This window comes from Phragmites australis, chromosome 8 (genome assembly GCF_958298935.1).
Source record: "Phragmites australis chromosome 8, lpPhrAust1.1, whole genome shotgun sequence".
NCBI classification, from domain to species: domain Eukaryota; kingdom Viridiplantae; phylum Streptophyta; class Magnoliopsida; order Poales; family Poaceae; genus Phragmites; species Phragmites australis.
This window is the reverse complement of record NC_084928.1, coordinates 22,125,241-22,269,419: the sequence shown is the minus strand read 5'-3', so window position 1 is coordinate 22,269,419 and position 144,179 is coordinate 22,125,241. Positions and strand designations below refer to the sequence as shown.

Genomic DNA, 144,179 nt, shown 5'->3' with positions numbered 1-144,179 from the left:
CGAATATTTGAAATGAACAGATACCAAAGTAGACACACGTCATGACAAAAGGCCACTCTAAGGTGGTAACTTTTCTCAACAATTGGTTAACTCCAAAAATCTAATGAAACATTGACTCCTGTATAAAAACCATAACTAAAACGAGAATCAAACTGGTACCTCATAGTTAGAAAACTTCCTTGAACAATAAATAATGTAAAGTAATAACTACTTCAGTAACAAGTACAAAGCACGAATAATGAGCTGACTCTCATCTATCAATACTTCCAAAATTGCTTGAACAGGGTAAATCTTAGTTGGCAATCCAGTGTAGACCTTAGTTAACGAACCAGGAATTCTATTTAAGATTAGTGAAAAAAATCAGTATCATATTAAGATAAAATAAGAATAGTCATCTGATAAAAAGCTTTACATGTACATGTCACAGTGGATGTCTAGCCCGTAACAGGAGTGGTAAGTGAAGTTACAGAATATTTTAATATCTTGTATTTCTAATAGCCTAGGATTATTTTATTTACTTGCTACAGCTTTCTGCATCTCTGGAACAATACCTAGCAAGCATGTTCAAACAGTTCCATTAACAATTGATCTTGTCCATTTGTAACAACTAAGTTGGGTTGTTCCTCCATAATGTTGTGATGCTTCATAAATAATAGATGTTGTGCTCAGATCATTTGGCTTTTGTATACTGGATGTATCGGATGGTATATTCCACTAGCAGGTTGGATTAAGATTTTCATTTTTAATCATTTGGAGTGTTGATGACTTAATGCACTGTTTAATATTGTTTTGGAGATATATTATTATCATAATATCAATGCACAGCTAAAGTGCATTACAAGTCATTTTTTCAGAGTTAAAAAGAATGCCATTTTTGTGCATTTGCCATGCCTGGAACATATGATTTAAAAGAAACTGGACCACCTGGGGATGGGGGTGGAGGGGTTGACACACCCACACCACCAATTGAGCTAGGCTCAGTTTTGAGCAACATACATCTTTTTTGTACTAATTTTATACATGGACCTCATTTTTACCTAAAACAAATGTGTTTTACATGCCAGGAACAAATAGCCCATATAGGAGCAGTATATCTAATATTGAGGAATGTTGGGTGAGAATGTTCCCAAATTCTATTCTCAACCACGTCACATAGGTATTGTTCATACTCCCATACCATCATAACAGTATATGAAATGATATATCAGCTACTACAGCCGATATTTGTAATCACCATGGGTAATAAAAAAGACAAATCTTGAATTAGTACTCAAAGTTAAAATATGGAACGAAAAGGGGTCCAGAACTATGCAATGCACGCCTGGTTTTACCTCTCTGGATGTGATGATTACTACCCTTTCATCAGAACCAGCAATAATATCAGTAAGCCTAACATCAACACCAACATCTTCCTGTAGCATCTCTATTATTCCATCATGCGTTCCAACTAAACTGTTAGCCTTGTCATTTGGGCAAAGAATTCGAAATATGATATTATCATACTGAATCTCTGGATGTTCAATGACCTTGCCGCCATTTGAATCAAACTCATATCCTGGTGGCTCCATGCTGATGTTGTTCCTAATCTGATCAGGTCGTCCATAAGGTTCTTCATATGCAGGCATCTGCTGAATGCCACCCATATATTCATCTTCCTGAGAAATTCGAGGCTCTGGTGAATTCATCCGCCCACGGAAGGGACCACGATCACGGTGTAAGCTTTCCTTTAGACGATCAGTGATTATTGCTACAGCCTTCTTAACACAATTTCCGTCTCCAACAACCTGAAATATCACATCATGAGATACATCATAGAATAAGAAGAGAGTTACATTGAAAGAGATGCCAGATAAAGAATGGTATTTTATCCTTTGACGCATCTATAATCGCAATGTTATAATGTTAAGAGACATAAGGATCTATCATATAGCATTGCAACTACAGAGCATTGTGAAGCTTAATCATTCTTATTTAGTATTACACTTGTGCATGAATAAATTAAAGGACCATACCCCCATAAACTATGGTTGTCAGCCAATTAACCCCACATAATATAAAATTTGGCATTCTGATCCTTAACTTCTAATACCTGATCAAATTACCCCCTAGCTTGGTCCCAAAGGTGGTTTTGCCACCATGGACACATACTAGGCTTGATGCTGACACATAACCACGCTATTGACTCAGCAAATAAAAAAGTACTAAAAAGGTATCTATTTTTCTCTCAATCATGTCACCTCAATGGGCCAAATGTGAAGCATCCATGCATCTCAAGCAAGAGGCAGCTTTGGGCAGAGCCTTCAATCTCCTTGTCTCCTCAGTAATACATCTGTCATCAGGTGCTCTCTGGCCATGTCACACGTTCCAACGCAATGATGTTTGGGGTCCCCCATTAGTCCATCTTCAGGGAGAACGGAAGCCACCACCCTTAGTACTGACCTCAACTTTCACTTTGACAGTACTCATCTAATATTGTTCACAGTTTGTAAAATCAAGCTTACATCCCAAGAATTGGGCAGAAGGCAAAAGGGTGGCATCATCACCAGTTTCAGCATGGTACCCGGCACATCACAGAGCTGCTAGTGAATCCAAAAGGCAACAGCAACTGGTGGGTCCCCTGCTGCTGGGCCTAAGACGGCAACTACATCACCGACCTTCCTCCACTAAATTCCCAATGGCCTAAGGTCAAGCAGTTCCAGACCAGTCACCAGCCTTAGGCCAATTCGTGTTCAATGAATTACATTGGCATTTGATTGATTCACATTTGCTGCATGCACTAGTGCATGAGAAGGTTTTCGTGGGGCACCTAGGCAGAGATGGGGTCTCAAGCCAATGTCTTCATCAATGGCGGTGAAGGAGTGGGACATGGCAACGCCGAAGAGATCTGCTGCCTCGTGGCAGCAATGGCTGCAACAGAATTCATCTTCCACAACAGCAAGGAGAGATCATTGATGAGGTTAGTTGAGGCTATTGTCTTGTCGCCACTGCCAGGAAAAGCTCACCATCGGTCCCAAGTTTACCAAACCGCCTGTGAGCCTATGTCACCGTTTGGTCATCAAGCTTGGGATGATCAGTCAGATCACTTCTGGTTTCTGTTTATTTGTTCATTTACTTCCTCTCATTTGTTCAGGTAAATAGTTTAGAAAGGTGTTAGATCGTATGTTCCACATAAGAGGGAAAAATCTCCAATATTATTTTTAAGAAGTGTTAGATCTTATATTCCACAGAAAACTTTCAATTTGATCAATTTAGATTACAGTCATGTAAACTCGTTTAATGCCAAAGTTCAAAGTCACAACTAAAATCTCTACTAATAAAAAGCACCAGTTTCGTCGTGCGACCTCCCCTCCTGTCTCCCATTCCCCACCTGTTTAATAAAAAATCTGGAAACACAAGAAGAAAAACCGCCCGAAACCGTGAAAAACCGGACGACTTATCTTCGTCCACCCCAACCACCTAGCTCGCAGCCCCCATCCTCATCTCCCTTGTGCACGCCCCGGCCCTCCCAAAATCGTCGCCCTACACAATCACCGCTCCTTACTCTACCTGGACACTCCCCTGCTGACAAGGAATAAAATACAGCAGCGAAAAATGCTGGCTCCTCCGGCTACCTTCATGACTGCATTTGTGCCATCGCCATCCACCGCCGCCTCCCACTTCCTCACCCCTTCCTCTTCCCACCGCGGCTGCCTTCCAGCCTCGGCCCTGCCCGCGCGCTCCCTCATAGACTTCTCCATCGAGTCGGCGGGCGAAGAGAAGGGGGAAGCGGAGGACGAAGCCCTCCCCGCCACCGCCACCAGTCATGAGCGGGCACACCTTGGGACATGGGTGTACAAATGTACACCCAAATTTTAAATTTTTTTGCAGAAACTTGATTGTATATCATATATAATAGTTGCTGATATCAGTAGTTGTTATAATTCAATAATTATATGTTGTATTCTAACTCAACATACCATTCATACTCTCCTAAGCCTTTTCTCATTACCGCAGTTCATGATCTGAAAGCCTAATTAGCTCCCGTTAAGATGAAAAAAATCAGATTCGGACAGATAATGCTCTTACCATATCCGCATCTTTTTTTTTTTGTTAGATTCAGAGTCGGGAGCGGATATTGCAGATATGGATTTAAATACAAGTTGTTTTGTAGTTGGACTCGAACCAGAAACATACTAAAATAGTTGGATATTACTCGTGCACACGGTAGTGCAAGCAACAGGTCACATGATAGCAATCATGTCTGATAGCACACCCCCCTCCGACCCACCCATCGTGTCTTCCCGATATGCCCACCTTGCATAGCGCCCCGCCACCGCCAGTTGCCCCCCCCCCCCCCGCCACAATTCTTCGTCCTGCCTTGCACAGCGCCCCCACCTCCCGCTTCTCTGCCCCGCCCCTATAAGTTTGTTGCTCTCAAACTCGGAGGAGCACCATCTGCAGGAAACCGACGCCAAAACTGTGCACGTGGAGCTACGCCGTGCTAGAGGTGGCGGGGCGTGGTAGCTCGGCGGCTGTTGGGCAGAGTTTGTGGCCGCGCACGGCATCGGCGTTGGGTGGAGCGTGGTGTTTAGGCTCGAGCGGTGCGGGGTGGCCACTGTCAGGGCATTCGATGCGGCCTGCTGCCTCGCGCGCTTTTTTCACATAGGCTTGCATGAGCTATGGTATGTTACTATGTTACAACCACTACTTGGCTAAGCTATTAAGCTACGTTTATTCTCGACATGTACTGTTGTTACTCTAGATGCCCGAGTTTAGTAGGCATGTGATGTGTTTCTTTGATGTGTTTCTGGAGCATGAGGTCTTCAATGGACCCTTGCTTGCGAAGGTGCATCCATTTTCTTGCTCATAGGATACTTTGAGCAGCTATATGGAATGAACTTGTGAAAGGGAATGCAAGCAGGTCCAATAAATTAGACATCCCATGAAACTTCTATTTGGATTGTAGAAGCATAAGCAGACATGGTTTTGAGACAAAGGAAAAATTAGACATGTCTTTGATGTTTTCTCAAGAATAACAAACTGTGTTTAGTGATGTTACTATGATATTTGCTAATGTTTGCATATCATGCAATCTGTTTGCTCTCTCTGACTATTCATTCTAGCTTTTTCTGATTCAGATGCCATTTGACTTTTTGTCTCGTAGGATCTCTACCATGAATTACATGCATTGAATAGATTTGGACATACTTTTTAAGGCGTTGCCTAGGCATTGAGGCGAGCAGAAGCTCTGGGCGTCGACATCGGTGTCGCGTTGTTGTTTGAGCATATGGAGTCCGTCTTGAGGTCTGTGGCGTCGCCTAGGCAAAGTAAGGCGTCGCAATGGCCCCCCGAGGCTTGAGGCAGACGCCGTTCAGCAAGCCGTGCGGGCAGGTGAGAGGGAAAAGAGTCCCACACGGGAAAAAGAGGGCCGCACGTGCCACAATGGGCAAAGAGAGGGAAATAGAAACAGAGAGAGGGAAAGAGGCGGCAGGCGACACCAGTAGGAGGCTACAACGGCTCGACGGTGGCGGCGGGATCTCCTCGGGCGGCTCTTCTCGACGGCAGCTGAACCTCCTCCCGGTGTTGCTCTTCTTAGCGGCAGTCGGACCTCCCGGTGCTACTCTTCTTCAGCCTCCTCTACTCAGCACCGGGAATTGGGATCTCCTCTTGTTTCTGCTCTTCTCAGCAATGACCGGACGAGAGAGAGAAGGTTAGTAGCTTTGTGCCTTTGTTTACATATGAAGTAGAAGTAGCTCTGTTTTGCTATGTTTTGCTCTGTTTACATATTAATTCTCAGATTTGTCACTTACATGTTATTCAATATTTTTGTGCGGCTTTTTGTTGATAAGTACTAACTTCTGAGCTCAATTATTTGTATAGCTTGTTGCATGGGACAAGAGAAGAGAAGTCACAACAGATGGGACGAGAAGAGAGGTCAAATCATTAGTAGCACCAAGGTAAGTATATATGCTACACTGCAACTAAAATTTGAAGAAATTATAGGTCAGGATGTGTGTATGGCGTCGCCTCTCCGCGCGCCTTAAGCACCTAGGCGGCTGGAAAGGGGTGGGTCGCCGCACCTCGCCATACCGCCTTAAGAACCATGGATTTGGGCAAGATTATCACCATAAATTAGAGAAAGGGAAAGGATCAATTACACTTGAAAAAGGTATATCTATCTCTATCCACATATATATATCATCCTCATAGCTTCAAATGTTATTTTACAATCAGACCAATTGTCTGATCCTCATCAAACTTATGATCAACTAACATGAATGAGCATGGGGAACTGTTCAGATTATAAGGCAAGAACTGGATCCAAAGGAAGCATGCACATAATTAAGAAAAAGTCTATTTAGTTTAAGATACTTGAAGATATAAGTAATTTATATTGAAACTTTGCACAAGAGGAAGTGTACAGGTGATAACAACTTTCTGGTTGCCTGTGTTTATTGTGCAACATGGTTATTGAAATTTTTTCCCCCTGTTTGCAGGTCATGGAGAAGCTTGTAGATATAGTCTAATTCTTACATGTTGAGATTCAAGATGCTTTTAGGACTTATGGTATGCTCAGTCACCATTGTGCTTTTTTTTTTCTTGTGTGCTAGATTGGGTGTGAGAACAGTAGCATGAATTATTGTTTGGCATACGAGTCTAGGAGTTGTGATATATGGATCCCTAGGTGACGTAATCATGGCAGGTTGGCAGATAGATCAAATATTTTTCTATGATAATTGTTCTCAAATTCAGTCTAAGATTTACTATTTATATTGGCAGTTGAATTTGTTCTAGCCAGCTTATAGGGTTATATTATTTAGCTTTGCAACAAAGACTTTAGGTCTTCTGGCCAACAAAACACCAATTTTATTTTTTTCCCTAACAAACATGGTCCTTATTACTTAGTAGAAGCTATCTGATCCATGGGGTTTAATCTTTGAATTGATTTTCTTCTTGTAGGTGTTGTAAACACTATAGCAAAGCAAGGAGGCGACATCATGGCTCTTTAGTGCCTGAAACAGGGAGGTGGACTGTTGGGACTTGGTTAGCCAGAATCAAATAGATCGATGAAGTGTGGAGAAAGAATCGAAATAAGTTATTTGTTCTATTATGTTGTATCAGATTGTTTAGGCATCAAACAACATTTGTTTGTCAACTTAATTGATGTCTGCAACCTTATGTGGCCACTAAATTTGGTTTAGGAAGTTCATATTCTCTCCAATATACCTTATCTTTTGATAGCGAAGTGCATTACTTCCAAGTTTCAAGTTGAGTGAATGCAAAGAAACATAAACCATCTTAATCCATATAGTTTATGAATACATTTGTGGTCATCTTTTGATCAGTTGGTTTGCATATGTGCAAAATTAAATAATTTGGTGTAAGATTTATGAAATTTGGTGTAAGATTTGGGAACCGAAATTTGGTGTAAGATTTGGGAACCATTGCAACGCATGGGCATTGTATTATGCTAGGCAACAGTAAACAAGCCAACAACTAGAAAAGGATCCAGTACAAGGCACAGCTGCCAATAGTTCTTGTGCAGCGTATCTTGGAAATCAAGGTGATTGGTAACATAATGAGGGTGCCCGTAGGAATAAATCATTTCGAGCACCCAATCTCAGGGGTAGAGATACTGCATTCACTGACCTAAAAGATTAGTGGAACTTGCAGCATTACCTACCTTGCCAAAGGACGGATTCACAGAGCTAAACAGTAGTGTAACTTGCAGCATTAGATGCCTTGCCAGATGATGCATCCATGGGGCTTAAAGAGTAGGGGAACTATATTTGTGTACTTGTTTGGGATTTGACTCCTAATCCTAAACTTCGTTGATATTTTTGCTTGATTAATCTTTGTTCTTAAGCTTATTACTATTTGCATCATGTTCATGTCTGTTTTTACACTCCACTCGAAAGGATCTTCCAATTTTACCGTCCTCCCCTATAAACCGAATTCAAAATTTCTTAGCACATTCTAGCAAGTAAGCATACCTGGACAACCTCCTCCGACAAGGACACACACCGCGGGGTATTCTGGTCACGCGGCAGGATCCTGATGTGCGTCTTGGTCTCCATCCTCATCTGCTCGATGATCTTCCCACCCTTGCCGAGCAGGCAGCCGACGTGCAGGCGCGGCACGATCAATCGCGAGGTGGTCTTCCCCCTGTCCCGGGGGTCCTTCCCCCTGGGCCCGTACTCGCCGTCCTCGTCCCCGTCATCGGCGTCCGTCTCGAGGATCCGGCGGTGAACCATGAGGAGCGCCTCCTGGGCCGGGGAGAACATGGGCGGGCGCCCGTCAGCCTCGCGCCGCGCGCCGTCGACCGTCTCGATGACCCGGACGTAGTCACCCGCGAAGGGCGGGTGGACGTTGACGAGCGCGCCGCTGTCCTCCCGGACCTTGGCGACGAAGCCGGTCGGGAAGCCGTAGGCCTTGGACTCGGGGCACAGGATGCGGAAGGAGGTGGTGGTGGTCGCGGCGGGGCCACCGCCCGGCATCCCCGCCGCGGTCGACGAAGGAGGGGGAGGCGGCGGCGGGGGCGGAGGCGGTGCGGCGTCAGAGGGGAGGAATCCGCGGCGGTCAGAGCCTCCTCCGCCCCCACCAGGGGGGCCGCGGCGATGGTAGCTGGAGTTAGGATTCTGGCCTCCGCTGCTTCTGCGGTCGAAGCGAGGCTTGGAGCGGGGCGGCGGCGAGTCCTGGTCGTAGTGGTAGCCGCGCTTCGAGCGGGAGCGATCCATTGCTGGATTCGAGAGCTGCTTCCTTCGCTTTCGTTCTTTCCCGTTCGATTTGGTGCAGATTCTGAGCTGGGGCGCGATTGATTTGGCGCGTTCCGGCGTTCTAGGGTTTAGAGAGATGGGGGAAGCGGAAGCGGAGGCGGGGAAGAGGCGCCATGGCAGGGCAAGGAAGGTAAGGGTGGAGCTGTAATCGGTCGCGTCGAGTCGGGGGCAGTCGGGTCGAGCCGAGGGTGTGCCCGTGTGTGTCCCATCCCATCCCAGGAAACGGAACGGAATGGGGACCGGAGACCGTTCGAATTGGAGCAACGCCTACGTTTTCGCTTTTGTTTCTTTTGTTAAGCTGAAGCAGTGCCTACGTTATGTTAAGCTGAAGCAGTGCCTACGTTGGATACAACCTTATTGTACGGATTGTATGTTAAGCTGAAGCAGTGCCTATCTCCCTGCTTAGGAGTTACGTGGATACAACCTTATTGTACGGATTGTATGTTAAGTCATTTTTATAAGGGGACATTTTTTTTAGCAAACAAACAATTCAGGAAAAAAATGCAAACATGGATTTTCGTCAGTCAAATTCTAATCTAAAGGTAGCTCTTCCTCCTACTATCTTACCAAGGTCATTTTGCAAAAATCCCTTGTGACGGCTCCCATCTTAAATCAATATAGAAAAGGTGGGATAATGTGACAAAGAGTTATCTTCAGATTAGGATCAGACAGACCAGAATCAATATTTACACCTTTGCACCGAATAGTTTGTTTGCACCTTTCACAATACAATATCATTAGCTGGTAATTTTACTCTCGATTTAACAAAGTGAAACCGGCAAAATATATTGTTTTAGCATCAATCCGGCAATTAGCCATGTTGGCGGATGATAAATAGTGCTTGGCTAACAGCAGGAACTCTCAAAAAACAACAGTAGCAGCTAGGCTAACAGATATGATGGATATCTGTAACCAACATGAAATTGAAACACCGAGACAATAAACAAGTACCTCATGCCAGAATAGAACAATTTGATTTGCTCTATCACACGCAGAAGCAGCGGCAACCAGATATCAGTTGGGGTGGCTTTGCAACAAGAAGCAACAACGCCAAGCCCTAGAACCTCCTCCACCTGAGCCCTTAGCAAGACACGATCGGAGGAGTAAAACTCCAATGGAATCAGTTCACACTCACTACTAGAGAAATTTTTTTACAGGTGGTTCGGAAACTCTGTACGGGACATTTTTTCGAACCGTCTATAAAAAAGAGTCTATACAAATTAGATTTGTATAGATAGATTTTAAACCGTCTGTACAAAAGATTTGTACAAACGGTTAGTTACTGGAGCCGTCTGTACTAGAGGAATATCACAGATGGCTCAAAACTTCGAGCCGCCTGTGATATATAATAGTACAGACGGCTCCGATAACGAGCCGTCTTTGCCATGTAATATCATAGACGGCTCAAAGTTTTGAGCCATCTGTGATATTTTCCTAGTACAGACGACTCCAGTAACGAGCTATTTGTACTATGGAACATAAGCCGTTATAAAAAGTATTTGTACAGATGGTTGTATTCCTAGAACCGTCTGTACATTTATATATACAGTACCGAATTTATAAATTACTGAATTTAAACTAACAGATCATACACACAATAGTAAAATGTCATACACATATCATTCAAACAACAACAGATTTATCATTAGCATTCAAACTCTATACACACAGTAGACATTCATTCAATATCACACATATCATTCAAAATCATACACATAAACAGAAGTAAAATATCAATATTACAAAGCCTCACAATATTAGCAAAGTATTCTTCATTCTTGAGTCAACCCCATGTCTGATAATATATAAATCAACCAATTATCTTAAGCACATTAGATTAACAGGAAGTAATGAGTTCATTTGCTTCATTTTCTATATCATTAGCCATAAAGTTATAATACATCTTCAATATATTAAACTGTCCAGCTTCTGTTGAGATTAAAAATCTTAGCTCTTAAAGTTATCAGGATCATGAAATTCACCGCTCTCCTTTATGATCTCCGCATGTATGAAATGGATGAGCCATTTTTTAATATACATGATACTGTCCTTCACGAGATTATTTATAGAAAATTTATATGTCTATAGAAGAAAATTAAAATAGTTAGGCACAATGATGAAAAATGCATTTTAATATACTTTAATTACACTAATAAGCGGATATAGTAGTGGACTAGAGCCAATAATTTTCAACATATACTGGGCAACATAGAACTCATAGAGGTTGGTGCCCTACGGCTGTCTGTGACACTGCAGAAATTTGTACACGGTAAATTTAGTTCTATGGAATGCATATTATAATGGTAAATTGATATGCGACGGAGGAATTATTACCGGGAACTGATGTTGGTGGGTCGCCGAGGGTTTATCTCTCCGTACAATTCCGTCCATCGAAACATACTTTGCGAATGCCCTTGTCAACAAGTGTGTCAGATCTGAATATCTCTCTGGGTCGTAGTACATATATGCAGTGTTGATTGTGTGTATAGATACAAACTAGCATCCAATGGTCTCGATAGTTGTACAATAAAAGAATAAGGTCATTCGATCTATAGAGAGCGACCATAGCCTCTGCGATGTATTTCTCGACCTCCCCCGGAGACCAAGTGATCATTGGTCCACATACAACCTGTGGGTCGAGGAATCAAATTCTCGAATTGTCTCTCATGGCTTCTTGAATCATAAGTCTACACATAAGAATAATGTAGATGAATGAGCGTATTAATGAGTTAGGCGGTTCATTAAGTATAGACCACGATTAATAACACTAACAGTGTCCAACATCTCATTAGATCGATGTCCATCTTATCACGATGGTAGAGGAGGAATAAATCCTCGAAGGTCACAAGGAAGGTTCCAGCTGGTTGCAAGAAATGTTGTCGTTGGTACCTGGTGCTGAAACCATGAGGAGAAAGATGTTTCTCCTCATGGATCCTCTTCATGTATACGTCGTGAAGAATCATACTTGCCCAGCCCAATTGCTATAACGCTTTCTTGCTTAGTAACAGCTGGCCTGCCATATAGGTGTTTGATAGAGGTTCTTCTTCTACCTCCTTGCTCTTGTCCTTCTGTTTGCTGGCTCTACGCTTTTCGGGAGGTGCCATTTTGGTGGACTGTTGGCCAGATTTGCTGGACAATTTTTGTTGCTCATGTGGTGCAGAAGGAGATTTGACCTTTGGCAGAGCACGATGAAAAGAGAAATCGCTACCGTCGCGTACTGGAGATAGAGGCTATGGAGGCAGTGGAGGGGCAACCAGTGTTATGAACTTCTTTGACCACTGAATGAAGGAGTGGACAGCCTCCCTAAGTGTCTTGTCATCATCCTCTGGGGGAATAGGAAGTGGGAGGAGCGTGCAATTCTTGTACACCATGTTCACTAACACCCTAGCATAATCAGGTTGTAGCGGGAGTCTGTGAATCATCTGTTCCCCGCCACATGGGAACGTCAAGCTTGTGCCAACCTCAATGATGTTATCGGAACCAGCAGTGGTGGGCAGTAGGAGATTGCACTTGGTGGCCGCCTTTATGTCATCGACGGGGTATCTCTCGTTAGGGACCTCTTTTGAAATGTCGTCGATGAAGGGGGGAGGGGTCACCTTCAAATCCGCCGATAGGGAAGTCATGTTGATTGAATATGTTATCTGGAGCATTATCTGGTGCAGATGCGTACCTACTCCGGTGCCGAGTCGATAGAGATTCCAGTGTCGTGGCTGCATCCTGTTGCCTCATAACCCGTACTCGCTTCTCGACCCGTTGCTCCATCATTTCTGCAAGCATATCCATCTGTTCTTTCAACCTTGCTTCAACCTCAGTGACAATCTCCAATCTCATTCATTTACGCTCAGCTTCTTCGAGCTTAGCTTTGTTTCTCCTTCGGCTCCTATATGAATCAGCGTCGTCAGGGAATCCCAACGTCCATGGAACGGAAACACATATGCCACGCATGCGACCCAGGTACTCTTTGTTCCCTAGAGCTGAGGTTAGTATGTCTTTTTCTTGAGATGGTTGAAATGATCATTGAGTGGATTCTTCCGAAAGTTGCAGGATCCTTTGAGCCACTTGCTCGATTTCTTGCTTCCTGAAGGTGACAGAACCATCGGTTGAGCGTACAACCCTTCCTTGGAACCAGTTCCAGGCCAGCCTCTCCGGGATCTGTGAAAATGGTGTGGAGCGGTTTTCCCAAGTTGCCTACTCATCCTCCTTGTCCCAATCCAACTCCTTACACGTGTACCAACCGGTGCCGAGCTGGTGGGGGTGAGTGTTGCATGACTGGCACGCCTTGTTAGCCTGACTCTGCTACTGAAATTCCTCTGACGTGCACCTAGCCAGAAACTCTGCCCATTGATCCACTAAGTACCCATAAGCAATATTATTGGGGATGAGATCCTGCTTCCCATATGTATTATATAGCTCACTCTTGAAGGTCTTCCATGCTTTGCCCATCTTGGCTATTGCCTGTATTTCCACTTCCTCCAAGGAGCATCCTTCAGGGAAGTCAAATTTGGCTTTAATTGTTTCCCACAAGAAGCTTTTCTTGCCCTACGACACGGTCTTCTAGTTTGGGTAGGTTATCCTGACCCTTGTCCATCCAAGTGAGGCGCATGCTCTACGGAATGCCGCCTGAGCTTATTGAGGATGTGTTGGCACGCCTGCCTCATTTACGTGAGTTATGGTGTAGTGACCCGTGGGTATTTGGTTTTTGCCTCAGCCACCTCGCTTTTGCTTCTATGCCTGAGTTTCTTCTGTTTGTTCCTGAGAAGTGGCCTCCGCATCTTGTTGAGCAGTGACCCCCCTCTTGTTGTTGAGGAGAAGAGGCTGGAGGCAGTTCAGGTTTATCTCTAGACGCCATCTTCGAAATAGGAAAAGTCATATACTTATTAGGAACTTGTTATAATGTTAGAAGATTATTAATAGAAATAGAGGAAAGAAAAGGAACCAAGGTATGTGTCTTAAAAGTCAAAACACGTAAATGGTAGAAGACTATTCTGTTGAGTTGCTCATGACAACACTTCTTTTGTGGTGATAAATCGCCTATTTACTGCAACCAATGGTGCATATTATCAAATAGAAAGATACTTCAAAATATGGTCATTTACTAGTAATCAACTTGAAGCTTACTCACAACTTCACTAAAAACAATGGTAAGGGATAAAATTACCTACTACAATGATATTTGAATATTCTTAAGGATTTCCTAATAACACAGTGATTTTCTTGCCTCAAATATTTTTTTGGAGATTTAATTGATTCAAACACCATTTCAGCGTGGACCATTTGAGCAAAGAATGGGGGTTTGTGTACTTCTCCTACCTTGAGAGCACACTATATGATATCTTTCTTGTTTAATACTTAGACATATTTATAGATACTTGCAAATGTGGAGTTTAACTCTGATGGACTCTGGAATAGATGGGTAAAAGTAGAAGCATTTAGAAAGACAAATAAAGGAGTAAGGATAGATACGGTAAATAGAGATTGATTTTATTACAATAAATATTATGATTATGGAGTACTACATGGATTTTATTAGTATTTGCACATTCGATATGCTGAATTCAGCAGTAGGGTACCATTTATGTGCCAATAGTTCATATGGAAAAGCATCATCCATCATGTAAAAAGTTATCCTGCTCCCTAATTTTCCTAGCGAATTCATCATCAATTGGGAAATGTTCCTAAGCATCAACTAGTAAAAAGATATGGACTGATATCTCTAGACTCAAAGATTCAAAATTTGCAATTGTATTGAGGTGTTTTCATGCTGCCATAGCTCTAAGCATAAATGTAATTTGCCAGAGACAGGTAGTGATGCGCATTTGCCCGATCTTTCAAAGGTAATATGATAAGTCGATTAGTGGAGTTTCGACGTTGATGATCCAAAGGCTCCGATCAAAACAGATCAAGAATCCTCGCAACCACTACACTATTACAACGTGGTTATCAACCGTGCCAAGACGCGGTTGACCTTGCCAAGAAGGCTTTTCCTGCAAACGAATCGAGAACACAAGTAAGAATAGGTAGATGCAATCTGAATATTGCTAATTACCAATGAAGCACTCGAGTTTGGGGTTCAACAAATCGATAAACGGCGAAACTATATTAAACAGAATAATCTAAGCTAAACCAAAGCCTAAACTACGGTGGCTACTGTGTATATATAGGGGGATATGAGGAGGTCGACCTAGGGTTGTGCAACTGTGGAGAGAGGCGTGCACAACCTGGACTTCGACTCCGACACGATTATAAAACCCGGTAGGGTTCAAAACGGTGATGCAGCACCTTATTCCTTTGACTTTGACTAAATTATAAGGAATATTTGGTCGAGCTCATATCCATTGGAAATGACTTGTCGTAAGCTTTCCAGAATGTCCAAGATTGCCTAAAACAGACTTCGTATGAGAGAGTTATGCCCGTTTTACTGACGTGTTGTCCTGGAACTCGACTTTGACCACGACCACGACTTCGACCACGACCACGACCATGACTAGAGCTCAGCATTGTGTCCGAGTAGACTTGGCCTTCAAGGAGTGATGTCTGAGTAAGGTTGTGGTGCTTCTTCCACATTCCTATGCAATAAAACATCACAAGAATTTAGTAGTAATCCATCCAAGGAAACATGAACAGTAAGGAACGAGTTCACCTGGTGGTCTAATTATCATGCACGTGCTCTTATAATTGGACCTTGTATGATTTGAGGATTATTGGTGGTATTGATCATATCCAAAGGAGCCATGGCTCATCAGGCCACCCTTGCAGCAAAGAAATGCACAAAAGGTGGATCTATATTCACAAATAAGTACATTTGACCTCCATACTTAGATCAGATTAGGTAATCATATTAGAAACGCCAAATATTATCTAGAAATATGAGAGGTAAACTATCACCCTAGGTAGAGAAATGCCTCACTTCTCCTACTTCAGTTACAGGACTAACCACATCACTGCAAGAAAAGGATTCTGTCTGATAATATCTATCTATAATGAAACTAGATCTATGAGCATGTATAATATATAGAAGACAATTTCTCAACATTGCAAAGGACTCAAAATGTACATAAAAAAGTCTACAATAATTTTTAGGTTCTATGAACATGTATAATATATGCATTAAATGTCCTGCCCCCTAATTGTCCACTTGGACACATCATCAATCGGGTAATTATCTAAGTTCTCAACTAGTAAGTATAGCCTGGACACAGTTCAAAACCTCCTTGGATAATACTGATGTTACCAACAGATTGCACAAACTGAACCGAAATAGCCAAAGACAGAGACTAGCAAAGCTAAAGGGCTAACTCAATATAAGCATTCAGAAACAACATAGCAAACTGCCTCTGAATCATAGCAGTAATCAACCAGGAAACAAAACAGATAACCCTTTGATAGCCAACTACAGATGTTCCTCGCTGCACAAGTAAATATCGGACCATATCACCAACACAAGTATCTAGGGCTATCATACATAGGACTATACACTAGTGTACTTAGATATTGTGCCCAACCTCAGTACAATCATTCACATAGAACAATAATCCACAAGCCACTTACTGTCCAGAAGAAGGGAGAGGAAAAACTCACAGCGAAACACTTGAGAGTGCGTGAAGAAGATAGGATCGGGGAGGTAGGTTGTCGGGAGGGGGCCAGCCAGGGAGGAGCACTGGGGATGGAGGAGACGTCGAGGATGGAGGAGCCGCCGGGGACGAAGGAGGGTTGCCAGGGGTGGAGGAACTGCAGGGAAGGGAGGTCGCCGAGGAGGAGCATCGGGGATGGAGGAGACGCCAGTGATGGAGGAGCCACCGGGGAGGGAGTTCGTCGGGAGGGCCGTCGGGGAGGAGGGCCGTCCGTGGAGGAGGAGATGAGGTGGTTAGGGTTGTTAGGAAAGAACTTGGTGTGGCATGGGGAGGAGACAAAACGATATTTATAGAGCAATAGTACAGACGGTTTTTTGCTCCTAGGTGTCTGTACTAATATTATTAGTACAAACGGCTTTTAATAAAAGAACCATATGTACAAATTGTACATACGGGTTATAACTTTGAGTCGTCTGTACTAATATCATTAGTACAGATAGATTTTTAGTAAAAGTCGTGTGTATAAATATTACATACGGCTTTTTACTCCTAGCTGTCTGTATTATTGATTTTCCAGACAAATCATCAAAACTTGCAAAATTGATAAATAATCCATACAAACTCCAAATGAGAAAAACATTGTATGTAAATTTATGATTAAATCTGTACTATCACATGGTGTAGGTATCATTCATGTTACTATAACTAACCAAAAATTTAACTTGAACATTAAACCTAAATATTAAATTCGTAATTAATTCATTTTTACATATTACATTGCAATACATAGGTTCATTAGTTCAATCGAGTAACATCATAAAGCTTTAATAATCAACCCTTCTTGATGATCGATGCGCATGTAGCAAGCAACCCCGATCGGAAGTTGTTCTTCGTTAAGGGCGATGCCATCTCCAAGAGGGTACTCATCAAATTGATTGTACTCTTCTTTGTCCATGACATTCTCAACTCTGACAATTCTTCTTTTCTTCTAAAGAACTACGTGAAGCTTTGGATTTGCCGGGTCTTGCACATAAAAGACCTAGATAACTTGCTTGGCGAGTACAAATGGTTCGTCTTTTGTATACGGCACGTTCGAGGTCGACAGTAGTCATTCCGTACTTGTCCACCTTAAAACTTGAGAGTGCGACCCAAATCTCCTCTATGTATCCATAGTACGCATATACCCCACCTTTGTCCTGGAAGGCATCTATGCACACACCGTTGTTCTGTACCGTGCTTTTACTATCCCGTGCTTTGGTATAAAAGGTGTACCCATTTATATTGTATGGTTCAAATGTCACGACTGTGTGAGTTGGCCATCATGCTAACCAGCCAATATTATCATCTGTTGAACTATATTACTAAATCGCGCTGCCAACCAGTTGTTGAAGCTGTGGTTGTGTTGTTTTGTGATCCAAGCCTCCGTACGACATGGGTTCTCTCTGCGTACCATGTCCTTATGCATGTCGATATGAGGGGATACTTCAGTCATGTGCTGCAAAACAGTGAAATGGGCTTTAGATATCATAGCAAAGTCAGCAATGATTGATTTCCTACCTATAGTCCCCTTCCCATCCAATCTCCCCTCATAGAAAGACATGGGCACACCAATTGGTTTGAGCTGCTCCATGTAATCGATGCAGAACTCGACTACCTCTTTGGTTGTGTAACCTTGGACGATGTTGCCCTCCGGACAAGATCGATTATGTACATACTTTTTCAGAATTCCCATGTACCTCTCAAATGGGTACATCTGACGTAGGAATGCTAGGTCGCATATCTTTATCTCTCTCACGAGGTGAACGATAACATGTACCATGATATAAAAAAACGATGGAGGAAAGTACATCTCAATAGACACAATTTCTTCACCACATCGCCCTGTAAAACATCAAGTACTTTAGGATCGATGACATTCTAAGAAATTGTGTTGAAGAAGTAACACAGCTTGGTGATTGTGTCTCAGAGATATGTTAGCTGGATATTTCAGATTGCAACAAGAAGCAAATGTGTCATCAACACGTGACAATCATGGGACTTCATGCCAACTAATTTCAAATCTTGCATTGAAATAAGTTTCAAGATGTTGGCAGAGTAACCAGATGAAACTTTCACACCATGCAAGCATTGGCACAGTTCGGTTCTCTCGGCCTTTTTTAGATTATAGCAGGCTGGAGGAAGCCTCGTTCTACCTTTTTCGGAGAGCTCAGGTGCCAACTTGGGCCTGATCTTCAGATCAACCAAGTCAAGCCTTGTGTTGAGGCCGTCCTTTGTCTTGCCTGGAATATTAAGTGAAAGACCAACCAAGTGCATATGTTCTTCTCTACATGCATGACGTCGATGCAGTGGTGAACTTCAAGGTGCTTCCAATATGGTAGCTCCCGCAATATCGATCTCTTCTTCCACATGATACCGGTATCCTTAGATTTTTTACTCCCCTTTCCAAACACAACATCGAGATCTTTAACCATATTGTGTACGTCTTGACCACTGTAGTGCCTTGGACTGAAATCTCTCTCCCTTGTTCCGTCGAATTGTTCCTTCATGTAGCATTCTAATTAATCATTAAGTCTATCATTTACTTAATCATGACTTCAACGATTAACCAGAATACTATTCCGGTAGTCTCATCACGTGTTTTGTGCCTAAGATCGGAACACGTGCCTTTCCAACATTTAACATCACAACACAACTTAATAAAGAGTGAATAATTAACATTAGATTACAAGTTCTTAATAATTTACCAAGTTATTACAATTTACAGCAAAAGAGAGCTAGGAGGAGATAAAAACCGACTCAACTCCTAACCAACAAAAAAGCTACGTAGTGGAAGACTAAAGACTGCAAAAGATGGGTAAAGCCATATGCCCTTAGGCTTCACCCCAAAAGCGTGACCTCCAAGCAGTTGCCTACTCATGCCTACCACTACCCTCGGCGGGCGTAAAGTAGCCAAAAACCAACTCCTCCTCACCAGTTGCACATAAAAAAATAGTGTGAGTATGAAGGTACTCGCAAGACTTAATCCATAATGGGCACTTATAAATAGCCTGACTCTAAGGATTATGCATTTGGATGTTAGCAAGAAAAGGCCACATGGTTAAGTAAACTTCATATGCAAAAGCAAATTTGACATAAACATGTGTGAGCATCTATACTTGATCAACACGACTATCTAACCCATAAACTGAACATATATGTAAACGGAACCATAAGAATAATATCTGTAAAGCATCATCTCAACCCATCAACCACATCAATCCACACTCTTAACTCTATGACTGCTGCAAATGGACAAAAGTGTGCTCATGACCGAGAGCGCGATATTTTGAAATGTTTTTACACCCTGCAGGGGGTACTCCTTTACCTACACGACTTTAGGACCATATGACTTGCATGACTACACATGTCCATATAAGGGGGTACTCATGTCAACCTTTTCCAATTAGCCCTGACCATTTGATCATGCATCGATAGGTGTGGGGGTCATCCAGAACTATTCCCGAAGAAAAATGGATACCCCAACCGACCTCATGCCCGACACCATCGACTCGCATGCCAAAAAGCCACAACTACAAAGGTAATAGGCTTATTATTCTCATATACGATATGTAGTAAGCACAGAAAGTACTAAAGCAAACTGCAACAACGATCGGTGCTTAAATGATGCAAGCGGTCTACGGTGTCCGGGTCTCTCTCCCAACCTACCCAGGGGAATTCCACATCTAGGCAGGACAAACACCCTTAACACCGCCCACATCTTATCTCATCCTCAGCACTCATCCAACCAACACCATCAACCCATCATTATGATCATTGTGCAAGTAATTAAAGCCTATGCTCGTGAACGATGAAACATTTCACCGCTCGACTTCTACCGGGGACCTAAGCACTTGCTAACCATCACGAATAACATTTTAAGTTAGATAACACCATATTAAACTCAGGCTACAAGGATACGGATCAACAGTTATTCAAGATAGGAGAATTAGTGTATCAACATAGGTTCTACCCATTATAAATCCGATATCACCTCAACTCATGTATAGCATACATAAAGCGTAATTTATCACATTTGACGTATATGATCCAAATTAATGGAAGAAGTATGCTTAGATGCTTGCCTTGCTGCTCAGGTGACCACCTAATGCTACCTGCGTAACACTCACAAAATTCTAGGAGATTGGCATCATCTTCATCCGTCGCCGGGTCACACACCGGTTCTTCGCTCACTAGAGAAGAATGCATGCAATGATGAGCATGAATGAAGTGCAACAAAGCATGCTACAATATGCAAAACAACACACTAAAAGTGTAAGACACGCAAAAGAATAACAACTGTGCGATCTAAAGTACATCGGAAAACCAACAGGAGGCTGGAGACTCTAGGAAAATGTCTAGACTCTCTGGATTTATCCAGACTCTCCGAGCTGTGGAGCCTCTGAAAATTTCTCCGTACACTCCGGACTTCCATTGGAAAAGCATTTGCCATTTCATCGATCGATTCGACTTGCATGACGAATCTATGCTACATAGACATGCATATACACTATACAAAAGGTTCTAGACCCCACTTGGACCCAAAACCCTAACGATTTTTTAGTATAATTTAATGGACCTTTTTTTGGAAAGGCCGAACTTTTCGGACATTTGTCCAAAGTCTCCGAACATTGCGCAGAGAGCAATTTCGAGGGGAAACTTTGGTTGATATGATTCCAAACCAAAGAGCAAGTTTTTGCAATGGCTCATGGGGTCTAGAACTTACTTACTAACCTATCAACTCGATTCCCTAGTTTAAATTCACCAAAATCTCATAATTTCTCCAAAAATATCAAGAACTCGGGCATTTTGCAACGAAGCTCCAAAACTCGGATTTCGACCAACCGAAACACGCATTCGTTCCATGGGAGTGTAGGAGACTCACCCAAAGTACTTTGTTGAGCATTGGGACCGTCGGTTGAAGGGGGGAAAAGCTCGGAAAGAGGAAGAACTCCAATGCTTCTTGTGCTTCAACCATGAACACCGAAAGACATCAAAACTGGCTTGAATCCTTCGGAAAAACAAAAATGAATTGGATGGATGAGAAGCTCATGAGCTAATGATCGTGTGGATACCACATGCGTACCTCAAATCCTTCTCTTGAGGTTAGATTTTGTGGGAGAGGGAGAGAGTGCTTGAGAGAGGGAGGGAGAGAGGGAGCTCCTTGATCTTGTGGCCGGTGGGGAGCACGTGAGTGAGAGGGAGAGCACGGGGAGAGTGAGGGAGCAAGTGAGGGAGTGAGGTGGTGGGGCTGGCCAGTACATGGGTCCCACGTGTAAAAGAAGGAAGTCCGTTTTGCTGCGAGAACAATTTTTTTTCTCCCCGAATTTCTTTCTCTCACCCGATTGACTTCAAACGAAGTGCTCTAATACGCCGAAATAAATTGCCTCGAATTTAATCATGACACTAATGACACATAAATAGACTTAAACTTGTAATTACGGTTTGGGATGTGACAATCACTGCTTTTGAGATAACTATGAACATGAAGGTGAAAGCTCCTACCTCATCCAGTGGCAAAAAGTTTACACTTACAAGCAAGCAAGCTCCATGCCCACATATGAAGGCGAAGATGAGGAGGAAAGAGAAAGAGTCAAGCTCAAGTGAAGATGAAGGTGATGAAGATGAAGAGAGCAATGAAGATGACGAGCAAAACACATCAAGTGATGAAGAGATGGATCCCAAGGTCCCTGAGCTCATCTCACAAGTGGAGAAGAACATGAAGAGGATCAATACCAATATTGATTATCAAATCTCTATGAAAAACTTGGTCAACACAGTTGATCATATCAAGAAGGAGAAGAAGACCAAGCTCAAGAAGAGAGAGACAAGGGGAAGAGGCAAAGTATTTACAAGCATAGGAAGATGGGTGAGTGAAGATGAAGATTCAAGCTCAAGCGTTGAGAGCTTCACCATCCAATTATCCAAGAGAAGCTCTTCCTCAAGTTTGTCATCACATAAGTCATCATCGCGTAAGTCACCACACTAGTGTCTTATGGCAAAAGGTATGGAAAAGGATGTAAGTGATGATGAATTCGATGAGGATTCTCCCTCCCAAGAAGAACTTCTTGAATTAATCAATGATCAACAAAGGGCCTTAAAGAAACAATCTAAAGAACTTAAGAAATTCAATACCCTTAAGGATATTCATGCCTCCTTTATGTCTAATTATAAACAATTATTGAGCAAACATGAATTACTAAACAAGAAGCATGAAGAGCTTAAGGCAAAACTTAAGTGCATTGAATCTCAACATAAGGTCCCTTCAAAGCAATCTACCTCTCTATTCAATTTCAATCCTCTCTATTCAATTTCAGTCCTACGGTAGATGCTTTCAATTTTTGTGATGATTTGAATGATTTATCTAGCTCACCCCTTTGCAACGAGATATGTGTTGAGAATGTTTTTGTAGAACCACCTAATGAACTCATTGCACAAGAGAATGATGAGCTCAAGCAAGAAGTGTAGAAGCTCAAGGAAGACTTGGCAAGATTAAAGGGAAAAGAACATATCCAACCTGCTCAAGATAACCATGACAACATGGTGAATAATCTTGCGGAGGGGTCCACCATGACATACGTCAAGTGCCATCAAGAAGGTCACAAGTCCTTATAATGTAAGCAAATCAAGAAAAAGATCAAGGAGAAGACGAAGATAAAGAACCTCTCCAACAAGATCTCCAACCTCTACACCAAGCGCAACTATAAGATCAAGACCAAGAGCAACTACTATAAGCTCAAGAAGAAAGACAATGGAAAGATGGTTGCACATATGATTGGGAAAAAGGACCGAAGATGGAATCAACTCATTCTGGTGCCAAGGAAGTCATCATCAACATGAAGGAGTCCTAATCAATTTGGGTTACAAAGAAGACTTGAAGTCCACGGGTGGACTCGGGGATTTAGAGACTTGGCTCACAAGATGGAGTGAAGATTCAAGCAAAGAAGTCAAGTATACAAGTTTGTGTGTGTTGATGAAGATCATGATCATCATATACCCAAATCCGCACCAAAAGTAAAAGAGGTAACGATGCTAGATGCAAAATATTTTCAATTGATGTGCACTTTTGCCTTGTCTAGGATTGCATGTGCATATTTAAATTAATTGCAACGCCTAGTGTAGCTTTTCATATGGTAGGTTGCTTGTGTTTCTCTCGCTAACCCATGAGCAACCTACATGGTTTATTAGTCTTAGGTTCCTTTTCATTGCATGTTTCTACATTTGATATTCTATATATACCATGGATACAATCTATAGGATATAATCCCTGTTGTTATCAATAGCAAGTGCACATCTCTCATAGGTATTCAACACTTGTATGCACGTATTTAGGGGGAGTATATCCTATGGGTTGTGATTTTGAGACTAACATATGTTGCAAGTAATATCTTTTGTAGTCTCATAGAGAAATCTATATGTCACCAGAGGTATACAATGCTTATTTGTCAATTGATATCAATGTCAATTCATTTGTTCATTTAAGCTACCTCAATGCATAATATGACTTAAGATTCCTATCTTGACAAATTGTCTAGTTGTGCATCTTATCATATGTATGCACACATATATGGGAAGTTTATATCATATTATGTGAGTTTCATGAATTGTGATCCATATGTTTTCATTTTAATTGGCACCATATTCTTGAATTAAACCCCTTCAATTAGTAACATTTTCTTGGATCATTGTTTATGAAGCTCTCTCCCATGTGCTCTAACGTTTTTTCTTGAGTTCAATATGCGTTTTATAGTCTTTTTGAAGATTGTTGACAAAGGGGGAGAATTTTGATGACCAAAGAAAGATGCAAAGTAGCATATCTAGAGGAGAACAAGTAAAGAAATATGATGTCTGAGAATGCCAAGGTTGACAAAGAAGAACTTTTGCATGGGTTGATCAAGGGAGATAGTGGTGATGGAGAAAGGGGGCGCCATAACAAAAGAGAGACTGAATGGTAAGAACATGCATCCGCAAAAAATGGTAAGGTTTTGTGCAATTTAAAATTAATATCATTTATTATTTGCCACTTGCTTTAGTTTTGTTGTCATCAATCATCAAAAGGGGGAGATTGTAGCGAACATGGCACTCTTAGGGCATATATGTGATTTTGGTGATTAATGACAACATAGTCAATGTGACTAACATGTTTGTCAAGTATATACTTTAGTATGTCTCATGGATGTAATACATGAATAATCCACCGCAGCGAAGATAAAGATTAGGTGACTCAGAAAAATTGACTACACCGAAAGGTCAAGTGCTAGGTCATTTGTTCACGCCGGAATATTTCTGTCAGAAGGGATCAGAGAAGATTACACTCACCAGAAGGTCCGATGATGCCCAGGATGTACACACCAGAGTATTTCTAACAGAGGGTGAGAAATACCTCACCAGATTGTCTGGTGCTTGGCACTGAGCAACACCGGAGCATTTTGCATCACGGCAGAAGGAGTTGAACTCGCCAGAAGGTCCGACACACTGAGTTGTACTCACAAGATGGTATGCGCCATAGTATTTTTTTTTTTGCAGAGAAGGTTCCAAGTGTTAAAGGTTGAAGGTCAACACACCGGATGGTCTGTCGCTCAGAAGTTCAACACTTCGGAGCAATTCTTGCAGAGAAGATTTCAGTGCCTCGGTTAGGCTCAAGATAGCATGATGGATGGTCCGACGATGAAGTGAAGAACACACCGGAACATCTGGTGTTCACAGAAGGTTTGAGTGGGGATCCAACGGCTAGTTTTTTTAACGATGTACATGCCGGATAGTCTAGTGAGTATAATGTTGTTTACACGGGATTATCCGACGTATACAGTAAAGTTGAGCTATTTGAGCAATGGCTAGTCCGTAGGGTTGAGGCTATAAATACCCCTCTACTTGATCATTTGAAGGTGTGGCAGTGTGCGGGAGTCCAAAGGAAGCTCATATACAATAGTGAAGACATCCAAGCCACCAAAGTGCTTAAAATGATCATCCAACGCAATTAAGCACATGATTAGAGAGTGGTTTAGTGCTAATAGGCCTAGAGAGAGTTGTGTCTAGGTGTTTCTTCCTATAGAGGGTATCGAGGAGTCATCCTAGCTTGTACCAAGTGGTACGCTAGCACCTTGGAGTCTTGATGACTCGCTGGCACCTTGGACCTTGGTGGCTCAAGCTTGTTGACCCTCCGAGTTGGTGTGGAGCGGCTACAAGAAGCTTGTACAGGGACGCGAACCTTTGCCTTAGTGGCCCATGCTCCAAAGTGAAGATGGCGGTAAGTGACCGGAAGAGAGGTTTGTTGTGAGCCTTACCTTTGTGGCTTGGTGGCTCAAGAGCTGTGACCAGAAGAGTCTTGGCGACCAGGAGCATAACGTTGGTGAAGCTCCAACGTGGACTTGATGTGACGTTTATGACATCGATACCACGAGATAAAAATCCTTTGTGCCAAGTTTGCTCTCTCTACCCTATTTACGTTTCTGTATTTACATACTTGTAATTTACCTTCATAGATAGGTTGCAATTTCTTTTGAGTGGTAGAGTAGACATACTAGATAAATCTAGAGCACATTTTGATATAAATTTATTTTGTGAAGTTTTTGGAACCATTTAGATTTTAAAGTATCCTTATTCACCCCTTCTTAGAACATCACTTGATCCGTACAACGCCCAAGTCTAAAAGGCCTGATCGTAGCTCTTCACAACCCTAACAAAGGATCGGCAGCAAGTTCTTCAATAAGAATCAGATGGGATCACCATCTAGATCATCTCTGGAGGCAACCCTCAATAACGTAATAACAAGTCTGAGGATAGAAGGACGCTAACCCTAGGCTTTTAAGGCATGCAAGCTAGCCAATACACCGATTTGGACTTGAACTGGACTAGAAACTGACTTAGACTCAACACAACCTAATATTTGTTTTGTCCATTATTACACGCACATGACTAATCTGACTATTTGGCCGAATCTGTTGAAAATGTAATAAAATAAGCATTCCATCAAGTACTCATATGCATCAATCGAACTCCGTATGGAGTAGTTATGATATTTAGATGCTTTGCATGTTACCAACACTGAACCAATCTTAATATACAGGTCCTCTTCTTGCTTTTTCTCTTCTTTGTGCTTGATGGCTCCAATGAAAATCTTAAATGACATAGAATCAACAAGAGATTGCCTACTCATCCTTCTTGTCATGTTTTACATAATTGGAAAAAACATCAAACCGAATAGAAGCAATTTTTTTCAAAACATTACCTTTTGAAATATGTAAATCATTGCACTTCATTCACGATGACTAACTAAAATGATTCAAGGAGTCATGTGATCATCAAGTCACTCTTCTCATTGTCTGTTCATTCATTCACTCTCAGTTAGCTATTGGGCTTGGAAGGCGCTTTAGATACGATACATAGATATTGTCCCAGACAGTCATGGATGCCGGCAACTCATGGTGCCAAAAGTGGCGTGCTGAAATTGTTGCCGCTATGGCAAGGTAGCTACTTCAGCACCACCAGCCGTAGGTTTGCCGGCGGGCCAGCGACGGGGGAGAATGATAGGCCAGCTGCAGCTGTGAGCACGTGAAAGTTGCATTCCCATTTTGTGCACATGTAGGTCTACCTGGACACTCCCCTGCTGACAAGAAATAAAAGACAGCAGCGGAAAATTCTGGCTCCTCCGGCTGTCTGCATGACTGCATTCGTGCCATGGCCTTCCACCGCCGTCTCCCACTTTCTCACCCCTTCCTCCTCCCGCTGCAGCTGCCTTCCAGCCTCGGTCCCGCTCTCGTGCGCTCCCGCATCACTACTACAGAATATCACATAGGTAGTGTCCCTTATCAGTGCCGGTTCAACAACAATAGGCACTGAAGACGTATCAGTATCGGTTCTTAAACTCTCGCGCGCTGAACAACTACTGAGGAGCAAAAAACTGGCACTAATACATCAATACTGATTCTAGCTACGAACCGACACTGGTAATCATTATCAGTACCGGTTCTAACTATGAACTGGTACTGAAGATTGCTACTACCATAGCTCATCTTAAAAAATTCATAATTTTTTCACACGAAGTCAGATGGGAAAAAAACTTTATATGAAAATTATAGCTTTTGATGAGATCTACATCTTTGTAGTTGGAAATGTTTTAATTTGAGATCATTTAAATACCCAAATAATTCTAATAAAGTTGCAGCGGTGGTCGATGACAGCTCACATTAAAAAAATTATAACTTTTTCACACGAAGTCGGATGGTGAAAAACTTTATATGAAAATTGTAGCCCTCGACGAGGTCTACAACTTTGTAGTTGATCACTTTTTTATTTAAAGTAGTATAGCTATACAAATAAATCAATAAATACTGTCGAAGGAACCATACACAGTGTCACAAAACTAAAGTGTTGGTTCTAGTGTAAAACTAGTAGCAATCATTGAAAAAGCCACATATTTGACCATAAATATGAAAACCGCAAATTCAAAGATTTTTATCGTGAGTTTGGTAACTCGAATTGATGAAACGTATGCGCAACACTAACTTTCAAATTAAGCACTATGTTGTGGTTGTTTTACTGAACACTGCATGGATTAGATACAAACTTGAAATATAGAGACAGATGGAGGCAAACTTTATATGAACATTGTAGAACTCGACGAGATGTATAACTTTATAGTTGACAACTTTTTCGTTTGAGGTCATTTAGATGTCTAAATAGCCATTCAAACGTTCAGTCAGAAGATGTTAAAAAGATTTATTGTGCTACTGTACTTACGAACGGACGATAGCTGAGATGGTTAGAGGGATCACATGCACGCACAGGCTATGAGGTCTTGAGTTTGAGTCTTGGTTGCCTCATGCGAGTGAATATCGTGTGACTTGAGAATGTTGGGTGCGTTCGGGTTGTTGCCCCTGGTCGCGAAATTTTTTTTGAAGCTTTTTTTGGTCAAAAAAATGTTGAATCGAGACCGAGACTATTAGTGCTGGTTGGAGCCATCAACCGACATTGATAGTGATTTTTAGTGCTAGTTCTATACCTAGCACTGATAGTCAATGACTATCAGTGCCGAGTAATCAGTATCGGTTCAAAACCCGCCATTGATGACGATTTTGAATCGACACTGATGAGGGTTTCTGTAATAGTGCATGGACTTCTTAGTCGAGCTGGCAGCCGAAGAGAAGGAGGAAGCGTAGGACGAAGCCCTCTCCGCCACCACCACCGGTCATGGGCGGGCACACTTTGGGACATGGGTGTACAAATGTACACCCAATTTTTTTTGCAGAAACTTGATTGTATATCATATATAATAGTTGTTGATATCAGTAGTTGTTATAATTTAATAATTATGTGTTGTATTCTGACTCAGCATACCATTCATACTCTCCTGAGCCTTTTCTCATTATCGCAATCCACGATCTCAAAGCCTAATTAGCTCCGGTTAAGATGAAAAAAGATCGAATTCGGACAGATAATGCTCTTACCATATCCACATCTTTTTTTAGATTTAGAGTCGGGAGCGGATATTGCAGATATAGATTTAAATACAAATTTTTTTGTAGTTGGAGTTGAACCAGAAACATACTAAAATAGTTGGATATTACTCGTGCACACAGCTATGCAAGCAACAAGTAGCATGATAGCAATCATGTCTGTTAGCGTTAAGATTGTGTGGGTGTCATTTCTATTCTGATGCCATCCACCATCTTTACTGGGATAAACTTTTATGAGTATACATATTTATATGCATAGCCAAAATCTCATTCAGAGTACTGTCAGTAGTCACCATCATTTATTCACGAAGCGATGAAAGCCTAAATGATGGGAGTATTGCCCGATCTGTGAAAGATAATGTCATAAGTCGATTTGGTGGAGTTTCAACGTTGATGATCCAAAGGCTCTAATCAGAATAGATCGAAAAACCCTCGCAACAACTACACCGCTACTTCATGGTTATCAATCGTGCCAAAAAGTGGTTGACCTCGCCAATAAGGTTTTTCCTGCAAGCGAATCGAGAACACACGCAAGAATAAGATAGATGCAATAGAAATATTGCTAATTACCAAAAAAGAACTCGGAGTTGGGTTCCACAAATCAATATACGGTGAAACTGTCTAAAACAAAATAATTTAAGTAAAATCTGAGTCTAAACTACGATGGTTACTGTATATATAGGGGGATGTGAGGAGTTCGACCTAGGGTTGTGTAACTGTGGGCAGAGACGTATACAACCTAGACTTCGACTCTGACACGCTTACAAAACCCAACAAAGTCCAAACAATGATGCAACACCTTATTTCAATGACTCTGATTAATATATAAGGTTATCTAAAGGTGATACTAGATCCATTGGAAAGGGCTCATCATAAGCTTTCCAGCAAATTGAAGAATGCTTCAATTGGACTATGTATGCGAAGGTTATGCCTATTTTATTGATATGCTGTTCTGAGACTCTGAACTGAATTTGGAGTCCGACTAGACCTCCACTTTGAGTCCGAGTAGACTTAGCCTTCGATGGATAATGTCTATGTAAGCTTGTGATACTTCTCTCATATTCCTAAATAACAAAACATCACGAGAAAATTAGTAGTATCCTATCCTTTACCAATAAAATATAAACAACAAGAATGAGTTCACCTTTTATGTATTCGAATGAGTGATGTCCTCATCTCTAAAGGAGTCCAAGCATATCTAGCTTTTAGGTAAGTAGATATAAACAAGATATGGATATCACAATCTTCGGTTACAAGGAAAAGAAACCGAGAGCTATTTTTATTTCTTCCACGCACATAACAGGCATGCACACTAGCATATAGAAATACTATATATTTTATCAATGAGCATAATATAACAAGCAATAGCTAGTAGCATAATTCAAAATATTACATTATATGGATAGATATAATCCATACTCTATTTCATATATAGTATTGGTCTGGATCAGAGACAATGGACCTAGTAAAATGTGAATAATCCGATCTAAAAATCGAATAATCTGTATCCACCGTTTTTTTTTTTGCAACACAATACCTGTATCCATATATGTATGAAACTATCCATATCCACATCTGCAATTATATAGACTTCTAAAAAGACTTACCATCCCCGCATCTGTATCTACACGGATCAGATCGGAAAATATTTGTTTCGCTTTCATCCTTAGCTCCTAGTGGTCTAAATGTGTAAGGTAACTTGGTCATCGAGTATTTTTTTCTATATACACCCACTATTAAAATGATGGGCCCGCCACTACCACCGGTGCTGGGGCTGAGGACGGGGGCGAGGTGAGCCCAGAGGAGTGGCAGCGCTGTGGCACATTATCGCCGCTTCCTGCTGCGGTGGCCACCATCGTCCGCGAGCTGCTCGAGATGGAGGCTGTCGCAGGTGAGAAGATGCGCTTCTGTGGTGTCGGCTCCAAGCTAAGTGGTGCCTTCTAGTTTTTACCCAATCCCTCTCAGACTTGGGAGTTCTTGCAGCTTCTGTGGGAGACAAGAAGCACATGGCAGTCTACGTGACACTTGCTGATTCCAACAAGAAGCTGCAGTATTTCTCCGCTCGGCAGATCGGTTGCCGTTTGCTAGAGAGTAGAGGGTATCTGTGCCAGAGGTAATGTGATGTCAAGTCGCTGATATATAAGCACTTGAACACTGCTACACATAATGCAGCAATTTGTGGTGTAATGGTCTATTGGATTGAACCTGAGTTTGTTGACATTTTACATCTTGTGCTCCTCCTTGGCTCCTCTCCCATCCAATAGTCTTAGTTACCCGTTTAGTGCTAAAATTACAGTGCTGGTTACCAATGGAAGATTGTATGTGCGCGAAGCTTCATCCTTGTGGTCTTTGGAGGGGGGTTGAAATTCTAGCTGTATATGCACCCAAAGGTCTGTCAAAGAGGGTTGTGCAGTATTCTTTTCTGTATCCTCCGATTGTGTAAGCATCTATGTTTTTGCAGGATTTTTTGCGCCAAAATAACACCGGAAAGTTACTCTGCCAAGTGTTTGGCATCCAAACTGCACAGTTATGTCTCTTTGATATCGAAGAGCATGAAGATATTATGTGGGATGCATTTCAGCGTTCAGGTCATCTTAAAACCATCTTTGATTGATAAAACCTATAATGTGGTAACAAGTTGATTTTGAAGGAGGATTGAGATGGAATGAATATGTAATGATCATCTCATCAGATATTTATACAAGTGTTAAAGCAGTCCATTGAGTGACTGAAAGCCATAGTGCTAGCTGACGTGCGCTAGAGACTAGGGAGGTTACAGCAGAATCGGTCTTAGGCTAACAGAAAGTATGATGCCTAAGTTAGCTAGCTATTTCTACACCCCCCGCAGTTGAAGCATCGACTGTGGAGATGCAGAGATTGGACCAGAAATCTTCAAACACCGAGGTTGGGAGTCCCTTTATCATAATGTCAGCAAACTGAAGCTGGGTTGAAACATGGAGCACCCGAAGTTGGCCAAGAGCAACTTTTTCACGAACAAAGTGAATGTCAAGCTCTACATGCTTTGTTCACCGATGATGGACAGGATTCTGGGCCAGATATATTGCAGACACAATATCACAGTAAACGAGCGTAGCTTTACTGATGTTGACATGGAGCTCTCCAAAAAGGTTGCAAAGCCAGCAGCATTCAGCGGTCACGTTGGCCACGACTCGATATTCTGCTTCGGCACTTGAGCGCGACACAGTGGACGGTCGTTTTGATGACCATGAGATGAGGGAGCCTCCAAAGAACACACAATATCTTGACATAGATCACTGATTGTCCGGACAACCCGCCCAGTCAGCATCAGAATAGGTGATGAGATCGAGCGATGTCGAAGCATGAACATGGAGACCATGCGAAGTGGTGCCACGAACATAGCGAAGAATCCGCTTGACGAGAGCCCAGTGAGCATCATGAGGTGCATGCATGTGCAAACATACCTGATGCATAGTGTAAGCAAGACTAGGTCATGTGAGCGTGAGGTATTGTAATGCACCGGCAATGCTTCGGTAGAATGATGCATCATCGGCTTCTGTTCCAGCGGATGCAGACACCTTTAGTTTTGAAACCACCAAAGTGGAGGCAACTTTGCAGTTTGCCATGCCAACGCACTCGAGGATATCTTCGGCGTATTGTTCTTGTGAGAGGAAGAAGCCTTCGGTTGTGCGCTGAACTTGTATGCCGAGGAAGAAATGTAGCAGGCTGAGGTCATTCATGCTGAATTCCATACGGAGTTGATCAATGATCTTGTGCAGCAAGACCGTGGAGGATGCCGTGAGTACAATATCATCAACATACAAGAGGAGGTATGCCATGTCTTCACCATTCCTGTACACAAATAGCGATGAGTTAGAGCCGGTTGAGTGGAGGCCGAGAGTGCAAAGATGACCGACGAAGCGCTAAAACCAGACTCTAGGCGCTTGCATCAAGCTGTAGAGAGAATTCGAGAATAGGCAGACGTAGTCTGGCTTGGTGGTACCGATGAATCCGACCGGCTTGTGGCAGTAGACCTGTTTAGCCAAATTGCCATGAAGAAAGGCGTTCTTCACATGAAATTGGTGAATGAGCCACTGCCGAGAAGCAGCAAGTTGAAGCACGAGTCGAATTGTAGCTGGCTTGACAACGGGAGAGAACATTTGGTCGAAGTCGATGTCCGGTGCTGAGAGAAGCCGCGGATGACCCATCATGTTTTGTGATGCTCCAAAGTGCCATTGGTAGTCAATTTGTTCCTGAAAACCCATTTGTCGATAATGACATGCGCCCCATATATTAAGGATAATCCTTGTGTTTTACTGTTTGCAACAGTAACACGGCTACTACAACAGAGGTATCTCGGTCAATGTAGGAACAACACGTTAGTTATTGTAGCAAACCGACGTACTATAGCCAAAGTAGTATTGGTGGCCTATAAATATAGGGTGACCCCCTCCCCCTTGAGGTGTGAAGTATGAGAGCTCAGGAAGAGCTTCGCCAGGGTGGAAACTTTGGATGAGCTTCACACGTTAGAGGTTGTCAGCAGTTATACGCTTTTGGATGTTAGAATAAACATCAGAAGCTACTGGCAACAAGAAAAGCACTGAATATGCTTCGTTGGATGGAAGCACCGAATGTGCTTCATCCGATGTAATCCATTAGAAGCTGTTAGCAGATATAGGCTTTTGGGTGTTTGAATAAACATCAGAAGCTGTTGGTAGTGAGAAAAATTCATGTGTCCAGTGTGTGCTTGTGTATGTGTTCTATCAATCCACCTCTCACAGGATCCAAGTCCAACAATTGATATTAGAGCCGACCCTCACAGTTCCACATGCTCGTGCAGGCTAGGGGCACGGGCATAAGGTGCATGGCGTGTGTGGACCTTAAGTGGTCACATGGCATGGCATATGTGCCAGCATTGGACGCACGAATGTGTGCTAAGAGGAAACATTCCTAGTCATTTGCCTAAGTGTTAGTATGTTTGACCAGAGCCAGGGTTGATCGATCCTGGCGATGTCAGCTCCTACGGGTGGTGAGGCTCTAAATCTCGAGCAGCGCTTCAACCACTGACGCTCCCCTCATTGCCACCATGATGATTGCGAGACCGACACTTCGGTGGGCGTGATGTGGTTGTCCAGTGTTTGGTCAAGGAGGTTGGCAGTGTGTCATACCCGATTTTCACACGGAGCAACTACGCTGACTGGAGTCTACTCAAGAAGATCATGTTGTAAGCTCGCGGTCTCTGGGATGCAGTGGAGTTTGGTGATACTAATTTCCAGGAAGGTCGCACGGCGCTGGAGGCCATCCTCCGTGTTGTGCCCCAGGAGATGATCGGCACGCTCGCTGTCAAAGTATATGACAAGCAGTCTTGGGACGCCATCACACCGATGCACGTTGGTGACAATCACGTCCGCAAGGCCTCAGCGCAACAACTATGAAAGGAATACGAGGCAATTTCATACCGTGATAGGGAGACAATAGACGATTTTAACGCTAGAAGAAATGATGGAAGAACAAAAGGTGGTACAAAGATATCTGCGAGTATTCCCCAAGGGATTTTCATAGAGTGCTCTGTCCATTGATACTCTTCTCGATCTCTCGATGCTCAAGCGGGAGGAAGTGACTGGGAGGCTAAAGGCGGTGGAGGATCACCTCAATCCAGAAGAATCCCCTGCCGTCGGCGATAAGCTCCTCCTCACTGAGGAGAAATGGCTCGCTCACATGAAGGAGTGGAAGCACGACCAAGGGTCCTCGGGCAATAGAAATGCTCGTCACCATGCACAAGCACCACGGAAGAAAGGGGGAGGCGATGGCTTCGATGGCAAGGAGGCCACGAGCGATCTCTCCCACTATAAGTGCCACAATTGCATGCGCTTTGGCCCAGGGTGATGAAGAAGATAAGCCTACGCTCTTAACAGAGCAGGTGTGTGCTCTCAGTGATGCGCAGGTGCCACCGCCAAGCCATGACCACCTTGACAAGCTGCGCGAGCAAGTCCACCTTGGTGCCAGCGATGACGGCGACCACCTGAAGGGCTGATACTTCAACACCGGCACCACTAACCACATGATGGGTCGCCACTATGTCTTTGTCAAGCTCGATTGGTTACTATTACGAATAGTAAGTCGGTTACTGTTGCGAACAGTACGTCGGTTACTGTTGCAGACAGTAAGTCGAGGAGTTGTGGGTGCCGTCTGTTTCAAAGATGGCTCGGTGGTCGACATCCTATTCGCTAGGAATAACGGAGAGCACAAGGCGCTCTTCAATGTCTACTTCATCCCATGGCTAAAGAACAACATCTTCAGCGTGGGCCAGCTAGATGAGGGTGGTTCCAAGGTGCTGATCGAGGCCGGCTTCTTACAGATCAAGGCGATCCAAGCGGAGGCAAAGGTGGAGAGCGGTCGGAAGTTTCGCATCCTCTGCATTGATAATGATTTCACATCCATTGAATTCACGCGCCATTGTGCAAATTGTGGCATCTAGTGACACTTCTCTACACTGTATAATCCACAACAGAACGACGTGGTGGAGAGGCTCAATCAGTTGAATGTCGCGATGGCACGCACACTCCTAAAATAGAGGGGCATGCTGGCAAAGTTTTGGGGAAAGGCGGTGATGCTGTTCGAGGCGTGGCATGGTTAGAAGCTGGCAGTGAGTTTTTTGTGCACCTTGGGTTGTTTGGCGTACGTCAAGGAGTCGCGACCGCATCTGCAGAAGCTTGATGAAGGAGCACACCCTGTGTCTTCATCATCTACAAGTGTAGCGTGAAAGCATACCGCCTCTACGACCCAAGCACCAAGCATGTCCGCGTGTCATAAGATGTGATCTTCGATGAGGACGCCAGATGGAGTTGGGAGGCAGATGCAGCTGGGAGTGTGTCTCTGTTAAGCGACTTCATCATGGAGTTCATGGTGAGTCAAGTCCATCTCCTGATGACTGATTCGTAATTGTAATCGTCACTGCGTCCTAGGGTCTATGACAGTTATGCCAGCGGAAGTGGCATCGACGATGGTGGTACGACGAGTGGAGAAGAAGATTGGTGGATCGACTACATACCCAATGCTGACTGGTCCCTCATGTTGAAGGTCATGTTACAGGCGTAAGGCTTATGGGACATAGTTGAGCATGGTGTTGAGTCCGTCGAGGAGAACGGGACATGGACACTGGTAGAGCTGTTGTGTGGACACTGCCTAATTAGGCTCAAATGGGTGTTCAAGCTCAAGAAAAATGAAGTTAGGGCTGTGATCAAGCACAAAGCTCACCTCGTCGCCAAGGGCTATGTGCAACTATCGGGCGTGGACTTCGATGAGGTATTCGCACCTACTGCTTGTTTAGAGTTTGTGCGCCTGCTATTGGCGCTAGCTACCCAAGAGGAATGACCGGTCCATCACTTGGATGTGAACTTGACTTTTCTCAATGACGAACTGGAGGAGGAAGTGTATGTTGCACAGCCACTGGGGTTTGTCATCGCCGGAGAAGAGCGCAAATTCCTACGGCTACGGAAGGCACTCTACAGTCTGCAACAAGCACCATGCACATGGAATGCGAAGCTCGACAACACCTTGAGGGCTCTTGGCTTCGAGCAGAGCACGCACGAACATGTGGTGTACCGATCCAGCCATGACAACATGTTGCTGCTCCTTGGAGTCTATGTGGTTGATCTAATCATCACGGGATTGGCAGAGGAGGGATAGCTGGTCAGCTACACGAAAGGCTTAGGGGGAGTATTGTAAGGATAATCCTTGTGTGTTACTGTTTTGCAACAGTAGCATGGTTACTGTAACTGAAGTATCTCGAGCACTGTAGGAACAGTACGTCGGTTACTATAGCAAACCGATGTACTGTAGCCATAGTCATCCAGTTCCTGGCCTATAAATATGGGGTGACCCTCCTGAGGTGTGAAGTGTGAGAGGTCAGAAAGAGCTTCACCCGGGTGGAAGCTCTGGATGAGCTTCACCATTTAGAGGTTGCCAGTAGTAATAGGCTTTCGGATGTTGGAACAAACATCAGAAGCTACTGGCAGTAACAAAAGCACTGAACATGCTTCTTCGGATGGAAGCACCAAATGCGCTTCATCCGATGTAGTCTGTTAGAAGCTGTTAGCAGCTATAGGCTTTTGGGTGTTTGAATAAACATCAGAAGCTGTTGGCTGTGAGAAAAATTCATGTGTCTAGTGTGTGCTCGTGTGTGTGTTTTATCAACCCAGTTCTCGTAGGATCTGAGTCCAACACCCCACGTAGCCGTGGTACGAGCGACAACGTGTTATTAGCTTGAAGGGCCTTGAATTCCTCTTGCATCATTGCGAACCACTTGGGATCATGAAGAGCCTCACGCATAGAACGCGGCACGGGCAACGTCATTGATGTAGTCACGAGGATGACGTAGCGTGGGTTTGGCCTCATGATCCCAGCCTTGGCTTAGGTCACCATAGGATGAGTGACAGGGCTATGTGCTATTTCATGAGCGCTAGAGGATGTGGGCACATGATTCGATGAGGAGGGAGCAGCACAAGATGATGAAGCTGATGGCAAGAAGTTGGATGATGCTCTGGGGTTGGTAGCAGTGCCAAGCATAGGCATAACCGATGACGACATCGGTGGGCCAAGTGGTGCCTCGAGGACGCCCACAGAGGAACCGGTCACCATGGGCATGCGGATGGTTCACCGCGTGTGTCCATCGGGCGGAGCGGATGGCACAACAATAGGCACCAGCTCTGTTGGTGGATCCACACGTGTGAGGTGGCTTCTAGGGCGTCTGCACTTGTTGGAGGGGAAAATTGTCTCGTGGAAATAGATGTGGCGAGATGTTAGAACACGATGTGGTATAGGATCGTAGCACCTATAGCCTTTGGAGTCTGGTGGATAGTCGAGAAAGATACAAGCAACGGAGCGCTGCGCAAGTTTATGAGGGGCAATAGCTGAAGGTCATATGCCCTAGAGGCAATCATAGAGATGATTGTATCACACGTCTATGTTCATGTACTACCGAATAATGTGTAGTTCCAAGAATGACTATCATTTACATTGATTGGCAAGTATGTGACTTGTTCATGAAACTCTTTGTTTGTATCATGATGTTATTCTTAGTCGATCTCTAGTCACATATCATTGTGATGATACATAAGATTAGCACATGTATTGATTGATGATCACGTTTCATGGATCATACGAATAGAGATACCAGGTCAATAATATGGACATTTATGTTAGAGAACATGATGTTGGATAGACCTATCTTGAGATACTGGTGGGATTGTTATTTCTGATGTGCCATCAGTTGTTATCTCAAATGTTGCAGGATCCTTAGACCTGAGATCGTCATTGATTCCCAGAATGTGTAGTGGCATACTTTGAGGCTGCCAAACGCTATTCCGTAACTAGGTAGCCATAAAGGTAGTTTTTGGGTTTGTCATGAAACATGTCGTGGGGTATGAGTGATCAAGATGGAATTTGCCCCTCCTTGATAATGGGAGAGATATCTCTAGGCACCTCGAAGTAGTTGGATTGAGAAAGTGCACGGCCATGCCAATATAATTAAACAGTTAATCATGATGAATCCACTATTTGATCTAGTGAATGGTCGGACTATCACAAGGGTGGCACGTATCTCGCCTTGAGCTTGACTGGTATCATGAGGCGAAGGGATCGGTGCATGTGTATATCAAGGTTCAGCCGATATGATCTTTTATGTATACTTAGGAGTGAACATGTCCTGCTAGGGACTGCTATTGATTTCAGTTTGGAAAGGGTTTCTGAGTCATAGCCGTTTGTACATGAACCTAATGGGTCACACACTTAATGGGTTGGAACAAAACATGTGAATTGGATTCGTATATGGGTTTTGATTGGATTGTGATCCATGAGAAGTTAGAGTCCTAATGGGCTTCCAACGTGGGAGCCCATTGGCGAGCTCTATATAAGGAGAGGCATAGGTAGGGCGTGCCAAGGTTGAGCCACTCCGAAACCCTAGCTGTAACCCTCCACACAATCTCCCAAAACCTTAGCCGTGCGTGCGGTGCTAGCACATCAGCGCTAGGCATTTCTGCCCAGTATGTGTGGATACCGTAGAGGCATTGCTGCTATTGCGGTGCCGATCTTCTCGGTGAGTCAAATGGGAGTTGGTCGAGGAGCACGACCACCTGCTCGGATTTTAGTTGAGGAGCACGACCACCAGCTTGAATTTTGGTCGAGGAGCTCGACCACCTGCTCGGAGTTGGTCGAGGATCATGGCCACCTGCGTGGGGCTGGTCGTGGATCTGATCGAGAAGCTGCTCGAGGAGTTTGACGCGCATGACATTGGATTGGTCTACTCCAACTCTTCTTTCATTGCACTGCGTGTCAAGCGGTAACGATCTATAATCTCCTACTAGCATGATTTCCTCTGTGCATGCGGTAGAATTATTTTGTTTTAGGCTAGCATAGCTTGCCCATTCCCCTACAATAGCCGTGGTGTTTGGATAGCATAAGCAACCAAACACATGAAGGTTGGTGTAGTCGGGAGATGAGTGAAAGAGCAACTCAAAGGGTGTTTGATTGTGGTGCATTTGATAGGGGCGTTGATTGAGGAGATAGGTGGTTGTGGCGAGGGCGTTAGGTCATAACCTTGGAGAACGGTCATGAAACAGCAGGGTGCAGACAGTATTATTCAGAGTGCATAGAACACATTCAGCACGCCCATTTTGCTATGATGTGTAAGGACATGTGAGGCCAAGCATCATGCTATGGGTATAGAAAAATGAACAGGATGCATTGTTATAAAATTCTCTACCATTGTCAGTTTGAAAACAAAGGATTGGACACTTGAATTGCGTACCAACATAAGCATGAAACTTCACAAGAGTAGATAGAACTTCAGACTTATGGCACAAAGGAAATTTCCATGCATAATGAGAATAATAATCAAGAATAACGAGAGTATTGCAGACCAGAATTGCTAAGCACAGAGGAGGTCCATACATCACAATGCAATAATTAAAAAGGAAATTGTGCTACTGAAGAAGAAGGTGAAAAGGGCAACCAGACATGTTTGCCAACACGGCAAGCATGGCAAGTGTGAGTTGCTGTTTTATTACAAGAGAAATGGAGAGGATACAAAACTCGAGAGAGAGATCCTTGCCAAGGGTGACCAAGCCGAGCATGCTAGAGATCGGCATTATTTGTGGAGAACAAACTGTGGTGATGACCGGCATTATGTCACGGACAGGGCTGATGGGCTAGATGGTGAGCGGGATAGCAATGGGCTGGGTGGCCCACTCGGACTAAAGACAACAACTGTATATGAGAAGCATCGGGAGAGAAGAGAGACATCAAAGATTGAAATGACATCTCCTACCTCGGCTTCTCCTTCCTCTGTTTCCTGCTCCTTTTGAACCTTCTGTAATCTTGCTTCTCTTGGATCCTCTAGTGCTTCTCTAGAAGCTTCTGATTCTCTCTTTGGCTACCAATTACTAATCAATTGTGGAGAATTCCGTACGTGGTACTCGAGGTTCGTAACAAAATGGTATCAGAGACAGCTTCCACACAGTCCGCCGCAACCACCAACGAGTTCATCGCCAAATCACCCACCATGAGCTACAAGGAGGAGTGGGTTGCCATGTCCGAGGAGTAGAAGGTGCGGTGCATGGAGATGATGGACCAGATGCTAGCCATGGAGACAAGGATGGCACGTGGCATGGGGAACAAGACCTCTCAGCTGTCATCTTCTCAGGTCAGCAACACCACCATCGGTGAAGCCCCCTTCACCAGGCCCCTCTCAACCGAGGCCGAATCCATCACCGAGACAACCGGTATTAACACTGTGGCGACCTCGTTGTTAGCGCAGCTCCAGGCATTCGCTACATCCACCACCTCTAAGGATCTCATCACCAATGCTGGCCTCGCTGCTTCATCTTTGCTAGCAAGTGACATCATCACCAGCGACAGCAACATCAAGAGGCCCGCCAAGTGTTTGATAAAATGCCCACCCTCTGACATTGATGTCTCAACGTTTGTGGATCTTCCAAGCATTGTTCCAACGCTGACGCGAATCTCTGACCTGATGGCGATAGCAAGACGGTGGGGTGGGACAAAGCGTACGGGATGAGATTTGCCGAGATTGGGGACGCCGACAACTACACGGTGACCCGGCTATCGCACAACGTCCCTGTGCTCGCGGTCGTGTGCCTGTCGAATCCCGATCTGGTCTACGTTGCCCTGGAGCCGTGTCTCATCGACGTCAACGTGCCCGCACACCGTTCAATTGAATGTCTCCCCAACAGCAGCTGTAGCGGCTTCCACCACAGTGACCTCAACAGCGCCACCTAATACATCAATGGCTTCATCATCTTCAATCCCATGACCAGCCAGGACCGTGCCGAGAGCCCCCTCATCGCTGACCGCCCCGATCTCTACATCTCCAGGCACAACAACCTCTATGTCGTCTGCGTCAACAACATCCGCAACGGGGCAGCCTTCAATGCGCAGGACAAGATCCTGTCCCTCTTCTACAGCGAGTTACGTGTCCTACAGATGCACAGCCTGTGCCACAGCTAGATCTTGAACACGTTCTGGTGGCACGCGCACAACAACTTCGATTGCGCAACCGTGCACAACGCCATCGTCATCCACCCCAAATGCGGCACCTCCAAGGTGTCTGTGGAGCACAACAAGACGTAGATGCTTTGGGAGATCAACACCGGGCTCACCAACGACATGTTCTTCACCGTCGTGGGGCACCTGTTCACGATTGCGCTGTAGGAGCCCAATATCTCCAAATTCAAGTCACAAGACCAGATGCTTGCCACCCATTCAATGGAATGTCTCCATCACTACCCCAAGTGAGAAACCAAGTTGAAATGTGCCTTGGTTTTTTTGTGATGAGTGATTGACATTGTCATTTATTTGGTTTGATGATCGTCGGTTTTGCATGAGCTTTGATGTGATTTGAATTGATTTGAGATTTCATTTGAGCATAATGATTATGGACTAACTGGAATTGGAGTTGGAGATATGTGTTTGCTTGTCTCATGGTGTGCAGGTGATGGATGCAACTTGGCGGTCGACGGCGGGATGATCGGGGCCAAACGGAGTATTTGGTGCCAGATGATCAAGGAGGCCGGGCGGAGTCAAGGGTGATCTTAGCTGAACATGTGGAGGTCAAGCAAAGCATTGAAGGCAGATGGAGACGGCGTGTTGACAAAGTCAAGCGAAAGGGATACCGGTGCAAGTGACAAGGCGGCCTGAAGGATCGGGAGCGGGAGAGACTTACCGGCGGTCAGGATAGCATGACGGAGTACACGCGTCGACATCGAAGTGCTTGCTTAAGGTGTAAGCAAGGCGGTGAGTCATGCTTTGAGAAGCGTGCAGGCGGTTTCGCGGTTTGGCCTCAAAACCGTGGGAGGACTGGAGGAGTATGTGGCACCATCGCGAAGCTTGTGTTGAGACGAAGCTAAGTCGTGAAGGTGCCGCGGCCGTCCGATGAATGGAGAAGAAAATGGACTAAAATGCCCTCGGTGGTAGGTAGGAGTGCATTACAAGAGAGGGGTATTTTAGGGAAAAGCTAGGAAACTTAAGGGCCAAGTTTCCTAGGCCTATAAATAGAGGGATAGGGCTAGAGAGAGCTTTGAACCAGCCACTTGAGCCCCCTTGTGCCACTCATTTGAGAGCCTTAGAGCTAGGTTTTTTAGAGGAGAGAAGGATGAGTGCTCAGCCTATGTAATAGGTGAGAGTTTTGAGAGATATATCTTTGTAATCCGCCTAAAATAGGGCTGACCTCTTTGAGCAATTAAGTTTATGTTTTTGCATATGCTTGAATTCTCCTCCTTCTAGTTTCCCTCTATTGGTTCCCTTGCAAGTTTGCAAGTTTTTCGATTTTCGGTTTTGATTTTCGTTTTGGTTTTTGGGCTGAAATTTTAGCACCTTATGAGATCATTCTTCTTGTTGCTAGAGGCATAAAAACTCACATACGAGTGTATGCTCATGGGTCTTGAGTACCCTTGCCTCTAGATCATCAACTTGGAGAGGTTTCTTGCCCGGTGATCTTTTTCTTTGAGCTGCAATATTTCACCTTTGCAGGGTTGTTTTTCTTGATGCTAGTAGCTTAAACACTCACATACTCATGTATTTGAGCGGGTCTTGAGTCCCCTTGCCACTAGACTATCATCTTGGAGGATAACCTTGTCCGGTGTCCATATTATCTAGTTTCTTTGGAAGTTGCGAGTTTTTGTGCACAAAGACACATGGAATGGTTCTGAATGGAACCTATGGTTCATATTCCATCTGTGGAGTCATGTTGCTATGGAAGTAGTCTTCTTGCTTTGTCTCTCTAATTCTTTTGCTTCCGCTTGAGTGTTTTGAGGTGCGTTGGGTGAGAAATAGGAAAAGGCCATCTATTTCGAAAGAAATTTGTTGAGGCACCTATTCACCCCCCTCTAGTCGCCATTCTCATTCCTACACCAAGCGTCTGTGTGTGATGGCCATGGGCAACTTTCTGGCATTGCCATCCACGACTGTGCTGCCCGACGGGTGGATGGACAAGCTGCCATGCCTTCCCCTGGAGTGCTTCATCTTCGACACCGGCGGCAACATTGACTACACCGGCGGCAGCATCGATTGCGATGGCTACATGATGCTACACCAGCTCTACATCTCGAACGGGCTCGTCCTCACCTTGGCGCACACCTGCGCTGTCGTCCGCAGTTGACTTGCGGTCACCACTCCACTCCAGCTCCAGTAGGCACCCAAAAAGAAGCATGTTGTTACTGCTACTCAAATGCTTGAGTCTATGATCAAATTTCTGAGACTAACTCATGCTGAGGCTGCTGATGTTGCAAGTGATGTTCTTGATGGAACTGACTGTGTCATACTCAGTGGTGAGAGTGCTGCTAGAGTATACCCCAAGGTGGCAATGAAGATTATGGCTCATATCTGCATTGAGGTACAGTCTTCCCTAGACTATGAGGTTGCTTCCAAGGCTATGATCAGGTCAGCACCCCTTCTGATGAGCTCACTGGAATCTTTTGCATCTTCTGCCAAGGCTACTAATTTAGAGTCGACAGAGGTGATCCTGGAGGCTTCACTGAAGTCAGCCATGCAGAAACAGCTATGCAAGCATGGTATGATGTCGTGGTGTGTCTGCTATGGTGGTTGTATCAGGAAGTGTAGCAAAATCACCTTCTACCAAGGGCAGCTCTACATGTTCAGCAGCTCACCACAAACCTCTTTGTCTTTGAAATCTCGAAAGACGGCAGTGGCTTGATGGTTTCTCATGTTGAATGTTGTGTGACCAAACTACCTGAGGTTAAGGAAGGGGAGACTGCTACCTCAGGAGTGATGGTCAGGTGCATGGTAGGGGTGTGTGTTGACGCGAAAACTTGTCACGACGAACACACTGAGCACCTCATGTGCAATATCAGGTGAGCAGCACCCAGGATGCCCTGGTCGTGATGTTGCATCATCGGACCTTCGTCATCACCCATGCTCGGGAGGGACCCTGTTGGAGTGTGGGTTACCGGCGGCTTGTCCTTGGTCGTCGAGATCAAGAACAGGAAGCAATATAGATGGGACAAAAGAATGGGACTACGAGAGCTAGGCAAAAGATGAAAGATATTGTAAATTATATTTGATCGATTGGTTGATGCCCTCAATCGGCAATGGCCCTCTCATATTTAAAAGGCAATAGGTCTAAGGCGTAAGAGATCAGGACTTCTAATTCAAACTGAACAAGACTTAAAGATATGATTCGGCTATGCCTACCTGACCTCCAAACTTTCTATAACAAACATATATTTCCTATTTGAACACGTAAAACTCCCATATATCTACCCAAATATGCTTTAATGTAGTTCGGTCTTCTTAGATTCGACCAACTCTTCCATCTGTCGGAGACTGTCACACCCGGTTTTAAGACCAAAACCAGATGTAAACTATATGTATTCCAGGATCAGTTTATTCATACATATAGCGAATTCATCAGTGCATAACAGACACAGTGCTTCTTATTACAACGCTATTTATTACAAAATGACCACCCACGGGTCTAAAAGAAAATACACCACAACGGAACAGAACAGCGTAGCTCCACACCAACAGGCAGTCGACCGGGAGCTCCACAAGCCTAGAACTCAGCATCATCTTCAGGGAAATCATCCTTAGGGAATTCTTCAAAAGTTTCACCTTCTGAAATAGCAAGCGTGAGTATTTCCAATACTCAACAAGTGGGGGAAAAACAAATTTGATATGGTGGCTTGAACCAAGGTTTCCTATTCTCTAGGGTTTCATTTGCATAAAAGTCGATTTTATCGCTGAACTATGGAAAAGAAAATTTTATTTTAAAAAGGAAAAGATGCACAAAACATTTTTTTAACCTCCGAGAGTTCAACCAATTCTCAACCATGTAAGACATCCACCCGACTGATCTTGTGAGGGTCCATGCTGCTCATAACCGTGAGCACGGCTGAATATTCAGTTTGACACTCTGCAGAGTTTGTACACTTTACCCACGAGTCGTGATCTTCTCTATTGCCAGTACCTGCCGGTACCTTACACACTTCCAGGGTGTGCACCAAGAGATCACTACGAGGCTTTTCCAAAGAGTCTCCCAGTATGCACTTGCCCACTGAGGTTTCACCGCCGTACATAAGTGGAGTAACCCACCACCCCAAAAGTCCCCTCTTGTGCCAGGTAGAATCAGGAAGTAACCCTTCCTTATCTACACATCCAATTGGCTCATACAACAGTAGGAGAACATCTAATTACTAGGCCAAGCCGTACCATATTGGTCGCGTGGTTGTTCTGTTGCCATGGATGGTCGCTCCACGAACCGGTCCTTAAAATGGTCTAGGCAAGACCGCCAATAACCCCAGAAGGGTAGATTACCAAACATTTCCAATCAACCAACCATGCCAGGAAATAACCCCTTTCTTGCCCAAAACCCCAAATATCCTTGTTGTTAACTCCCTTAACAACATCAGTTTTCAAGTCATACTTCCTATATCAACTTTTAGTTCATAACTCATGATTCATCACCTACATGCTACATGTTCATCTAAAAGCATGGCTAAGCATAAACATGATGTTATTTTGAGGATAAAACATCTAAAACTAACACTAGTGTTTGCTATACTACCCATTTTGTAAAACAGCATGCATATTTGATAAAGACTATCTTTATGTAAAAACTGTGTTCGCAACATGGTCAAGACACTTGCCTTCGTCGAAGTGATGCACAGGTCCTTCAAAATCTTCTTCCTGGAAGTTCCCGAACTCTTGGACTGAATCGTCTACACGAGCGCACAATCATACATAAGAACAGTAAACCAAACAGTCCTAAATCTAGAGAAAAACCCTATAAACAGATTGTACACGACGCTACGATCGTTTGAGCGCAAAAATCACCTAAAACGGAGCTACGAGCAAAACGTTATGGTTGAATGAAGTTCGAAGGGCCTTTCTGTAAATTTTACCAAATATCTGGAAATTCTATCTTTATTTTGCTACTGAAAAGCATATGGACTCGGTCTAAGGGGTTCAAGGACCAAGATCAGAGGCTCGGTCCACGGTCCACCGTGGACTGGAGCCACTAGAGGGGGCACAGTGTGGCGGCGGGTGACCGGAGCGTGGCCGGTGTTGGCCGAAATGGGGCTCCGACGGCCGGTCTTCTCCGACGAGCGGAGGAAAGGAGGGAGGGGGAGCCAGCGATCTTACCCCGGGTGTCGGTGGGGTCAGGACGGCGCTGAGATGGCTGTCCGACGAGAGCAAACGGTGGAGATGGCCGGATCACGACGGGAAGGGGGTTCCGGCACTGAATTGATGACGAGGTGGCGTGGGAACTCCTCCGGGGACACCTACAAAGCCGGGAAAGGCGGTTAGAGAGGTCAGAGATGGCACGGTGGTGAGAAAATGGTGGAGGCGGCGCATGACTCATCGGAGACAACGGCGTCAAGATACGGGCGGGGAGAAAGAGAGGAGAAGGGTGGACGGGGTGCTCGAAAGGATGGCGAACTTGGTGGCAAAGGATTTTATAGAGGGGAAGGGAGAGAGAGAGGCGCATGGTCGGCCGAACGTCAATGCCGGAGCTAACTCTAAGCGGTCGGAAACGGCATCGGGCGACCGTTTCACAAAATTGATGAGGGGGAAAAAAGGAGGAGAAGGGCATGCGCACGTGGCGGTTTGGCGCTCGGGCGGGGAGATGAACGGGGCGGCTCCAATTGAAAACGGCGGCGGCGGCGGCGACGGCATTAAACAGGAAGGCGGGCGGACGGAGGTGGGAGAAGGGGAGCCGTCGGCTCAGCTTGGCAGTGTGGCTCGGCGGCTTGAGCCGGGCCTGCAAGTCGGCGAGAGCGGGGGTGGTAGCCGGCTGGAGAGGCCAGCTCAGGTGGGGCAGGCCGGCCCAGAGAGCATGGGCAAAGGCCAGGCTTCAGCCCAGACAGGGAAGGGAGTAAAAATCCGGCTCAGACCGGGCGAGGGGGAAGGAGGAGGGGAGGTTACGGCCGGACTGAGGGGGGAGGGGGGGTTTCGGCCCAAGTCATGGTTTCTTTTATCTTTCCAATTATTTCTTTCTACGTCTATTTCCTATTTCAATTCTAAACCGATTTCAACCAATTTTTTTAAATAATTTTTCACTCAAAATTCTAGAGAGAGAGAAAATGGGCCTACTGCAACTACAGAGCCAGCATGAATGCAAAAAAATATAATATAACCTAAATCATTTATTTAATTTATGAAAATATGATTTCACCCTATGCTAATGTGATGCTATTAACTAAATTGGGCAAAATTTTAAAAAAATTCACAAAAAACTGAGAATTAGGGTGTTACAAACCTACCCCCCTTAGGATGAATCTCGCCCTTGAGGTTCGGGTTGATCTTCGAACAGCTGCAAAAATTCTGCCTTCAGATCATCTTCTCGCTCCCAGGTTGCCTCATCTTCTAAGTGAGGTCTCCATTGAACCTTGCACATTCTAATAGCCTTCCTTGTTGTTCGCTCTGCAGTGTCCAGAATTCTGATAGGATATTCTGTATACGTCAGATCTTCTTTTGGGTCCACTTCTTCCAGGGACAACTGTTCCTCTGGCACTCTTAAACATTTATTTAGTTGAGATATATGAAATATGTCATGCACATCGGCTAGTGTAGATGGTAATTCCAGCTGATATGCTACTTCTCCTCGTCTGGCAACTATCTTGAATGGTCCAATATACCTAGGTGACAACTTCCCTTTAACCTTAAACCTGTGGAGACCTCTAACAGGCGAGACTTTCAAATACACCATATCTCCCACTTGAAAGGTCAATTCTCTTTGTCGATTATCCGCATAACTCTTCTGTCGGGACTGTGCAGTCCTCAAGTTTTCCCGTATGGTCTGAACCTGCTCTTCTGCTCTTTTGAGAACTTCTGGTCCAAACACTTGGCTTTCTCCAGTTTTGTTCCAGTACAATGGAGTTCTGCACTTTCTACCATACGAAGCTTCAAATGGAGACATTTTGAGGCTGGCTTGGTAGCTGTTATTATAAGAAAACTCTGCATATGGCAAGCTTTTATCCCAACTTTGCTTGTATTTCAAGGTGCAGGCTCTTAACATATCTTCCAACACTTGGTTGGTCCTCTCTGTCTGTCCATTGGTTTGGGGGTGATATGAAGAACTGAAGTTCAGTTTAGTGTCCAAGGATTCATGTAGCTTCTACCAGAAGCGAGAGGTAAATTGGGTACCTCTGTCTGACACGATCTTTTTGGGTACACCATGTAGGCACACAATCTTTGACATATCTAGCTCGGCAAGTTTTGCACTTGAATATGTTGTCTTGACTGGGATAAAATGCGCAACTTTCGTTAAGCGATCCACCACTACCCAGATAGAATCGTAGCCTGCTTGAGTACAGGGTAACCCGATGATGAAATCCATACAGATTTCTTCCCACTTCCACGCTGGAACTTTCAAGGGTTGCAACAATCATGCTGGCCTTTGATGTTCTGCCTTTACTCTCTGACATATGTCACACAAAGCTACATATTCTGCGATATCTCTCTTCATACCATACCACAAATAATACTCTTTCAGATCCTGATACATCTTAGTGCTTTCGGGATGAATGGAATATGCAGAATCACGTGCTTCTCGCAAAATCAAATCCTTCAAAACTTTCTGGTTGGGCACACAAATCCTTTTCCCAAACCACACTGTTCCTTGATTATCTTCCGAGAATCCCGGTGCTTTATTTATTTTCATGAGTTCTTTGATCTCCTTTATTTTCTCATCCTCCCATTGTCCTTTTCGGATGTCTTGTTCCAATTGTGACTTCATTTCTATTACTGTTGTATCCATGTCAGCAACAAAACCTAAATTTAACCTCTCAAACTCCTTGCATTATTCCAGCTGACTTCCTTGCAACATAGTCATATTGCAATAACCCTTCCTACTCAGAGCATCTGCTACAACATTTGCTTTCCCAGGGTGGTAATGTATTCCCACATCATAATCTTTGATTAATTCCAACCATCTACGTTGCCGAAGATTAAGATCCGGTTGGGTGAAAATATACTTTAGGCTTTTATGATCCGTATATATTTCACATCGGTTGCCAATGAGGTAGTGCCTCCAAATCTTTAGGGCATGAACCATTGCAGCTAACTCCAAATCATGGGTCAGATAATTTTCCTCATGTTTCCTCAACTGCCTGGATGCATATGCTACTACATAAGCACACATCCTAACCCTTGTCGAGACGCATCACAATACACAGAGAATGGCTTCTGGGCATCTGGCATAATAAGAACCGGCGCGGTGGTTAACTTTTTCTTCAACTCATTGAAACTGGCTTCTCGAGTGGCTATCCATTTGAATTCTGCTCTTTTTTCTAGTAGTTCTGTCATTGGTTTCACTATCTTGGAAAAACCTTCTATAAATCGGCGGTAATACCCTGCTAACCCAAGAAACTGCGGATCTCCAAAACGTTCTACGGGGTTTTCCAGTTTAGAACATCCCTCACTTTGGATGGATCCACGGATACACCACCTGATGAAATAATATGACCAAGGAAAGGTACTTCTATTAACCTGAACTCACACTTACTCAATTTGGCATATAGCTGGTTCTCTCTGAGTTTCTGTAATACCATCCTTAAGTGTTCCTCGTGTTCTTCCTCGTTCTTAGAGAAGACCAAGATATCATCAATAAACACCACGACGAACTTGTCCAGAAACTCCATGAAGACCTTATTCATTAGGTACATGAAATATGTTGGTGCATTTGTCAAGCCAAAAGACATTACCGTGAACTCATAAAGGCCATATCGGGTAACGAACACGGTCTTTGGAATATCCGAAGCACGAATCTTCAACTAGTGGTATCCGGACCGAAGATCAATCTTGGAGAAAATACATGCTCCTTTCAACTGATCAACAGACCATCAATGTGAGGTAGTGGATATTTGTTCTTGATAGTTACTTCATTGAGAGCCCGGTAGTCTATGCACTTCCTTTGCGTTCCATCTTTCTTTGGTACAAAGATGACTAGGGCTCCCCAGGGCGAAGAACTGGGGCGGATAAACCCTTTGTCCAACAGCTCTTGGATTTGCTCCTTGAGCTCTGCCAGCTGATTGGCATCCATTCTATAAGGTCTCTTATATATAGGTGCAGTTCCTGGCACTAACTCAATAACAAATTCTATTTCACGATCTGGCGGCATACCTGGAAGATCATCGGGAAAAACGTCCGAGAACTCGATCACCACATTGATCTCTTCTATAGGAATACCCTTCATTTTGATTTTAGTGAGCATTCCTCTGCTGAGGGTATAGTTGCAACAAACTCGACCTGCATGCCTTCTCCGTTGGTTAGTTGAACTACTCTTCTGGTGCAATCTATGATTCCCTTGTATTTCGCTAGCCAGTCCATACCCAAAATAACATCAATTCCACTGGATTCCAGAACTACAAGGTTGGCTAAGAAGTCTACCCCCCTTATATAAAGGCTTAGCTTTGATCATATATACTTTGCCCTCATCTCTCGTCCAGGAGAGCTAATAATCATTTGCTGCTTCATAAGCACAATTGGCAGATTATACTTTGCAACATATCTGGTAGTGATGAATGAATGCGATGCTCCTGAATCAAATAAAACTGATGCTGGGTTTGAGTTAACAAGGAACATACCAAGCACCACATCTTGCACTTCTTGGACTTCTTCAGCAGTGACATGGTTGACTCGCCCACGTGCGTAGTTCTGTTGAGCCCGGTTGGTTGGAGCTGTTTCCTGGTTCCCATTGCGGCCTGGAGCTTGATATTGACCTTGCCTTGGAGCATTCCAATTGCCATACTGCATGGGAGGGTTGTTCGGTTTCTTCTTCGGGCATTTATTGGCATAATGCCCTTCTTCACCACAGATGAAACATGCTTTTCCAGTGGAAGGTGCCTGATTGCCAAACTTCTGCTGAGGTGCCAGTGGTGGGGCCTGACGAGGGGCTTGGAAGTTTGAGCGCTGAACTTGCATCTGTGGCTTGTTCTGGTTCTGATGCTGATTCTGATTTTGATGTTGATTCTGTTGGCGGAACATTGGTCCTTGTTGAGGTGGATTATAGCGGGGTCGAGAGTGACTACTTGAGCCTTGGCCTTGAGAAGACATTTTCCTGTTATGATCCATCTGGCAGCGTTTGTGTTCCACCACCAGGCCTTTATTCACCATAGCCTGGAAGCTTGCAAAGTCTTGGGGGAAGCAATGCATATTGGATACCATCATTGAGACCCTCTAGGAAGTGCTCTTGCCTTTTCTCATCCGTATCGACATCCTCGGGGGCATACCTTGATAGTTGCGTGAACTTGGCCACATACTCACTCACAAATATAGCTCCTTGTTTAAGCTCATGAAATTCCTTCTTTTTGAGTTTCATTGCCCCAGCTGGTGAATGAGAAAGCTAGTCCTAAACTCCGCCCACGTAATGGCTTGTGCGTCTTCATGGGTGTTGACATATGCGTCCCACCAATCTGCCGCTGGTCCGGAAAGTTGATGCGAAGCAAACAAGACTTTTTCCCTGTCGTTGCACTAGGCTATCCAGAGTTTCTTCTCCGTGGCTTTCAACTAGTCGTCGGCATCCATTAGTTCCACAGCCTATGAGAACACTGGGGGTTTGGTTCTCATGAACTCTCCCAACCTATTCTGTGGTGGAGGAGGAGGAGCTTGCATGTGCACGGGGGCCTGCTGCACATTTGCCATAGTCTTAGCTAGTCCCTGAAGAATTTGCGTTTGCATGGCCATCATCTGCTCCATGTTGAACTGAGGTGGCGGAGGAGGATGCGGCAGTTGCTGGTTGTTGTTGACATTGTTGTTGTCAGCGTGGGGGTTTCTCCTGGTGTTCACCATCTGCTGGTTGCCAAGGCATGAGCGGAGAACAGAAGGAAAAAACAAAGATGACAAGATATGACCGAAACAGATAGAACAAGAGCAAAAGACTCCCAACTAATTATTATATTATAAAATAACTGATGCAACGTGGAGAAAGAGCATCCACATTACATCAACAATCATGCACAAATCCAACTCATAACATTAATCACATTACAGACACAACCACACAAAAACTAGAACAGACGATACAAACAATCTAGGCGATTTATTAAACTGGCTCCAAGTGATCTCCTAAGCATGAGATCCGGCAGATGGTTTAGCAACTGATTGGTCGTCGTCCTCCGAAGACTCCTCGCTAGAAGGATCACTATGGCGCGGCCTCTTGGGGGAGGGTGAGTGAATGAACTGGTCCTCTGAGTCAGAAGAGCTGGACATCCCATTGAGGCTCTTCTGCAGCTCCTTGATCTGTGCTTCGGCATCACGAAGGCGCTTGCGTGTGTCCTGAAGCTCGTCCAAAGCTTCATCCAGGTCCTCCTGCAGTGTCGTAGCCAGCATCACCTGCTCTAGAGCCACACCACTATGCTCGTGCGTGGTCGTCTTCACCTTGATGTCTCGGCTTCCACGCACCCGACGAGGAAAGTAGTCGTAGGAAGTCCCCCTCGGAGTACTCCTGTGGCACTCACAGACACGAGCTAGTGCCTGCCTTGCTGCGTCTCGGATCCCTGCTTCGAAGCTTGCACAGACTGCCATTGCTTTATGGATTCCCACGATCTCATAGTTGTTGTCGCCTTCTGGAGAACCGTAGATGCACACCTCTACCGTCCACTCCTCACGTCCTTGACGAGTTTGACAAAGACCATGGTAGACAGGTGCCTTGGTGTACCCCAGACGCTGCAGCATCTCCACCAGTATCATCGGTGCCTTCCCTGCTTCAAATCCCTTGGAATGGTACAGCTTCTTGCCCCCCATTCTTGGGAATAGTGACTCCACGGCTGGGTCTAGCAGAGGCGTTAGGTGCAAAGGTGCCAGGGGCACGGGGAGGAACATAGCCGCCGATGATCTTGCGGGCAGTCTTCTTGATGCGGGCCATCTACAGTTTGGAAACAAGAGAGTATCAGTAAAACATTTTCAATAAAACAATAAAATGAAGCTCAAGGGTAAACGAAAATTTTGCAAATATAGTTTTTATAAATTAATCCTTAATACGCGACCATTTCTAGCTAGGCTTGCGACCTACGGTCAACACGGCTCTGATACCACTTCTGTCACATCCGGTTTTAAGACAAAAACCAGATGTAAACTATATGTATACCAGGATCAGTTTATTCATACATATAGCGACTTCAATAGTGCATAACAGACACAATGTTTCTTATTACAACAGTATTTATTACAAAATTACCACCCACGGGTCTAAAAGAAAATACACCACAGCGGAACAGAACAGCACACCTCCACACCAACAGGCAGTCGACCGGGAGCTCCACAAGCCTAGAACTCGGCATCATCTTCAGGGAAATCATCCTAAGGGAATTCTTCAAAAGTTTCACCTTCTGAAACAGCAAGTGTGAGTATTTCCAATACTCAACAAGTGGGGGAAAAACAAATTTGATATGGTGGCTTGAACCAAGGTTTTCTATTCTCTAGGGTTTTGTTTGCATAAAAGCCGATTTTATCCCTGAACTATGGAAAAGCAAATTTTATTTTAAAAAGAAAAAGATGCACAAAAGATTTTTCTTTAACCTCCGAGAATTCAACCAATTCTCAACCATGTAAGACATCCACTCGACTAATCATGTGAGGGTCCATGCTGCTCATAACCGTGAGCACAGCTGAATATTCAGTTTGACACTCTGCAGAGTTTGTACACTTTACCCACGAGTCGTGATCTTCTTTGTTGCAGGTACCTGCCGGTACCTTACACACTTCCGGGGTGTGCGCCAAGAGATCACTATGAGACTTTGCCAAAGAGTCTCCCAGTATGCACTTGCCCACTAAGGTTTCACCGCCGTACATAAGTGGAGTAACCCTTCACCTCAGAAGCCCCCTCTTGTGCCTGGTAGAATCGGGAAGTAACCCTTCCTTATCTACACATCCAATTGGCTCATACAACACTGGAAGAACATCTAATTACTAGGCCAAGCCATACCATGTTGGTCTCGTGGTTGTTCTGTTGCTGTGGATGGTCGCTCCACGAACCGGTCCTTAAAATGGTCTAGGCAAGACCGCCAATAACCACATAAGGGTAGATTACCAAACATTTCCAATCAACCAACCATGCCGGGAAATAACCCCTTTCTTGCCCAAAACCCCAAATATCCTTGTTGTTAACTCCCTTAACAACATCAGTTTTCAAGTCATACTTCCTATATCAACTTTTAGTTCATAACTCTTGATTCATCACCTACATGCTACATGTTCATCTAAAAGCATGGCTAAGCATAAACATGATGTTATTTTGAGGATAAAACATCTAAAACTAACACTAGTGTTTGCTATACTACCCATTTTGTAAAACAGCATGCATATTTGATAAAGACTATCTTTATGTAAAAACTGTGTTCGCAACATGGTCAAGACACTTGCCTTCGTCGAAGTGATGCACAGGTCCTTCAAAATCTTCTTCCTGGAAGTTCCCGAACTCTTGGACTGAATCGTCTACATGAGCGCACAATCATACATAAGAACAGTAAACCAAACAGTCCTAAATCTAGAGAAAAACCCTATAAACAGATTCTACACGACGCTACGATCGTTTGAGCGCAAAAATCACCTAAAACGGAGCTACGAGCAAAACGTTATGGTTGAATGAAGTTCGAAGGGCCTTTCTGTAAATTTTACCAAATATCTGGAAATTCTATCTTTATTTTGCTACTGAAAAGCATATGGACTCGGTCTAAGGGGTTCAAGGACCAAGATCAGAGGCTCGGTCCACAGTCCACCGTGGACTGGAGCCACTAGAGGGGGCACAGTGTGGCGGTGGGTGACCGGAGCGTGGCCAGAGTTGGCCGAAATGGGGCTCTGGCGGCCGGTCTTCTCCGATGAGCGGAGGAAAGGAGGGAGGGGGAGCTAGTGATCTTACCCCGGGTGTCGGTGGGGTCGGGACGGTGGCAAGATGACCGTCCGACGAGAGCAAACGACGGAGATGGCAGAATCACGATGGGAAGGGGGTTCCGGCACCGAATTGACGATGAGGTGGCGCGGGAACTCCTTCGGGGACACCCGCAAAGCCGGGAAAGGCGGTTAGAGAGGCCGGAGATGGCACGATGGCGAGAAAATAGTGGCGGCGGCGCATGACTCACGGGAGACAACGGTGCCATGATACGGGCGGGGAGAAAGAGATGAGAAGGGTGGACGAGGTGCTCGAAAGGATGGCGAACTCAGTGGCAAAGGATTTTATAAAGGGAAGGGAGAGAGAGAGAGGCGCATGGCCGGGTGAACTTCAATGCCATAGCTAACTCTGAGTGGCCGGAAATGGCATCGGGTGACTGTTTCACAAAATTGATGAGGGGGAAAAATGAGGGGAAGGGCATGCGCACGCGGCGGTTTGGCGCTCAAGCAGGGAGATGAACGGGGAAGCGTTAAACAGGAAGGCGGGCAGACGAAGGTGGGAGAAGGGGAGCTGTGAGGACCCGTCCAAACAGTATTCAAATTAGTCATCAGGCGGATCATTATTCTTAATCCAACCCCGACAATTAACCCGAATACCATTCCGGCAGTCCCGGCATGTGTTTTGTGCCCAAGGATCGGAACACATGCCTTTGAACATGTACATCATAACATAGCTTAATAAAGAGCAAGTAATAAACATTTATATTACAAAAGTTAAGCATGCAACTGATTTCAACAGTTTTACAACAAAAGCGAGCTAGGAGGAGACAAAACCCCTCAACTCCTAACCAACAAAAGATCTACGCAGCGGAAGAAAATAAACTATACAACAAAAGGATATGGAGTCACATGCCCTTAGGCTCCATACCAAGAACACCGAGTTCGGAGTAGAATGTGCTACTCCTGCCCGCCACCCTGATCGGCAGGCACAAAGTAGCCAAACACCGCCTCTTCCTCACCGACCTGTGAACCTGCATCAACTTAAGGGCAGCACCCTGAGTACGAAGGTACTCGCAAGTCTTACACAATATGGGTATATAATATTCCAACTCCAAGGATTATGCATTAAGCTGTTAGCAAGAGTAGTCCACAAGGTTAAGTAAAACATATGCGGTAAGCAACCTAGACATATGTGTAAGCAACTAACTTAACCAACATATATGAAACTACCCTGCAACTACCAACTGATCATATGAAACTGAAACCACATTAGTATCAATGTATAACAAGTACCATCTCGACCACCTCCCACATATTCGAACCACAACCACATCTCCGAACCATACAACCGAATCAACCACGAGAACTCTACGACCGGGTGCAACTGAAACAATAGCATGCTCATGACCGAGAGCGTGGTATTTTGAAATGTTTATACACCTTGCAGGGGGATACTCCTGGACCCACACAACACGAGGACCATACGGCTTGTGCCACTCGCTAAAGTGCACACAAGGGGGTACCTGTGAAAACCTTTCCCAACCAGCCCCAACCGTGTGCGACATGCAACGCTCGGCGTGGCGGTACCAGAACTACTCCCGGAGCAAACTAGTACCGCTTACAAGCCCGCCCGCTCACACCGTCGTTATTCAGGCCCCACAAAGCCACAACTGCGAAGGTATTCAGCTCGCCTTACCATAAAACCGGCATGTGGTGAGTAAGGTAAGTGCTAAAGCCAATTACCCCGATGATCGGCCTTAAACGATGCAAGCGGCCTATGGTGTCCGGGTTCCCTTCCCGAACTACCCTCGGACTTTTCTTGAGGGCAGATGACACCCCTAACACCGCCCACATCTCGTCTCATACTCATCACTCGACCAACCAACATCATCGACCCAACATTGTAATCATTGTGAAGGTAATTAACCTACAGCTCGCGAACGATGGGACGTTCCACCGCTCGACTTCTACCGAGGACCTATGCATTGCTAAGCATCTCGCATTACTTTTAAGTTAGACCTTAACATGATTAAACCCAGGCCACAAGGATATGGATCAACAATACATCAAGGTAGAGACAATGCAATTCAGCATAGGATCTACCCAACAAAACCCAACATTGACTTCCTATACATGCAAACCTATACATAAGCATAATTTATCAATATTTAGACTCCATTCAATACAACTGACAGGGTTCAATATGATAGATGCTTGCCTTGATGCACTGGTTCACAAAGGTGCGGCGCCTCGGGATCGACCTCGCTCGCCGGAATCGTTGGTTCGGCGATCTCTAAAAAGAATAACGCATGCAATGCAATGAGTATGAATAAAGTGCAAATATATGCCACAACATGCATATAATGGATGAAAACATTTTTCCTATATAGAACAAGTCATAAAGAAACTAGCAAAATTGGATTCATCAATTTTGGACTTATGATGAATTAACGGTGAATTAATGAAGCTTTAACCTAATTAATTAATCTCAGAAATTTAATTCATTATTTCATGACTGAGGATATTTTTAATAGGTAGAGTAGGTTATTATGAAACCAACAAAATTTGTTTCATAATTTTTGGAGCTACAGAGAATTTATTATGAATTTTACAAGTTTCAGCAAACAGTAAATGTGCTGTCTGGGTATACAGCGGTCAGACCGAGGTATATTGGTGATCAGACCGCCAAGACTCACGGTTAGACCGTCGGAAATGTGGTCAGACTGCCCCAGTACAGAGAGTTTTGGCCCCTGGCGGTCTGACCGACATTGGGGTGGCGGTCAGACCGCTGGGAGTCACCGGAGGCACTTTGGGAGCTCACCGGTGATGATTTCGGCGACATTTGGAGTGGGGACTTGGACATGGAGCATCACATTGACTTCCTCTACCGCATAGGACAACATGCATACGCCGAAATCGATCAAAAACTCGGCTATTGCTTCTAATTCATCAAGAACTCATGAACTTCACAATCCTAGCCCAAAATGCGAAATCCAACCATCCAAAAGGCGGATTCTTGCCATGGTAGTTTAGGGGACTCAACCAATGGCCTTTGCCGAGGTTGTGGACCGTCGATTGAAGGAGGAAACGGAGGGAAACGCTCGGGAGACGAAGAAATCCGGTGTTCTTCACATTTCAACCCTAACACCAAAAGACACCAAATCCGGCTCAAATCCTCCGGGAAAATGAAAATGAATTGGGGGAATGGATAGCTCATGAGCTTGTGATCGCAATGGTACCACATACTCACCACTAATCCCTCTCTTGAGCTCGGATTTTGGAAGAAAAGAGAGGGAGTGAGAGGGAGAGTGAGAGGGAGCAGGTGGGCTGCTGTCCACATGAGAGAGAGGGTGGGTGAGGAGTGGGTCCACATGTGGGGCCCACAGGTAAGTGAAAAGGGTTCATTTTTGCTGCGAAATCAATCCTTTTCTCTCCCGAATTTCTTTCTCTCATCCAAATGATTTCAAACGAATTGCATTAGTGTCACAAAATGAATTACACAAAATTAAACATAATGCTTAAGAAGCATAATTATGCTTAATTATGTGATTATGGAATTTGGGACGTGACAGGAGCCGTCGGCTCGACTCGGCAGCGTGGGTCGGTGGCTTGAGCCGGGCCCGCAGGTCGGCGAGAGGGGCGATAGCTGGCTGGAGAGGCCAGCTCGGGTGGGGCAGGCCGGCCCAGAGAGCATGGGCAAAGGCCGGGCTTCGGCCCAGACAGGGAAGGGAGTAAAAATCCGGCTCGGGCCGGGAGAGGGGGAAGGAGGAGGGGAGGTTACAGCCGGACTAGGGGGGGGGGGGGTTTCGGCCCAAGTCAAGGTTTCTTTTATCTTTCCAATTATTTCTTTCTACGTCTATTTCCTATTTCAATTCCAAACCGATTTCAACCGATTTTTTTTTGAATAATTTTTCACTCAAAATTCTAGAGAGGGAGAAAATGGGCCTACTGCAACTACAGAGCCAGCATGAATGCAACAAAATACAATATAACCTAAATCATTTATTTAATTTATGAAAATATCATTTCACCCTATGCTAATGTGATGCTATTAACTAAATTGGGCAAAATTTTAAAAAAATTCACAAAAACTGAGAATTAGGGTGTTACAGAGACCAATTGCAAGAACAAACCATCCCTGGTCGCCTAGTCATTGGTCATGACTACTGATCGTGTTCACTAGTCTGAAATCACTATTCATCTGATCGCGATACTGTTCATTTGGTCACCCATTAAGCCAGTCGTTGCTGCAATAGTCACTATAAATGCCAAATCTTGTCATCCACATATGCCCCCTTGTTTTTGGTGAAGCTTGCTCACTGAAGAACATATCATCTCCCTTCTTCCTTTCTTAGAATGATGATCAAGACATCGGCCATGAATACCCCTTAGGATGATTGTAACTAATACATCGTCCATATTTCTTCTAAGCATCTTGCCATACACTAGGATAAAATTTCTTCAAGTATCGTCCATTAATAGCTTTAGGCAGTTTCTCTTCTTGCAAACTTTCTAGTAGATAAGAATTTCTAGGGACGATACATACAATTCTGTATGGACCTTCCCAACTCGGAGACCATTTACCAAATTTGTTGTCCTTCGATCCTACAGGCAAAATAGTCTTCCACACAAGATCACTAATCTAAAATAACTTTGCTTTTACCTTCCTGTTATAGGCTTTGGCTACCCTCAACTTGTCTTTCTCTATCTCTCTCAAAGCCTTCAACCTTTCATCCGTCACTTCATCAATCTTTTCCATTATTAGATCATAATAATCCACAGCCGACAGGTTATTCTGCTCGGCCAATCTCAGAGCATTAAGATTCACTTCAACAGGTAAAATAGCTTCTTGTCCATAAACAAGTTCATACGGCATTACTTTAGTGGCACCATATCTAGATATACGATGTGCCCACAAAGCCTCCGATAGAACTTCGTGCCATCTCCTGGGATGTTCCTCTATTTTCTTCTTGATAAGGTTAATCAAAATTTTATTACTAGACTCGGCTCGACCATTGGTCTGAGCATAATAAGGAGATGAATTAAAAAGCTTAATTTTCCATGATTCGACAAATTCACGTACCTGGTGCGACATGAACGAAGTACCTTGATCCGTAGTTAAAGTCTGTGGGATGCCGAATCTAGGAACAATATGCTCCAAAATAAATTCAATTACCTCCTTATGTGTCATGTTCCTGAGAGGAATAGCTTCAGTCCACTTAGTAAAATAATCAATAGCCACCAAAATAAAGCGATGACCTTTAGATGACGTAGGATGTATTTGGCAGATGAAACCCAAACCCCAACCTCGAAATAGCCATGGTTTGATAATAGGATGCATCACAGACGGAACTAATTGGATATTACCAAACTTTTGACACACCTCGCATTCTTTATAATACCTGAATCAATCATTAAGCATAGTAGCACTACTAAAAAAAACCCTTCACTGCCAGCCCGTAAAAGGGTTTCACTACCAGTTTTAGAACTGGCAGTGGGCAACGGGCAGTGATAGTCCGGTTTTAGAGCCGGCAGTGGGCAACGGGCAGTGATAGTCCCCGACTATCACTGCCGGCCCGGAGACCGACAGTGAAGGGGTTATCACTACCGGCTGAAGGCTTCAGTCAACAATGATAGTCGACTATCCCTGCTGGTTGAATGCTTCAGCCGGCAGTGATAGTCGGGTGCCAAATCGATATTTTTGGGGCCGGAAAAATTGAAATTTTTTTTGCACCCGAGGAACCCCCACGCTCGCGTCGTCGCAAGTCACAAGTCACGTGATTTTTCGCGTGAAATACACGCGCGTGCGGTTCATGGCACTCGAACCCGGAATCTCTCAACTCACACGATATGTCCTTACCTTCCCACCATAGAAGTACTAGTGATACCATTAGCATATGTAATCCTTTTGACATCTTTCGTTTGAAACTTTAAATGATTATTTGGATATCTAAATGACATCAAATGAGAAAGTTTTCAACTACAAAGTTGTAGATCTCGTCGAGGGCTACAGTTTTGATATAAAATGTGTTCCCATCCAATTTTGTATGAAAAAGTTATGAATTTTTTAAAATAAGTTGTCATCCACTATCACTGCCGACTCTAGCCACGAACCGGCAGTGATACTATCACTGCCGGCTCGTGGCTAGAGCCGGCAGTGAAACCTTGACTATCACTTCCGGCTCTAGCTACCAACCGGCAGTGATGTTTGATGACTATCACTGCCGGCTCTAGCCACCAACCGGCAGTGATAGTCAAGGTTCCACTGCCGACTCTAGCCACGAGCCGGCAGTGATAATCAAGTTTCACTTCTGGTTCTTTTTGAATGGTTTTTTAGTGTCGGCCCTTGATATAAACCGGCAGTGATACTCCATCACTGCTGGCTCGTAAGGAACTGGCAGTGATGGGCCAGCATATAAGCCTATTTCTATAGTAGTGTAGCCAATAAAAACTAGCTCTCTTCAGTAACCAATTCATCTTGCGCACTGATTGATGCGTGCAACATATGTCTTCATGCACTTCTCCCATAACAATTCTAGCTTCATCAGAATCCAATCATTTGAGAAGCACACCATCCATAGTCCGGCGATATAAATCATCATTCAACAATGTATGCTTGAAAGCTTGCCGCCAAATCTTTCTATCAACACTCTTGCTTGGATCTTTCAAGTAATCAATGAGATGCTTTCTCCTATATTCACCTTCAACAACTTCAACATTCTCTCCCAATGAAGAAGATACAACCAAACCCAAAAATTTATGTTCGGCTTTACAAGGATCAACACTTTCAAGCATAAGTCTTTCAATCGCAAAGAATTTACCTCTACCAACTTGATAACCAGATGCTTGTTGTGCTAAATCATTAGCAATGAAATTATTACCTCTAGACACATGATTGATAGAAAAATCATCCAAAATAGCAATAATGTCTAGATACTTATCAAGATAACTATGTAGTGATCCGTCGAAACATTGATAATTACCGAAAACTTGTTGCATAGCAAGCAACGAATCACCAAAAGCCTCTACGTTCTTCACACCTATGGAGCTCAAAATTTCTAATCCTAAAAAGAGAGCTTCATATTCGGCTTAATTATTGGTACAAAAATATTCTAGATGACAAGATGTTTCAGAAATAGCACCTCTAGGTGACACAAAACAATACCATCACCTTATCCAACTCCGCAAGCTGAACCATCAAAATAAAGCTTCCATGGTTTAATAGATATAAAACTGACATCTAAATCATGCTTATCATCAATCTGATGGTCAACAATAAAATTAGCTATAATTTGGCCTTTCATAGATTTCAATGATTCCTCATATTCTATAAGTGCATAAGCCCATTTACCAATTCTACCACTCAAAATTGGCTTTTGCAACATATACTTAATCACATTGGCTTGACATGCTACTACACAAGTACTGGATGGCAAATAATGCCTTAACTTTGTGTAAGCATAATATAGCGATAAGCATAATTTTTCAATAAAGACATACCTTGTCCATGCTTCCAAAAGACGTCGACTCAAATAAGTGATTGCATGCTCTTTACCATCAACTTCTTGTACCAAAATCGCACCAATCACATTATCTCTCGCAGCAATATATAGCCGGAAAGGTAATCCGGCTTTAGGCGCCCGAAGCACCGGAGGATTAGACAAATATTTCTTAATCTCATCAAATGCACGCTGCTGCACCAAGTAAATTCGATCTCATTTTTTAACTGAAGTATAGGTGAAAAAGCACTGATTTTCCCGAACAAGTTTGATATAAATCTTCTTAGGTAATTCACCTTGCCCAGAAACTTTTGCATATCTCTTTTACAGGTAGGTGCTTGAACCTTTTGTATAGCTTCTATTTTATTAGGATCTATCTCTATGCCTTTCTCATGTATAATAAAGCATAAAAGCTTCCCAGCCGACACACCAAAAGCACATTTGAGTGGATTCATTTCAGACCATACCGACATATTCTTTCAAAGGCTAAACATAAATCGGCTACATGAGAATCATTGCCATCCGATTTAACAACTATGTCATCAATATATACTTCTAATATGACACCAAGCAAATCATGAAAAATTAAATTCATAGCCCTTTGATAAGTAGCACCGGTATTTTTCAACCCAAAAGTCATAACCACCCACTCAAATAAACTAACAAAACCAGGACAACGAAATGCCGTTTTAGACATATCTTCCTCGACCATAAAAATTTGATTATAACCAACATTAGCATCAAAAAAACTAATTTTTCTATATCCTGAAGCATCATTGATTAACATGTCAGCTATAGGCATAGGATATTCATCTTTAGGAGTAGCTTTATTCAAATCTCTAAAGTCAATGCAATCTCGTGACTTACCGCTACTCTTCTTCTCCACCGGGACAATGTTGGAAATCCAATCAACATACCTGCAAGGCCTAATGAATCCCGCTTACAACAACCGGTCTATTTCTTTTTTGATCCGATAAAACATATTAGGATTAAACCTTCTAGGTGGTTGTTTATAAGGTCTAAATCCCGCTTTGATAGGCAACCTATGTTCTACTAACTCTCGGTCAAGTCCCGGCATCTCATGATATTCCCAAGCAAAACAATCAACCTACTCTTTAAGCAACTCGATTACTTTAGCCTTGTAATCGGCTTTCATATTCTTGTTTACAAACATCGGCCTTGCAATACTACCATCACCTATATCAACTTCTTCTAATGGATCGGCAGATACAAAACCTTGACCTAACTTATCTAACTCATCTAAATCTTCAATGGCCTCACAAATATTGTTCTTATCTAACCGATATTGCTCCATACGCTTGTGCAACCATTCTAAATTTCTATCTCTACTCATTGATACATCATGCCATTGAGCCGATTATCACAAGTCGGTTTTACAACCACGGGTACAAATCCATCCTTGGAGACACTAAGAAAATCATAATCTAACAAATTAAGACCCGACAAACACTCTGCATTGTCGTATCTCCAATCGGCTAAAGCATCGGCCAAAGCAACATAGGCTGAAGTATCCGCATAAATTATCTCTACCTCATCATCCACCCATTGAATTAAAAATTTATGCAAGGTGGAAGGCACACAACCATTTGCATGAATCCAATCACGCCCAAGAATAACACTATAGTTAGCTAGCACCTCGACGACGAAGAAGGAAGTGGATAATGTCTTTCGTCCAATAGTGAGCTCCATAGAGATAACCCTTTTGGCCTCATTAGAATCACCCGCAAATCCATTGAGCACCAAATTTGTTTTCATTAATTCGCTGTCATCTCTACCAAGCTTCTTGAAAATTGAGTATGGCATCAAATTTACAGCAGCTCCACCATCAACAAGAATCCTAGAAATCGGCTTCCCATTAATATGACCCTTCACATACAAGGGCTTCAAATGCCGATCTGTCTTACTTGGCTTCTCAAAAACAACTTCTTTTGGCCCCAAATTCAATTGAGCCACTTCACCTTCATCCACAGCATGAAATTCTGAAGGTAACATAAAAACCATATTTATATCCATACCTTCAGTCAGTGAAGCATCACTAGGGTGCACCGACGAATCATCATAATCAATCAAATCCTCATCTTCCTTGTCTTCTTGCATAAGCACCAGTGTTGTTGCTGAAAAAGGGGTTGCTGTAGGAGGTGTTATTGCCTTTACCTTGGGTCTCCACACTTCTTTGCTGGTTGTATTGGCTTAACTTCATTGAAAGTGTCATCCTGCAATTTTTCAGCTTGCTGCTCCATTAATTCATGCTTGCGTAGCCGCTGCAATCATCTCTTTTTTGTGTGAGAGAAACCAGAGAGACACCACCTCGGCTGTAGATACTTAGAAGGCGGATGGCTACTACTTGCCTATGATTATTATCCTTTGGAACAACATACACAACAGTAGGTATACTTTCAAATTTGACCGATTTATTGCTAATAATAATTGGTCCTTTACAAAGCTCTTCGGCAACCACTTTCATTGACCCTATTTCAATAATATTAGCAGCAGTGGTCCTTGTTTCAGCAGTACTAGAATCTGAAGTTCAAATAGAAACAACACTTTCCTTGACCCGGTATACCTTCTCCGCATTTCCATCATGTCAAACATCACTAGACCGCCATAATCAGTCGTGGATAGGACATGGTATTCTATCAAATACCGGCTTACATGGAGTTGTCCATCCCAGATGAAAATAATTTCAGGAGGAAGAGGCATCCACATACCATTATAACCCCAAATTGGGCAAGGAGGAAAAGACATTGGTGGAGGCATCTATGGTCATGGTGCCGACCCAAGTGGTGGGTGAGTAGCAGCAACACAATCCTCCTCTGGTTGATGATGACCATGCACTTCTTGCTTCAAAGGTGATTTTGGTCGCTTGAGATTATTTGGGCGATTCATATGAGTTTGGACGGCCTTATCCTTGAACGTGGGTTTGAATTTCCCAACCTTGTCATGTCCTTTGGCTTTATTAATCTTCCACCTGCCAACCTCCGGATTTTTGGGTTTGATCATCCTAGCATTGCCATGTCCCTCGGGGGTCAAAGTGTTCAACACAACTTTGATCAATTCCTTGTCTTCAGGAGTCTTCTCAAGTAGCACTTCTCTTAGCAAATACTTGTTCTCTCTCAAAGGTTTTGGCCTATCTTCACCGACGATCACATTTTTTCCTTTAGCCGATTCGGCTTGAGTTTGCAGAATTAGAACACTCTTGTCCTAGAGATCAATTACATTAAACGGGAACTGTTGCTTGTCAACATGCATCTCCGAGAACTTCAATCGTCCTTCATTAATGGCCGATTGAATCTGTCGACGAAAAACATTACAATCGTTAGTAGCATGAGAGTAAGAATTATGCCATTTACAATAAGCTCGCCTCTTCAATATTTCTAATGGTGGAATTACATGACAATGAGGAAGTTTAATTTGTTTTTCTTGCAGCAAATAATCGAAAATCCTATCACACTTGGCTACATCAAAAGTAAATTTAATTTCTTCTTGCCGATTTTTGAGAGGAATCGACTTAAGAGCAAAGAAAACGAACGGTTTAGACTTAGAAGACTAAGCCCATTCGGCTACACACACATCAACATCATCATCGTCCGAATTCTTAGACTCATACTTAAGCATATGAACATTAGGATGATCAACTTTAAATTTATCATTTGATTTCTGAAAATTTCTAGACTCTTTAGCCTGGCTTTCTAATGCCAGAGCTCTTTGCAAAACTTGGCTAACATCCTGAAATTTATAACCTTCTATCTTTTCTTTAAGATGAGACAACAAACCCGAATAAGCTAATTTTGCTAAATCTTTTTTAGAAAGTGTAAGTTAAAACATCGGTTTTTTAATCTCTTAACCTTCTAATAAAATCAGTAATAGGTTCATTGCATTTTGTTTAACCGATGTCAAATGTGAAACCCTCAATTCAGTATCAACACTATAAAAATATTCATAGAATTTCTCTTCTAATAGATACCAAACATGAATAGAATTAGGATCAAGGGACGCAAACCAAGTAAAAGCTGTTCCAGATAATGACAAAGGAAATAATCTAATTTTTAGCACATCATTGGAACTAGCTTCACCTAATTGTGCAAGAAACTGGCCTACATGCTCCCAAGTTGTTCTATTGTCCTCCCCAGTAAACTTCACAAAATTAGGAACCTTGAAACCACGGGGGTATGGGGTTGTATCATAGTGCTCAGGATATGGCTTTTGGTATACACGAGCTTTCCTTCTAACCTCCAAGCCGAATTGCTCTCTAATCACAGTAGCTACTTGTTCTCGCATGATTTTAGTATAATCAGCTACAAGCCGATTAGGGTTAGCTATTGGCTCGAGCGGTGGTGTGGAAAAATTTGGCACATGAGAAGTAACAGGAGGTGGCATAACAAAATTTTGTTCACGAATCAGCCCATAAGGGATTCCCGATCCTTGCGGTGGTATTGGTGGAACACTATAGCTACAGTTTGGTAATATGGTGTTTGCATGTTGGGATAATTTTTGGCTCTATAAGCTTGAGCCGAAGTTGAAGCATTGTGCATTGCATAAGGTGTTTGGTACGGGTTTTGTGTTACATCAGTTTTAATGGTATAAGAAGTGACATAATTAGGTGCAACACTACCCGTAATATCTCAGCCATCATGAGGATTATGCACATAATAAACACTAGGCAATGTATTAACAACAGTAGGAAAAATTGGAGCACTAATATTACTAGTGGTAGGTTTTTTCAGATTTTGCTCCTCATGAATTTGTAGAACTAAAGGCCGAAGCTTATCAACCAATGTATTCTCAACCAATCTCTGAACACTATTAGCCATAGTTGCACCAACAGATTGATCGAACATAACAGCAACCTCTTGATGAGAAGGAGAGGGTTGAGCACTCAATTTGGTTGTTACCTTAGGGCTTTGGTCGGAGGGTGGTGGAGAGTCTTCTTTCTTGAACACACCTTGCCGAGTCTTCACATAGCGCGAGAGCAACAGTTGCCAACGTTGCTCCGAGTCGGCTTCGATCGCCAAACATGCCTCTTCTGGCAACTCATCATATGACGCCATAATAATGTTGTCTTTATCAATTTCTGAAGTAGACATGACTAGGGTTTTAGAATTCGTCTAAGAGAAAGTCGAAAAACTTCGTCCCCAGCGCAATCGCCAAAAAGTGTGTTGACGCGAAAAGTTGTCACGCTAAACACACCGAGCACCTCGTGTACAATATCCGACGAGCAACACCCAGGATGCCCTGGTCGTGGTGCTGCGTCGTCAGACCTTCATCATCACCCACGCTCGGAAGGAACCCTGTCGGAGTGCGGGTGACCGACGGCTTGTCCTTGGTCGTTGAGATCAAGAACATGAAGCAATATAGATGGGAAAAATGAATAGGACTCCAAGAGCTAGGCAAAAGATGAATGATACTGTAAATTATGTTTGATCAATTGGTTGATGCCCTCAATCGGCCATGACCCTCTCATATTTAAAGGGCAGCAGGTCTTAGCCGTAAGAGATTAAGACTTCTAATTCAAACCAAACAAGACTTATAGATATGATTCGGCTACGCCTACCTGATCTCCAAACTATCTATAACAAACATATATTTCCTATTTGAACACGTAAAACTCCCATATATGTACCCGAATACGCTTTAATGTATTTCAGCCTTCTTAGATTCGACCAACTCTTCCATCTGTCCGGAGACCAATTGCAGAAACAAATCATCACTGGTCGCCTGGTCATTGGTCATGACCACTGATTGTGTTCACTGGTCTGAAATCACTATTCACTAATCTAAAAATCACTATTCATTGGTCTGAAAACACTATTCACTAGTCTGAAAACACTATTCACTGGACAATTAAGGGAGTTGTTGCTGCAATAGCCACTATAAATGCCAAATCTTGTCATCAACAGTGTGCTACAAGTTTGTTGATCCTTCTCTGGTTCACCACCACCCAACATCATCGCCGACCTCATCGCTCTCCTCTACAAGTGTGGTCTTCCAACAGTACTTTGGGCATACGTGGAGCCCCAACTGCAGGAGAGAAGCAGCTCTGGATTTCCAGTTGACCAATCGACAAGCAAGGCATATGTATGGATGACTGACAAAAGAAGAAGACTATAAGTTAGATAATCCAGTTGTGGGGTTCCTGTCAGCCAATGCTTATAATCAGTGGACACCCTTTTCTGTGTATGGGTAGTTTCCAAAACCCTGTTATAAGCATGGAGCAGCTGTTGTACAATAGAAAATGTATCTCTTTGATGGAAACCACTATGGCCATTACATTGGTGACTTGCAAGTTTTGGAATTCCAGAGTTTGCTGTGGTCCCAGCTGGAAGCTAAATCACGATTGGAACTTTCAGTGTCAGCTGAGACATGTGCTGGGCACTCATTGAATTCAGGGGGAAACAAGATCATGTCTCTTGCATTTGCTTAGTTGCTTCAACAACTTGTCGGGTTGCAGGAGAAGCATGCTGGGGAGACTATCACCAATGGAAATCATGCTTGCAAGACCGCTACTGATGGTGGAGGACTAGGGACTTGGCTATCCTGTAACCTAAGCTTGGTGAATAAGTTGGTCGAGCGGTTGGTGGCCACACATTTACGCAAGATGGAGGTGTTGGAACAAAAGATAGTCTTGCCCTAGCAAATGCGGCCAAAGTTTCTTCTAAGGAGGAGACTGAAGCTTGGAGACGAAGTTTGAGAGGAAGGAACACCACAAATATATTGATAGTAAGCATATGGACTGGGCTAGGGGAGTATCACAGGAAGACATTGTGATTATGCTCCTCCGTGCTATGTTAAGCGTGCTCCTTGTGACCTCCTCCTTCTAGGTGACCACGACACCCTATGTATAAGGTAGTACGTAGCATAGTGTACAAGTTATCACGATGTACAAATATCTAGGACCTGACCAAATTATTGGGCCTTATCCTGGATAACTACCTTTTACCCTGCATAGAAGATAAATATCAACATGGTAACTATTGTGGTGCCTGCCCCGTGAGGGGTGAGCCGGTCGCCAATTGCTTCCTGGCACCGCTTTGCCAGGGGTGTCAGGGCGACTTGCATCATGCTGGGGTGTCAGGATAAGCACCACTTGCACCGGCATTAATCGCCCGTCACCTCGTGTCAGGTCGGCTATAGGGGGTGTTCTTTCTTCCCTGATATTATCTCCAGAGGCCGGTTGCATCTGTAGGCTTCAAAAGGCGGCATGGCACTGGAGGGGTGGCCCGAAGGGGTCCGCAGCCTCCGAGGATACGACCTCTTGTTGAGTTCGGAGGCTGAAGGCTTTGGAGGGACTTGTTGTAGCTTCGAGTCCTCGGAAGGCCACGTGCGTGATGGAGTGGTGGCCCGAAGGGGTTCGCAGCCTCTGGGGATAAGGCCTCGTGCTGAGTCCAGAGGCCGAAGGCTCTGGAGGGACCTTTGATAGCGATTGATGACCATTATCCTCAGGCTAGTCTATTTTCCCCCAACAGTACCCCCTCATTCTCTAGCCTTGACATTTGGAGGGGTGAGAGGATGTAAAGGGAAACCAACTCCACTCTGGGTTTGTAACAAGAATGCCTGAAGGCCATTCCCCATCCCTGAGGAATTTTTCGGCAGGAACTGCGGGCGTTGATGGTGAAGCTCAAGGCTGACAGATCATTGGTGATGGCGGCATACCCTGGGGTTATGCTGAGGTCAGATACCCAACTAACAGTCGAAGTCGGAGTCGAAGACTGAAGACGTATTAGCAGAGAAGGTACGCTCTAGAGCCTATTGGAGTTGGAGTATGCGATATCAGGACCCGAGGCTCGAGGGGCATCAGTGGAGGTGATGTGCTTCGGGGTCCGCACTGAGGCCAATTTATATTCTTTGGACTTTTTTGGTGATGGGTCTTCTCGCCATTTGAGTTTGTCAGAGTGGGGGATTACGTGTGGGATCGGGGAATCCCCACGTTCGCCAGTTCGAGGACGGTAGGATGGGATGTATCACTGGCGCATTTCTGACTGGAAAATGTGTGGGTTCATTTAGGGTCTTGTGCCCATGCCCCTGGCATGCACCAAAAAGAGTCTAGGTAATTAATGTGACGGGACATTCGTGGAAGACAACGAGGTGTTGCCGTGGGATGTTGCCATGTGTCGGTGGAATGACCGGGATATGGCTACAGTCCCCTAGAGATTAATGGGGGGTGCTATGGAGCGACGCTGCGTTGGTTCCGCTTCTCTTCCTAGGCATACGTGGCTGCCCGGCCCGGATATAAAGCTGGGGTCATCCGGCTGGATTTACCACCACCCCACGAGCGAGCACTCAACTTAACTTTGAATATGGCATCGTCTTTCTCCTCATCCTCTTCAGAAATGTAGATGATCTCGACTGCTTCTACACGAGCTGGGCCATCTCGACCACCTGTGGTGGCACCGATGGCCGTCCGACTTCCGTCCCTACGGGGTGGACAGCTGCCTGCACCCCTGCCCAACCCCCGGTTCGAGAGACCACGCCTGTCGAGATCATCGATATTTTTGACAACGACGAGGACATCGACTAGGATCTCCTGCGCAGGGAGAGTGATGAGGAGGAGCAGGCTTCAGCGGTGAGGGCTGGGAAGAAGTGGGAGGAGGCCCCAACGGTGGCTCCTTCGGTTTCTTCTTTGACTTCTGATGGCTCGGGGGCCAGCTACTGCATCAGCTTCTGTGGCGGCAGGCCGCAAATGAAGTACATACGCCGCTCCATGCCGATTGCCTCTGCCACTTACCTCCATCACCGACCGCCACTGAGACACCGCCGGCCGCCATGAAGCCCTCGGTGAGGCTCCCCATCATCATCTCTTTCGATTGCGCCATTTCTCGTCAAGTTTGGTAGCATGTAGCCCCTGTTCGAGCGTCACCGGAGATGCTCCGACGAAACTCACAGCGGCGCCGCCGTCCGCCAGCCTCTACCGCCGCCCATCCCACCCCAACATACCATGAGCCGTTGGATCTTCCACAGATGACCAAGATTAGATCGGCCAAACCCATACCCCTTTGGCCTACCATGGACCAGTGGACCCAGTCCACGGCGCCAGTCCAACGTCCCTATCGACAGCCCTGTAGGCGCCACGTCAGCTTCTGAGCCGAGTCAGCAACTGCGTAAGCCGTCACATTAGCCACTCGAGCCCGGTCAGCAGGATGATGTTAGCAAGACGCAATAAATAGGTTTTTCAACACAAAAAATAAACCCTATAATCCCTGAAATTAGGTAAATATTCATTTAGGCCCTTCGACTTTACTGTGATCACAATTATGCCCCTGTCAGTACTGTTTTTTCACTTTTAAGCCCCTAAACTTGTCTAAAATTACAAATAGGTCCCTAAATTTTACAAATAAGCCCTGGAACTTTCTATTTTTACAAATTTGTGCTTGTTCTTTTTCAGAAAAGCCTTTATAGCTTAAAACCCTCATAACTTTTTCATATGAGCTCCATTTTAGCCGATTCTTGCACTGCCACTATTGTAGCAGCGAGTACTATCCATTAGTAATATTTTTATAGTGCATTGCTACTGTTTTGTGTACGTTTATTAGATGTTTGTGTTTGTTTATTTCTGGTATGTGCGATTGCTGTAGGAGACGAGCAGTGTGTGAACTTGCAGAACTAGACATTCGAGGAATTTGAACAACTCGCAATTGAAGGCAAGTGTCCTTGATCACTTTGATACCATTGTAGGAAAATGTAGCTTTCATTTTTCTAGATGCATGCTTGTTAATATGAATCCCATGTTTAGGGTTTTACTAGTACTTCCCCTATTGTCCTTGTCGCCTGTATTATAGTTTGATTGTCAAGGGTAGACGTGCTTAGTTGTGCTGTCAAGTCGGGTGGGTTACATTAATCTGAATAATTATTTTATGCAACATGAACCGGTTTGGGTAATTTTTTGTAGCAACTTTATTCATAGGGCTCTAGGCAGGTTGGTTTGAATGGTATAGCTCCTGTGTGCGCATTGGGTGATGTGCAATTACCTGTTGTAGATCCTAAGGACTAGTTTGTGAAGCCTATAACTTGGCATAACAGCGCAACCACGAGGCTTATATGCGTACAGCCTAGCTAATTAATTAGATGTCCTCCTTATTTTGTACGCACCGGTGGATGGTTGAGTGGCACAAGAGGGGGCCTCTGCAGTGGATGGAATCCCTGTTAGCGGTGAAACCTTAGTGGGTGCATATGGATTTGTAGGCGCTTTTTAAAGGCCGTTGTCGGTGACATGGGAACCAGGGGTCCCCGAGTCCCGAGGCTAGAACAGCAGAGTGCCACCTTGCTTCTGGAGGTCCGAGAAGACCAAGTTCCGGGAGAGGGCGCTCGGGGCCATAAATAGTGGTCCCCGAGTACCCGAGTTCCCCGAGGATCCGAGAAGACCAAGTTCCGGGAGAGGGTGCTCAGGGCCATGAACAGTGGTCCCCAAGTACCCGAGTTCCCCGATGACCCGAGAAGGCCGAGTTCCGGGAGAGGGTGCTCAGGGTCATGAACAGTGGCCCCCAAGCACCCGAGTTCCCCGATGACAAGAAAAGTCAGTTCCGGAAGAGAGTGCTCGGGGTCGTGAATAGTGGCCACCGAGCACCCGAGTTCCCCGAGGACCCGAGCAGTCAAGTTCCGAGAGAGAGTGCTCGGGGCCGTGAACAGCGGTCCCCGAGCACCCGGTTCCCCGAGGACAAAGAGAGGGCATATCCGGGAGAGAGTGCTCACAGTTCCCCGAGGGCCTAAGAAGTCCTTCGCCGGTGGTCCCCACAAGGGCTCAGCGATGAGGTGTCAACTGGTGAGAGGCCCGATGCTGCTTTTAAGAGGGCGCGTGGCCTGTCATTTCCAACCACTCCCCCCACTCCTGCTATCAGTCCCTGCCACTGTCTGGCAGGGAGGCGTGGGGACATTTAATGCGTGGGTCCCATAGCGCGTCATCCGGCGCGCCTCGGGATAACATCGCAGGACTTGAGGCACACCGCCAGCCACGCTACTGTGTTAGGCCTACTCTGACCGGGCGGGCACACGGGGCTCCACGGTGGCTGCCCAGTGGGCCCTCCCCGCAGCACTCGCCGAAAAGCAGAATGATGACAAACAAGACCGGACAGGGGCGCATTTTCAACCCTCCCCATCACCTCGCGCAGCAACCCATGATGGTTGCTTTCCATTTATGGCGCCTTGGAACTTGCGCCATCCTTTTTGGGCACGCTACCGCCCCGACAGATATTTAAGCGGGGCGGGCTCCCCGGTGAAAAGGGGAACACACAACACACAAGACGGGTTTTTAGAACACTGAGACTTAGAGAGAGAGGACGGATATCGAACAAAGCACATCGTACGAACTCCGATCGATGACGACGGAAGCACAAAGCTCTAGACTTAGACAAACATTCTTGTAACACAGCAGATCCTCACAGAGACATCCTCAAAGCGTTTATAGCATACACACAAGAGTAGGGTGTTACGCTTAGAGCGGCACGAACCTGTCTAAAAATCCCCTGAGCATTTACTTCCTCCTGCATTCGATCATTCCACCCCACCTGCATCTCATTTACTCCCATTTATTTCACCTACGAAGCAGGTTCAGAATCATCCCCCGACCGAATCTCAAAGGGGGTCCCTCCGGATCCCTACTTGAGGAGTTCACCCTCCGACAGCTGGCGCGCCAAGTAGGGGGATTGCATCCCTGAATCCGTTTTGTTCTCTGCGGAAAAGATGGCAGGTGGACATCGTCTCCAACGCACCGGCTCCAGCTCCAGCGAAGAAGTGGAGCCCATCACTCAGGAGGCCCCAGTTTCTGCTGCTCCTCAGCAGCAGCAGCCATGGTCCACCCGTACGGCGCTCCCCTCTCTTGGGGACAATGGCGCTGGGCCCAGCAGGGCCGCTGCTACCATTGCAGGTGGGCCGCCTAACCCTCAGCAAGCGGCAGACACTCTTGCCGTGAGATCTACGTCCAAACAGCGCCGGGCGCCGTTACGGCGCAGGCTCGCCTTCGGCGACGCCAGTCCTAGGAGTGCGTTGCTTGCGGTGCAAGCACTCCTCAGGCACCCGCCTATCCAGGCAGCGGGGGAAACCCTAGAAGGCTGTTGGCTTCAGGAAGTGGCCACCCTAGTGGGCATAGCTCACCGGCAGGTGCTGGCCGAAAGCTCCCGTGACACCTCACACCATGGCGCAACCAAGGCTGGTCCATCCTCAGGTGGCGGCCGAACCGGCCGGGGGGCCTCCAGGTGGAGCGCTACCCCCTGGCCACAACCAGAGCTCCGGACCTCCGCTTGCATCTAAACGAGCGGAGGGCTACTGAAGATGTGCGCGTCACCCTCGAGCGCCATACGAGGCCGAGGCAGAGGACCAGGCTTCCTCTATGCTGGCCCACAACCGCCGGGGTTCCCCGGCTCACCGGTGTTCACCCCCCAAGGGCGCTACCCGCGCTGCAGGATACGGCACAGGCTACTGCGTGTTCACCAATGAGCTCCGTCGGGTCAACTGGCCCACGAAATTCAGGCCAGAACTACCAGAGAAGTATGACGGGTCCATCGACCCCGTCAAGTTCCTCCAGATCTACACCACCATCGTCCAAGCGGCAGGTGGCAATGAAAAGGTGATGGCCAATTATTTTCATGTAGCCTTAAGGGGCTCTGCCCATTCATGGCTCATGAACTTACCCCCAGGGTCTATTAGCTCCTGGGATGATCTTTGCCACCAGTTCGTGGCCAACTTTCAGGGTACGTTCATGCGCCCCGGCCTGGAGTGCGACCTCCACGCCGTAAAGTAACAGGAGGGGGAGACGCTGTGGCGCTTCATACAGCGTTTCAGCCAGGTCCGCAACACCCTCCCGCGGATAACCCCCCACGCCACTATCGTCGCATTCCGGCAGGGCGTCCGCGACGAGCGGATGCTCGAAAAGCTAGGTACACATGAAGTCGAGACCACCGTGGAGCTCTTCGCCTTGGCCAACAAGTGCGCTAAGGTGGCGGAGGCTTGGGCAAGGCATGTCCCGCGCCCTGAGAAACCCGCCGCCGACCAACCAGGTTCTTTCCTCTTTGATAGGCGGGAAAAGAAAAAGAGAAGAAGGCGCGATGCTGCCCCTGTCATACCGGCAGAGGGCCCTACCCGTAGGCCGACGGAGGGCCCTGACCGCAGGCCAACGCACCGGGCGACTGCCGACAGAAGGCCCGCTCCCGCTAGGGCTCCGGCTCCTGCGACGGCTCCTGCTCCCCCAAGGTCTCCCACTCCCGTGAAGCCCGAGCCGGGAAAGTGGTGCGAGATCCACCAGACTGAGTGGCACAGAGTGTCGAACGGTCAAAGGCCTCGTCGAGCGGCGCCAGAAGGAGCGCGAGGAGCATCGCAGGGGCGGCGATGACAGAGCCACCCCGGAGAACCAAGACCTTGAGTTCCAAGAGCCCGAGCACACCGTCGCTTGAATGCCTACTCAGAAGGTGAACAGGAACAATGAAGACGCGACGACGTCTACTACTTGGAGGAGTGCCGGCGACAGGCTGCTGTCCGAGCAGCCAGATACCAGCAGAGCCTGCGACGTTATCATCAGTGTCATATGCGAGCCCGGTCACTCGAGGTTGGGGATCTACTTCTCCGACGCGCTCAATCGCGCGAAGGAAAAAATAAACTGTCCCCTATGTGGGAATGCCCCTTTACCATGATCGGGGTCCCGCGACAAGGCTCGTTTCGGTTGGCTGCGGAGGACGGGCAGCCGCTCCCAAACGCGTGGAACATCGAGCATCTGCACAAATTCTATCCCTAGGCAGACATGTTTGTGCTCGGATCAACCAGGCTAGGGGTCCCCCCGCCCAAGTTGGCTGGGGGCTGCCACCAACCATGTAAGTTACCAACCTTGTACAAAATTGTCAATATACACTCTTATTTTGAGTTTTTTCTCTGGAATCCATATGTTTAACCTGTTTGGTGAGATGCTCAATTGTGCGAGAAAAACACGCTCTCTCATTTTTCCCGTTGATAAATGAATCTCGATCGGTATGCGCGCAGGCAGTTGCCGCTGACTTAAGTCTGTTGTGGTAGGCTGTGGTGTCCGGCTGCATGGTAGTGCCCCGAGCATCACCAAGCCTCTGGGGTTCTCGGGTAATCCTAACGCTTGAGCAAAGAGTGGTCGGGACCGCCTAGACCCCAGGGGCGGGCTGTCGGTGCTCGGTCTGGCTAGTCCTACCCCGGGCGCCACCGAACCATTGGACCTCTTGGTTATGCCTTTGTCTGTACACTTCGCCGGCCTGGGTATTCGAGAGGTCTCAGGTCAAAAACGAGAGCAGTCTATAATGAGTACCGCACTAATAGAGCACACCAAACGAAGAATCTTTTCCAATTTTCTTAAGCTTACAGATCAACGATCAAGAACAAAGCAGCCCGACCGCAAGGGCCTTAGTGCCCAGGGCGCTGCTCAAGCCTACGGGGTCCTCGGGTAATCCTACCACTCAAGCATGAGTGGTCGGGACCGCCGAGCCCTTGGCTCTCTCACCTGCTTTCTAGTGCTCGGGCACTCCGTACGTGGGAACCAAATTCCCGGGTACCCCGAGCTCAGGGCGTGTACCGCTCCTGGATTGGTCAGCCGGAAGGCTAACAGCTGTCCGATGAGTAGCTAAAGTCATATCAATTTTCCTTTCATACAATACACAATAAACTATTGTTCTCGAGTTATCATCGGGATCCTCGCATTCTAATTTGTTCGAAGAGATGGTCTCCTCGCGCACAAAACCCTACCCATGTGCTCGCTTTTTCCGGAACGACAGAAACAAACAGTAGTCAGGTGTACCGTACAGACGACGATGGCTGACCCAGGTCTTTAATGGTGGCCATGGTGTTCGGCCGGCTTGGCAGTACCCCGGGCACTACCGAGTCTCTGGGGTTCTCGGGTAATCCTACCACTTGAGCAAAGAGTGGTCGGGACTGCCTATACCCCAGGGGCGGGCTGTCGGTGCTCGGTCTAGTCAGTCCTACCCCGGACACCACCAAACCGTGGGGACTCTTGGTCGCATTTCCGCCTGCACGTGTCTCCGGTCCGCTTGTTTGAGAGGTCGCAGAGTGCAAAAGTGTTCACCGGTCGTGGCGTGCTCCGTGCTGGTTGGACTTATCTCCCGAGCAAGGAAGTTTGTGCCTTTGTCTCTTGACTTAGCAACTGCGGACTCGTGAGGGCTCGGGGGCTAGACGCTCGGGTGGTCCCACTACTCGAACGATGAGTGGTCGGGGCGACTTCACTCTCGAGGAAGGAAGGCTGGGCTCAGTCCGGCTAAGTACTTCTCGGGACATCAAGGGAAAAGCAAAAGGCATCAAGACAAGCACAGTGGAGTTTCGTTCCCGAAGAAAGGCTTCTATTATATTTCAAAAAGAACCATTCTGGAGGGGATCACTCCCATATTTACAACATTCAAAAAACAAAAAATCTAAGCTAATCCGCAGGCTCCGACGGGGGTGAGGACGCGTCGCTGCTGCTGCCTCTGCTCGGTTCCGGCGGTGGCTCCCGCGTAAAGCATGCCACCACCTCGGCGGCAACATCCCGAATGGCTTCCCGGGCGGTCGTTTCCTCGGCCTCGACCACTCCTTGCCGGACCAGCTCCAGCGAGAAGACAGGGTCTCAGCTGCGGTAGCAGGTGAGAATGTGCTCGGCCACTGCCTGGGCCAGAGCACGCCCCTCCCGGGACGCCAACTCCTGCACAGCCTTCGGAAGAGCCTTGAGGCGCCAGGCGATTTCTTCGAAGCCGAGGGCGATGTGGCCAATTGTCTCTTTGTCCAGCCCCTGCTCGCCCATGCGGACGCGCCTGAGCCTAGCTTCCCACACGGACTTTCGCGCCTGACGAAGGATGTCTCACATCATCAGCTTCATGTTGGTCCGCTCGGCCACGACAGTCTCGAGCTCGTCCTTCGCGATCTGCAGCCGTTCCTCGAGGCTGATACCGTCGGCTGCGCTGGCAGGGATGCCCTGGGTGGCAGGGGCCTCGGCTTGTGCCCGCTTCAGCTGCTCGGCCAAGGCCGTGACGGCCTACTCTCGGGCGGCCAGTTCGGCCTCCCACATGGTGGCCTGCTCCTCCCGGGTAGTGAGGGCTGATGATGCCGAGGCGGCCTCCGCCTCGTGCCGTGCAATCTGCTCCTCCCGGGCATCCAGAGCCGTCGCCGTGATCTTGACGTTGGTCTCGCGGACCGCGACCTCCTCCTCCCGACGAAGGACTTCGGTGCGGTCACGCTCGAACTCGTCGTTCCGGTGGGCTAAGTCCGCCTGGGCAGACTGCATAGACTTCTCGCACTTGCCGACCGCCTCTTCCCTACCCAGGAGCAGCCGCTCCCGAGCGAACAGCTCCGCGGCCCGCCTCTGGGACGCCTGGTCGCGCTCGGTAGCCTGCCGCTCCATGCAGCTGGCCTTCTCCTGCACGGCGACAGCCTCGTCGTGCGCCTCCTCCAACTCCTCCCGCTCCTCGACCACCGCACCTATCGACCTCTCGTGGGTTGCGCGGGCCGAGGCGATACGGGCCTCCAGGAGCCTGTCGACCTCTTCCAGCCGCCCCCTCTCTTTCAACGAGGGCAGCGCGGTCCTTGTCGAGCTTGGCTTGCTCTGCCTCCACGGCCGCTTCAAGCCGCTCGATAACCTCCCGGGTGCTTCCGAGCACATCCGGGAGGGGTTTCGAGGCCTGGCTTGACAGTGGCCGGGTGCTGGGTCCCGTGCGAGCCCACTCTGCAGAGGTGCTTAGGGTCCCCGACGACTGCCGCGCCGGCGCCGCCCTTGCTGCAACCACCTCCACCGCGGCCACTCGCTCCGCCCTCGGAATGCTCGGGGCAGGCTCGGATGACGCTGGCTGCTCGGGAGCGGCCGCTGCCCTCGGCTCAGGGCAGGGCGGCGCCTGCGGCTCCGGGTCCACCAGCGCACTCGGCTCTGGGGCGGGCGCGCTCGGCCTAGGAGAGGGAGCCACCCTCAGCTCCTCTGGCTGCCTCTGGCCTCCTGCAGAGTCCTTGGGCGGCCTGAAAACAAAAAATGTAAGTACCTAAACCAGCATCCGGGCAGACATGCTCGGGACATAGAGGGAACTTACGTGGACTTTAGCCCGTGGTACTACCACCAAGACTCGGGGATTCTGAAGTCGGGGCCCTGCGGCTTCGACCCGGGATCCGCCTTCCTCCTCTTCGGTGGAGGGCTCTGGCCATCGGGCCGTTGAGGGGCCGTCTTGGAGCCTGCCTTCGGTGGCGGGTCGGTTCGGGCGTGAGTTATTGCGTCGTCGGCCGGGCCATGGTCCTCGGGCTCCAACGCCCTAAACCTGGCCTCCGTCCCGGACTCCGCACCCGATCATTGGCCGCCCCGGCCACCCTCCTTCACTCCACCCCAGCCGGCCGTTGTCGTGGAGGTGATGGCGACGACGAGGATGATGGCTGGGGCACGTACGACTGGGGGTGTTTCCCCTTGTCCCCTTGGGCCGCCGCCCCGCCGCCTGTGGTGTCCTTGCCGCCAGCCTGCAGGCTGCTGCCCGCGGCGTCCCTGCTACCAGTCTGTTGCCCGCCGCCTACCTCTTCGTCCACCCTAGGAATTTGTATAGTCCCGGGGTTCCGGCGCCCCGGACGGTCTACCAGGCCCTGGGTGTCGAACTCCGGCAGTGTCGCTTGCAGTACCACCCGGCCCAGGTCTGAGCAGAGCGCCAGCTCCTCTTGGGGCAGGAACTCCTGGGTGAGGTCCTCGACACCGGTCACCACCCTTAGCAGGGTTGCCAGCGCTCCCTCCTCCAGGTCCCCGTACGCACCGATGTGAGTCCTCGTGATGTCGTTCAGACCCGTGTACATCCAGGCGGAGCAGGTCCGCTCCCACAAGGGCACCAGACGGCGGTGCAGGTAGTCGGTCACCACCATCACCGAGGTCAGCCCCGCCCGGCGCAGATCATCGATGCGGTTTAGCACCAGGCGCATGAACTCGTCCTCCACGGGGGCCACCTCCCAGGTCGGCCTGTGGGGCTCCACCGCCATCTCGAGCAACGTGAGGCGGTCATGGGGGCTGACGTCGATGTAGACCCAGTCTTGGCGCCAGTCCTCCCATTTGCTCCGTAGCACTTACGGAATGTAGAGCTCGCTGAGCCCGTCCCGGAGCCGGAAGTTGCAGCAGCCGGTGACGTCCACGCCGGAGGATCCCCTCTTCTTCCCGGCCGGTCGCAGGACGAAGAAATGCCAACAGGGCCACCGACGGTGGCACTCCCACGAACATCTCGCAGAAGTGCGCGAAGATGGCCAGGATCACCACCGAGTTCGGACTCAGGTGGACGAGCTGGATGCCAAAGGTGTCCAGCACCTGGAGGAAGAAGGTGGAGAAGGGCGGCAGCAGCCTAGCGGCGACGAAGGAAACGAAAATGACGATCCGCTTCGGCCGATCCGGGGAAGGTGGAAAGCTCGCTGGCGACACCAACGATGCCTCCCGCTGGCTGGCAGGCACCATGAGCTTGCGGACTTTCTCCATCCCCTCCTCATTTATGATGCGCGACTTCGGCAGCACGCTGTCAGAGCCCAACTTGTCTCGGCGGCTGCTTCCTGCCCTCGGCATGTTCCGGGGGTGGGGAGTGTGCTGGAAGGGATGGGGGAAAGGATGCGTTGCGGGCCGAAAGAAGGGCGAGAGCTCCTGAGCGCAAGGAAGAAGAAAGCGCAGGCAATGATCGCAAGAATGGCATAAGGGGCAACGGTTCGCTCCCCTCTCCTTTTTATGTCCTAGGGATTTCAAACGGCACTTTCCGCGGCGCATTTGGCGAGGCGCATTCCCTCGATCGGTGCAGGCACCAGGCGAATCTCCCTCGATCCATGCGGTTGCCAGGCGCACTATCCTCGATCCGCACGGTTGCCACGCGCGCCTCCTGCCTTGTTATCACGCGCCTCGGAAGTCAGAAGGACATGCGTCCACTCGGTTCCCTGCTGGGCCGTACCAAAAGCCTGGGCCAGAAAGACCAGCGCCCGAGAATAGGCCACGTGGCATCGGTGCTGGGATCGGCCTCGATGAAGACGAGGGTCCCATTCGCAGTCTCTGGGCCATCGCCTACCAATGGGCCCGGGGGCTGCTGTCGGTGACATGGGAACCAGGGGTCCCCGAGTCCCGAGGCCAGAACAGCAGAGTACCACGTGGCGCCCTCCCTCGGGGGTTATCTCCCTGAGGACTGAGAAGACTAAGATCCGTGAGAGGGCGCTCGGGGCCATGAACAGTGGTCCCCGAGTACCCGAGTTCCCTGATGATCCGCGAAGACCAAGTTCTGGGAGAGGGTGCTCGGGGCTATGAACAGTGGTCCCTGAGTACCCGAGTTCCCCGATGACCTGAGAAGGCCGAGTTCCGGGAGAGGGTGCTCGGGGTTATGAACAGTGGCCCCCGAGCACCCGAGTTCCCCAATGACAAGAAAAGTCAATTCCGGGAGAGAGTGCTCGGGGCCGTGAATAGTGGCCCCCGAGCACCCGAGTTCCCCGAGGACCCGAGCAGTCAAGTTCCGGGAGAGAGTGCTCAGGGCCGTGAACAGCGGTCTCCGAGCACCCGGTTCCCTGAGGACCAAGAGAGGGCATATCCGGGAGAGAGTGCTCGGGGCTGTGAACAGTGGCCCCCGAGCACTCACAGTTCCCCGAGGGCCTAAGAAGTCCTTCACCGGTGGTCCCCACCAGGGCTCAGCGGTGAGGTGTCAACTGGTGAGAGGCCCAATGCTGCATTTCAAAGGGCACGTGGCCTGTCATTTTCAACCACTCCCCCCACGCCTGCTGTCAATCCCTGCCACGGTCTGGCAGGGAGGCGTGGGGATATTTAATGCACGGGTCCCATCACGCATCATCCGGTGCGCCTCAGGATAACATCACAGGAGTCGAGGCACACCGCCTGCCACCCTGCTGTGTCAGGCCAGCTCTGACCGGGCGGGCACGCGGGGCTGCACGGTGGCTGCCCGGTGGGCCCGCCCCGCAGCACTCGCCGAAAAGCAGAATGATGATGAACAAGACCGGACGGGGGCGCGTTTTTAACCCTCCCCATCACCTCGTGCAGCAGCCCATGATGGTTACTTTCCATTTATGGTGCCTTGGAACTTGCGCCATACTTTTTGGGCACCCTACCGCCCCGACAGATATATGAGCGGGGCGGGCTCCCCGGAGAAAAGGGGAACACACAACACACAAGACGGGTTTTTAGAACACCGAGACATAGAGAGAGAGGACAGAGTCGAACATAGCACATCGAACGAACTCCGGTCGATGACGACAGAAGCATGAAGCTCTAGACTTAGACAAACATTCTTGTAACACAGCAGATCCTCAGAGAGACATCCTCAAAGCATTTATAGCATACACACAGGAGTAGGGTGTTACGCTCAGAGCGGCCCGAACCTGTCTAAAAATCCCCTGAGCATTTACTTCCTCCTGCATTCGATCATTCCACCCCACCTGCATCTCATTTACTCCTATTTATTTCACCTACGAAGCGGGTTCGAAATCATCCCCCCAGCCGAATCTCAAAGGGGGTCCCTCCGGATCCCCGCTTGAGGAGTTCACCCTCTGACAGCCTTGTAGTGAGACCCCGGCTCTACACCCCGGAAGTGTGATGCAAAACATTAATCACGACTCGTGGATAAAGTGTGCAAACTCTGGAGAGTATAATCTGATCGATCAGCCATGCTCACGGTCAAGAGCAGGCTTGAACTTCTTGATAATTAGTGGGGATCTTGGATGGATGGTTTTGGGTAGTCGGGTGGTGGAACCCCGATGAGTTGGTAGCCGGATAAGGGATATCTGGTGAGTCTGGTAGTCAGATGGAATCCGATGAGCTGTCCCTTTAATGATGGTGTAGTCACACATAGAAAATAGGTTTGCTATGTCTTTTGAGTTCTAGTTTAGATTGGCATAGGTGCAGTAAACCTGAGTCTAGCTTTTCCTTGTTTTAAGCTTCCATGTCATGTTTTTCCACACTTTCTGAGTACTCCATGTACTCACACTTGTCTTCTCCCAACCCCTTATTGCTGCTCGGAAGGCAAAGATTTCGAGGACATCCTGGCCGATGGAGCTGAGTTCTAGGCGAGAGAAGATGTCGACCTGAAGACCATGTCGTAGGCCAGCGCTCCCCCGGACAACACCTATGGATGGATGGAAGACCTGCTATCGTTGAAAGTTATCGTAGTATTTTCTTTAAGACATGCAGGTCCTTTTGTAATGAATATTATCGTTATTTAATGATACTGTTATGTTATCACTTATGAAGTCACTGCATGTATGGAAACTTGATCCTGGTATACATATAGAATGCATCTGGTTTGTTCTCTTGAAAACTGGGTGTGTCAGAGGTGGTATCAGAGCCATGTTGACCGTAGGACGCAAGCCTAGCTAGAAATGGTTATTATTAAGGACATATCTTTGTTAAAAACTAGTTTCTTAAAATCTTTTACTCGGCCAGTGTCGTTTCTGTTCTCCTTTCTATTGTTATTGTTTATAAAATCTCTTTAAAAATGGTTACTGACTCCTCCCTCTCTTTTAAAATATAGATGGCCCACACGAAGCAGACGCCCCGCAAGCAGGTTGGAGACTTTGTTCCAGCTAGAGCTCCCACAGAGGCTACTTGGGCGTTTTTGCCACCCGCGGAGTTTCATTCTTCTGGATTTCAGGCGGGGGAGTTACCTCGCAAGCTCTAGATGATTCTCAAGGGTCAGGGCTATCAGGAGGCCCCGATCTACAAGGGGATCAGGACACCACTCAGCACCCACGGCTACACCTGGATGGTGGAGGTAACCATCTTCGAGAAGAACCCGGATGACGACGGAAGCAAGGTGTGCAGGACCCACTCGGCCGTCGCCCCGAGAGAGACCTTCGCAGCTGGGATCGGTGATGCAGCTCGCTAGGCACTTTCAGTCCTCTGCGCAGAGTACCACGTCACCCTTCAGACTATGCCGTACAACTTCTATCCACAGCGTGCGAGTTGTAGCTTGGAGGTCACCTTTACCCCCACCAACAGGGAGGGTGATGCCAGACTGGTGGGGCAGGTTCGCCTCACCGACGCCTTAACTCAGGAGCTAGACGGAGCCCTTGACGAGTTACACGACATGCAACTGAGGCTCACCGAGGCAAAGGAGAGGATTCGTACCCTCCAGGCAATGATGACTGACGACTCAGAGGAGGAACTAGAGGAGAGGCCCGAGCTAGAGTTACCCCGCTCTCCCTCCCGCAAGAAGCTCCGCCTTGAAAACGCTCTGCGAGTTGCACCACAAGACCTTTCAGAGGGTGGCGATAGTTCCTAAACTAGCAGTTTTTCCCAGTAGTAGCTTAGTGTCGTTTAGAGTCGTTTGTTTCATGATGTAATGATCTTGCTTGTTTTTTTATGCTGTGAACTGGGTGTTAGGATTGCTTTGTGTGTGTTGATGCGATATGGAAGTTTGTCTTTCGCAGTTGTATCCATCTTCAATTTATATAAATTAGTTTATGAGTTCTTCATTATGCTTCATCTGTCCTTGCCCTATTCTCGTACCCCAATCTCATGTTCTTGCAACCGTCAGATGGTGAACTCGAGGAATGCGAATAATGCTGGCGCCAACAGCAACAACGCTGAAGGCGGTAACCCCAATGCTCACCCCCAGGATGACAACTAGGACACGTTTCTCTCCTGGAACAGGCGAACCATCAGAAACCTTGTGGACCCAATGCAGATGATGTCCATGCAGACTCAGATTCTACAAGGATTGGTGCAGGCTGTGGCAAGACTTCAACAGGCACCCCCAGTTTATCCGACACCGCCACCGCCACCGCAAATGCAGCCGTAGAACAAGCTGAAGGACTTCCTAAGCACTAAGCCACCTACTTTTGCACAGGAAGTCGAGCGAATAGATGTTGACGATTGGCTCAAGACAAATGAAAGCAAGCTGCAGATTTCTCAATACACCAGCAGAGAAAGGGTCCTCTTCGCTTCTCACCAGCTTGTAGGACCAGCTTCAGATTGGTGGGTAGCTTACACTGTCGCCCATGATGACCCCCAAGAAATTACTTGGAGAGAATTGAAGGACAGTTTCCGTACGCACCACGTGCTAGCAGGGGAAGTGAAACTGAAACAGAGAAAGTTTCTTGAATTAGAGCAAGGTCCCATGTCAATGCGTGAATACCTTACCAAATTCACGCAGCTATCCCGCTATGCCCCCGGAGATGTGGACACAGATGAAAAGAAACAAGATTATTTCTTGGAAGGTTTGAACCCTAGACTTCAGTACTCCCTCTCAGCCAATGAATACTCAAGCTTCCAGAAGCTTGTTGACAGAGCCTTCATTCTAGAGAAGAAGAAGCAGATATAGGAGAAGAGCATAAGCGAATGATGTAGGGTCAGTCCTCAGGCAGCAACACCCGTCCCCACTTCAACCCTCCTCCCATAGGATAGGTGTACCACCAAGTAGGTCAGATCCAGCAACAGAGGGCACCCAACCAGGCTTCAGGAATCTTCAGTCCGTTAAGGCAGCAGTTCCAACAGCAACAGCGCTCCAACTACCAAGCCTCATGCCTAGTGAACTAGAACCAGGAGCAACAGGGTCGCACTGGCCAGAGAACCAGTTCCATTGGTCCATGCTTCAGATGTGGGAACTTTGGGCACCTTGCCAATAAGTGTCCCAAGAAGCAGCAGGGTTAGACCAACAACGAGCAGTAGAATCGCCCAGGATGTCAGCCATAGCAGCAGCCTCGTCAAAACTTCATAAGTTGGCGAGTCAACCACGTCGCAGTAGAGGATGCCCAAGATGTCCCAGATGTGGTACTTGGTATGTTTCCCACCAACTCTCACCCCGCTACAGTTTTATTCAATTCCAGAGCAACATGTTCCTTTATTTCAACTAAGTTCGTAGAAAAGCATAATCTATTGATAGCCATAACGAAAAATTGATTGGTAGTTAGTTCTCCAGACAAAGAAATAGAATCGAGGCATGTATGCCCTAAGATAAGCCTTGCTATAGAAGGGGTAGAATTCCCTGCAAACCTTATTGTCTTGGAATCTAAAGGGATAGATATCATTCTGGGAATGGATCGGTTGCCTAAATTCGATGGAGTGATAGGATGCGCCACCAAGACAGTTCAGTTGACACATACATGTGGCACCAAGGTGGAGTTCAAGGCCACAGCAGAATTAGGAGGGAATATCAAGCTTAACCAGGCCAAGGCAGTAGAGGAAGTCGGAGTAGTCAGCGAGTTTCCGGATGTCTTCCCCGAAGAATTGTCAGGTATGCCACCAGACCGAGATATTGAGTTTGTTATTGAATTAGTACCTGCCACTTCTCCTATATATAAGAGACCGTACCGAATGGATGCCAATTAGTTGGCTGAGCTCAAGGAGCAAATCCAAGAGCTATTAGACAAGGAGTTTATTCATCCCAGGACCTCACACTGGGGAGCCCCGGTTATCTTTGTGCCAAAGAAAGATGAAACTCAAAGATTGTGCATCGATTATCGTGCACTTAATGAGGTGACCATTAAAACAAGTACCCCTTGCCTCGCATTGAAGATCTGTTTGATCAGCTAAAAGGAGCATGCGTCTTTTCCAAGGTTGATCTGCGGTCAGGTTACCATCAGCTGAAGATTTGAGCATCGGACATTCCCAAGACCACTTTTGTCACCCGATATGGTTTGTATGAGTTTACGGTGATGTCTTTTGGATTGACCAACGCCCCAACATACTTCATATACCTCATGAACAAGGTTTTTATGGATTATCTAGACAAGTTTGCGGTTGTGTTCATCGATGATATCCTGGTCTTCTCAAAGGACAAGGAAGAGCATGAGGAGCATTTGAGGATGGTCTTGCAGAAACTTAAGGAAAATTAGTTGTATGCCAAGATGAGCAAGTGTGAGTTTTGGTTGAAGGAAGTCTCCTTTCTAGGTCATATCATCTCAGCAGGAGGAGTATCCATTGACCCCAGCAAAGTGAAGGAGGTCCCAAATTGGAAGCCACTGCAGATTGGTTCAGAGATTCAGAGTTTTCTGGGTTTAGCAGGATATTATAGTCGCTTTATAAAAGGCTTCTCCAGGATCGCCAAGCCAATAACGGAGTTACCAGAGAAAGGAAAGGAATTTAAGTGGACTCTCGCTCGTGAGGCCAACTTTAATGAATTAATGAAGAGATTAACCACTACCCCAGTGCTAATCATGCCTGACCCACAGAAGCTGTTCTCGGTGTACTGTGATGCCTCGCGCTAAGGTTTGGGATGTGTGCTAATGCAAGAAGGCCACGTGATAGCCTATGCTTCAAGGCAAGTAAGGAAGCACGAGGAGAACTACCCTACTCATTACTTGGAACTAGCAGCAGTAGTTCATGCACTCAAGATTTGGAGATATTATCTGATAGGGCAAAGATGCGAGATCTTCTCAGATCACAAAAGTCTGAAGTACATCTTCACTCAACCCAATCTCAATCTTAGGCAGCGTAGATGGCTAGAACTCATCAAGGATTTTAATTTGGGAATCAACTACCATCCAGGAATAGCATATGTAGTGGAAGATGCTGTGAGCAGAAAGGCCTACGTCAGTATGATGACTATACAAGAAAGACAACCTAAATTATGTAAAGAGTTTGAGAAGCTTAATTTGGGCATTGTGTCCAGTGCAGATGCACTTGTAATGGAAGTGGATTCTACCTTGGAGCACGATATACAAAAGGGCCAACAAGAAGATGAGAAGATTCTAGAGATCAAACAACTCATTAGGAAGGACAAGATTCCAGGATTCACGGTAGATGAGCAAGGAGTGGTGTGGTATAAGAAAAGAATATGTGTTCCAAATATTAAGTCCATTTAGGAGTCAATTTTAAGAGAAGCCCATGACTCAGCCTACTCTATTCACCCAAGAAGCACCAAGATGTCCCAGGATCTCAAGGATCAATATTGGTGGTACGGAATGAAATGTGAAGTAGTAGAATATGTGGCTCTATGTGACACATGCCAGCGAGTTAAGGCCGAACACCAAAGACCATCCGGGTTGCTTCAACCATTGAAAGTACCTAAGTGAAAATGGGAAGAAATCGGCATGGATTTTATAATGGGATTACTTCAAACACAGTCCGGGTATGATTCTATATGGGTTGTAGTAGATCAGCTAATAAAGGTAGCTCACTTCATGCCAGTCAAGGAGACATATAAGGGACAAAGGCTCGCAGAGTTGTACATGTCTAGGATTGTGTGTCTTCATGGAGTACCCAAGAGGATAGTAGCTGACTGAGGTACCCAGTTTACATCACGTTTTTGGCAGTGACTACATGAGTCCATGGATACCATGTTGAACTTTAGCTCAGCTTATCACCCTCAGATTTATGGACAGACGGAAAGGACCAACCAGATTCTAGAAGATATGTTGAGAGCATGTGTTTTAAAGAACGACAAGAGTTGGGATAAGAATCTCCCCTATGCTGAATTCTCATAACAACAGTTACCAAGCAAGTTTAAAGATAACACCTTTTGAAGCACTATATGGAAGGAAGTACAGAACCCCACTATTCTGGAATCAGACCGAAGAAAGCCAAGTGTTTGGCCCAGAAGTCTTAAGGGAAGCAGAAAGGCAAGTGCAGGAAATTTGGAACAACCTGCGAACCACGCAGTCAAGGCAGAAGAGTTATGCGGACAATCAACGTCGGGAGATGACCTTTGAAGTCGAAGACTTCGTGTATCTCAAACTATCCCCGATCAGAGGTCTTCGCAGATTTAAAGTCAATGGTAAACTGGCACCCCGATACATTGGACCGTTCTAGATACTGGAAAGGAGAGGAGAAGTGGCTTATCAACTGGAATTACCATCCCAGCTCTCCGGTGTGCATGATGTGTTTCATATCTCGCAATTGAAGAAATATCTAAGAGTTTCAGAAGAGCAGCTGCTAATGGAGGAGCTGAATGTTCAGGGGGGTCTTTCTTATTCGGAATACCCTGTTAGGATTCTTGAAATATCAGAACGTGTTACCCAGAATAAAAGGATCTGTATGTGCAAGGTGCAGTGGAAGCATCACTCAGAAGCGGAAGCCACCTGGGTGAGAGAAGATGATCTAAAAGCAGAGTTTCCCAATCCCTTTCCTGATCTTTCTGAATCTCGAGGAGGAGATTCATCCTAAGAGGGTAGGTTTGTGACGCCCATTTTTTGCCGGCCCGGCCCACCTCTCCCGCTCTGGAAGCACAGCCCGCTCTCTCTCGTCCTCTCACCGACACCCTGGACCCACCCGTCAGTCCCTTCCCCTTCCTCCCGCAACCGTTGTGCGCCGCTTGGCCAATTTCTCCTGCTCACGCCCTCGATTTTGCGCCCACGACTCCGCAATAGCCCGTACTCCCTGCTGCACTATAAGATGCGCCTGCAGCATGCCGCGCTCCCATCCCGCACTCCTCGCCCAAGAAACCACATCTCCGCCGCCTCGCCCTGCCGTTGCCACCACAGAACTCCGCCGCACGCCATCCACCGTGCTCGAGCCCTCCCCGTCGTATCTGAGCGTGCCACCAGCTTCATAGGAGCGCGAGAAGCCTTCCCCCACCACTCCTCGATGTCTTTCGATCGCCGCAAGCCGTCCTCCCACCAAGCTCCGGTAAGCTTCACCACCTTTCACCGTCGCTGGCTTTCCCCGTCACTTTCTGAGGTCGGCCTAACTGTCTCTCTAGCACTGCAGAGCCCCGTGGGAGCTTCCCCAACCGTCAATTCCGTAGCTCCGTTGCCGTAGACATGTTTCTGTCAAGCATCGACTGCCGCTGCCACTTCCCTCTATTGCCGACCGCCGCCGAGACCCCGCCAGCCCTCGGTAAGACTCCTCATCATCATCTCTTTCGATTGCGCTATTTCTTGTCAAGTTTGGTAGCCTGTAACCCTTGTTCGAGCGTCACCAGCGATGCTCCGGCGAAACCCACGGTGGCGCCGCCGTTCGCCAGCCTCTACCGCTGCCCATCCCTCCCCAACCGCCATGAGCCATTGGATCTTCCACCGATGACCCAGATTAGATTGGCCAAACCCATACCCCTTCGGTCTACCATGGACCAATTGACTCAGTCCACAGCGCCGATCCACCGTCCCTGTCAACAGCCCTATAGGTGCCACGTCAGCTTCTGAGCTGAGTCAGCAGCCGCGTAAGCCGCCACCTTAGCCACCCGAGCCCGGTCAGCAGGATGATGTCAGTGTGATACAATAAATAGGTTTTTCAGCACAAAAATAAACCCTTTAATCCCTGAAATTAGGTAAATATTCATTTAGGCCCTTAGACTTTACTATGTTCACAATTATGCCCCTATCAACACTGTTATTTAACTTTCAAGCCCCTGAACTTGTGTAAAATTACAAATAGGTCCCTAAATTTTACAAATAAGCCCTGGAACTTTCTGTTTTTACAAATTAGCCCTTGTTCTTTTTTAGAAAAGCCCCTATAACTTAAAACCCTCACAACTTTTTTATACGAGCTCCGTTTTAGGCCATTCTTGCGCTACCGTGATCGTAGCAGCGAGTACTATCCATTAGTAATCTTTTTATAGTGCATTGCTACTATTTTGTATACTGTTCTTAGATGTTTATGTTTGTTTATTTCTGGTGTGCGCAATTGCTATAGGAGACGAGCAATGTGTGAACTTGCAGGACCAGACGTTCAAGGAATTTGAACAACCCGCGATTGAAGGCAAGTGTCCTTGATCACTTTGATCCCATTGTAGGAAAGTGTAGCTTTCATTTTTCTAGATGCATGCTTGTTTATATGAATCCCATGTTTAGGGTTTTACTAGTACTTTCCCTATTGTCCTTGTCACCTGTATTATAGTTTGAGTGTCAAGGGTAGACATGCCTAGTTGTGCTGTCAAGTCAAGTGGGTTCAATATAATCTGAATAATGATTCTATGCAACATGAACCTGTTTGGGTAATTTTTGCAGCAACTTTAATCATAGGGATCTAGGCAGGTTGGTTTGAATGGTATGGCTGTTGTGTGCGCATTGAGTGATGTGCAAGTATCTGCTGTAGATCCTAAGGACCAGTTTGTGAAGCCTGTAACCCGGCATAACAGCGCAACCACGAGGCTTATATGGGTACAACCTGGCTAATTAATTAGGTGTCCTTCTTATTCTGTACGCACCAGTGGATAGTTGAGTGGCACAAGAGGGGGCCTCTGCAGTGGATGGAATCCCGGTTAGCAATGAAACCTTAGTGGGTCCATATGAATTTGGAGGCGCTTTGTAAAGGCCTTGTAGTGAGACCCCTGCTCTATAGCCCGGAAGTGTGAAGCAAAACGGGAATCACGACTCGTGGGTAAAGTGTGCAAACTCTGCAGAGTATAAAACCGATCGATCATCTGTGCTCACGGTCAAAAGCAGGCTTGGACTTCTTCATAATTAGTGGGGATCTTGGATGGATGGTTTTGGGTAGTCAGGTGATGGAACCCCGATGAGTTGGTAGCCGGATATAGGATATCTGGTGAGTCTGGTAGTCGGATGGAATCCGATGAGCTATCCCTTTAATGATGGTGTCGTCACACATAGTAAATAGGTTTGCTATGTCTTTTGAGTCCTAGTTTAGATTGGCATAGGTGCAGTAAAACTGAGTTCAGCTTTTTCTTGTCTTAAGCCTTCATGTCACATTTTTCCATACTTGCTGAGTACTCCATGTAGTCACGCTCGCCTTTTTCCAACCCCTTATTGCTGCTCAGAAGGCAAAGATTTCGAGGACATCCCGGCCGATGGAGCTGAGTTCTAGGCGAGAGAAGATGTCGACCTGAAGACCATGTCGTAGGCTAGCGCTCCCCCGAACAACACCTATGGATGGATGGAAGATCTGCTATCGTTGGAAGTTATCGTAGTGTTTTCTTTAATACCTGCGGGTCCTTTTGTAATGAATATTGTCATTATTTAAAAATACTGTTATGTTATCACTTATGAAGTCACTGTATATATGAAAACTTGATCCTGGTATACATGTGGAATGCATCTGATTTGTTCTCTTGAAAACCGAATGACACAGAGAAAAGTGGAGCAGCGGAAGTGTAGGATCAGAGGGAAACTGATACCATGAAGGAGGATTGAGATGGAATGAATATGTATTGATCATCTCATCAGATATTTATACAAGTGTTACAGCAGCCCATTGAGTGACTGAAAGCCATAGTGCTAGCTGACGTGCGCTAGAGACTAGGGAGGTTACAGCAGAATCGGTCTTAGGCTAACGGAAAGAGTGACACCTAAGTTAGCTATTTCTACATATTTCAAGAGCTTGCTAGACCTTGATTTAGTCATTTTCTATGTTAGTAGTCAAGATTAGCTTCACAGGGCTATGGTCCTTTGTAGAGTTGTAGAATTCGTCAGGCCAGCAAGCATTCTTTGTCAACTAAGCTCATCTGGTATGCTTCAACCCTACTTAGGTAACAGATACACAACCATGCTTTTAGACTTGCAATTTTGCCGTTTATGTTGGGGTTGCTTAATTTTTTTCTAAGCATGATGGAAATATACAAGCCATGCTAGTATTTTGGTTACCACAGTCTGGCATATGCTATAACCACTGTTCCATTTAGTGGCCTTGATGACTTTTCTAGTGTGGCCATTATCAAGATAGCAGTAGGTCTACCTCGAAGATAAATGCAAAGAGGTCAAATTTCAAGGTTAAGCGGATCGATTTGGTGGGTCTTGAAGCGCTATAAAGCCTTCATAGGGGGGCGAAAAGACAAAAGAGTAGTTCTTGTATGTGGCTTCCGATGGATGTGGGAAGGTGGACTTGATATTTGATGTTGATGACTCTGATGGTGTTGGCTGTATTGGGAATGAGAGAGGGTGCAGGCTAGAAGCTAGAAAATAGTTTTTTTTAAGTTCGGAAGTCTGTACTCTGTAGCTAAAAATTAGCAGAGCCTTGTTAGTAATGCATTTTGTGGAATTGCACTGGCCTTTGTATGTGCCATTGCCCAATTTTAGTATGATGCACGATTGCACGTGTAGATTATAGATTTGAGGTTTCTTTTGTGCTGCTTTTGTCGCATAGCATTTAGTCACTTAAATTCCTTTCATATTTCCAAAGTACATATTAGTAATGACACAATTCTACCAATATGTCCTCATCTAAAAGACTAAAACAATATATTCCATACCCAATTGTTTAGTTGTGTACTTTTCTTTATAATTCATATTGCACATATAAATATTGATATTTTAGTTTAACTGCTTTCAATGCTGCATACTGCTACAGAGAGCTCCAATTGTTGATCTGAAACATGTATATATCATAGTTTTTAAGAAAGTGCAAAGTAGACTGCTAATTTGGAATTCTGTCTTAGTTTAAATAAGTGCGTTCCTGTTTTAAGTCCTTTTTCACATAGTTGGTTGGCATGTTCAAGAGAAAAGGAGCTTGAAAGCTTCCATGCCCACTGAAATCCAGGGTTTCCTTATCTTTTTGCTTTGCATTGTCCTGTGCATCATTGGTTTTCCTTTTCTGTTTGCACCCTTTACATATTAATCAGCGTGAATTGGTCTACTGATGATTGAGTGCTTGAGCTGGTCTTGTTAGTTGTTGAATTGCATCTTGAGATGCATTGATTAGGTATGGACGTATGGTACAAGTTGATGTTCCGCACAAACAAATGCAGGCCACATTTATTTCCGAACTGATCTCAGTACAAATGAAGTTGAGTGGACTAAATTTAGTTTTCTGTGATTTGTAATAGATTGTTCCATTAATCAATCATTCAATAAGTCTATTCATCTTTTTATCTTTAGCTGGGAAATATGTGCTTCACTATGATCTTCGTTGTTAAATATCTTATATTTCCATTCTGACGTGGTGTTCCTCCAGGAAAGGTGAAAATCTCGTTTCCGTATCCAAACAAGAATACAATCCCCAAGTCTGTCAATGACCTCGAATTTAATGGTTTGACCTTAACTTCTGACCTTCATGAGGTGGTATGTATCATACTATTCTTTAAGAAGGCATTCTGTGATTTGACTATTTCACACTAATATTTAGTTTTCAAATTGATTACAAGATATACAAGGGTAAACAGTGCTATCTTCTTATTTATGTTCCATGTTGGAACTTTTTCATGAGCACTTTTTATTCATTGTGTTAAGTATTGATACTGATTCAGTCCTTTGAGTGTTTCAACATTTTGGTACAGTCCAGGGTTCACAGGATGAACCTTTCAACTTCGTTTTGATTGATGGTACATGGAGTAATTCTGCTGCACTGTACAGAAGGTTAAAGGTACCGTTCAAATGCATTTCTCATTTGACATATGCATTCCATTCGAAGGTTGACTGCCAGAAAACACAGAATGGCACAATTTTTTTCTGCTGGCTGGTGGGTCTGACATGTCAAGTACACGAAGAGGCGGGTACCAAATGTCGAATTCCGTCACATTTAACATAATTGATGGGTTTGTAGTTTATTGAAACATTTGTCAAAACTCCAAAGTACCTGTTCCTGAGAAATTCAATTGGAAGTGCACTTTTCCCTACCAAATTCTATCTATCCCTGCCTGCTGCTTCCATTCGCTGAGCTCCTCTGGCAAATCATGATGTGAGCATGTTGGTTACTCAGTTTTAGTAGTGTGTTAACTAGCAGTCCATTACTGATAAAGGATTTGGTACTGACACCTGTCTTACTAACTATAAGTCTTTGGAAAATATTTATTGGATTAGGTAGACTCCTTAACTTTACAACTTTCTCAAAGACCGGTCAGGAAGAATAATACCCTAGAGGTTGACCAGATGGACTGTCATTTTGGTTGGTGACTCGGTAAGGTTATGGAAAATGAAAGGAAGGTTTTTTCATTTACTAACACAAGTACACGGTGACTGAGCCAGCCAATCGCCAAACAACGAGCATTGATCTGCGACCACCGGCAAAGATGTGGTTGTAGTTCCTTGTCTATATGCCAAAATACTTTATTTTTAAGAATGTACACTATTTAAATAACGATTTAGTAATGAATGCTGATACTATCTATACAATACACTAACATTGGAACTAGACATACCAAAAGTATGGCATATATCTCATACCTAAAGGGCTGGGTATAGGGATGCAAGTTTTACTTTTTTGGGGTTATTGGGTCGACCCAGAACTTATTCAATTCAACTAAAGATGTCATTGTCACGTAACTGCTATGTGGAGAGACATGGACTAACCCAAACTACTCATTGGGTACCCACTTTCATTTCTTTCTAGCTGTGTTGTAGTCTTGTAGGTTTAACTGTAATGAGCAATTCTAAAGAATTGTTTAACATACGCAGTTTTAGTCACCTGTGCCTACAGGTTGCATAAACACCTATAGATTGCAAAATTTCTTAGTTGATTCTTTATTAGATCAGACGAAGCTATATACATTGATCTAAATCCTTAATCAAAAACAGTATCTAAGATCAAACTACGATTGGACCATTGTAAAATATGATTGGGTTGCAAGGTACTTTGCCAATTTCCAATTCAGGAGTTTTGAACTTTGTAGTTCCATGCAGGCATGGCCACATGTGAGATACAGACAGCTAAATGGGATCTGATATCTGATGTTTTGTACAGGAGAGATGGACTGCAATTTGGGGAGAGGAAGATATACTTTGTATCTCACTATCTAAGCTGAGTGCTTCAGTGATGCATAGACGAAGGTGAGCTAAAAGCTTTATTTATTCTTATCTGTTCCTACATTTACGTTTTTCCTTGAAGTGCTTACCTAGGGATGCTATTTTCATAAAACAGACCTCAGCCAGCATGGGATCGTACCTGCACTGCGGCAGCTGCAGCTGGTCTCCTCTGGGAGTTGCATATGCGGCCTGATCTCAGTGCATTTGAGTTTGAAAAACAAGCTGAGCCAGCGGAGTGCTCGTTAGATATCTTGCTAGATGCTCTCACTGCCCGACGGGTTCGCCTAGGACGATCTATAACTCGAAAAGAGAGATATAATAGGAACTGTGTAGGGATCGGTGACGTTTTATGATAGATAAATTAGGATATTTAGAAACTAATAGCTCTAAAAACTTTATAAGATAAATTTATCTCAATTTATACTAAATATGTTCTAGTTTTATCTAGTATGTCTACTCTACTGTTCAAGGGAATTATAATCTACTCTAACAAGTTAAATTACAAATATGTAAATACAGATATGTCAATAAAGTAGTGAGATAAACTCGGTATAAGATATTTTTATCTTGTGGTATCAGTGGCACACAAGACACTCCCAATCCACGTTGAAGCTCCACAAAAAATATGCTCTCAGTCGTCAAGTCTCTTCTGATCATGGCTCTTGAGCTACAAAATTACCAAAGCAAGGCCTCAAGCATAATGAACCATCAAACTACCAAGGTGAGATCTCATCACTAACATCTCTTCTGTTCACTTATACGTTGTCTTCACTTCGGAGCTTTAGTCACAAAGACAAGGACATTCGTGTCCCCGCATAATCTTCTTGTCGTCGCTCCACACCAAATCGGAGGGTCAACAAGTTACTGGTGAGTCACTAAGACTTTAAGATACTGATGTACCACAAGATACAAGGTAGGTTGCATCACTCCTTGATCCACTCCCTAGGCAGCTACACACAGCACTCACTTTCTCTAGACCTATAAGCACTAATCACTCTCTAATCTTATGCTTAATCACCTTGGATGATCACTTTAGCACTTTGGTGACTTAGATGTCTTCTCAAGTGTGTATGATCTTCTTCTGGTCTCTAGTAGTTTCAAATAAATGAGTGGATGAATATTTATAGTCTCAACCCTGTGGACTAATCGTTGCACTAACAGCTCAATTTTCTGTGAACACCGGATGATCCAATAATAACAGTAGTACAAGCACCGGACTATTCGGTAAATACAACATCAACAACTAGTCGTTGGAACCCCACTTAAATACATTCTGAACACCGGATTGTCCGATATATCATTCACTTCCGCCACCAAACTATCCGGCATGTTGTCTTTCGTCAAGCCGAGCCACTTCTTCTCTGTGCAATTAGTCCGATGTGTAGACCTTCTGATCATTGAACCTTTCGGTGTGTTGACCTTCATCTGTTTTGACATCTCCCTGGAAAACATTATGGTGTGTTGGTTTCTTTATCACGGGATCATCCGATGAGTTAAAATATTTCCTTCCCTCATTTGCACAGCTCTGTTAGATGCTCCGATGTAGGCATCCGATGTGTAGTAGTCTGGTCAACAGACCATCTGGTGAGTTTTTATTTTCCTCTTCTGAGTGAAAACACTCCGCTGTGTGCAATTTCTTGAGCATCGGAACTTCCAGTGAGTACAATCTTATTTCAACTTAGTTTTTCATCTTTTTGAAAAATGCTCTGGTGTATATAACTTCGGTAACACAGGACCCTCTGTTGTAGTCATTTTTCCTGGGACTTCTCCAATTCAAATAAATTTTATCCTGACTTTGGTGGCTTCTTCATATATTGCATCCATGAGACCTAAATATATATTCTTGATAAACATGTTAGCCCTTTTGACTATATTATCATTAATCATCAAAATCATAATTATAGCCTAATAATACAATTTTCGCTACAAACTGCATATAGTGAAAGAAGAACACAATAGTAGAGGAAAGCATGAAATGCCTGGAAGGCTGAGTTCATTCTTTTTTGTAGAATTGGACACCTGATCAGATAGTTAAAGCATTTTTTCCCGTTCTCTTTAGGTCACTAATTCTTCACTTCATTGTTGCACCTTTTGTTTATGGTAGCTGATGTGAGATGGTACTTTTAAGCATGAAGGAAAACGTTTTGGCAACAAACTGATACGAAAATTACACCAATATGTGTGTAGCTGTCTTATGATGTTACAGACAGAAGGGGCAAATGCAAAGGTTGCCACAACTATGCAAATCATCGAAGCTTAGTCTGTTCCAAGAAGTATGAAGTCTGCATCGCGGAATGAACTATCTGGAGATTGTTCACGAAGAGATTGTGGGTAAAAAATTTCCGTATGAATTGTGTAAGGTGTTCAAGTTTTTGTTTTTGTTTGTGCCTCTACAACCATTGTTTCTTCTACGTTGGCATTGCCAAGCCAAATTTGGACTCTCCCAATAGCAATTAAATATCGTTTTGGATTGAGGTTTAAAGCAAGTTTTGGGCGAAAGTTGGCTTGGTTGGCGGTCATACTGAACTGAGTTTTTGTGCACACAGCAAGTAGAGCTGAATCAAAACTAAATTCCTACTTGCATTTCTAATTTCGAGTGCATAAATAGAAGTAAAAGTTCACCACTAGCAATGAGGATTCCCCCCTCCCAAAGCAAAGCTCATACAAGATGGTATGATCCTAAACTGCTGGGCATGTGATCGGCACATAAACATTGATTTTTTTTTTGAAACACCACATAAACATTGATCTCTCTCAAATTCAGGTCCCATGCCCTTCAGCGTGTTTCGGATGGAGGAGGAGACGTGGGAGCACAACTCCACTGACCAAGCCTTAAATCCTAGCTGTCAGACTTCACACACATTGGATCGAACGCAGACTTATCCCTAGCGTTCCCCCGGTAGGGCATGCATGCATTGTTATTTCAAGGAAGATCCTTCAGCCTTTGAAAATAAACCATTATCCAGCAATGAGCAATATTATTGCACAGATTGATAATTTACGATAGACTCAACAATACCCAGATATGATGGGCCACAACACAGTAAAAAGGAGATAGCGCACAGTTTCAACAAGGTTAAGAGTTAACCATGTAAACATTCACCCAGTATACATGCAGCAGAGGAAACACAGCAACGCATGGTGGTCAACATCATTTAACATCCTGTTGGAAGGAACAAAATAAACTATACAATCATGCCACTAGAAAAATCTTATCTAAATACAGAGCGCTACTTGCCTATCACTGCATTGCAATCATCTGAGCATATGCATTAGCAGACCAGGTTAACATCTACACTTACAGTAAAATTACATCGAAGAGCTGCAAGAAGGAAGACAAAATCACCAGCGGCGCTTGCTGGGGCGCCACGAGTTTGGCTCGCTGTGTCTATCTACAGAGGCTCGATCCTTTCTTGGCACTTCCGCTTACTCATCTTCGTCAGGTCCACAGACCTGTAGAACCTCGGCGCCAATTCTACCAGCCACCTCGGGTCAATGGCTGTGACCTCCCTCATGTACTCTTTCGTTGTCATGACAATTTCATGGTAAATCACCCACTGTGGTTGCTGGTGAAAGAGGGCGCTGCTGTGGTTGCCGGTGAAAGAGGGCGCTGCTGGGGTGGATATACACTTGCTGTGGTGGGTATCCTCCATTGGGATCCTTCCTTGCAGCATGGAAGAAGAATCCAGCAGTGAGGGCTTTCCCTATCCTCATGGAATCGTTCCCAGCAGAGATAACATCAAGCTTATACTTATCCATAATCTCAAGAAGTTGTTTCCGCACATCATGTGCCCTCCTTAGTGAGGTTACCTGGATAAAATTCTCGAAGCACCATGGTCCTGAAAATCCCTTTGCCTTCCATGCCTCATACACAGCCAGTAGAGTGAGATGATCGCCTTCTGGCTGGAAAAGGTTTGATCTTTTCCGATCTGCTTGAGCTTGCGTCTCTCTTGGCCGATAGAATATGTTCCCAGTTTGAATCATTACAATGATAGTCAGTATTTCATCACTGCATCTGAGGTCCACGCTAGCAAGGAGCATCTTTGATAGTGGTGGCTCTTGTGGAAATTCAGCCATCTTTCTCCCTAGCTTGGTAAGAAGACCTTCTTCATCTAAAGCACCAAGGCTGTACAATTGTTCTATAGCTGAGAGGAGTGCTTGAGATGCTGGTGGGTCCATGAAGTCAAATGACAATAGGTCATTTATTCCCATTGCCTTCATATTAAGAGCCATCCACCCCAAGTTGACCCTCTGGATTTCCGGATTTGTTGTGGGAGCCATTTCATTGCGATAGGCATTCTCAGTGTACAGACGGTAACACTTGCATGGTCCTGTACGTCCAGCACGCCCTGCTCTTTGCTTAGCTGACACCTGAGAGATTGGAGTGATGACCAGCGACATCAGCATGATTAGATATACTGATAATTAATGACCCATGTATTATCAGTACAATCGAGTAACATCATATAGAGAAAATCGTGTTTGACTTCTGACAGGATGGACGACTTTCGCCTGGCATATAGAAAAATCACTAAAAGTGATTGGAACTGGATGCTGTCAATAATAGAAATGTGTTGCTAGTAAAAGTTGGTAGGCAGGACCGATATGGCAGCTATTATTTTTAAAGATCGAACTGAATACAAGTAGACGTATACCAACCTCCATATAAGTCTATAAAAATAGCCGATTCACAAACGCACCCAACAGAATCGTTATTTCTTTTTTTTCTATTTTTTTCATTTAGGTTTAAGGTAGTATAGCTTTTTTTCTTCTTATTCCCGATCTATCTATTGTGCGTCGCTGCGAGAGTTCTTCGCGTGGATCCCGCTGCTGCTCACGCCTGTTCAGCGGCACCGACGTGACTGCTCGCCCTGTGCCGAACAGGACACCAGTCTCTGTGCTGTGTGCTGCGATTCCCTGCTGCCGCGTGCTACTGCGCGACGCGAGAGAGCCAGCCGCGAAGTCTCCTGCACCAAAAGCATCAGGCAAAAATACGATTTTGTATAATATATGTAACTGTATTTATTAAAATAGATAATTATTTTCTGTATTTACGAATTTAGCATATGTATTCGGCGCACGGTGTTCTGAAAACGAATTTTCGGATTAAAATGTATCGAAAAAGTTATTTTCGGCACACCGTGTGCTAAATACACTGTATTCGGCACACGGTGTGCCGAAAATGACATTTCAGCACACGGTGTGCCGAATACCAACTGTATTTGGCACACGGCGTGCCGAAATACGCTTTTGCATCATGTCGTGTCGCGCCGCGCTTTACTTTTTCTTTTTCTTTTCGCATTTTTTTTTTTACTTTTCCTTTTTCCTTTTGCTTTTCGCTTTTTCAATTGTCTTCCCGCATAGCATGTCTGGTGGCCGGCTTCGTTTGCATGCGGGTAGCGCTGCTATAAATGGCAGCGCGCGCTGCATTCTCTCCAAATGCAGCAGCTGCGAGCACAACAGCGAGCAGAGCAGCAGGTTAGCGCGAGCACGAGCAGTCGAGCACGAGGAGCTGGGACTTCATCATTTCGGACTCCAACCGAGCACATACTACCGGCAGGCACACTCCCGCATGACGATCCTACATCGTGGTATATACAGGGCCGAGTTAGCGGTTCTGGATACACATTCGGTAGAGTTGAAACACATCATGACGACGAAGATGAGGACTAAGGGCACACGTGGCAGGGGCTAGCTCAAGCCGCTGGGATGAGGGCCACACACCCGCCAGACGCTTACACTCCTGGGGATTGCTTGCGGCGTTGGCGTCGTTAATGAGCTAGTGCAATATATTGTGTACTCATCTGTACTAAGTGTTATTCACTATATTATTTACTCATTTGTACTATACCATACACTTCAGTGTTCAAGTAATTACATTTAATTTACATAATCTTTTTCAACTAATTAGGACACATAACTTATTTATCAATAACTTATTAAGCATTTGTATATATCATTTATGATATTTCATACATGTTTAATGTTTATTAAATAACCAGTGATTCGTGCTTTGGTGCAGATCAAAAAAATTGCAGGGAAATCTCAATACCTATATGACTAGAAATTCTAGTACTGGCTTCCCATGGACACATACAACGATCGATATAGTATTAACTGTCTGCTTGCAGGTTGTGCGTGGAGGGAAGGATGATCCCTTTCAAAGAGAGCAATCTAATCCAAGCTGTGTCTAAACTGAATACAAGACCGCATGTTCTGCATTCACTGTTCCACTTCTACATGTAACAACTGACGACCTTAGGGCCCTCTTACATGAGTGCCGCCGAATATACCTCAAGGTTTGCGAACTAGCCGACCATCCTTCTTTACTGGGTTTCTGTATAAGGCAAAGAAAGATGGCGATGTTGTCCGACCAGTATGCATCCCACATACAGGTTCGTCATTTTCTATTTTATCACCATAGTTATCTTATTGCTATTGATTCGAATACCCCTCTTCTGCTTTAGGCTTTCCCAAAAGACGCACAGTTAATCAACAAAGAAATCCCATACCTCTTGGCAATGCAAATGCTCTTCGGCGGGGGTGTGCTACCTGGTTCGCGTCGAAGACGACGAAGATCAGCGAACCCAAGGGGTACAAGAGCTGATGACAATTTCATGCCACTAATGCCTTGGCGTTCCACCAGCCACACAGGAGAAGGTTCAACCAACACTACAAGAGCACGTGCTAGTACCGTGATACCTCAAGACGACGACGACGACGACGATTTCATGCCACCAATACCTCGGCGTTCCACCAGCCACACAGGAGAAGGTTCAACGAACAATACAAGAGCACGTGCTCAAATCGTGATACTTCAAGACGACGATGACGATTTCATGCCATCAATGCCTCGATGTTCCACCAGCCACACAGGAGAAGGTTCAACGAACAATACAAGAGCACGTGCTCGAACCGTGATACCTCCAAACGACAATGACGACGATTTCATGCCACCTATGCCTCGACGTTCCACCAGCCACACAGTACAAGGTTCAACGAACAATACAAGAGCACTTGCTCGAACTGTGATACCTCCAGACGATGACGATGACGATTTCATGCCACCAATGCCTCGACGATTTCGCTAATCTACATCATCACTTTCCGTATCCATTTTAAGATGATCACTGATACAAGGGTTAATGTTGCGTATGTTCGAATATACCTAAATGTTAAGACTATCTGCCACCTTAAATATTGCTTTCTTACTCATGCATTTTGAAATGTACAGTTACATTAGCAACTAATTTTTAATTTGGTTACATAAAATACACAGCCAAATCACATGAAATAGCTTACATAAAATAAAGAGCCAAATCGGCACGAAGAAAATATGTATTTCGGCTATGTATTTTGGCACACGATGTGCCGAATACACTTGATTTTAGGCACACTATGTGCCGAAATACGGTTTGCCTGTATTCGGCACACGGTGTACCGAATACAGGTCATTTTTGGCACACCGTGTGCCGAATACAGCGGTGTGCCAAAAATAACTTTTTTGGTACACCGTACTCCGATAATTCATTTTCGGAACACTGTGCGCCGAATACATGTGCTAAATTCGTAAATACAGAAAACAGTTGTCCATTTCAGTAAATACGGTCACGTATATTGTACAAAATCGTATTTTTGCCAAAGCATCACGTGAACAATCTCATACGGTTGTGTATATATACCATATATTAAGGTTTAAGTATCGGTGAGCACTCAGGACATCTAAACACTGTAGTTTCATGTCTTTGTCAGGTGGGCCTCGGCTCCGGCTCCAGCTCCCGTGACGCGTGAAGCTCAGAGACATCGAGCGTCTTCTCTCCGCAAAGTCTTCGGAACAAAAAATTGTCGCTTCCCCCTTCTTTCATGTTCCGCTCGCGCCCTCACTCCGTCTGCCTCCTCCTCACCCCTCAGCCGACGGTGTCCCCGCGTCCCTACCCTTCGTGAGCCACCAAATCGACCCCTCCTCCCCACGGCTTCCTCCATGCGCTACGGCCGCCTCAGCATCCCCCCACCCAGCGCTCCCTCATGGTCTTCTTCGTTGAACCACCGAGCAAAGAGAAGGCAGGGACAGTCTCGGCCTGCTCGAATTCGGGGTCAGAGCGGGTCGAGGTCAGATGCCAGAGTCCACGAAGAAAGGTCGTCTGCCTCCTCATCCCGTCGCCGGTGCCTCGGGTTGCTGGCCCCATCCTTGCACCTGGGATCGCGATTGCTGCGCTGCGCTTCACAGCGCCAACGCGTGGCTGCCTGTCTACCTCAGTTGCGTGTTGGGGCGCTGGGATGCCACCCCGTGCCTTCGTGGTTCCAAGGGTCGCCGTCCCTTCCTTCCCTAACTTTGCAGGCAACGGTTGAACATGCCTGGATGTACCTCCAGGTATGCTTGCACCGTAGCTGCGCCACTCTTCCTTCTCCCATTGGTGTCCTCTTCCCCCCGGATGCCATTGTCATGGGGTGGAGAACTGATCCATCTGAACTTGGATTGGTTCATGCACTTGCTGTTTTTGCTCTACAGAATCTTCCCTTTGATGTTTGTATCTAGTGCAGCATCTTAGTCTGGAGGTTTAGGTTCTGGAAGCGAGATCTAAGCCTCTAACAGTGGTAGGTGGCTATTTTGGTTGTGGAATTCTGATGTGATAAGTATTTCATTACCATTGCCACAAGCTCAACTCGCCTTACAGTTATATATTTTGGAACTAGAGAGGGTACATCTGTATATCTATCTATAAGGATGGAGTTGGCAGTATGCCTCATCATCTCTCTTTGTGCAGCCTTACATACTATATTCGATCTCTTTTGCACCCCTCCTGGGATGACGTTAAAAACATCCCATCTGATATTAGTATGCTCAGGTATAAGACGGCTCTATCTTATACATCATGTCTCTAGTCCTGCTATTCTTGTGAGCAAAGATATAGGTACATAGGTTATCCTTTACAATTTTTTCAGGCCTTCGGTTGTTGCAAAGAGCCAAACAAAAAAAAAAAATCACAAAGTGATGTCCTACTGGCTTAGGCAAAGTAATAATCTCCTACTGGCTTAGGCAAAACAATAATCTATACCTGAAGTTCTTGGATCTTATTAGTTGTAAGATTTGGAGAAATTTGCAGTGAACCCTGCTACAGGAAAATGATCTGTGCACTCTGTTGGCTATCAATCCATCAAACATGAAATACCATAGTTGGTCAGCAAAAGCATAATTTACGGTAATATCTTATAAACTGATTTCCTTCTCTAACTTTCATATGAATTCATACAGTGTAGGTCACATGTTCAGTGTTCTATGAATTTTGCTCCTAAGCAATACACCCTCCTCATCTCTTAAACATGCCATACTGTACAAAATCAAATTTGACTTTCTTTATACTAAAAATATGTTCTCTCCAATCACTTTAGATATTTTGTCTCCTTTTTTAGGTACATTTGGTGTGGATGTCAGAAATAGTCAACTATTCATGCCATCTCCAAACACTCCTTTTAAAGTAAGCTTTTGATTTCATAATGCTTATGTTGGTTGGCATCATGATACGCAAGATGTCGAAGGTGTTCCCTTTTATTCTTTTGGTCTATTTCAGTGTCAGTAGGCCGATTGCAAAATTAAAGGAATTTAATTCATTGCTCCTAAGTAATACACCCTGCTCTTCTCTGAAACATGTCAGACTGGACAAAATCAATTTTGACTTTCTTTATTATACTAAAAATATATTCTCTCCAATCACTTTGAATATTTTGTCTTCTTTTTCAGGTACATTTGGTGCATATTGCAGAAATAGTCAACTATTCGTGCTATTCTCCATTGTGCATTGCAAAGAGAACACTACTTTAAAGTAAGCTTTTTATTGCATTACTGGTATCTGCATGATGTTAAAATAGATGCAGTACGTCAAGTATAGCTCCATTTTACCTTCATTACATTTGAAATAATCTACCATCAATTTTGTCTAACATAATTATCCATGTGCCCTCCAATTTTATTATTTTTAATATATTTATATCAATTTAAAACAAATCGTAAGTGAAACGGTTTACCGAGTGCTTAGATAAGCTACATGCTTTTACATACTTAAATTGGACGGGCACGCATAGCGCGCTAATCCCCTAGTTTATTTGATCTGCTAAGCTTCTTGCCGCGCGCCAAAAGCATCAAGGCTGAAGCTTGCGTGTCTCCTAGGTCCCTGCACACCCGAGGAGATTAAAAAAGAGAGATTTCAGGTTGAAGCTTGAATATTAAGGTGTTTTGAAAAAATTGTGCCAACAAAATGTTAGTGGCTCTCTTTGATTTGTCTTGCAGCAACTTTGTAAATATTTAACTCCTTTCTTATTTACAGGTTTGGCAGGTCTCTTGCCTTTTCTTAAAAGGGGATTTGGTGCTTTGTGGATGTTAATGAGAAAAATTGTGGTGGAGCATTCCCGTCATCTATATGTCCGTTTAGCAAAAGTTATTGGCTGTTTAACAGTATGTTGCTAATATTTCCACTATCTATTTTCCCTAGCAATATGACTACCAAGGTTTCTTCTGATTTCCTGAGGGCATTTATTATTTCATTCATTTGTTAAGTTTTCAATTGCTTTTATTAAGAAATTCAGATTACATTTCATGCGGCGCACACATATTCTTCGTTTCTTTGGATTATTAAGTTGTGATAGGGTGAAGAGTAAAAATTAATTTCTATTTTCATTAAAAGATGAGCAAAGTTGTTAGACTATCATAGAAATATTGGCTCTATACCTAGTATACTAACTAGTGAAATTTGGCCTGAGTGTACAAGGAATTTGCACAATTCAAATTAAAATAGGTATTAACTAGATAAATAACATTTAAAGTGTATGCATAAAAATAAAGCATGCATGATTCAAAACAAAATTATACTAAAAAAGTAGGTACAATATGGTCAAGATGTGTAACTTGCCTTGCTTCTCATGCTGCTACTCAAAGTCAAGGTAGTAATGTTCGTCGGAGTGTTGGGATATAAGCGCGAAAGAATAAACAAATTTAAACTAAATTTAAATAATAGCACAATAAAATCTAATTAAAATATTAAACTCATAAATTAGTCATAAAAAATAATATAATTATATACAAATTTTGGTGAAAGAATGGTTCAATTTGGAGTTAAAACGGGCTAGAACGGATTTCTGGAAGATTAAATAGCCTAAAAACTAATATGACGTCAGCATGACATCAGCTTTCATATGATGTCAGTGCGCAGACGACGTCAGCATGGCATCAACGATAATATGAGGTCCACTACAGGCGTTTCGGGTATGGGATGATGGGAAGTGAACGAGGGAGCTAGAGCACCTCCAGTAACATGGCAAAATGGTTAGCCATCGTCTTATTTAGTTTGACTTTGAGAAAATAAGGATCCAATAGCATCGGTAAATGGCTCACCATCACTGTAGGACTGGTCATCCAGCTAGAGGGGTTCGGCAAATGTAGCTAGCCCTCTTGTCTCGCCATTCCTAGCGCCAACACCGGATTCCCCATTTCTGTTCCCTCTCCGTTCCTGCGTTCGGCCAGAGTCATCGCCATCTTCAGCCTATTCTGCCTCCGACCTCACAGCAGGAGGCAGCCCCACTGCCGCGTGCCCTCACTGGCCTCCTCCGCATATGCCGTCGCAGTAGGAGGTGGCCTCGGAAGGCGTGCGCCCTCGCAGCAGGAGGAGCCAACTGTCGCGCGCCCTCCCTCCGGCCTACTCCTCCAGCGTGCTCCCTCGTCTGGCCTCATCCTCCTCCGCTCATGCCGTAAGTTCTTGCTCTCCCTCCTGCTTGCTTCGATTTGGGAAAAAGAAGCAGAGATGGTGGTGATGGGGATTTGCTGCTGCTTGCTTTGATTTAGGGAAAAGGAAGCAAAGGAGAGAGAGATGGCGATGATTTGTTTGCAGCAGAGAGAGACGGCAACAAGTGGGTTGGCTTGAGTAGGAACCAGAGAGGAGCGGAGGTGCTGATTTGGGAGAAGGCCAGAGGAAGAGATGGCTTGAGCGGGAACACGTGAGTTGGCTCGAGGAACGACTAAATATATAAGTAAAAATGGGATATGAAAAGTGAGATTTGGCTATTAGAGTATATAGAAATATGGAGAGATAATTTTATGGAGTAACTAGTTGAACGAAGATATGAAAAGTTAAATTTAGCTAGTCTGTTGAAGACACAGTTAAAACATTCGGTTTTGAGCTCAAACGACGCTTGTCCATGCTGGTTAGACAATAGGACGTCGGTCCCTAGAGGTTGAAGTAGTCCTAGGTTGAGACTGCTCCGTGAAGCATAGGGGGGGAGGGGTGCATGTGCGGCCCACAGGGGAGGGTGGGAGCGTACAACCCAGTTTTTATTATTTTATAGTTTTTCTTGTTTTCCTAACTTTAGAAAATAGAAGAAAAAAATAAATAAACTCAGTAGAATAGAAAGAACTTCAAAATTTCTAAATATTTTTAGGAAGCCAAAATAGGTTATTTTTCACCTTATAAATTATTTTTGGCTATGAATTTAGTTTAAGTTCCTGCATCAAATGCAATTAATAGTCTAATATTAAAGAGTAAATTTTAAAAACTTACAACTATTTTGACATATGTTACAGAAAACAACAACTTCTATTGTCTATTTCAAAACCTACAATTATTTTAATACATGTTAAAAAAACTATAATTTTCTCATTGTGGACTCACATGTCACCTTCTATGGCATGTAACTGATGACAGGTGAACCCATGGTAAGAAAGTTATAGTTTTTACAATATATATCAAAATAGTTATAAATTTTTAAAATGAGCACTAGAAGTTTAGTTTTTTTACAACATGTGTCAAAATAATAGTAGATTTTTGAAAATTTCTCAATATTAAATAAAAAACTTTTTAAAAATACTTAAAATTTAATTTAAGCATTGTTTAATTTTATTTAAAAATTCATGATGTTACGATAACAGAGATTGAAGAAAGGGACGGTATTTTTCACTATAATTGATTCTACTGAGTATTGACACTGTGGAGCGGTGTTCTTTTCCTTTCTTACCGATTCGACATGTAGGATAACATATTCGTATTGCATTCTGATTGCCTGAGAAAGTATGTTCATTTGAGAAAAATTTTATGAATTTGTGTAAATATTTTGAGGATTATGGGATGATCATGAGGACGATACTAGGTTTGGGGAAGCCATCAATAACAGATTTGATTTGGTCCAATTCTTTTTCTCAAGTGTTTGGCGTAAATTTAAGTGCTTAGACATATAGTTATGCTTAACAAATTAATTTATCCAGCGAGATGTTAATTTCACGTGCGCGCTAACTAGTAGGCTAGTTGCACAAACACAAATTTCTGCACACCAATGGTTGCTAAGACCGTCTCCAACCGAGTCGGTATCGGGTCGGCATTCTTCCTGTTGCGGCTGGCGGGCGCCCGGACGCGGCTCCAACGGACTCGGTATCGCGTTCCACAGGGATGCGGGGTGCAACGCGTTCGGCAAAACCCGATGGCGCTGGAGGCGGCATTCGGGCGAGCGGATAGGATAGCCACCAGCTCCCGAGACGCGGCGGAAGGGGATCTGGCGAGGCGCCGCGGCGGTGAGGACGGCGGGGGCGGACTCGGGCGGAAGCGCGGGAGGTCGGGGCCCTCGGCGGCGGTCCCTGCGGAGGAGGAGAGGAGGGGAGCAGATCCGGCAGAGGCAGTTCCATCGTCCCCGCCGTCCGCCGGCTCGGCTACAGCACCAAGGAAGACCTCCAGTGCAGCAACGTAAGTCCTCTCGCGCTACTGGAGACCATGCGGTGGCCGCTGGTGGGGGGGGGGACCGAGGTGGGTGCATCGGCGTTAGGGATTGGGTTGTCCACGGCGCTAGGGATTAGGGATTTGTTCAATGTGCATTAGGGATTTGCGATTTGTTCACTTTGCATTAGGGATTACGGATTTGTTCACTTTGCATTAGGGATTGGGTTGTCCACGGCGCCTCGGTTTGGTTGTGGCTGTGGCAAGCGCGTAGACGCAGAGCATGTAGCTTCGACGGCGATTCATGGTGCCCACAGGTAGTTCAGACCGTGCTTTGTTGATCTGGTTATGAACTGGAACAGTTGCTTGGTTAATCTGGAAAGCACACAGTGAAGGCTTTGGTTGATCTGGAAAGCACACAGTGAAGGCTTTGGTGATGATAATGTAGTTGAATTGATATTTGCTCCCTCTGCATTCATGTGCTAGACCTGCTTTGGTGATGATAATGTAGTTAAGCAATGTAGTTGAATTGATATTTGCTCCATCTGCATTCATGTGCTAGACCTGAAGATTTGTAAAATTGTGGTAGACTTGCATTTGAGCTGTGTAGTTGATAAGCAATGTAGTTGAGCTGTGGATCTGAGCTGTGTAGTTGATAAGCAATGTAGTTGAATTGGTATTTGCTCCCTTTGCATTCATGTGGTAGACCTGAAGATTAGTAAAATTGTGGTAGACTTGCATTTGAGCTGTGTAGTTGATAAGCAATGTAGTTGAGCTGTGGATCTGAGCTGTGTAGTTGATAAGCAAAGTAGTTGAATTGGTATTTGCTCCCTTTGCATTCATGTGCTAGACCTGAAGATTAGTAAAATTGTGGTAGACTTGCATTTGAGCTGTGGATCTGACATCATGGAGTCATGTGCTCTCCTGTCTTTGGTATGTGTATTAGTAAAAGTGTTGCTTTGATTGAGCTATGTGTAGTATGCACTGATCTTTCCCTTGCCCCTAAAATTGTGCAAACTATGTTTGGTTTATATACACATAGCTAATATTGTGCAAACTATGTTTGGTAATGTGTGCAAACTGTTTCCCCGGCTGAAACCTAATTGTTTCTTTTTGAAACCTGAGATGAAATAAAGGGCTCTCCTGGCCTAGCTGGTGTGGCTAGTGTGGCTTTGCTTGAGCTATATGCACTGATCTTTCTTATGTAGACACTATATTTCATATATCGACACACTGTATAGAATTGAGGATACACACTGTCTTCCTTTGAGGATACACACTGCCTTTGGTATATATACACATAGCTATTCCTACCTGTTGGCCACAGTAGTGATATCCAGTTGCAAATACCAGCTGACCTGTTGATTTCGTCCATATGATCTGTTTGTGTCAGGCATATTCAATAAACCAGAATGCTTCATTCATTTTAGATAGTAAATAATGGTCCATATATAGTGTCATGTACCAAAATTATTGGTTAATTTTGCCTGCTGCAGGACACAGAATGCCATGTGTTTGTGTCATCTTTACTTTTCTGCTTCATTACTACAAGTGTCAGCATAGTGTTGCTACTGTACTGTGACTGTATGGAGAGGAACATTAGGTACATGTACAGACTTCATGCATGATTGGTAGGTAACAGATTCTCAGTTGAGCCATCGGTCTCATTGGTTGTAGATGGACGCCGCTTCGCTCGCCGCCCTTGTCTCCAAAATGCAGGACCACGTCGAACAAATGGCGGTAGAACTGAAGAAAGTCGTGAAAGACAACTTGAGTACGGAGGGCACCCCCGTCGATGTGGACCTGAACCGAGCTCTCCTTCAGGTCGAGAACATTGCCGGGGAACTGGAGATGCTCGTGTTCCAAGTGGAAGATGCGCTGCAGACTGGTGATGGCCGCAAGGAAGTGTCGGAGGCCACCACTTTGCTCGAGGATGGGTCCGGTTCACAGGATGTCGACTGCAACGACATTGTTCCAGTGGATTGGAGCGGCGATGAGCTGTTGTGTGGAGATTCAGCGGACTCTATGTCAATAGAATCCGATAGGTCGTGGCGTATGCAGTGAGTTGCTCTATGTAGTCGGGTTTAATAAACGTAGTGTTGTGTTGTACTGATATACCGAAACCATATGTTGCTTACTGTCTTTGTGTATTGTCTTTGTCGAATAAACTGCATGGTTCATGTATTTCATAGCCTTTGTCCCATATTTCATGTGCTGTACTGATATAACGAAAACATATGTTCCTTACTGTCTTTGTGTATTGTCTTTGTCGAATAAAGTGCATGGTTCATGTATTTCATAGCCTTTGTCCCATATTTCAGGAGCAGTATGGAGTATGCCCCTTTTCTTCGGGGTGATGAGGATGACATTCCGTGGGACGATGTTGTGCCGCCCACTCAGGATGACTTCATCGGGACGCAGCTTCCTACGTCCGAAGAACAGAACGAGTTGCCAGCGGCATGTGGTCGTGGAAGCAGTTACACTATCCAGGAGGACCTTCTGCTAGTCAAGTCGTGGCTCAACGTGAGTATGGATCCCGTGGTGGGAACGAACCAGAGTATGGGGGCTTTCTGGCAGAGGATCGAGACATTTTACCACGAGCACAAGGAGTTCCCTACCACTCGGAACAAGAAGTCTCTTCAGGGTAGGTGGACATTCGTCAACGGCATGGTGCAGCGATTCTGCGGGCACTATGCTAAAGCCCTTCGTACTAGGAGGAGTGGGATGACGGAGGCCGACATGGTATGCATCATTAAATGCGAATGTATAGTTTCCATTCAATATATGTACTGTGGAATTTAATATGTTGTGGGCTAATTTCAGATTGCAGCTGCATGTCAGATGTTTCAGGCAGCGGAGAAAAGGGAGTTCACACTAATGCCATGCTGGGCCGAGTTACACCACCGTCCTAAATGGCAATCAGAGTCTTCTCGCAAGAAGCAGAGGACTGCGCCATCAACACAGGAGGGAGAGACCTCCCCCGGCTGCATCAATGGTGACGGTGCGACGCCGACGCATACCAGCGGGAGCAGCCAGCAGAAGCGGCCAGCAGGCCGAAACAAGGCAAGGGACCTCGCTCGCGGTTCGGCTTCATCAACATCGGTCACAAAACCAGTGCTTGAGATGTTCGACAGGCAACTTGCGGTAAAAGAGAAAGTTGAGAAGGAACGCGCCGATCGCTTTGCAGAGCTGTTGAGGATTGAGGAGCACAGGTTGCGCCTGGAGGAGGAGAGTGTCCAACTGGAAAAGGTCAAGGAGGAGAGGCAAAAAATCAGGGAGGAGAGGGAGATCATGAGCATTGACATTTCGCAAATGGACGAGGACCAGCAGGCATATTACAAGAGCCTTCGCCGAAGCATCATCGCAGCTCGCCGAGCTGAATCTGCCCCCTGAGTTTTGGTGCCCATCTTTGCAAACAATGTTTCCTTCGCATCATTTACTTTTCATGCAAACAGACTTTTGCTTAACTGCCTGGGACTTGTTAAGCAAACATGATTTTCAGTTTTGTCTGTTCAGTACTATGTAGTACCTACAATTTGTATTAACTGCCTGTTTTAGCATATTTTGGACCGAACTATTACATTGTGGCCGATCGGCCGAGCAAAGTCCATGGTTGCCGATTGTATCCGATGTTTGTTCAGTACTATGAAGTTTGCTGATCATTTCCTATGCGCTGTCAGAATCTAGAGGATCGGCCAATATTGATCTGTTGAGCAACATGCATGAGTGCGATACGAGATTACATTTTTTTGAACACGATATAATGCGATACGAGATTACATTTTTTTTGAACACGATGTACTGCGATACGATTTTACATTTTTTTGAACACGATGTAATGCGATACGAGATTACATTTATTTGAACACGATGAAACACGCTACGATATTACATTTATTTAAGGTGGCATGAGGTCTATTGTCCTCCTGCGACCTGCCACAGGTGCTCCACAATGTCATCACGGAGTTGATGATGCGTTAGTCGACTTCTAATTTGCCCGTACCTTTCCATAAATGCTTCAAGCGGGGGGGGGGGGGGGGGGGGGGTGGTTCGTGAGACGGCACCGCGTCCTCGCCCGAACCCTCGTAGACGTAGTCGACAGCACCTTCCGTTCTCTCATCCTCGATTATCATGTTATGCATGATGATACACGCGGTCATTACGTCACTGAGGATTTCTTGATCCCACAACCTCGCCGCGCCACGGACGATGGGAAACCTGGATTGCAACACTCCAAATGCCCGCTCAACATCCTTTCGTGCAGCCGCCTGCTGCACCACGAAGTGTTGATGCTTCGGGCCTACTGGAGATGGTATGGGTTTCACAAATGTCGCCCACTCTGGGTAGATCCCGTCTGCAAGATAGTACCCCATTGTATAATGGTGGCCATTAATAGTGTATTGTACCTTCGGTGCTACTCCCCCAGCAAGGTTGTCAAGGAGATGAGACCGGTGCAGCACATTGATGTCGTTCAATGAACCTGGCATCCCGAAGAAGGCATGCCAAATTCATAGGTCCTGCGATGCCACAACCTCTAGAATGATAGTCGGTGCATTGACATGGCCCCTGAACGAACCGGACCACGCCGTGGGACAGTTCTTCCACCTCTAGTGCATGCAATCGATGCTTCCAAGCATCCCGGGGAACCCTCGACGCTGGTTCATATCCAGCAATCGAGCAGTGTCCTCCTCGGTCGGCGCCCGGAGGTACTCGTCACCGAACACCTCGACAATGGCCCGCACGAAACGCCGCATGCTCTCGATGATGGTGCTCTCCCCTAGCCGGAGGCACTCGTCGAGAGAATCTGCAGGAGCATCGTAAGCTAACATACGGAAAGCGGCAGTTACTTTTTGCAAGGGTGACAGCCCAAGCTCTCCGGCAGCGTTCCTCCTTTGCTTGAACCACGGGTCATGTTCCTCCACCTCCCTCACAATCTTGCAGTACAAATCGCGATTCATCCGGAACCTGCATGGCGATGGATCAGAACTAGTTCATATCTCGTCCGTTCGTACACCATAGAATAGTGTTACCTGCGCCGAAAGATGTAGTCGGGGTACACTGCGGACTCAGCAAAGTAGTCGTTGTACAATCGATTGTGTCCCTCCTGACGATTCCTACGGATGCGCCGGTGCCCGGGGACAGAGCCTCCCCACGGCCCTCTGCGCGAAGCTTCGACGTCGGCATGCCATGCGGCAAGCGTCGCTAGGACCAACTCATCTTCCTCATCGGACTCCTCGGTGGAGAAGCATAACTCTCTCATGTACTGCTTCCATGCAGCACGAGGCTCCATTTCGTGGCTTGCAAATGAGAGCCCCTCTTGCACCTATATATAGTGCCCGGCCGAACCTTCCAAGAGAAGCCACTTGTGCTCCTTCCCTTGCAAGCCACTTTCTCGGAGCCTTCCCCCGCAAGCTTCCGTCAGCCTTCCTCCACACGATTCCTTCTACTGCAAGACCCTAATATTTATGTTGCAACAAACCAGTGCAACGGGATGCTCAGTATATGTCATCACGATGCTCAGTACACACCAAAATAGGAAAGAGAAGATAGAGGATGAAATAAAGGAGATTCTATTGGAGATGAAGGGAATGAGGGATACTGTAATAGTGATAGGGGATGCTGTAATAGTATTTTAGATGATGAAGTTTTAAGGATTCTGTTGGAGATGGCCTAACAGGATATCACATCAACCTCGAAGCGTGCAGTCCTTAAAAAAACCGGCAACGTGCAAACATCTGGAGCTATGTGTGTTCCTTCGTGCGGCTTAAAATCACAAAACAATCATTCGAGTGATAAGTATACGCTCCCAATAAAAAAATGTTACTACACCAATACCGGTTGGAACTTTGTCAAAATACCACTAAATCATCCTATTCCAGACTAGCCAAAATATGACTCAGTTATGTACAAAACATTGAAAGGTTACCACTTTAAACAATATACCCCTACTCATGTTTCTTCTGCGTAGTCTTCTACTCCTAGGTAACAGTGAACAACATGTTTGCAAGTTGGTCAACTCCTCTGGTGCCCGGATCTGAGGAGACAGAGAGACCTGGTGGAGGTGCATCGTTGCGGGAAGCAGCAGGAAGATCACTCGATACAACCTTCCATATCATCAAAAGTGTGAGTCCAAATTACAAACTCAAGAGTTAACTAAAAATACTTTGCGGGGTTTTGTGAACTCTTGTAATACTTCAAGAGAGTAAAATAAATTTTTTCCCTAAAAATAGAGTAAAACACACCAACAATCTACAATATCTGCCAAGTCTCTAAACTCTTAAAATACAAATTTGAGTCCCTAAATTTATTAAGTGTGTCACTCGAAATCCAAAACTTCCTAATTAGCATATATCCTCTCTTCTCTCTCCTCCCTGTAGTGCCACGTAGACAGATACAATACATGATAATTATGGAGATTTAGATTATGCATGGCACGCTTAAAGAGTTTAGGATCCTATGATACCACGGTACAAGTTTTAGTACCGCTGGTAAATTTTACTCTTTAAAATAAATCACTCCGACGGTGCATTGACTCCACGAATGGAGTGCTGGACAGCACATTAGACGACAGCGAGCTAGGAAGAGTAGAGTGTGGACTGAAAATGCTCTGTCGTGGCCGAGCGTCCACCACTAGCGCGCGTCCTGGACCTGTCCGCGGACTGATTCGGCGTGGATGCACATGCAATCCCTTTTGTTGCACTCCTCGTGTGACTGTGAGAGGTAACAGAAGAACGTGTCCCGTGGTTGCCGCTCATCGCCGCCGAGCCGGACAAGCGCGCTTTCCGGTCACTTGTCGATGAGTACCCTATGGTGCTGGCACTTCCAGACGACGACGACGTGTAGCTCGATCCGTAACCGCCACCGGCCGGCGGCCCGTACGTCGGCACGGGCATCTCCAGCGGGAGCTCCGGCAGTGGCGCCTCGAACTGGAGCACGTTCATGGCCTGCCGAATGGACGGCCGGAACTCGTAGTCCGGGTGCACGCACCAGAGCCCCACGATCAGTGCGCGCTCCATCTCCAGCGGGTCGAACTCGCCGTCGAGCAGCCGCGCGTCCGCCGTGTCGAGGAGAGCGCTTCTCCCGTACAGCCCCCAGACCCAGTTCACGAGCCGGATCTCGCTCTCTTCCTCCTCCTGGGGGACTATGGGCTTCCGGCCGCAGGCGATCTCAAGGAGGACGACGCCAAAGCTGTAGACGTCGGTCTCGGCACTGGCCCTGCTGGTCACCGCACACTCCGGGTCCATGTAGCCCATGGTGCCGGCGAGCATCGTCGTGTGCGCACCGCGGCTGTGATCGATGAGGCGCGCGAGACCAAAGTCCCCCAGCTTCGCGTTGAACGACGAGTCGAGCATCACGTTGCTCGGCTTGATGTCCCTGTGCACCACGCATTGCTCCCACTCCTGGTGCAGGTACAGAAGACCAGCGCCGATGCCAAGAATGATCTTGTACCTGACACAGCAAAAGGTGATTAAACACGACTTCTCCTAATCTTCACCTTTTAATTAAGCATACAAGATCAGTGGTTGATCATATTCATACCTGATCGGCCATGTTAGGATGTTTTCTTGACTATAAAGATGGGTGTCGAGGCTGCCGTTCGTCATGAGCTCGTATACGAGAAGGAGCTCGTCGGCCTCGTGGCACCACCCGACGAGCTGTACAAGGTTGCGATGCCTGAGACGGCTTATGATCATCACCTCAGAGATGTACTCCCTCCTCCCCTGTCGTGACGTCTTGGAAACCCTCTTGATGGCCACATGGAGCCCCTGATCCTGCAAGAACCCACGATACACCGACCCAAAGCCGCCCTCGCCGAGCTTCTCGTCGTCGGAGAATCCATGGGTCGCCTGCGACAGTTCGCCGTAGCTGAATCTTCGAGGCCCTGTCCCCTTCTCGAACTCATTGTCCATGTCTCCGTCGAGAGGAGTGTCTGCATCATCGGGCGCTTCTTGCGTTTGTATGGTGCCTTTTCTTTTCAGATATTGAAGGTAGCACAGCCATGCCGCTAAGGTAAGCAGTATGAAGACAGCAACGGATACCAATCCGGCTATCAGGCCTATGTGTTTTGTCTTTGAGGTTTTTCTTTCTGTCATTAAACACACATTGAATTATTATGCCTATGGTGTGGTTTGTTATTTTCAGAATAAACATGGTGCTTCGTTATGGTAACATAACCACAAAAACTATGACATATGCCCAGAAAAAGAGAAATTTTACGGTGGTCCAAAATTAATATGAGCCATCTATTTTTAGAGTCCAACGATCCAGATTAGTCAGAATACTACTCATTTTCTACTAGTAGTATAGGTAGTATATGTGAGTAGTATAGTAGTATTAGGGTTATTTTGGGAAGAAAAATACGTTGCATAAAACTAATTAACTGCAGTTATGTATCTCTAAATAGAGTAATATTTCATTGTTATTTTAACATTTTAATCTGTCTTCGGCATGAGAGTTCATTTGCTACCCATCGGCTAGGGTTAGCGATCCGATGTTTGCGGCGTCAATTTTTCTATTAGCAAAAGCATGGTAGTTAATTTTAACAAAATTGCCACAATTACCAAAATATCCAATTATATAGATCGTCGGATTAGATTTATACTACCTCTTACCTCTAGGTAGTATGGACCACCGTAAAAGAGCTCCAGAAAAATGCACATTGTTCGCTGAAAATACATGACTTTCGCAGTATAAGGTCCAATGTATAGTGAGAGTGGACATTCCATCGATTAAATAATTTATTACCCCTTTTATTTATGGATTTGATTCAATGGACGAAGCAGTACAGTAGACTTATGGACCGCTGGGTCAAATTGTTTTTTATGTAAACCAACACGAACTACTAGAGAGAAAAATGAAACATAGCTAAACAGAGGGGAAGCCACTTGCCGGCGTTGTGGACCACGGCGATGCTGTCCAGAGTCGACTCAAACGACCAAGAAAGAATCTGGTGCCGCTCCACGTAATCCCCGGTAGCTCCAGAGAAACCCACCGCGGCGTCCTGTGGCAGCCCGGCGGCCCTGAAGTCGACTGTGGTGCTGACGTTGTAGAGGCCCAGCCCCGGCAGATCGTCGAACCGGAGGGCCACCGAGAGCGTGCTCGCGTTGGCGTCGTACCTGACCCATGCCGACATGGTCCCGTTGAAGCTCGAGTCTGGCAGCGCCGCGTACGCCACCGACGTGATGTTGTTGACGTCCACGCCGACGTGGTTCCAGGTGCCGTTGGGATCCCAGGTGTTCTTGAAGGCGTCGAACTCCACGCCGACGGTCGGCGGGAAGTAGGTGTTGGCCGGGTTGCTGGGGTTGTTGAAGAGCCCAAGGAAACCGCCATTCGAGTCTTGCGGCAGGCTCGGCGGGTATGGCCCGACGAAGAACGCCATGCCATCGCCCTGCAGCGCAATACAACGATCTTACAATTGTTAATTATGGCGCAGAGCAAACTGTTTGCATGGATAAAGCTTAATAGGATTAGTTGCCTGATTCACGTTGACGAGGTACGTGATGGCGAAGGTGAAGTTGGAGGTGAAGCTAGCGACCTTGCCGGTGCTGCTGTCCCAGAGCCGCACCGGCTGCACGTGGGCCACCCGGCCGGTGCTCCAGGTCGAGGCCTTCGTCAGGTTGATCCGGTCGCCGGCAGCGGTGGAACTGGACATGTACGTGAGGTCGGCGCCAGCGAGGACACCGGGGGTGGAGAAGTTGTAGTCGAAGCTAAGCGAGGTGATACGGGGAACATGGCTGTAGAGGAGCAGGTAGGAGAGGCTGAGGAGGACATGGCTCTCTGCTCTCTTCGTGACTATGGCCATGGCCGGCTAATGAATTATGTGCAAGGTCTTGCTCAGGAACGTGTGCACTATATGAATGAACGTGTTGGCTGCTGCACGGGTCGTCGTTTCGTCGGAGGTACGCGCAGCACTTTTGGTCGCTGTTTGCAATTAATCGATCTTCTGTGCGTGCGAACGTTCCATGAATTTCAGTTTACGCGCTAAAATCTGCATGTCCGCATCATAGAGTCATAGTGCTGGTTGGAATTGAGTTTAACGAATGGTTGAAATGCTTGAGGTCCGTCAGAATTCGCAGTGACATGTCAAGAACTCACAAGAACTTATGCATGCATGTTGGGAAAGATCGATCAACAGGAACATAAGTTTTCGTTCCACACCAGCCAAACGTGTGAACCATGGAATTCCTCAATGAAGCTATCGTGTCCATACAGCCTACGGTTTAAAATTCTTAGTAGGAAAGTAAGTTACATATTTTAAAGTGTCAATACAGTCTACGGTTGAAAATTTCATACTCCGGTCCCAAATATAAGTCTATATAGCATCCTCCCAAATGTCTCAAATATAAGTCCATCATAATTCTAATGCACCTTTGTTGCTTTATTTTTCAATGTTTACCCCTACTAAAATGCATCCTAATCAAAATAGTAAACTTGTCATCTGTTGCATATCACGCTACCAATGGTTAGGATATTTCCCTCTCCGTTTCTCACAATCATCACAGACCAATAGTAGACACAATCTCAAGAATAAAGTAGATAAAGATGTACCGGAGGCTCTCTTTCTTTCATTATTATTTTAGCATAAGAATAGATACATCTCTATTATCTCCTCTCATATCTATAGTCCTGCAGGATAAGACTCATACTAGGAATCCATCTTTCGGTATGAAGCCCATATTTAATGCCCTATAAGTCGAAAAATATCATTTTTTGGTTGTTGTTTCGTTTTATGATTTTTTCAGTGATTCGTGGGAAGCGAAAACACCTTTAAAACAGGAGGAAATAACATTCGGTCAGGCTTTGGGGCCACCCAACCCTTTTCCCCTCTTGGGCCCAACCTGGGCCCGAGCTGCCACCCCACTTTTGACTCAAGGCTCAAACTGACCCCTTTCCCCCCTAGGGTTGGCAATATCCCCCTCCCTCTCCCCCACCTAACCACCACACCACCACCTCCCTGCTATTGCCGTGTTACAGTATTGTGCTAAAGGGATCGGTGACGTTCTAAGAGGGATTGTGATCTTCTTGAGGTCCTTCTCCAATCTTGAGATAAGCTTGGTGATCTTATGATCCATTTCTTCATCACTTGAGGTCTTTGCTCATCTTCTTCATTGATCATCTTGGTTTGAACTTGACTCTTACTCTTGTCTTCTCATTTACTCTTTCATGTGTAGTCAAGGAGCTTGCTTGCTTGTGAGGGCAAGGTTCTTTGTACCGAATGAGGAGGAAGTTTCAACCTCTATGTTCATGGCTATCTCATGGGCGGTGATCTTGCCGAGAATTTGGCTCGGAGTTATCTTGCAAATGTCGCTGTTGTCGTAGATAATGCAGACTATTAACTTGTACTTTGAAAGTAAAGCTTGAAGTATTCTTCTCACCACTTGATCATCTTCAATTGACGTTAAACCTAGCCCATTGATTTCATTGATAAGAATATTCAAACATAAGTATATATCATTAGCACTTTCATGGACACATTGTTTGATGCTATTAAGCTTAGTGACTAGCATATGATATTTCTTATTGTGCACATCATTTGTGCCTTCATATATTTTAATAAAGTTAGTCTAAATATCATGAGCATTGGTGAGAGAATAAACTCAATTAAATTCATCAATATTTAGAGATGATGATACTCTTCGCTAAAGCATCGAATTGCCTCTCATTGTTTGTGAGACGTTGTTTCATCTCCTTCTCGGTGACTCTCCAAATATCTAGATATTTGACTTGCAAATAACAAGTCATTAGAATTTTCCAATGAGAGAAGTGAGTGCCGTCAAAATATAGAACACTACCGATATCCATCCCTACCAGGACGTCACAACTCACTAGGCGGTGAAACCTAACCGATCCAATTGAAACCACGGCTCAAATGCCACTTGGATTGGTGTATCGTTGTAAAAGATGTGAGCCTCGGCTCTGATACCACTTAAAGGGATCAATGATGTCCTAAGAAGAGGAGGGGGATGAATTAGGACACTTAAAGCTAATCGGCTGTAAAAACTTTAAAGATAAACCTATATCAATTTATATAAATATACTCTAGGTTTATCTAGTGTGTCTACTCTACCGCTTAAAAAGATAAACTGCAATTTAAAATAGCTTGTTAAAGTAGTTCGCTTCCTGAGATTTTCCAATCTCACCATTGTAATTTTCTACTCATGCAGTCCTTGAGGAAGCAAACATGTGGGATGGGAGTAGTAGCACCTTGTTCACATCACCATATTCCTTGTCATCACATACATGTTATATTGATATTAATGGTTGAAGACCCAATGCCATTCATTAGTGAACTTGAACCGTTAGCGGGTTGGAAGAATATTGTAGTTGTGGTCAGTGTGGTCATTGAATTCTGTCTCTTTATCTTTTTAGGATGCTTAATTATGATAGTGTGATGCTTTAGCTCCATAATATATATTTATATCTATAAGTAGTCACTTCTACGTTGCCCCTGTTTCTAGAGATGTGCTGCCAAAATTTTCATGGTCGGTGCACTTGTAGGGTTGTTTAGTTGTATTCTGGGTTTTTGTGGTATCCTGGGGTGTTACACAACCAAACTTGGCTTCCAAACCAAGTCGACCATGGAGGGGGTGCATATGCCTCACCATCTACATGGCCAAACCAGCCCTGCTCGAGCCACTATACAACACACCCATTAGGTGAATACCGTGGGATGCACATGCCTCGTTAAAAACTCCATCTAAAAATCTAGTGGAAAAATGGTTCTTCGAGAAAAGAGTACATCACATATGCAAATTGCATTGCACATGTTGTCTCGTTAAAAATCTCGTCTGAAAAACCTTGATGTAAAAACTCACGGAGGTAAACAAGTACAACACTTAAACTTCTCGGTGATATAGTCTTCTAGGCATTTTATTCGTCATAAATAGTTATCAATCCTCATGATCTTGTAATGATGATTTACTTGATCTTAAATAATTAAGTGGAAAACTTTCAAGGTGAATTCAAATAATAATTATATCTATGATTGCTTCTTGGCATACTTTTAAGGTACTTCCGTTTCATGCACAACTAAGGAGAAAGGTTGTAGATACAGAGAACCATGGGCCAGGTGCTATGTGCGCTACTCATGTCACTGAATGGGTTTATTCCATTAGTACTCATCCCAAACCTTATACTCCTTGGTTGTGCCCCGAAGGCTGGGTAGATATCGTTGATATTTGTCCATTTGATAGCATTGGAAGGATGTCATAGCTTTCCATCTCTCTTACGCTTATCGTAGTATCACCATAGAAATTTAGAGTCCTTTGGGTTTGCGAATAAATGTTGTAAGTAAGGAATAATAGGAAAATACCACATGATCTTGGTAGGAATTCCTTCTTCATGGCCTCAAAGTTTTTGAACCCTTTCTCTTTGCACAGAGCTTATGCATCGTGCAACAACTGATCCTCGTTATAAAGCATATCATCGTTCACATGATCTCATCTTCAATGGGATATTCTTCTTCAATGTCGGCATATTGTCACCGTCATCTTGATGTTAACCGTGCTTGCTTCAACAAGTGTACTTCTCCACAGAACCCCTTTGAATCAAGTATGATTTAATATTCTTGGGTTCACTCCACATTTTCTTATTATCATAAATGCATGGGAAAAGTATATGTTGCTTCCCCTTCTTCAGCATGTCATCCTCGGTGGTTCTTACAAAACCAACCACACCATTGATGTACTCGTCATCAGCTCATGACACATCATACATCCATCCTATGCCATCTAAAAATTTAAGTAAAAAAGATGTGTCATTTATCAATTTAATTAATTTTTAACTAGATATGGTGTACAATTTACAAAAATGCATCCAAATGAGATGGAAATAAATTTCTCATTTAATACCTATCAAGAATTATACCTAAATTCTAATGGATCTCTTTTATCCATCAAGAATTATAGCCAAATTACTAGATATCTTGCCATATATATTGACCTAAATATTTAAGTTCTCCATTCATGAAGCTTCTTAGAACCCATCTACATCTAATGAATTAAAACTCAAAGTGGAGCAAGATTTGGGATCTCTAAATGAAAAGATTGCTAGATTCAATAGATCTTTTCCATGGATCAAGAATTATATCAAAATTTTAAGCCCTAGAGCAAACTAACCATGAATCTAGGGCAAACTAGTTTGAATCTATAGCAAACTAACCATGAATCTAGATCTAAACTAAGTAATCAATAAGTTAAGTAGATCACTTACCTTAGTCCTCCTCCACCACCTCCAAAATATGCTCCTATAGTACCCTCTTGTAGTAGAATGAATGAGCACTCCAAGCAACCATTGTTCAAATCGCAACTGCTCTGTCTGAATAGTGGTTGCTTGGGGGAAGAAGCTGCTATTAAATATGACTGGCATTATTCTAGACTGTTCATAAGTGAAACCAACTGAGATAAAGGTATTATCCCAATCAGTTGATAACAATAATCGACTAGGATAATACAGTGCATTATCCTCATCGGTTATTTTTATTAAGTGACTTAGATAAATGCACTGTAATATCCTAGTCGGTTATTGTTATCAACTAATTGGGATAATAACTTTTCAATAGACTAGGATAATCTGGAAGCTCGTGGAGCTGAAAACCGATTGTGATGGCCGATTTTGAACCGACTGCGATTTTGGTTTTTGTGGTAGTGTTTGAGTTCATCCCGAGTTAAGTTTGTAACCAGATTTGTAGATCTAGGCAGAGTGTACAAAAACAAGCTAACTCCTGCATCTGAAGTCCAATTTGGATATTCTTGAGCTCGTTGGAAAGCTTACTTCGAAACCCATCAGAACTCTTTGGTGATGATCTTGTGAATCTGCAATCTTCTTGCTGTTTGGGCCACGAGAAATTTCAGCTTCTACTTGCGTTTGGGTTTTACCTTGCTGAAACATTGTACAACGATGTGCTTTACTTAAAACTAAGTTTGTACAGGGCCTTAACTTGAGATCCACTCAAATCCATAGTAAAACAGGACCACTCTTTCTGGAACATTTGAACCCATTGAGACTAGCTATAGGTCTTTGCTCGTGGGCTTTGTACATTGCTTGAGCTGAAATTTCCCACACCATAATACTATCTCCTTGTACAATCTGGTCTGATGCTGATCTCAATAGAGAGAGAGAGAGAGAGAGAGAGAGAGAGAGAGAGAGAGAGAGAGAGAGAGAGAGCTTTGTTCTTTACCTAAATTAAGTTTTAGCTTATCTCCACTGGTTGCATCAAGTTCCACCATCCTTTGTGTGTGCGCGTGCTAAACCTTTTCTCTTGTTCTTGTGTTCAGCAACTAAGCTTTGATCTTTTATTTTGGATAGGGCATGCATACCCTTCCATGCTCCACCAAAAAACATATTTTTAAGTTGCATTGTGACTTTGATTTCACTTTATCTATCACGTGCATCTTGTCTACTACAACCGAGTTATGTACAGCTCCATATGTCATGATTTAATGGTGAACTAATAAAGTTTTAGCACAATTAATTCATATTAGGCATTTCAGTAATTATTTCATGGGTGTAGATATTTTTTAATAGTTAGAGGATGGTATAACAGAATTAACAAAGTTGGATTCATCACTTATGGAGCTAAAATGGATTTACTATGACTTTTACAAGTTTCAACAATTTAATAATGTACAGGGTAGGGATCTAGATCCAGGTTGACTCAAGTCAAACCTTTGACCTCCGTCAGACCACAGGTTATAGCAGTTTGCCCGACTGTGGTCAGACCGTTGGCGTGATGGCCAGCGGTGCTCAACGAGCTCGTCAGTGGCAAGGCTCGGCCAACAAATGTTAGCAAAAAGAATTAGCACATAGTGGTGATTCCATTTGAGGCAATTCTGGTGAGATGCAGTGTTGGAATATATGGGCATATACCATTTATTTTGAGAATATATAATTCTCATTAAATCTCAAAGGCCCGCTAGGGAAGTGGAGCTGATGACTTTCAATCCCACATTGCTAGTGGTGATGGAGGGAGACCAACTTATAAGAAACTGTGTCCTCCACTCCCTAACCATATTTTGATGAGAGGACTAAAAGGCCACATGCATGTGCTCTCATTCGCCTCACCTAGTCGGGCCAGGCATATCCATTATCGTTGTTGTGGCGTGGGCGCAGGTGCACGTAGGTTTATTCTTTTGCTATGTGGAAAAATAGTCTGCCATTATTTACAGAAATCATATCGGTTAAGAGTCTGATCATGACATGTAACTGAGTTCGATCATGATACATCTCAACCATGTGGCTTCTCTATATATATATCTACCGGTCGTTGCCATAAAGGATATACACAATCAGGGTTTTCCCTATTTCTCTTTGTTGCGCTGCCGTACGTAGTTTGTTCCATCCAGCTCCACTGGCGTGCACCGGTGATCTGGAGAGAAAGTCTCTGAAACCTTTCAACCTTGCTATTCTGCAATAGGAGATGACGAATAAGGTTTTTGGGAAGCGTTCCACATGACTGCTCATGATCTGCTTCCTCCTCGTCATCAAGTGCTCACATTATGCTTTTTGTTCATCGTCGCCATCTGCATCATCATCATGAGGGCTTCTGCATCTCTTGTTGTCGATTGGTACATTCTCTATGTTTAATCTTCTTTTAATCATGTTGCATAGTATATTGTTGTTCTTGATACTGAGTGCATTAGAGATGTGTAGTTCTATTGCATACATATCTAGATTGTATTGTTGTTATATCATTATGTTAGCTTCTCAATTTCTGTTCATGATTTATCTAAGAATTAAATTAAATCTAAAACTACACTAATTTCCAACAATCTAAAAATCTTATTATACAAATTGTTGTTCTTGATACTGAGTGCATTAGAGATGTGTAGTTCTATTGCATACATATCTAGATTGTATTGTTGTTATATCATTATGTTAGCTTCTCAGTTTTTATTCATGATTTATCTCAGAATTAAATTAAATCTAAAACTGCACTAATTTCCAACAATCTAAAAATCTTATTATATTGTAGGCACTTTTATTTAATGATGGCTAGTTTTGCCGAGACACTAAGGTCAGACAAGTTTACCGGTGTGTAGTTTAAGAGATGATAGGTCAAAGCCGCTCAGTGGCTTATGACTATGAATGTCTACTAGGTTGCGTCTGGCAAACCTGAAGAAACTCTTACCTCTGAAGAGGAGAAGAAGTTTGAGGATACCAACACGCTCTTTGTATGATGCATTCTTATCATTCTTGTTGATCATCAGATGTAGGAAGTGAATTGTATATCATGCAGCAGTATCATGACTACAAGATGGCTGATAATCAGTATGTCGTTAGGCATGCTCATGAGATACAATACATTGTAAAGGAACTTGAACTCCTTAAATGTCTATCGAGGTCCAATTTTGATGTTCGATCTCTACTTTCGAATCTATCGTGGTGGCTATCTTAAAAAGTATTCATGTTTACACCAGTAACTTTCTTGACCCCAAAAAAAGGCTCAAAAAATGCTCATGTTCATGTATGTTTTGATATATCATGGCAATCAAGTCATGTTAAAATTCAAAATCAATTTAATCGGAATGTTGCTAAAATGTACTATGAAACAACAATCCAGAAAACAATGAGTAATGGTCGCTCAATCATATGTCATTGAACCTGACATGTTTGATGGTACATGCTTTAGATGTTGGCAGATTAAGACTAGGATGTGGCTAACCGACCAGAAATTATTTTGGGTCATTGCGAGTGCTATCCTTGAGGCTGCGCCAGCTGATGCGACAATGAAGGCCATTGCTGATGAGGAAAGGGCCAAATTGCAAGAAGCAAATCAAGCCTACCTGTCTCATCTGATGAACGTCCTATCAAATTGTTTGTTTGATGTATGCTCGGGATTCATCTCAGCAAGGACTCTGGGAAGAGCTGAAGAATATGTTCTTGGGAGTGGATAATGGCAATGAGTTCTTCACCACTGAAAACTTCCTCAACTTTAAAATGTCTAAGGAAGGTCTATGATGGAGCAGTTGTAGGAGCTTCAACTTATTGTTAGGGACTTAGTCTAGTACAATTGCATCCTTCCAGATAATTTTCTATTGAACAAGATTTTGGCCAAGTTGTCATCCTTTTGGAGTGACTTCATGACCGCTTGTCGGCACACGAAGAAACAAATGACACTCTGAGCTGTCTGCTGCTATCAATGTTGAGAAATGTGCAAGGGCTAGTAACAAGCCACTACCACAAGTCTAGGCTCACGTAGTGGATAAAGGCTCAACTTCTAAGTTCCAGAACCAAAAGTAGAAGAAGAATCATGCTCCACCTCCTCAGAACCGGAACAAGCCCAAAGGCAAAAGGATGGAGAAGAAGGAGGTGGACTTCATTTTCTGTGGCACACCTAGGTGCATCACCCGCAGGTGCCTGGATAGGAAGGGCAAAGGTTCTGCTCTAGGGCAACGCAAGGAAGCACATGTGGTGCTAGGTCCCTCCAGCTCCAATGAGTATTTACCACATGCATTTATGGTAGGTCCATCAAATAATTAGTGGATTGATTATGGTGGTATTGTTCATATATGTGATGACTGCTCTGCATTATCTTCTTTTCAGGGTGTAGCCAGTGGCCCCATGTTGATGGGTAACGATGAACCGATAGCATTACATGGATTGGATAGGTCTACTTGAAGGATGTGTTGTTCGTGCCGACCATAAATCGAAACCTCATCTCAGTGTCACAGTTGCTTCCCCAGTGTCTTAAGTTAGTGTTCTAGTCCAATAAAGTCTTTTTGTCTAAGTTTGGTAATTTCATAAGGAAGGTGTATGAATTTGGCGGATTGTTCCACATGCCTATAATAAACAATTATTCTTATTCTGTTATTCATGAGGTTTGTAATAAGAAACATGATTTGTGGCATTCCTAATTACGTCACTTTAATTCGAGGGACATTAAACGTTTGAGAAACATAAATTTGATTCCTGATTATAAACTTGATGCTTCTAGATGTGAGATATGCGTGCAAGCTAAGCATCCTTGTCTACCACTTCAATCAGTAGAAGAGAAAGATAACTCACCTCTAGACCTTGTCCACTCTGATATTTGTGAAATGAATGGCATAATTTTTAAAGGTGGTAAATCTATTTCCTCACTTTGATAAATGATGTGACTAGATATTGCTACATATATTTAACGAGAACAAAAGATGAATGTCGGAGGGTGAACTCCTCAAGCAGGGATCTGGAGGGACCCCCTTTGAGATTCGGCCGGGGGGATGATTCTGAATCTGTTTTGCGGGCGAAATAAATGGGCGTAAATGCGATACAGGTGGAATGGAATGATCGGATGCAGAAGGTAATAAATGCACAGGAGGTTTTTAGACAGGTTCGGGCCGCACTGAGCGTAACACCCTACTCCTGTGTGTATGCTATAAATGCTCTGAGAATGTCTCTCAGAGATGTTGCTGGTTACAAGAATATTTGTCTAGCCTAGAGCTTCGGGCTCCTTGTTCTTCGATGATCTCAGCTTCTGCGCTTATACTGAGCTGCTGTCTTCTACTTGCCCTGGCTACGGTCTTCTGAAATCACTTCCCTCGTCCTCTCTCCGGGGAGCCCGCCCCGCCTTAAATACCCGCCGGGGAGGTAGCGTGCCCAGAAAGGGAGGGCGCGAGTTCCAAGGCACCATAAATGGAAAGCAACCATCATGGGCTGCTGCGCGAAGTGACGGGGAGGGTTGAAAACGCGTCCCCGACCGGTCTTGTTCGTCATCATGTCGTTCCACAACGGGCGCCGCGGAGAGGGCCCACCGGGCAGCCACTGAGCAGCCCGGCATGCCCGCTCGGCCTTGTACACCTGACACAGTAGGGCGACAGGCGGGGCACCTTGGGCCTCACGATGTTATCCCGAGGCGCGCCGGATGTCCCGCGATGGGACCCGTGCATTAAATGTCCTCACGCCTCCCTACCAGGCTATGGTAGGGACTGATGGCAAGCGTGGAGGAGCAGTTGGAGGTGACAGGCCACGCACCCTCTTAAATGCAGCATTGGGCCTTTCACCTGTTGATACCTCACCGCTGGACCTCTGTAGGGGCCACCGGCGAAGGACTTCTGAGGCCATTGGGGAACTGAGTGCTCGGGGGGCACTGTTCGCAGCCTCGAGCACTCTCTCCCGGATATGCCCTTTCTTGGTCCGCGGGGAATCGAGTGCTCGGGGGCCACTGTTCACGGCCCCGAGCACTCTTTCTCGGAACTGACTGTTCGGATCCTCAGGGAACTGAGTGCTTGGGGGTCACTGTTCACAGCCCCGAGCACTCTCTCCCGGAATTGACTTCCCTTGGGTCCTCGGGGGACTCGGGTGCTCGGGGGCCACTGTTCGCAGCCCCGAGCACCCCCTTTCCGGTACTTGGCTTTTTTGGTCGTCGGGGGACTTAAGTGCCCGGGGGCACTTTTCACAGCCCCGAGCACTCTCTTCCCGGCACTTGGTCTTCTCGGGTTATCGGAGAACTCGGGTACTCGAGGACCACTGTTCATGGCCCTGAGCACTCTCTCCCGGGACTTAGTCTTCTCGTACCTCGCGGAGGTGATTCCGCGGGAGTATGCAACGTGGCATACTGCTGATCTGGCCTCGGGACTCGGGGACCCCTGGTTCCTGTGTCACCGATAGTTTCGTATGCCTATAATAAACAATTATTCTTATTCTGTTATTCATGAGGTTTGTAATAAGAAACATGATTTGTGGCATTCCTGATTACGTCACATTAATTCGAGGGACATTAAGCGTTTGAGAAACATGAATTTGATTCCTGATTATAATCTTGCACTTGGTCTCCAGATAAAAAGTAACTGGGCAATGATTATATCAGTTACTTAGTGGATGAGGAACCACGATCTCTCATAGAGGCATACGAATCACCAGATGCGGAGTCCTAGAAGAAAGCAGTTCATAGCGAGATGGATTCCAACAAGGCTAATGAAACAAGGGAAATTGCTAATCTCCCAGCTGGTTGCAAGCTAGTAGGATGTAAATGGATCTTTAAGAGAAAGAGAAGACCTGATGGTGCTATTGTAAAGTACAAGGCCCGTCTAATAGCTAAAGGTTTAACTTAGAAAGACTGAGAGGATTATTTTGATACTTGTTCGCCTTTGGCTCAACTACCTACTATCCGGGTGCTTTTAGCACTGGATATTGCCTGTAAACTCCATGTCCATCAAATTGATGCAAAGACCGCTTTCCTTAACATAGAGCTGAATGAAGAAATATAAATGCAGCAACCTGGTGGATATGTAGCAAAAGACTAGGAAAAAAAGGTGTGTCACTTGATTAAATCCCTGTATGGTCTAAAACAAGCTCCTAAACAATGGCATGAGAAATTTGATAGCATGTTGATCACTACCTGATTTTGTGTAAATGAAGCCGACAAGTGTGTGTACTATTGAATTTGTTGAGCAGAGGTGTCATCCTGTGTTTATACATGGATGATATATTGCTTTTCAGGACTGACATGGAAATTATCAAGGAGAATAATTTCTCTTCAAGAACTTCGATATGACGGACTTAGGTAAAGCTGATGCCATACTAAACATCAAGCTATTAAAAGGTGAGAATGAGATTACCTTATTGCAATCTCATTATCTGAAAAATATCATGTCCTGGTTCGGTCAAATGAACGCTAAACTAGTTTCCACACCTTATGTTCCAAACATCAAACTATACAAATACACTGGTGAACTAGTAGACCAGCTTAAGTATTTGCATGTCATTGGATCCCTTATGTACTTGAGTAGTGCGACGAGACCAAACATCTCATATGTAGTATGTAGGTTGAATTGTTATACGTCCAACCCAAGAGATGATCATTGGGAAGCACTAGTAAGGGTATTCAGGTATCTAAAAGGAACAATGAACCTCGGTATTAAATATACCAGTCATCCAGTGGTCTTAGAAGGATTCAGTGATGCTAACTGGATCAGTGACTCAGATGAAATGAGAGCAATGAGTGGCAATGCATTCACTCTTGTTGGTGGGTCCGTGTCATGGAGATCGTCTAAACAAATATTGGTAACATGATCCACCATGGAGGCTGAACTAGTAGCTCTAAATTCAATAGCAGTAGAGGCAGAGTGGTTGAGAGACCTCTTTGTTAGACCTCCTAGTGCTACAGAAACCAATTCCAACAATCCTAGTATAATGTGATAATCAGGTTGTGATTATCAAAGTGCAGAGTAGAAAGAACAAGTTGAAAACCACCTGACATATTCGGTGGCGGTTAAAGTCATGTCAACATGATAGAGAGACCGGTGTAATCATAGTAGAATACATCAAGTTTGAAAGGAATCTTGCCAACCCTTTCACTAAGGGGTTGGCACGAAATCCAATTCAGGCAGTGTCCAAGAGAATGGGGCTCCTACCCTATTAAAGGTGTCACCTTTGGATATCTATCCTTTTTGATCGGAGATCCCATGATTCAAGTTGTAGGAAACGAAGAAGTTGACGTCAGAAGCACAAAACCTAGGTCCCATTAGCTACAAGTGCTTCATCTGTATGGTTGGTTGAGCGCTAGCTCTTAATGAGTTCATGGCCTTACGGCGAGAAATTGTCCTACATGATTTCCTAAAGAGCTCACCTATATGAATTGATCATGTGGTCGTGATTGGGAGAGAAAAAGGGATTCTATCTAGTAAGTTCATGAAAAGATACAAGGGCATGACAGTAAAGCCCTGCCCCGATAGAGCCATAGAGGCACAGTATTATCTGCCTTTGATAGAGCCATAGCCTAGTACTATCTGCCTTTGAAATGAAAGCCCCCACACTAGGGCACTCGATTAAGGGGTAGTCCTCCAAGCTACTTGTGCGGGGTCATAGTCTCTATGGATAGGTAAGGTTCGATCTTAATTACACCTTTACCGAAAAATAGTATATTAAAACATTTGAGGGGTTCATAAGATGTTATGAAATTTGAAAGGTAAAAGGTGTGGATTGTAAGACTTTGAGGAGTTTTCCCTTAAAATTCAAGTTTAAGTTTGACGTCAAATTTGAGTTCAAGAAATTCCAGAAAGAAAGGAAAAAAAAAAAGAGAGGAAAAGGGGAGACTTGTGACCCATGGGCCGCTTCAAGGCCTGTTCGGCCGAGCAGCCCACTGGCTCTTGGCTGCCTCTCAGAGAGGAGGAGGTAGTGACATTGCCCTATCCTCCGCCCTAGCTGGGCACATTTGTGCATGGAGGAGGCCATTGTGCAGAGGGCCCAGCTGTTAGTGGGACTCCCTTGCCCCGATACATAGAGGGAGCCAGTTCCTTTGCTGCTTTCGATCCAAATTTTCCCATCTATTACTTCTTCTTCCACCTTGTTCTGCCAACAGATTGTCCTGTTCGTCAGATCCTGAGGCCCTATGAAACTTGGCTCGACGTGTGATGGTGCCCGTGACGTTGTCAGTTCTCCTCCACAGAGGTGAGCCCCGTCACGTTGAGCGTCGTCCTATCTTCTTGGAGCTCGATTGCCAAAGGTTCGTCTCCTGCATTGTGGTTGGCTGCAACATGTCCTCATGCATGCTGTTGGCCAGTGGCTAGGCTGCTTCCAGTGTGTCTTTGTGTGCGCATCTTCATGCATGTTCTTCTGCCGGTGGTGGAAGGAGAGCTCCTTCTCGGTCCTTCAATCGCGCGATGTGATGCCAGTGACTGAGTGCTCTCTGTTGCCTTGTTGTCTTGGTTGTGCGTGCTATGTTGCCGTTGATATCGTCTCATCATGCGCACTCTGTTGCTGTGTGTGTCGCGATCGCGTGCGTGTTCTGGTGGGCTTGTTTGTGTGGTGCTCCTTTGTGTTCGGCGGTGACCGCGCGTGTTGTTGCGCATGTTGTATCTTCAAAAACAGGATCCTCTCATAAGCTCGGTATAGAGGGGTATCTCTATTTTCTAGAATAGCACTTTTATGTGTCTTACCTATGGTGTCTACTTTGACTACAGTGAAAAATAAGATCATTCCTGTTGCCTTTACATACAAGCATACAATTTGCTATATCGTGTGCCTGTTTATATGTGTATTGAGTGAAAGTAATTATATGCTATACTTGGTGGGTTTTAATACTCGATGATGATAGCGAGTGTAGTGAGATTGGTGTGACAATACTGAGGTGTTCTACGGTATAGTTGTGCTAGTTTCATGTGTTTAGCATATACTCTAGTTTATTAGAGTGCAATTAACACTGGTATATTAATTTTATTGATCTTAATTGTATAAGATATATGTTGTAGTTTAATTGATAATCACACTAAATTTTAATCTAGATAGCCTTTGGCGTTAGATGGCTGTTAATTTGGTAACTCACACTGAGGGCCAATCTCATAATAAAACACTTGTTAATATGTTTATAGTGTATTTCCACCTTATGTTGTCGATTGTCATATGCTATATCCTGTTGAATATGAGTAGCATCAATTATGCTTTTCTTCATGTTCATGTATATCTTGATATATCATGGCAATCAAGTTATGGTCATTATATTTAAATTGGGAATCAATTTAATTGGAATGTTGCTAAAATATACTATGAAACAACACAGTCTTGGTTTGTACTTGATATGGATTAACTGGATCTGTTATGTTGTTCCGTTGGGCAGTGATTTACCGGAACGAGATGAATGCACGAAATGCTGCCATATGTGATTGGTTGTTATTACTAGTTAGTACCCCGCGCGTTGCGGCGGGCAAGCTATTTCAAGGACCAATAAATCGGTAATAGCTGTTGAGCATTCTTAATAGCCAAAGTAGCAACTTCGGGTGAAGTTCAAAACAGGAACAAACTGCGAAACAGATGAACAGTGTCCGTGAGTCGTATTTATTATGCACCTGTGGGTAAAGTTGAAAGCAATTTGTGAATCATGAGAAACATCACAATGTATGGGAAGTTGAAAGGTGTCAAATATCAGAAAAAGTCGTGCACCATGCCAGAAAATTGATGCAATATACATGAACAATGATAACAGCAATGTGATTAACCTAAGCCAGCTTCTCTATAAAAGTAACGGAGCTGCATTTACATCTCTATTAGCATGTGCATCATTTTTTGTGAGAATAATTGCATGTGTACCAAATGTGTAGACTTTTCAGCTATTGCATGTTACCAACTATCATATTAAACTTGTGGCAAGGAGGCGCTTGGTCACTTAAGAGGCTTTGAGAGCACCGGCATGCCGTGCACAATATGCAGAACAGAAATCTGTATGGAAATCATCAAGTCACCTTGGAGTATTCCATCTGGCAGCATATTAACCTCGGCAGCAACCTCCAGCAACAAATAAAAGGAACTGAACAGTCATTTCTATTAAGGCACAGTGATGAACTATCTCACAATCACTGAACTGAGATTGTGCAACAGAAGGAAGGACGACCAACCTACATGTGAGGAAGCTAGAATGTGCTCTCAATGCCGAAGATGCATATTAGTGCGTGATGTGATGTTCCAAGAGGAGTGGACAGTTTTGATGTGTAAAATAACCATTAAAACATGGTAGTAAAAGTGAAATCAGCAGTATTCAATATAATAGATCAGCTTATTCATCAGGGATGTGCATATTTTCTTTCGAAGAATAACAGAGAGGGAAACCCCCGGGATGTGCATATTATCTCCTCGGCTTCATAAATGTCATTGAGAAAACGGATGCTATGACGCCACAAAAAACATTCCAGCTTGGATGACCTAAAATATTATTAGCAGTACTCTTAAGGGAGCATACAGTTAATTCAAGCACGCATGTCGACATGTGATGAAATATGAAGGTAACTTAATTATGCATATGTTTAACAAAACCTTGAGCCGTAACATGGCGTTTGCAGGCTTGTGCATAACCCGAATTTCTCGGCTTCTCATGCATCTATCTAATAAAATCGTTCCTGCTGCTGCATGGGGTACTTACTCATGCTTCATAAACAGAGCAAACAGAAAATTAATCCACAAAAGAGCATCGATGATTACATGCAGGGAATATATTGGCATATGATTTGAGGCTGCAACAGGATGATTAGCCACACAATATGAGAAAGGAGCGACACTATTCTAGACAGTGAAAGATATGCATAAAGCACATGGAAATCAACTAATTGCTCGTATGAAGTAAAATATAGGGCATCATTTATTAAATAAATATTAGAAACCAAACAGTTCTAACTGCTGGTACACGTTGTAACTTTCACAATTGTTCTTATAACAATTCAAAAAATATATATAACACCTTGAGATAGAGTTTGACTGCGCAGTGGCCAAACCAATTAATCTTTCTTTTTCCAACACAGATTCTAAAGAGGGAACCAAAAACGGAGGGATTGCTACTTACATAATTTTGTCAAGCAGTGGACATCAACTCACATCAAGCACCATGAAAATTGGATAGATGTAATTTACATGATATGCCATGGCAACAACAGTATCACCAAATCCCTCATGATACCCTGCAAGAATAGAACACGCATAAGAGGATGGTTTCTTACATGTGAACTGAATAATAGAGTTCATAGAGATATAAGGGAGAAATAACATGGTCTGCATTAAGCAAAGGGACTGAAAATTCGTGCATGTTCAGCGCCTATGTGAGAAAGATACATCCGGTGGGCAGCAGCCATAATGAAGGTAGCGTGATCATGTCGAACATGCAACTAAGTAATATGAAATCCATTTCATCTAGAATCATATGAGCACAGAAGATGGACAGATGACATATCAAGTGTAGAGAATAGCAGAAAACTATGCAGTCAACCTGCAGTAAGCTTAACAGGGCAAGTTGCCGGAAAGGCACTAAACTTTCTGCTCCATCACCATGCCATTGTTTCAAAGCAGTTTATGATGTTGATTGCCACATTCCAGCCAATAATTCTCCAGAGAGCTACCGTGCTTCCCGGCTCCTTCCGTCCTCTCCCTAAATTGCAATCAAACTGAATTATGGTTCAGGAGAAAAGAGAGCAATTGCTATGAGAATCCTATACATACTACACACGGCACTACCAAAGTTCGCAGTTGCACTTAATCAAGTAAAATCACAGCAAATTCGTACACTAAATTGCTTCCTACGCTTCCAGTTAGCTGCTAGGCGGATGGTGGCAGCGTTGGCATGCGAAGCAGCAACATGGCAGGCTGACCTGACCGATGGGGCAGAAGGGTTGGCAAAGGCAAGGGGAAGGAACGTAGCCGCCATGGGTGACCAGCCGACCGCGGTGGGAGGCCGGCGGCGGCAGGAATCGTCGAAGAAGCGAGGCGAGGATTACATGTAGAGGCGGAGAGAGATGAACGCATTCATGGGCGACCGTGGCACCGGTGCAGCCGGCCGCCGCCCGCGGGATGGTGCAACAACGTCGTGAGCTGCCGCATGGCTGGTACGGCTGAAGGCAGCCAGCGGGGGGAATAGCTAGACTGTTTTAATGGGAATTTGGTGGGTCGTATTGTGGAATGGTGTATAGCTAGACTGTGTAGTTTGATGAGTAATTACCAAGACTGGTTTTGCAGCAATTCATCTCATATATTTCTTCACTGCAGGTCCTGGTGAGGTAATTTTCTTTATGTTCTTATCTTGTGCCAGTATTATTTTATTGATTTGATATAGTCCATCTTTTCATGATATGTTGCTAAAATGGTAGAACCAAAGCTTCCTGTTTATAATTCTAGTATGCTAATTCGTGTGCTTATTATTTGAACTTCAATATTTTATTTAGTACTTGTCATTTAGAATATTTTTAAAATTGTGCAGATGTAGTTGAAGTGAAAAAGTCATTTCTGTTCATGCTCAGTTTTCTAGTAGGAGCATGTGAATGACATTTAGCTAGTCCAATGACAATTGTGAATTCTTGTCCAGGTAAAGTTTTGGCAGATCAGACGTCAAACTAAAGCCCTTCAAGCTGCTGGTGCAATTCACACTGATTGCACAAGGGGCTTCATCAGTGCTGACGTACCCCTCTGCTATTTTAAGTAGCTGATAATTTTATGATCTTCAGTAGTTGTAAGTTGTAACATGCAACCTGACTTTATTCATAGTTGTCCTACTTGATGAACATATGATTGTTCTTGAATCTAGATGTTTCTAATTACTTTCCTGTGTTGACTTCTTGATGTAATTCTATTGATAATGTTCATTGAGCCAACAGTACTCCCTCCCTTTTTTATTTGATGTTTATATTTGTGCATACTTATTAGGTGAAATTTTTGATGCAAACTCCCAGCTGTGTGCAAACATGCAAACTCCAGCTCTGCACCACCCGATCCGCATCCAACGGCATCCCGTCATCCCACCATCCCAACCCGTCAGATTTGCAGAACACCCCCCCCCCCCGTGCCCCTCCCCTTCGCACAGTTTCAATGTTTCGCGATTTGGTCCTCTCTCTGGGAGAGGCCTCCACCATAGAACTCCTCCTCCGCGGCGTGGCATGGCTTCGTCGGCCTCCTCCTCGGTGTGGCACGCACGGTGGATGGGTGGAGATGTCGGGTGGGCGGGTGCGCATCGTCAACCAGCCAGCCACGGCTTGGGTTGGGGGCGTGGCGTGGCTCCGCCTCCTCCGCGGTGTGGTGTGCCTCCCTTTTCGTCCCCCTCCACCGCCGCGCCACATAGGAGGAGCCCACATAATAACTCATACACCAGATTACCAGTAGCTTCAAAATACATCAGATTGCTAGTAGCTTCAAAATACAACAAAAAGGGAGCAGCAGTCCTTCCTCCGATGCCAGTAGCGAGGAATCAGCAAATTTCTCTGAAAATAGAGAAATTCCAAACATGAGATTGTTAGAGCTGTAAGATAAATAATCACAAAAACCTTACAACAATATATACCTATCTCACGGAGGTGTCTTCTTTTTCGGGCGAGTATGTTTATCATGTAACACAAGCTCCTTGCATGAACCGCATAAGTGTGGAATCCTTTCATTTTTCCTTCTCTTAGTATCCTCCTTTTTCTTGTTGTCTCCCTGTTTGTAAAATTGACCACTAATTATCTTGACTCTCCCTCTAGAGTGCATCTCATTTGGTGGCAATATGTTAATTTGGGAAGGAATAGCACAACCAAAGAAACCTTCAATTTCTTCAGCTTTGCTTCGTTGATTGACAGGAATCTCTTATTTGATTTCATCCACAAACTTTTAAAACTTATCTTTGACAATATGCATGGTGTCAATGGAACCTCTGACTTGTTGGAAGATTTCTTCCATTTTCTTGTGCATATCTGAAGCTATCCTTTTAAATCAAGTATCCAAACAAGTTCGCTCCTTTTCTTCTAGCAAATTTCCATCTACATCAAGAAGTGATCCAAGATTGTACCTCTTGGTACGCCGGCACCTTCTGTCTTTGTGACTCGCTGGTAACTTGTTGACCCTTCAACTTGGTGTGGAGAGTCGACAAGAGGATTGTGCAGGGACACGGAGGCTCTTGTCTTTGTGACTAAAGCTCCAAAGTGAAGATGACGTACAAGTGACCAGAAAAGAAGTTAGTGGTGAGACCTCGCCTTGGTGGTTCATCGTGCTTGAGGCCTTGTCTTGGTGACTTGGTATCTCAAGAACCGTAACCGGAAGAGACTTGACAACTGGGAGTATATCCTTTGTGGAGCTCTAACATAGACTAGGGGTGGCTTGTGTGCCACCGATACTACGAGATAAAAATCCCTCGTGCCGAGTTTGTCTCTCTACCTCATTTACGTTTCTGCATTTACTTACTTACAATTTACCTTGTAATTCTCTTAAGCGGTAGAGTAGACACACTAGATAAGCCTAGAGCACATCTAGATAGAAATTTGAGATAGGCTTATCTTGTGAAAGTTTTGAAGCCAATAGTTTTAAGTGTCCTAATTCACCCCCCTCCTCTTAGGACGTTCTCGATCCCCTTCAATCTTAACAAGCGACACGAGCTAGATGAGACAAGTATGTGTGTATAGATAGGTCGGAACATCTCAACCTTATATCTATTCTCCATGGTATGTTTTAGGACAATCATGGCCTCACAACCACACCTAGTCAGTTTTCGCATGTGCTTTATCTACTTTTTCTTATCAACCAATTAGAACGGTGCATCCAACTTTTTCTCACATTCATGTTGAAATCCTTCTCTTGAGCAATAGAGTCGCTTCCACGTTAGGTTGCCTTTGACCTTTTTCTGTTGTCCAATCTGAACTGAAAATCCAGCTTCATGAGCATAGTCTTTGTAAAATTTCTCAGCTGATTCTACATCAGCAAACTCCATCCCCACGGCTGGGTCGAAGTGATCGGCACTTCCAATGCGCATGTTACTCCCTACAATATGACATGTATTGTGATTAGCATGTGCCTAATATAGAAGCTACAAATGATAGGATTATGACACACGTATTGCAATCAACAATGTTCATGTTAACTGCACTTACACACAATAGAATTATGCGCTTTCATGGAGTGCAGCACCCATCATCCTTGATTAGAAAACCATCTGGTATCGACACGGACAATGTGGGTGCGAACGACATTGATGCGGCAAGGTGGTCTTCATGTTCGTCGCCGAGGTGGTGTTTGGGCAAGGTTGGCAGCAGCAAGATTCATGTCCAGGTCGTCATCGCTACTAAGGTTGTTGCCATGCAAGGCATCACCACCGAGCATGTCACCACCGTGCCCATCACCGTCAACATCCAGGTCATCGTCACACCCATCATCGTCAAGCCCATCGCGATCACGACCGTCTCTGTCTAGGGGTGTCTCCGCCGAGCTTGTTGGCGCCATGCACATCACTACCCAAGGCATAGGCGACGTGACTGTGGCTGCCTAGGCCATCGCCACCGAGCCAGGCTCTGTCACTTCGCTCCAGTGCCCATCATCGTGCCCATCGCTGCCATGCCAGTGCACATCGCCGTCCAATATATTGCCAAGGATAAAGACCAAACGCATGATGTTTTAGTGCCCAAATGGATCGCCTACGGAAAAATCGGGACCAAATCGCGAAACATTGAAATTGCGTGGGGGTTTCCGTGAATCTGGCAGGTCGAGATGGTGGGATGCCGTTGAATGCGGATCGGATGGTCCAGAGCTAGAGTTTGCACGTTTGCACACAACTGGGATTTTGCACCAAAATTTTCACCTACTTATTAAGGAAAAACACAAGTCTTGTAAAGGTACCGCACTATTAAAGTTGTCTTTTGCTACCACACTAAATTTATCTATTTCCCTAACCACCCATATAGGCCAATGAATAGGTAATGAAGTATGAAGACCTAAAAAAACTGGGCAGTGAATCTGCTGTCAAGGTACCATGCCTTTCCCATCGGCGTTCTTGTTGAAGTGTTGCTGTTTCGACTTTGGACCCTGATGTAGGCTGCTGGGAAATACAAACAGGAAAGGAATACCTACGTGGTGCAGGACGGGGGCATTATCTTCTTTAAATTCAACGTGTCTGGCAGCGAAAAGAAGTGATAATTTTAGGAGATGATATTGTTCGACAGTGTGTTACATCTTACACAAATTTCTACATTTTTGTGGTCACTAGCTAGTAGCCAGGTAATACTCGTTAGATTTGTACGATCAGGCGATAAAGTGCTGAAGGATTGTATTGCAATAACATGTACGGTTGTATATCTTGAGGAGGTCGCTGTTATGAAGTCATCTGTGTGTCAAGAAACTTAAAAACAGCTGAGTTATATGGTTTGGCTTTGCATTCTGTAACCTGGTCTCTACAGCTAATATTTTGTTATTTTCAGAGGAAAAATATTTAAAGGATCTAGGGCCATGTCTGTACTAATATGTATTCTCCAGAACCCGTCTGTGGTATTGTCTCAATATATAAGCATAAAAAGCAAATCATTTATACAGATAGTTTCAAACTGAAACCGTCTGTACTAATAATTTGTATAGACTCTTTAATATATACAATTCTAAACTAGAATCATCTATACTAATGATTTGTACAGACTCTTTGTACAAATAATTTGAAAAAACATCACACACGTAGTTTCGAACCATCTGTATAAATTTTTTTTAGTACCGAGTTATCTTTTTTAAGAAGTTAGCTTCATTACTCCTCCCTTTTTTTATTTGACATACTAAAATCCATGCCATCAAACATTAAAAGTATCATTGTTAATAATGTTTAAAGTTACCATCACAGGCTCTATACAAATTACATTACTAGATTTATGTTTAAAAATTAGTTCATCAAAATATAGTTTTACAGTATATATTGATATCAAGTAGCGTTTAAAGTTAGAGAAAATTCAAGTTATGTCTGCAAGGCCAAAAGCCAACAACGTGAAATAAAAAAATAACGGAGAGGATATTGCCTAGTTACAGTGTAGCATTTGGGTAACCACAAAGTATCACACATGTAGCTAGGAAACCTCGACGATCGATCTCAAGTGAAATGCTTTGATCAAAGCGCTTAAAACATCGTTGTCTTAAGGGCGCTGACAATCCCATGGTAACCAGGAGCTGTGGCCACGTACACTTGGGGCGTGGCAACCAGTGCACGAGCCCGGCCGTGTCGCGCCCCCAGTCTTTGCACTGCCACACTGCGCGCAGCGGCCTCTCCCGGTACTGCCTTCGTCTCCTCGCAAGGATACGTGCTGCGGCGGCAAGCAACCTGCAACCCGCAACCCGCAACCAGCCAACGTCGACGCAGCACAAGTCGCGGTCGCGTGGCTGCCCACCAGCCAACTTAAAGAATAATAATGTTGCAGCCGGAGCCCAGTAGCGCGCCGCCTGCCGCCTGGTTGCTTGCTGCCTCTGCTGCCGTCTCATGCCAGGTGCTTCTCTCCTCCGCTCGCCGGAAGGTGGCGGCGGACGCTGGGCACAGTGGCGAAGCTAGAGTCTGATAGAGGGGTGTACAACTTTAAGTTAGGACGTTCAAGTTTGGCTTTCTAATTATGTAGGTGCATTGGACCAAGGGATGCATATATGATGAATTTAGTATGAAAATTTTTCTTTAGAGCTAGGTTTATCCGCATCTCTTCCATCCTATTTAGCTTCACCCATGACTGGCCGGCCAATGCGCATGCACACCTTTGCTTGCACGCTTGGGGTTTCACTGCCATACGACAGTTGCGGCCTGGCCCATGCGCATGCGTGCTTCTATCGTACCATCCAGATCTGCCACATCAACTCGTATGTCAAATCCATGACACATATTCTAAAGGTCTACTAATGGATTAGAGTAAATTTTAAAAACTTACAACTATTTTGATATATACTGTAGAAAACTATAATTTCTAGTGTTTATCTAAAAAAATCTACATGGCATATAATAGGAGGATTATCTATAGACTCATTTGTTGCCAGATGATGGCGGGTGTGCTCATTATGAAAATGTTGTAGTTTTTTGCAACACGTGTTAAAATAGTTGTAGGTTTTTGAACTGAGCACCGGAAGTTGTAGTTTTTACAATATATATCAAAATAATTATAATTTTTTGAAATTTACTCAATAGATTACAGCGACGTTCGTCTCAATCTTACACGTTCTACAGCCGGCGAGTGAGATGGATGTTGGCGATTTTTGGTTCAGTTGCTGGTACCTGGGGCTCCGTCTGGTCTTCTCCGTTACCACTTGTCAGAATAAGAATTCTATAAATTAATTCGTATCAATTGTTCTCGGTTTATGCTTTGGATGATAAACCTCATAGGCGATGGAATAGTTCATCGCCTTTGGTAGCTAGAAGGTGGCCTCCCTCTTGTGAGGAGAGAGCGGTTCTTAGGCCGGCAATGGCGGAGGTTTTGGGTTCAGCACACTTCATTGTTGTTGCTCCAGACGGAGTTTAGAATTAGCGCATGCAGGGGGGCCACACTTCATAGTGCTAAGCAGTAGGACGCTGATGATAGTTTAGGACTTAAGGTCGCTGATGACAGTTTAGGACTTAAGGTTGGATCGGGAAGCATTGTGCAATACAAAAGTCTCTACATGAGGTTTTTGTTGCAGTGCACAACGCTGGCATTGAGGCACTTTGGTTACGATGGGAGACGGTTTGACTCGAAAAAAGGGAATAATTTCGTCCGAAAGAAGGATAAAGTGGCCAAGGTTGATATGAGGAAAATTAAGTATTCGTTTACGCCATCCCACTTTAGGCATCTATATTACAGTGATATTGTTCACCTAAATAGTATTTGGTTACTCATATCAATTGATATATATGAGCTGGTGCAAGATCTAAGCACATGTTCGTTAGTTGAATCATACGGTTGATGAGATGGTTATATTTTTAGAATATAATCAGGTGGTTTATACTTTTAGAATATGATGAGAAAATGTTGTCTCGAGCGCGGCAGGATCTTCCGAACAAATCCGTAGAGGATAGAACCATCCCCACCTGAGCGGTTCCTGTCACCTTCGTGTCACTCTCGCCTCACATGCGCCGCCCTCACCCTTGCGCGGCCTCTCGCCTTGGCCGCCACTGCCCTCACCCCTTGGCCGCCGCTGCCTCCACTCGTCGGTGCCCGTGCCTCTC

General features: G+C 45.1%; 3 protein-coding genes and 2 pseudogenes across 3 annotated transcripts in view; 1 reads left to right on the top strand and 4 right to left on the bottom strand.

Annotated features, from left to right (window-relative positions):
* The window catches only part of LOC133926790 (RNA-binding KH domain-containing protein RCF3), an 11,385-nt gene extending 2,365 nt beyond the window's left edge, over positions 1-9,020 (bottom strand). The window contains exons 1-2 of the mRNA XM_062372888.1: positions 7,974-9,020; positions 1,332-1,784 (exon numbers count right to left, since the gene is read on the bottom strand). Of these exons, the coding sequence (XP_062228872.1) occupies positions 1,332-1,784; positions 7,974-8,717 (1,197 nt within the window). The 5' untranslated portion in view covers positions 8,718-9,020. The remainder of the gene's footprint in view (positions 1-1,331; positions 1,785-7,973) is intronic.
* A 21,538-nt stretch (positions 9,021-30,558) lies between these two features.
* Positions 30,559-96,505, top strand: LOC133927662 (uncharacterized; annotated as a pseudogene).
* A 2,989-nt stretch (positions 96,506-99,494) lies between these two features.
* LOC133927661 (probable pre-mRNA-splicing factor ATP-dependent RNA helicase DEAH5) lies at positions 99,495-100,553 on the bottom strand (annotated as a pseudogene).
* A 13,894-nt stretch (positions 100,554-114,447) lies between these two features.
* LOC133927660 (uncharacterized) lies at positions 114,448-115,382 on the bottom strand. The gene is made up of 2 exons (XM_062374100.1): positions 114,871-115,382; positions 114,448-114,805 (listed from the first exon to the last, which is right to left on the bottom strand). The coding sequence occupies exons 1-2, from the start codon at positions 115,128-115,130 to the stop codon at positions 114,448-114,450; spliced, it is 618 nt and encodes a 205-aa protein (XP_062230084.1). The 5' UTR covers positions 115,131-115,382.
* An 859-nt stretch (positions 115,383-116,241) lies between these two features.
* Positions 116,242-119,698, bottom strand: LOC133926789 (L-type lectin-domain containing receptor kinase IX.1-like). Its single transcript, XM_062372886.1, has 4 exons — positions 119,316-119,698; positions 118,726-119,228; positions 117,380-117,922; positions 116,242-117,289 (listed from the first exon to the last, which is right to left on the bottom strand). Exons 1-4 carry the CDS (start codon positions 119,640-119,642, stop codon positions 116,416-116,418), a joined length of 2,247 nt encoding a protein of 748 aa, XP_062228870.1. The 5' UTR covers positions 119,643-119,698; the 3' UTR covers positions 116,242-116,415.
* Positions 119,699-144,179: the final 24,481 nt, after the last annotated feature.

What these genes read in the sequence shown, in the direction of transcription:
- LOC133927660 (XM_062374100.1), bottom strand. Translation starts at nt 115,130, where the DNA reads ATGGAGCCTCGTGCTGCATGGAAGCAGTACATGAGAGAGTTATGCTTC. An exon ending in GACTACATCTTTCGGCGCAG is followed by an intron (nt 114,806 to 114,870) that starts GTAACACTATTC and finishes ATCGCCATGCAG; the next exon opens with GTTCCGGATGAATCGCGATT.
- LOC133926789 (XM_062372886.1), bottom strand. Translation starts at nt 119,642, where the DNA reads ATGGCCATAGTCACGAAGAGAGCAGAGAGCCATGTCCTCCTCAGCCTC. An exon ending in ACCTCGTCAACGTGAATCAG is followed by an intron (nt 119,229 to 119,315) that starts GCAACTAATCCT and finishes ATTGCGCTGCAG; the next exon opens with GGCGATGGCATGGCGTTCTT. An exon ending in GTGGTCCACAACGCCGGCAA is followed by an intron (nt 117,923 to 118,725) that starts GTGGCTTCCCCT and finishes AATGACAGAAAG; the next exon opens with AAAAACCTCAAAGACAAAAC.